Source organism: Miscanthus floridulus, chromosome 10, assembly GCF_019320115.1.
Source record: "Miscanthus floridulus cultivar M001 chromosome 10, ASM1932011v1, whole genome shotgun sequence".
NCBI classification, from domain to species: Eukaryota; Viridiplantae; Streptophyta; class Magnoliopsida; order Poales; family Poaceae; genus Miscanthus; species Miscanthus floridulus.
In genome coordinates, this window is record NC_089589.1 from 58,796,513 (window position 1) to 58,940,691 (window position 144,179).

General features: G+C 45.3%; 2 protein-coding genes and 1 pseudogene across 3 annotated transcripts; 2 read left to right on the plus strand and 1 right to left on the minus strand.

Annotated features, from left to right (window-relative positions):
* Positions 1–43,698: 43,698 nt before the first annotated feature.
* On the minus strand, positions 43,699–67,595 carry LOC136488710 (receptor kinase-like protein Xa21; annotated as a pseudogene).
* Positions 67,596–74,834: 7,239 nt separating this feature from the next.
* Positions 74,835–78,008, plus strand: LOC136484736 (aquaporin SIP1-1-like). 2 transcript variants are annotated; one of them, XM_066481682.1, is made up of 3 exons: positions 74,835–75,347; positions 75,442–75,714; positions 75,856–77,641. In XM_066481682.1, the coding sequence occupies exons 1-3, from the start codon at positions 75,036–75,038 to the stop codon at positions 75,874–75,876; spliced, it is 606 nt and encodes a 201-aa protein (XP_066337779.1). In that variant the 5' UTR covers positions 74,835–75,035; the 3' UTR covers positions 75,877–77,641. The 2 variants fall into 2 exon arrangements, with proteins under 2 accessions (XP_066337779.1, XP_066337778.1); XM_066481681.1 differs by lacking the exon at positions 75,856–77,641 and adding an exon at positions 77,660–78,008 and having other exon boundaries at positions 74,837–75,347.
* Positions 78,009–78,923: 915 nt separating this feature from the next.
* LOC136484738 (large ribosomal subunit protein eL20-like) lies at positions 78,924–81,287 on the plus strand. Its single transcript, XM_066481683.1, has 4 exons — positions 78,924–79,077; positions 79,196–79,311; positions 79,416–79,479; positions 80,653–81,287. Exons 1-4 carry the CDS (start codon positions 79,063–79,065, stop codon positions 80,992–80,994), a joined length of 537 nt encoding a protein of 178 aa, XP_066337780.1. The 5' UTR covers positions 78,924–79,062; the 3' UTR covers positions 80,995–81,287.
* The last annotated feature ends 62,892 nt before the right edge of the window (positions 81,288–144,179 follow it).

Genomic DNA, 144,179 nt, shown 5'->3' on the forward strand with positions numbered 1-144,179 from the left:
CTTCTCGCTCGGGACTAAAGGTTTCTTTTTTTTTCTTTTTTTTTGTTTCTATTTTCAATTGATGATTCATTTTGATTTTTGAATACGCATTCTACGCTGCTAGTAATATATGTATTCTACACATTTATAATGATCGAACATTTTGTACAAACTAAAGTATGAAACTAATGTATATATTACATGTATATACATATATTGTATGTTATTTTATGTACATATAATATGTATATATATATTACAAATAAAGCTTGCATTGTATATTCTATTATATCCTTGGGATAACAAATTCACTCCATCTGGTTTGGCTTCCATGTTTCGTTGACGTCATTGTAGAACTCGCCGGCGGGGTTGAGGACCTGGTCATTAAGAAATCCTGCTATGGTCTCTTGAATTGCTTTCAGTTGGTCACGTCGTATGACTTTTTTCTTCAACCATAGAGTCTTCAATAAAAGTTAAAGGAAAAATATTAATATATATATATATGTGTTGGTCACGTGATTACTTATATATATGAGCAAGAAAAGAAATTGTGAATATATGAATGTATTTATATAACGTACTTTGAGGATCTCTTCAGGAGTTCTTTTTGTGTACGCCATGATGAACTCGTAAACATAGTATCCGCGGTAGTTGTTCCCCTGTTCTTGTCTCAGAACCCACTTTTACGAGAAAAAAGATTCGGTGAATTGAAAGCATGTGTTAATTGAATTATATATATAAATGTAGCTAGTACTTATTTTGTGTGCGATTACACCCAGTGGCACTTTGCAATGTTTCATGTGGTGTTCCTCAATGAAACTTTTCCAAACACTGTGCCCAATAAAATAAAAAATTAATTTGACATTTAATAATTGTTGCAGTTAAGAGATCGGGGTATATATAGTTGCTAGAGAGACCAAATTACCCTTGGATAATATCTATCATGTCTTGGTACTCTGTTTGCTCTTTTCTTAACGAGTCTAAGATGCTCAACCGACTATTGGCCATATCGATGACCATCAATATCCAGTGATTGTTGCATATGTTTTTATACACAAATATGATCGACATTAACTAGAGTCAACATAAATACATATATATATATATGTATATATATATGGGAGATAGCTTAGCTAGTAAGCAAATAATTAAATAAATGTCCATATGATCGACATTAATTATTTAACACTCACTTGAAGTTGTAGGGGGAAGAGTATGTTCTTGTTTTGTTGGTTCACTAAGAACCTCATGAGATTTTTCTCGAGTTCAGCTTTCCATTGAGGCGGGGGGTTAGGGTGTTTGAATACGACATTTGGATCAACGAAACCAACATCATTATCCTTTCTCTTTCTAAGTTCTGTCATCTCATATCTGCATATATAAAAATATAGTGTGAGGATATATAATTTATATATATACATGTAGCTTTATATATATACACTTTAATAGTAGAAAATAATCACACTTACAGACAATAGCAGCTAATGAGACTTTTGTCGAGAGAGTCCAGGTGGTATAGTTGGTTGAATTCTACAAACTCGACATATATAACGTCATCGCCACGGAAGTAATGTTGGTTTCTAACTCTAACAGGAACAAAGGCCTCTCCCTGTTCACACGCCGCCATGTACCACTTGTTTAGCAGGTACATTTGCGTACCCAGTTCACCTAAGGCCTCAGGGTTGTATAGACTCTTTCCATGTTCAAATTTCTTCCAAGGATCCACTTTCAGAGTAGATGTTCCTTCAGCGAGCACTTGGGCAAGGTCCAAACCAGTTTCCTCATAAAACCGAGCCAGCTCCTCAAAATCGACGTCTAAGTCTAAGTTCGAACCATATTCATTACGAACGATAAGAGGGGAGACTGATTGTTGCGATTGTTGTCCGAGTTGTGCAACACCTTTCCCTGGTCTAGTCTTTTTTTGTGCCGCCTCAAATGACTTGCTGAGAGAGCGGTCGTAGTCCGATTTTGGTAGGGTCTTTTGAGATTCCCACTTTTTCTGGTCCACCTTCTTTCTTAGAAGATCTGGAGGTAGGTAGAAGTACGGTTTCTCCAGGTTCTCCCTCGCTTCTCGTTGCTTTTTCACTTTTTCGAAGAAACTGTCCACATCTTTTTGTACTACAGCATTTAATTCCTTTTCACTTTTCTCGTAAGATAGTTTTTGGGGAATAACTGGATTAGATGAGGCTTTCTTCTTTGCCGGCTGGTGGGCCAACGGCTTCATTTGCGGGGTGGACCTCTTAGGAGCTGGCTTCTTCTTAGTCATCAAGGGAGGCGGGGAAGCCGTTGGAGACCTCCTTGGAGGCGTTGGAGACCTCCTCGGAGGTGGCGGCGATGGCGGCGTTGCTACCTGATTTCCCGGAGCACTATGATGACCTGGAGGTTGGATAATTGGACTTAGGTTGGTGGAGACCCTACTATATGAGTACAAAAAAGAATAATTAGGTATAAGAAATTGTTATTTTTAATCATGCATGTCAATAGAAAATTAGTGAAAAAAATTTCGTTCACTTTAGTCCGCACCTATTGTCTGGCAATTGAGGAAGCGGCGGTGGACTAGAGACCCTAGGAATAATGATGTAGCGCTTGTGCCATAGTATGAATGTCTTCTCTGCTTCTCCTAGAGTCTTCTCCCTATCACCTCCTAGAATGTCAAGAGCCAGATCACTAAAACCTTTGTTAACTCTATCCACTGAGACGCTAACATATCCAGGTGGTATTATTGCCCCATGGATTCTTGGTGTCTTGGTAAGATCTGGAGGAGAAAAAACACTGAGAGCCACCATGATTGTGGCATTCTGTTTTGGAATATGTAGCTCACATGATGTAAACGGTGCAGTGATGTCATCCACAGGGAAACGTAGCATTGAGTCATCTTGATTTGGCAACTCCGTGAAAGCGCAGCTGCTTTTCAACTGATCAAGGGGGCTAATATTAATGTTGATTCCTGTATCTGATGTCTGCCTTTGGGCACTCATTGCTATTTGCACTTGCTTTATGATTTCATCCTGCATTCTAGCTTGCATGTTTTTTTCACGCTCTTGTGCTTGAAGCAACGCCTCCCGTGACTCACGAACATATTCCTCCAACCTGCTGATCCATGCTGCTTCCTCATCCTTCCTTCTCTACTAGCTTCTGTAGGTATCTCTGTCGTTAGGGAAACCATGCTCCCAAGAAATATTCTGTCCTAAACCTCTCGTTCGGCCACTGTGTTTAGCAGTCCCAATGGCATACATCAGTTCATCCTTCTCTCTATTGGGCCTGAACACACCAATAGCTTTAGCTTGTAGAGCATAAGATAATCTTTGTGTTGCTCTTTTGAGTTTTGGGCCATTAACCAGCTTCCCGGTCTCTAGGTCCAGTCTTCCCCCATGAGCGAAAAACCAATTCTTCTCGCGTTTGGGCCAATTGAGTGATTCTGGTGTGATACCCTTGGCAAGAATGTCCGCTTCCATTTTTCCCACTTGGGAATGGCAGTCACGTAGCCACCAGATCCCATGCCATGGTGGTATACCTTCTGTCGAGCATTCTCTTGGTTCCTTCTCACCCATTCCTCACCCTCTTCCGATGTCTTGTACTGTACAAAATCATTCCAGTAGGGCCTCAACTTCGCAAGCGGGCCCCTAGTATTGAAATTGGGCGTTAGGTTCTTCTTGACGTATTTCGTGTATAGGGATTTCTTCCAAGTCTAGAATTGTGTGGCCATCTTCTTCATAGCCCACTTTCGAACTAGCTCCTTCAATTCATCATCGTTGATATCATCATAATCATCTACTTGCAACGTGAAATGTTGAAGGATATCATCCCAAATTAAATTCTTATCAAGATCAGAGACAAAACTAACATGAGGCTCGATGATCTTTTCCTTCCATTCACGAGCACTGATCGAAAGTCTATCCCTTACAAGGTACCCATAGTGTTGCACGAATTTCCTTGCATGTGGACCAAGTGGTTCGCCTGTCTCGATATTGAATTCCGATATTATGTAGCGCCCCTCCAATGGCTTTTTCAGGCCTCGAATATTTTTGCTTTTCGCCGTTGTGGTCATCGATCCAGAGGGCTACGTATAAAAAAAGAATAAATAAATATCATGTGTACACATAATAGATGATAGATATTCAAATATATATATACAATATTCAAATATATATACCTCGCCAGTATTTTCTTGCACAATATTTTCTTGGTTATCTTCAAGAGCCAAGTATTGACTCCCGTCATCTACATCCTACTGATCACCATCGGCAAATTGAGTGCCGGTGTTGATAATATTCATCATTTCTTCATCCATGTTGTCTCTCGGGGCAGCCATCTAGCTTTTACTCCACTAGATATATCTATAAAAAATAAAACATGTTTCAATAAATAACCATCCGTACTAGTGGGCCTTGCTTACGTGATCATCTCGGCGAGCATTTCTCCACCGGACGGCACTGTACTTGGCCAAGGAAGAGCTCCGATTCTACGAGGAAGGGAACACGGTCTTCCATGACCATTGCCGCTCTCCCTCATAGAATCAAAGCTCCTCCTTGATGTCCGTTACCGCTCGGCAGAGAACATGCTCGCCGAGATGAACACGGTCCGCAAATGCAACTAATACGGATTTTCTACAATTTTCTAACTATTTTCTAAGTTTCTCATTTCTTGGAAAATTAATTCTAAAAAATAAAAGGCATGATTTCTAAGTATTTTATTTCATGGAAAAAATAATTCTAAGTGACCTGCTCGATATCGGCGAGCTCACGGGCGTTTAGGTTGCCGATGATAGTAACATTTGTAGATGACATTTGTAGGTCTAAAGTTATCAAATATCCATCAAATTATAGCTCAAAAACATGTTTCAATAAATAACCATCCGTACTAGTTGACCTTGCTTACGTGATCATCTCGGCGAGCATTTCTCCACCGGAAGGCACCGTACTTGGCCCAGGAAGAGCTCCGATTCTACGAGGAAGGGAACACGGTCTTCCACGACCGTTGCCGCTCTCCCTCATAGAATCAAAGCTCCTCCATGATGTCCATTACCGCTCGGCAGAGAACATGCTCGCCGAGCTGAACACGGTCTGCAAGTTCAACTAGTACGGATTTTCTACAATTTTCTAACTATTTTCTAAGTTTTCCATTTCATAAAAAGTTAAAATAAAATGTTTAGTCGTGGAGTCCATAGAAACAACCATATTTTGACCTAGCAACGCATTGTCAATTGTCATTGCGTTGCATTGCACCTCGGACCGGACTCCGGACAATAAAATACTATGGTCGATCGATGCCGTTCTTTGTCGTACAGTCGCACGGCGACGGCCGACGGACCCGTTCAACCACCAAATCTGTCAGGCCGGCTGTTCGGGCGTATCGATAAAAGAGAACGAAACCGCAGCAACGCAACGAAATCTGTCAGGCCGGCTGTTCGGGCTCTGATTCTACGAGCGAAGTGCACAAGACAGCAACGCAACCGCAAAACCATGACAGATAGAGCAGAATTCCAAATGGACGTGCACAGAGTTGAGCTAAATGACAACTGACTCCTGCCCAGCGCTCCCGATGGAAACGAGCCGCACCGCACCGCACCGCACCGCAGCCGCGTGGAGTCGGCAGGACGAGTTCTCCGCCATCCCGCGCGTCGCGTTTTCAAGTGTTACAGAAACTCAAACATAAAATGCTACTGACAGGCACATACAAGAGAAACTAATTACAACATAAAATCTTTCCTTGGTTCGGTATGCAGCACGTCCGAATGAAGGAAGCACATACAAGAGAAGGCTCGGCCACGCTCCGGTGAGGTAGCGCGCGCGGGGAAGGCTCGGGTGAGCTCCGGTGAGGCAGTGTGGGGAAGGCTCGGCCGCGCTCTGGTGAGGCAGCGCGCGCGGGGAAGGCTCAGGTGAGCTTCGGTGAGGCAGCGTGGGGAAGGCTCGGCGCGCTCCGGTGAGCACGAGCGAGGTGGGGGCCGGGGACGAGGACGACGCGTGCTCCAGCGAGGACGAGCGAGGCACGCTGGCTAGCCGGAGAAGAAGCGCGCGTGCGCGTGGGGCTAGTGACAGCGTGCGCGCGTGACGAGGCGAGGCTAGGGTGGTCGCCTGGGAGCGGCGGCGCTGCTGGATTGATCTAGTGGAGAAGATGAGGCGTGGCGGAGACAGAGAGGAAGAGAACTAGGGCGTGGTTTATAAAGGGAGACCTTTAGTCCTGGGCTATGGTTAGAACCGAGACTAAAGGTCTGAGCTTTAGTCCTGGGTGTACCCACAACCCGAGAGTAAAGGGCATTTGGGCGGGCCACGAAAACTACAGCTCCACCTTTAGTCCCGGGTGGTTGATCCACCCGGGAGTAAAGGGGGATCTGTCCCGGGCCGTGGCTACACCCGGGACTAAAGCTCCACCTTTAGTCCTGGGTGGTTGATCCACCCGGGAGTAAAGGGGGAGCTACAGTTGGCTTTCTCCAATTACCATAAGTTTTTTCCTTTTTTATATATTTCTTTTATATAAATATGCAAAGAGTTATTAATTGCCTAATAAATAAAATATTATCCAAAAAAATTATAAAAAAATTCTTGGACTTGGTTTTGCATTATTATACACAACAAAAATTTGTAAACTAAACTCTTTTGTTTTACTGTATAAATATTTGACATAGTGTAAATAATAATTACAATTTACACCATGCAAAAATATACTATTTAATTAAAATCATTAAAACTACTGTTTTTTGACAGGAAAATAGTTTTCACATCTTATTAACGTTCATCATTTGGTTTTTCATCACACATTCTCCACGGGAAATCCACCGTCTAGCAGAAAATTTATTTAAACCGTAGAAAATATGAAAACATGACAAAAAAAATGTGAGGTCACAATTATTACATAATAGGTCTAATACATCACTATATATATCAAGCGGGCACAGTAGTGAACTTCTTCTTAACATAAATCCCTTGGTTATGATCGCGCCGTAACCATGGAGTGTCCTCATCATTTAGCTGGATGCTTGGGTCTTTGTTCACTGTGAAGGTGGAATTCGGTCATCATTTTCATAATCTTCTGATATGTCTGACTTAGTCGTCAATTCCGATGATGTTTCTTCTCCCTGAAAGAACTATGTGGCACTTTGGCTCATTGATTGGGTCGTTGTTGTTTTCCCTCTCTTCGGTTTTGTAGACATGTCCTTGAGATAGAACACCTGATTCACATCCTTGGCAAGGACGAATGGTTCGTCTTTGTACCCAATATTGTTGAGGTCTATGGTTGTCATTCCATACTGGTCGTCGACTGCTACCCCGCCTCCAGTCACCTTTACCCATTGGCACTTGAACAAAGGTACCTTAAAAGTAGGTGCATAGTTTAGTTCACATATCTCCTCTATGCGGCCATAATATGTTTGCTTATTTCTATTAGGGTCGGTGGCATCTATGCGGACACCACTGTTTTAGTTGGTGCTCCTTTTATCTTGAGCTAGTGTGTAAAATATATTCCCATTTATCTCGTACCCTTTGTATGTGAGGATATGCCACGATCGCTGCCTAGCCAACAAATAAAGTTGCTCATCAATACTCTCATCACCCTGACATTCTTTTCGCAACCAGTCGCTGAAAGTTTCCATGTGCTGACGCGTAATCCAAGCTTCAGACTTCCCTTAAAACTTGGATCGGAGCAACTCTTTATGTGTCTCGATATACGGATCCACCAAAGAGGAGTTTTACAGAACTGTGTAGTGTGCTTTATTAAAATAATTGTCCTGCATACCAATATATGGTTTCTTCCCTAGTGTCCCCTTTCCACTTAGTCTCCCTTCGTGTCATGATTCTGGAACACCAATCGGGTCAAGGTCAGGAATAAAGTCAACACAAAACTCAATGACCTCCTCTGTTCCATAGCCCTTGGCGATGCTTCCTTCTGGTCGAGCATGGTTGTGAACATATTTCTTTAGGACTCCCATGAACCTCTCAAAGGGGAACATGTTGTGCAGCCAGTACCAGCCTGAACATCCAGTGCCATCCCACTGAAATTAAAACAAAAAATTAGAACTTTAATCACAATCATCATGAAAATAAGTATAAATTAACCATAATCATCAAATGCGACAAAATAACTCACATTGCGATCCGGACACTTATAGAAGATACGACCCTTGTTGGGACACTCCTTCATCACCCGGTACTCCATCATAATCTTCTCCTCACACTTGCCGTATGCAATGAGAGGGAGGTCCGGCCTCAATCGCTTTGTAACCCGATGAGAGGCCGAGGACCCGGAAATAGTTGCCATCTACTCTCTATACTCATTTTTAATATAATATAAATTTCTCATTTTATAAACAAATAAAATTAAAAAAACTCTAAAATTCTCTATATCCCTAAAGCATGAAGTGTGCTATGCATGCTAGAAATGAAAGCTTAATACTAGTTTTGAATAACTACTTTAACCTTCCTTCGTCCAAATATGCAAACTTTAAAGTGATTTTGAGCTTAAATGGCTTACAAATAAAAAAAATCTACCATAAAAAACCACATATATCTAGTCCACAAAATAAAATAAGCTACTGATGAAACATGAGAGTATAAAGTTGGTAACCTTTAGAACCTAAGAATGATGGAGGAATAGAAGAAATCTTGTGATCACCGGTGATGAGAAAGAAGAGAGGCCGGCGATGAAGCAAGAACACTGAGCTCGAAGTGGCTCGGGCTCGGGGAGGAACAAGGGGTATATAGGAGGGGACCTTTAGTCCCGGTTGTAGACAGAAACCGGGACTAAAGGTCCCTTTCTAGTTCTGGACGGATCCTCCAGCCGGGAGTATACTTTTACTCCCGGTTGGAGGGACAAACCAGGAGTAAAAGTGAACCTTTAGTCCCGGTTGGTAGCTCCAACCGGGACTAATGGTCCCCTCTAGTAAAAGCCTGGCGCAGTAGCCGTTGGGCAGGGACCTTTAGTCCCGGATGGAGCTACCAACCGGGACTAAAGGTTTCTCTAGTCCCGGGCGCGAAAAATACCGGGACTACAGCCAAATTTCGAAGTGGATCTAAGGTCATTTCTCTACTAGGGATATCCGTATAGAGCTACAGCTAGCATATTTTTCAAACTTTCTTATACTACTCACGTCACAGTCTGCACGCTTGCCATGAGCTTTGCCACGGGGCACGAGGCACCGGGGGGGGAGGGATTTCTTTGGGTTGAGCCTAACGGGGATCCCCTATCCTTTTCAAGCCTGTTTTTAGGCCCCGTTTGGCCGGGCTCCGGCGGCTCTGGCTCCCGCACTGTTCACCTATCGGCTCGTGGGCGGCCGACTGTAACAACCAGTCCCGACATACATGGCCCAGGCCCACTCTTCCGAGGAGTGGTCCCACCCGCGTAGCAACCCGCTTGAACTTTCGTCCTCGCTTCGTTCAAAACGGTTAACCGAAGGTTACTACGCGTTTCTGACCCTGGTATTTAAGTCGATCCGGCAATCTCAGAGTTTCCAGTATGGTACTAAACTGGTGCGCAGTGTTTTTCGTGGTGATACAGTAACCTGTGAACAGTGCTCGGTCTACCCAAAATTCGGATGCTACAGCAGCCTGCCCATTCTGCTGCAGTACCACCGGCCCATGACTGGATTGGATTGGGCCCACTTTGGCCCATTAGGATGTTACAATCATCCCCCATAAGGATTCGACGTCCCCGTCGAATGCCAGATCAGCTTACCCTTTCGGGACATTTATTCCCAGGATCCGCCTCTCTTCAACACGTTTGTGTGGCCCCGTGCCGGCGCATGTGTATGCCATGCCGTGTCCACGATGGGTCCACGCACATGCACACAACATACCCGCGCAGTTGTCCCCACGTGCCCGTGAAACCTCGAGAGTCGGCTCTGATACCAAATGTAACAATCAGTCCCGACATACATGGCCCAGGCCCACTCTTTCGAGGAGTGGTCCCACCCGCGTAGCAACCCGCTTGAACTTTTGTCCTCGCTTCGTTCAAAACGGTTAACCGAAGGTTACTACGCGTTCCTGGCCCTGGTATTTAAATCGATCCGGCGATCTCAGAGTTTCCAGTATGGTACTAAACTGGTTGCGCAATGTTTTTCGCGGTGCTACAGTATCCTGAATTTTGTCCGACTCATTTCCGGGGTGAACAGTGCTTGGTATACAGTACCCCCGAAATTCGGATGTTACGGTAGCCGGCCCATTCTGCTACAGTATCGCCGGCCCATGACGGGCTTGGATTGGGCCCACCTTGGCCCATTAGGATGTTACACCGACAGGACGCTACACTGTTCACCGGAGCCATTTTTCTCTCTCCTCCTTTCCTCTCTCACTGACACCACCGGAGCCGGAGAAGCTCATTTTTCTGGCTCCTGCGGCTTCGGCTCCCGTTAGCACCTATCGGCTCGTGGGCGGCCGACATGATGCTACAGTGCAGGAGCCGGAGCCCGTGGGAGCCCGGCCAAATGGGCCCTTAATATAAAAAACGGGATGCCTCTCTAACTTGGCTTAGCCAACCAAATTCAAACCCAATTTGTCTGTCTTTCATGACTCATGGATACATTTTTTGATCTTACTCATGGATACTTAGTAATAAAAACAATTTTGTAAATAAAAGAATATAAAGAGAAAAATGGTCTACATGACACATCTTTCATAATTCATAGAAAATATTACTGTAGGAAATAAGTAGATATGTATTGCTTAAAGGATTGCTGCACTCAGAAGCTCCCCGAGGCTAACACGCCAATGAAACGATGACGCGTGCTGATGTGGCATTCCTAAACACAGCGTCCGCCATCTGTGTGGGCCTAGATCTCCGACGCTATGGTTCAATGGGCCCTCTAGCATTTTTGTTGGCTCCTCTATGCTCTGCACCGTTCCTGCCTCACCTTATCTAGCCCATTGAGGCACTCTCCTCTCCCTTGCTTGGGACACATCGGTGGAGTCGTCGGTGGGTTAGGGTGTCCTCGGCATTGTGGCCCCTTCCTCGCCACCACCCCTCCAGACCTGGATGCCCCTTCCTTTCGCACCATCATGCATCACAGTAGTGACTCTGACTACCAAGTAGCACAGGCAAAACCAACGAGACCACCGAAACTAAAAACCCTTTATACCAAAACCTCTGCCCACCAGATCGGATCAATGTCCATATATACGATCATGGAATCAATGTTCGCCTAAACGTTCGTTTAAACAGTGTTTAAATGGTAAATGAAAGCAATCCATATTGTTTAAGCACTAAATGATGAATTAAACGGCTGGACCGTTTAAACCTAGTTAAACCATCAAAACCTGATTGCTCTAAACAGAATAAAATTTAAAATGATTAAATGAATTAAATGGCCATTTAATTTACCATTTAGTCAATAGGAGGGATACAATTACCACATTTGACACCCAACTAATTAACATAGTATATGAAGCGAAGTAGGATTTTGGTAGAATACTTGCATTTTATATGCGTGAATATATAATTTTTTTTCATATTTACCACATACATTGATACTATTTTTGTTCTTGTTACTGATACAAAATCTAGGTTGTTTAGCTCCGTTTAAACAATATCTAAACGGTCTAAACGCTAAAAAAAGTAATCGACTGTTTACTTAGAATAACATTGTACGGAATACTCCCTCCGTCTCATAAATAGGGTCATTTTGGGATTTAAAAATTGTTGCACAAATAATGTCGTTTTAGACCATGGGTCCTGCTTGAAGGAGGCTGCAGGCCTACGACATTTACCATTTTGTCCGCCGCATGCTCGCACCTGTCTTCCGTGTGCGGCGCTGAGGCAGAGGCCGCCGACATCAAGGAGGAGCGGATCAGCGTGAATTTTTTTTAATTTTAACACTTTTTTGAAACTAATTTTAAATCTAACAGTCCCGGTTTTTTTTAACTAACACTTTTGGCCGCGCCTATTGCCCTGGCGCGGCCAAATGCCTGTGCCGCGCCATGCATGGTGGCGTGGTAGAGGGCTGACGTGGCGGCGACCAAAAGCGCTAACCGCTGACGTGGCAGGGCTCTGCCGCGCCACCGATCATGGCGCGGCACCGATCATGGCGCGGCAGTGCCGCGCCATGATCGGTGGCGCAGCAGAGCCGGTTATAACCTCCGCCACGGCCAAGCCCGCTGCCCGAGCAGCAAAGCGGCCTAGGCGTCGCTCCCGCTCCCGCCTGTCGCCAAGCACACCGGCCGCCGCGCCACGAACGGCGGCAGCCCGGCCCTCCATTGCCGCCTCCCTCCCTTCCCTTCCTTTCCCTGGCCACCTCCCGCCCTCCTTGTCCTAGTTCAAGGTAATGACGCACATTTTATTTTCGTTTGAATGGTGGATAGGATATTATGAATGGGAGTTAAGGTTAGTAGGAAAATTATGTTTGGGAACTATGGTGAAGATATTAGTTTGATTTTGTCAATGTTAAGGTTAATTATGTTGTTAGAAATATGTTTGCCATGTATATTTTTGTTGCTATAATTGTTATTTATAATATTTTAGTTGCATTGCAAATGATTACATTTTACATTAATTTGCGTTGTTTTGATTGATGTTAAATTTGAACCGTTTTATTAGATGGAAGACATATTTCGGGAGTAGTTATGGCGAAAACGGGGTCGTCCTAGAGAAATGTACCCCGACGAGTCTAGCAAAGATGCCCCCGTCCCTCCTGAACTCCCTGTCCCTAATTGTGACTGTGGTCGTCCGGCCGATGTGTTTTAATCGAGACATCCGGACACAGCTGCTCGTTGCTTCTACACGTGCAGTCGTTTTAATGTAAGTAATTGTTTCCGTATATTTTTCTTCTTCATTTGTATTACTAGGTTACTAATATTTTGTTGAATTTTTGTTGTGTAGGCCCATGAGAGGTGTTTTTTCTTTCAGTGGATCGACGGTGCAGACAAGTTTGACCCCAGGTACCTCCTTTTTGACGATTGGTGGAGAGGGCGACATCCACGAGAGCACTTCGAGCGGTGGGTTCCACCTCTCCCTAACCCCCCTCCAATGACGGCTAAGGAGAAGCACTTAGCCGCAGTTAGACGACTCGATGAACCTCCTCTATGCCATTGCGGAGACCGAGCCATGATAAACCCTGACAATACGTTGGAGTTTGTGTGTCCAAACAAGCATGAAGTAAGTGCAAAGTGTATGTGTTGAAATGTTGAGCTATATGTGTCATGTACTAATGTCATGTTATTTAGGTGTATTCAATGGCGAAGTGTTGTTTCAAGGAGTGGTTGTATGGTCCTAAGAGCAAATGGCCCGAAGAACCTCCAAAAGCAAAACAAAAGAAGAAAGAAAGGTTAATTTACAAAGCACCACCAGTCAAGTGCGAATGTGGTGTTAATTCTAACTATGGCCTAGTCCCTTCGGAGCTTGGAATAGGCCATTATTGCGGCCATATGGTTGAGTACGAAGAGGTTCGTTATTTTTGTGGTAAACATGAAATCGTATTTTGTTTCTTTTGCTAAGACATATATGATATAATATTTCTTTTGAACAGAGCACTAGGAAATACAGGTGGGAACGTTACGATGGTCAAGCTAAGTTCTTGGATGAACTGAAGAAGAGGCAACTAAATGCAAGAAAGAGGGGATATGGACCTGACTACGTCAACCTATTCGTTAAACATCACAAAGAAAAGATGCGTGAGTTTGCTAGACAGCGCGGTATTTGTAACCCGATCGATATTGGGCTTAACAAATGGGGATTGGAGAGACGGATGACGTTAGAGGAGGAGAGGGCAAGGAAGGAGGCAAGAGAGGAGACAAGAGTACAGATGCAGGCCTTGAACGAGCATGTTGCTGCATTATGTGCCAGTGAGTGCTTGAACACCTATTTTCGTTGCCTGATTTTAAATGTAATATAATCACATTGCTAACTGATTACATTTTATATATGAAGGGATTGGATGCAGCGAGGAACATGCTGCAGAGGTGGCTCATGCAAGGTACGAGGAAAAGAAGTTAGATGAGCATAGAAAGCGAGCTGGTCGCACCGTTGAATCACCGATTGTGTTGTCTGATGAGGGGGACGAGGATGAGGATGACACTGCTGACTTAGTGAGCTAATTGCTGTAGCAGAGGTGGGCTTGCAGACGGAGGAGGATGAGGACGACACTGGCAGACTGAGCGAGCTCATCGCTCTAGCAGAGGCGGGCTTGTAGGCGAAGGAGGATGAAGACAACACTGGCAGACTGAGCGAGCTCATCGCTCTAGCAGAGGTGGGCTTATAGGCGGAGGAGGATGACGACATGTTCTTCACTCAGGCCGCTTACTACAGGCGATAGGTAGGTCAAAGCAACGCAGGTGAGCCTAGCCACAGCAATAGGGTTGTGGTTGAGGATTGGTACTCGGATGACGAGTTGCTTACTCAGTATGTTTCTGACCGAGGGTTTTTGATTGTGCCGTCTGTTAGTTCCATGCTTTATTAATGATCAATGTAGCTATGTAGTAGAAATTCTATTGTGTTGTCTTATATTCCATTTGAACTACTAATGTATTGTACCCATGTATCATGTACTCGGATTACCCATGATTGATCTTAAGTGATCACATCTATTTGTATCATGTGTTCAAAATTTCTAAAACAAACATAAACATTTTCATTGGTTTATGAGTCTATAAGTTTTCGACGACAATATTCGTTCGACATAAGTTCGACGTAATGAACTAAGTCCCATGACGTAATGAACCTTGTCGTCCGGTACAAGAAGGGGGTCGTCATACTCCACATCAAGAAGGGGGATCAGCTGGTGCGACGTGGGAGGGGCCATCCTATTACAAAATGATAAACAAAGGGTTGGAGTATTCAAATTAACAATTTTTAGATTAACATTATGTAGCATTGCAAAATTTGAACTACTTGTTATGCAATACGAACACAATATGAAATCACCTGCTGTCTTCTATGCCGGCTAGCCTTGTGGCCAGATTGTTTGCAAATGGAGCAAAGATTCCTGCCACGGGTCTCGTTGAAGTCTCCCCCGCCGTACATGTCTTTGTCGTACCCTCTCATAGCGTCCATGTCCCCCTTCAGTCGCTTCTTCTTCCTCCTACCCTTCCCTACCTTCATTAGATCCGGATGCGGCACGTAGTCATAACCATTACAAGGTGGCCACTATGTTGGGTCAAGGTATGGCTCGAAGCTCATCTCCCAAATACTAACGGTGTTCGAACGGAGATACAAGGGTGAAATATATGGCAGATCCTCATAGTTGTACCCGCGAACCCTGCAGGCCGTGATCATATGAGAGCAAGGGGCATGCATGATCTAAGGGACGTTGCAATTGCACTCTACCTTTTCAAGATCAACTTGGTAGTTTCGTCCACCATAACGTTCGCCGCCTAGGCTTGTGCCACCCTTGCCTCATACACTAAAGATATGGCGGCGAGGTCCATACGGCTCGGCGGTGTGCTGCTTGGCCAATTCTTCGGCCTCCTTCAAATGTTCAGCTCCGGCCTTGCCAAAACACCCCTGCCCAGCTATATTCCTCTGTGCAAGCTCCCACCTCTTCACAAAATATTCGTTGCACTTATGAAAGAGAACTCAACAATTCCAGGCACAGACAACGATCGAACTCCGGTGAATACACGGTTGAAGGACTCCGAGGAGTTAGTGGTCATGATGCCATACCTGAAACCCCCCTCATCATATGCTAACGTCCACTGAGCCTTCTGTTCCATCTGCGCCTCTAACCAAGCCTTTCCCGCTGCATTTACCATCTTGTCTAGTTCTCTCTGTCTCCTTGAACTGGTGCTCTGTACGTACACAACATAGAGCCTTTACCTTGTCACATACCTCCTGCTTCTACTAACGCCGCCAGAAATTAGCGGCAAAGTGTCTCATGCACCATCTATGTACTAGAGGCGGGAACCCATCTATATGCTTAGTTGCAGCATTAAGAAGCCCTGCGTGACGGTCGGAGATCAAACATATAGTGCGAGTTGGGCCAAGCACTTGCACACGTAGAAGCCGCATGAACCATGACCATGATTCATTGTTCTCTCCCTCTACCAAAGCAAATGCCACGGGTACTATCTGGTCCTCAGGAGCAACAGTAGTAGCCATCATCAAGGTGCCCCTGTAATTTCCTATCAGAAAAGTGCCATCAACAAGTACGACTGGCCGACAAAACTGGAATGCATGTTCCATTTGCGCAAATGACTAGAACACACGATAGAGAACATGCCTCAATGGGTCCCAAAAAAAACATCCCTTCGGTGTCCACAAACCATTTCAAGCCAGGGTTGTAATAATGCATTGCACATAAGATGCGGGGCACCCTGTTGTATGCTTCCTCCCAAGTACCCCATCGAATCGCTAGAGCAATTTGCTTAGCACGCCAAGCCTTTCCGTACGTCACATCATACCTAACGAATCCAGATATGGACTGTTGTAAAGAAGACACCGAGATGTCGTTATTGTCATCAACGAGCCCCAATATACGACGGGCAAGGTAACGTGCAGTGAGCTGTTGATGATTTTCCTTTCCCCTATTGTCTAGGCAAGTGTAGGGTTCAACAACTTTAGTTATCCTCCACTTGGCATCACTCTGTCTCCTTCGTGCATTTAACCTCCACAGACAACCGTTTTTGCATATCAAGTGGTACCTCAACTCCTGGTCTGAATGAGTGACGGTGTACGGTCTATGGTGGTACACAACATAGTCCTGAGGAAGAGTTTCATCTCTGACATTGTGTTGAATATCATTCCCTTCCTAAGGGTTTTTGTCTCATGGTTATACAATAAATTCCTACACATCTGGAGATCGGTATCACAAACTGCCATATCCGTCATGCTGACATCCCTATAGTTCGGAACGCCCCTGAAAGGTACATTCTTGGACCTTAGTTGCTCAAGCTCAGTCGCTGTGTAAGGTGGTGGTGGAACATATTGCTGCGCTTCGCTAATTCTGGCCCATGAATCATAGGGGATATCATCTACAGCCAAATCTGTGACTAGTCTACCCTGAGCATGGACACCTTGCAAAACCTCAGTTGGTACTGGTAATGGCATAGTATGTACCGGTACTGGCATGGCATCAGCCATTATTGCCATAGCATCTGTACCTCCTTGGTCATCATCAGAATCGTCTAAATCACTACTAACTACATCACCGATCCTGTCCTCCTCCTCTTCCTATTCGAACTCATTCACATCGAAGTCATTACTTATACAGCCTACTGCAGTTGAATGAAACTACTCCTGTGTCAACTGACCATCCAAATCCATGTTATCCTGAGTTGCTTCCCCTTCGACCCCTAATTCTTTTTCATTGCCTCCAAAACCATCAATGGATAGGCTGTCCTGAACACCATGCATCATGTACCCATTCTCCACCACCACCTCAGCCATGGGCACATTGGAACCTTGGAGAACCCTAGTGTAGCAGGACCAGTGAGCAGGGTCGCGTAAGGGCATGAGGACATAGTGTGCCCTATCAAACCTCCCCTTTAGTGTGAAATCACCACTAAACTTTATATTCAAATGGACACAAAGGTCGTTGAAGCTAGGAGGTTCATCAAACCATTCCAATTCTTCTTCCATATCCTCAAACATACCATCCTCTCTTCTAACACTTCCTCCGTACAAAACTCGAACACAACAATCCATCTGTAGAAGCATTTCAAGAAACTTCATTAAGTCATCGAAATCATCGTACGTAATGTCCATACTAACATTAATATATTTTCTAACTATAACTATACTAACTAATCAAATATTAACATCTATACAAGGCATACTATAACTATACTAACTAAACTACCTAACTTTACTACCTATACTAACTTATTATATTACGTATACTAACTAAACTAACTAACTTTACTAACTATACTAACTATACTTTAATAATTTTACTAGCTTTATTAACTATGCTAACTATATTAGTGGAGTATCTCGTTGCAGCGCGCAAGACTGGGCTGGGAGGCGCGGGCGTAGGGCAGCCACCGTGCGTGACCGGAGGTTTTGGCCGGAGGGGGAGGCGTGCCAGCGTGCGGGCGCGGCGGCCTGGCTGCCTGGCTGGCGCGGGCGGGCGGACGCGGCAGGCTTGCTGGCGTGGGCGGACGCGGCCATGGCAGACGGCGTGCACGGTGGCGGGCAGGCGTGGGCGAAGGCGAGCGCGGCGGCCAGGCTGCCTTGCTGCGCTGCTCGGAGAACGGCGACTGCTCGGGAATGCGGGCCGCGGCGGAGGTTATACCTGGCTCTACCGCGCCATGGATTAGGGCGCAGCACTGCCACGCCAAGATCAGTGGCGCGGCAGAGCCCTGCCACGTCAGCGGTCAGCGCTTCTGGTCGTCGCCACGTCAGCCCTCTGCCGCGCCACCATGCATGGCGTGGCATAGGCATTTGGCCGCGCCAGGGCAATAGACGCGGCTAAAAGTGTTAGTTTTTAAAAAAACGAAAGTGTTAGATTTAAAATTAGTTTCAAAAAAGTGTTAAAATTAAAAAAAAATCATCAGCGTCAAGGTGGAGCAGACCGACACCTAGCTCAAGGTCCACCACACCCTCCCTTCTCCCCCATCCACCGCCCCACCAAGATCCACGCGCAGCCATCGCCGAGATCGACACCCAGCTCAAGAGGCGGACGGCGTGGAAGCGAGGCTACGCTAGGGCGGTGAAGATCTGGCACCTCCCTCGCGCTGCCGGAGAGGAGGTTGGGATGAAGAGGGTGCGGAGTCGTTGGATCCAGCCGAGCAGGATGCTGCAGCGGTGGGTGAGCGGGCAGAGCAGACTGGCCTCCCTTGCGGCACTTGACTGGCTGTGAGCAGGCAGAGCAGACACGGAGCAGACCCGCAGCGAGCGGGCGAGCGGGTAGAGCAGACTAGCCTCCCTTGCGGCGCTTGACCGACGGTGAGCGGGCAGAGCAGACGCGGAGCGGACTGGCAGCGAGCACGGGCTTGGCTTGGCAAGTGGTGACTGTGTGTGGACCTGAAAAATGCCAATGGGAGAGCACTGCTGGAAACTCGAATTGTTCTGTGGGTGATGAATTTTTCTGTGTGTTTTTTCGGTACGCATAGAAAAATTACGATTATTCTGTCAGTTCCAAAAATATCCCAACAGAAAAATACGAAAACCCACAGATTATGATTTTTCTGTGCGTGACAATACACACACGGAAAAAATTAGCACTCACAGAAAAATGAAATTTATTCTATCGGTTCTTTAAAAACACACAAAAAAAATATATGCACGCACAGGGAAATCCTAACCCTAACCCGCCGGCCGCCGCCCCCAAACACCCTCTCACGCATGCACTAGACCGCGCCCGCTCCCTCACTCTCTCCTTTCAGAGCCTCGCGACTTAGCGTCACGCCCCTCCCTTTGCGACTCAGTGCGGGGGCTCCTCCCCTCCCCGAGCAGCGCCGCCACTTCTCCCCTACCCGAGCAGCGCCACCGCTCCTCCCCTCCTCCCTATCCCTTTTCATCGATGCGGCAGGCGAGACCCCTCTCCTTCACCCCCGGATCCAGCCAAATCCATGGCAGGCGCGCCCCCAGGCGACTGGATCCGGCGCCACCACCTCCACACCGGCGGCCACGCTCTCCCTCCCTCACCGGTGGCGTGACGATGAGGCGGGCCACATCCGGATCCGCCGTAGCCACCGACAACCGAGCAGATCCGCGCCCTCCCCCTTCTTCTCCCCCACCGGTGCCCCTCCCCTCCCCCTTCTTCTTCCTCGGCGGGTGCCCCTCCCCTCCCCCTTCTTCACCTGGCCGGATCCGGCCCTCCCTCTCCCAGATCTGGCTGATGGCTGCGGTGGTGGTGGTGGTGGCCGGCGGTGGGGCATGGTGGTGGCGGCGGCCCTCCCCTTCCCCTTCTTCTCCCCCACCGGCACCCCTCCCCTCCCCCTTCTTCTTCCCTAGCGGGTGCCCCTCCCCTCCCCCTTCTTCACCCGGCCGGATCCAGCCCTCCCTCTCCCGGATCCGGCCGGTGGCTGCGGTGGTGGTGGTGGTGGCCGGCGGTGGGGCGTGGTGGTGGCGGTGGCCCTCCACTCCCCCTTCTTCTCCCCCGCCAGTGTCGCTCCCCTCCCCCTTCTTCTTCCCCGGTGGGTGCCCCTCCCCTCCCCTTCTTCTTCCCCCACAGGTGCCCCTCCCCTCCCCCTTCTTCACCCGGCCGGATCCGGCCCTCCCTCTCCCAGATCCGGCCGGTGGCTGCGGTGGTGGTGGTGGTGGTGGCGGCCCTCCCCTCCCCTTCTTCTCCCCCGCCGGCGCCCCTCCCCTTCTTCACCCGACCAGATCCGGCCCTCCCTCTCCCGGATCCGTCCGATGGCTGCGGTGGTGGTGGCGGCAGCGGCCCTCCCCTCCCCCTTCTTCTCCCCCGCTGGTGCCCCTCCCCTCCCCCTTCTTCTTCCCCGGCCGGAGTTCAGCTGCCTTGGTTTCTCAATTCAGCTGGAATGCAGTGTGTGTGGTTCCTCTGACTGGTTGGCAGATAGCTGCTATTGAGTCTAGACAACAAGTTTGTCATCAATCCGCTGAAACCAGTACCTGCATCTCCTTTCAGTGTATTAGTTATCAGGAGTACTAGGAGTTAAATAGCTGCAATCTAGCAGGAAAACACTAGTTGTAGCTAGGCCAACATTGTCTATGCACTCCATAGCTTGTGTAACAAATTTGTGCTATTCTAGAATTCCGAATGCATGTAGTGTTCTATCCATTTGCTTCTACTTCCTATATGACTCTAGACAAAGGAAATTAGTAGCCATGGTTGATCCTATCTGTTTTACCTTGCATCCATTGTAGACACAATCTCACTTTTTGTCAACTTAGTTACAGCTGTTCTGTATTCTTACTAATAACTGGCACTTCTGTACCCATGTAGTGCGGTGTAAATTGCTTGATGAGATGTCTCTCAAGGTTGTATTGAAAAATCTAGAAGGCTAGCTACTTACACATAGAAACAGCTTTAGGTTTATATAAAAAATCTTTGTGGTTTAATTTGCATTTGCACATCCAAAATGATTTTAGTATTACTAGAATGAAATTTAGGTGTGCATACTGCTGCTTGGGTTCTCTATTTTCTTTTTCCTACTATATGATGATTCTCATAAACCTGCAGAATGCAGGTTACTTTTGAGCAGTCACATTTACAATTGTATCTGAATATAGTAAGATTTTGTGTCATCTCAGCGTGATAACAGGAGAAAAGCATGTTTATTTCAGCCAGCCTACAGGAACCATGCCAGTTGATTTTCCTAGTATACTACTTTTAGAACTAATACTTGGAGCATAATTGGCAACTGAATTATGCTACATTTAGAATAAAAGTGCTATATACATTTAGAATGCTATCTTGGTTATGCTACTTTTAAAACTTGTGCATGCATGGATGGCTTTTTTTCTACTGAAGTCGGGAGGAACTTAGCAAATACTACCTCCTGTATCGCAGTGACATTTTGGTTTTGCCCTAAGTTCTAATCTGTGTTCTATGCTTTCTCAAAGTGTATTAAGGTTGCTTGTGTTTACAGCACAAAACATGTGTCTCGAATCAGAACAAGAGCTTAAATGTTTTTTTAGCAACATGTTGATAACTTTTGAGATAAAACAGCTAGCATGAAATCCCCTAAATATCGTTGATAAATCAATTAAAAGAAGCTCTCATTGAACAGGTCTTATGCACACTTTCATTATCTTCCAAATGTTCCATCTCAGTTACATATGACTCATGCTTTTCGAAATTGTCTTTCCTATTTCTATAACAGGAGTCAAAGTCAGAAATTCTTCGTAGCCAGTTGCAAGTAAGAACTATTCTTTATGCCCTATTGCATGATGGCTTTTCATCTGTTATTGTTCCTTGCAATCATGTCCGTCCATAGCTATGAAAGTGGGTACTATTAGAGGATATGTGTAGAACTTCAAGTAGAGAGACCTAATCCGTTCGTTCCCAACTGAATTCTTGGTTTCATAAATGGCACCTGCACTAGTAAGCCATGAGCATGTGTGTTGTCTGAGCCATCTAGCACCTTTATGGCACAAGTATGCCTCTTGCCCATTCTGATTCCTACCTGGCCAAACCCATGTTCACTTAAAACTAATTATTAATTCCACTTCTTACTTGAACTATTTATTTATTGATTACAACTTAAGTCTGTTATGTTGAGAAAACCCACCTAGAGTTCTTTCTTAGCACCTTGAGATTGAGCCTGTTATATTGAAAAAGCCCACCTAGACTGCTTCCAGAGCAACTTGAGATGTTTGATCACCTTTCAGAGTGGTCTTCACATCCTTCTAGTCTGGCCTTTGCATTTCTCTGTTTTGTGCCTTGGGTGATGCCGACATGCATGTCTTGATTCCAGTCGCTGCTTCTCAATTAGCTCCTTTCTTTTTTTCTGAAATTTATTTATGGTGTAATAATCTTTTAGCTGTCTTATGACATTATTGGTAATCCCTTTTCTGATTGCCATAACAGGTTCCTCAAGCAGAGGCTGAACATGCCATTCAACTTAGGCAATGATTTGATGGTGTCGTTGTCGCAAATGGCACAGGATCTAGTTCTAGTCTGCTAATGATTACCCCAACAGAACAAACAGCTGCTATGATCCAGGGTTCTAGAGTATTCATGTTGAACATGTAGATGGCTAGATATCATATCTGTATATATGATATATGTGCTGATAGATCAGACTGATTCTATTTTTGACATAAGTGTTGACTCCATTCATGATGAACTGCTGATTTGTGTATTATTTGAATGAAACCTTGTTGGTCATGCATAGAAATTACTGTATGGAAAATATATATTTTAATATGCTGTTGCTACTATTTTAAAATAATTTTTTTGTGTGTTTAACTCTTTTTTCCTGTGAGGCTGGCTACACAGAAATATTATTTTTAATCTGGGCGAAATGAATTTTTCTGTGAGTTCACCTAGACCGACAGAAAAAAAACATGTGCTTTTCTGTGCGTTTATTTCTTTTTTCTGTGTGGATTAACACATAGAAAAATTAGTTTTAATCTAGGCGAACATAATTTTTCTGTGCGTGTGAGACCCATAGAAAAATTGTTTCTAACGATGAACCCACAGAAAAATCGAATTTTTCTGTCATTATATTTCTATGTGTTATTTTCTGACGGTACACCGTAAGAAAAATATTTTTCCGTGGGTATTCGAATTTTTCTTTGGGTTTTTTCACACATAGAAATATTCGAGTTTCCAGTAGTGGAGATAACAGGAGAGATACTATTGTAGGGGGTATTATGGTCTTTTCTGTTAGAAATTTAGGCATTTTTATTATCAGTTTAATCTAGAAAAATAACATCAGCATGTTTGTGACGGCATATATGTGCATGTGTATATCTCTAACGAACGCTACAGCATGCAGAGATGACATACAGATAGATATAGTAAAAGCACAGATTACAGTAATCAGAAAGATTAGACTGTACCCAGCAGAGGGTCCCATGCCAAGGGCATTAGAGGCTCCATTCGCACTAGTCGACATAGTGCGTTGCTCGAAGTCACGGACCACAGTCGATGTAGGACGATGTTCGTAGTGCAGTCCCACGAACGGATCATCAGGAAGAAGACGCCTTGATGTTCTGCAGGCAATCACCAAGAAGAGGACGGGATCCAAGAGCGATCATCACCAGGAAGAAGACGTACGTCGACGAGCAGTCGCGAATAACTCCCCAAAAACCTAATCGCCGCACACCCCATGCAAGGTTCTCAAGCGGACGAGGGTTCCGGAGGCACCTTCTCTCCTGCTGCTCCGTGCGCGTAGAGGTACGGGATGGGGAAGCCAGAAGGCTACTGAGATGTGGTTTCTCTCGGGAGCGGTTGTGGAAGACAGAGATCTGGACTGACGGAGGTCTCGGATATATGGGTGCGACAGGAAGGGAGAGAGACAGTGGAGAATCCCAAGAGATGGAGAAACGAAAACGGAAAGGACGGTAACTGACGCAATCAGTTCGCCTCCACCATCAAAGGGAGTAACTCCCGTGATTATGTGGATTAAGTGGCAAAAGACTGGCCATGCCCGCCCGCTCGCCGGATACGTGGGTGCGACGGGAAGAGAGAGACAACAGAGAATTCCAGGAGATGAAGAAACGGAAGCGAAAAGGACGGTAACTGATGCAATCAGTTCGCCTCCACCATCAAAGGGAGTAACTCTCGTGATTATGTGGATTAAGTGGCAAAAGACTGGTCACACACGCTCTCTCGCTCGCCGCCCGCCTGCCACGCCATGGCTCGGTCCGGCCCGCACCCACGCCCACGCCCACGGTCCGGCCAGCGGCGGCGGCGCGTGCGCACGTGTGGCACGCCTTTATCCTTTTCTCAGCTTCTCAATTTAGATGAATAATTTCCAACCATATAAGCTAAGTCAGCGTTCAGTCAAAATCACGTATGGTATTAAACCATACAATGCTTAATGTTACGTACCATAGAGTTTTATTTGATTTATTAAATATTATATGAGCCAAGCCCATATTATATCCAACAATCCCCACCAAACTCTAGGGTTTGTAACAAAGTAGTCTCAGAACCACATTTCTTTTATATACTAGTATTTTGATAGAGACTGTTAAGTTGAACATCCATCTAGAGCAATGGTTTCACTTAGTCACAATTGAACAATGAACTAGGCCTTGAATTTCTAGTTTTGTGTGAGGTGAATGTCACTAAAGTCCTTAGCTGATACTTGGCTGCAAAAGGCATCCTCTCTGTTTGAAGCATATAAGTCATACTCCAGTGCCTTTCATTAGTATTTAGAGATCACCCAAATCTCATAGACTGTGACCAGCAGCTTGACTCATATAGGTGTGCTCCTCAAAAGATGTTCTGTAGAACAACATCTTTGCTTTAGCAAGCCGCTTGGAACACATTAAGGTAAAAACCAACCTGCCTTACAGATAGGAAAGATGTGCATCAGAAATGAGTCTTACTAAGGATCTTTCCTCCCAATTTACTACTAGCTTGTTTCACCATTCTACTTCACGGAATCTCCGATCACATAGAATAGGTTACCACTATAGTAAATTTCAAGTGGGTCTCAAACCCATCTCTCTCGATGCACTTTCTATCACATTGCGTGATAGACCCTTAGTGAATTGATCTACCAGATTGTTAGACGTGTGAACATAGTCCAACGCTATTACTCCGAAGTTTCTCAATTTTCTGACAGATTTCAGTCGTCTCTTAACATGCCTTGTGGACTTCATGTTATCCTTAGAATTGTTAACCTTCGTAATCACAGTTCATAAAAATAGCCGGTATGGGTTTTTCAACAATCGGTAAATCCATAAGGAGATCACGAAGCCACTTGGCCACAGAGCCAGCAGTGTCTAATGCTGTGAGTTCTGCTTCCATTGTAGACTTCGTTAAGATAGTCTGCTTGCAAGACTTCTAGGAAATAGTGCCACATCCAAGCGAAAACACATATTCACTTGTGGCATAAAGCTCATCAGCATCAGAGATCCAGTTGGCATCACAATAGCCTTCCAACACTTTTGGATGTCCGGTATAACGAATACCATAGCTCATGGTGCCTTTTAGATAGCGCAACACCCTCTCAAGAGCACGCCAGTGATCATCTCTCGAGTTTGACACAAAACAGCTCAGCTTACACACAACAAATGAAATGTCAGGCCTTGTTGCACTAGCAAGATACATGAGCAAACCAATGATCTAGGAATATCTCAACTGATCCCTTGCTATTCTCCGATTTTTCCTCAATAGCACACTAGGGTCATAAGGTGTAGAAGCAGGTGCACAGTCACTAAACCCAAAGCGACTCAACACCTTTTCCACATAGTGGGATTGTAACAGAGTTACCCCACCATCACCTTTTCTCAGAAGCTTGATATTAAGAATAACATCAGCCTCTCCCAAATCTTTCATCTCAAAATTATTAGTTAAAAATTCCTTCACCTCCTCGATCACTTTGAGGCTGGATCCAAAGATTAGTATGTCATCAGCATATAAGCACAAAATGACTCCTTCACCCCCACCATACCGATAGTACACACATTTGTCAGCTTCATTCACAACAAAGCCAGCAGATGTTAAAGTTCTATCGAACTTCTCATGCCACTGCTTAGGAGCTTGTTTCAGGCTATATAATGACTTTAATAATTTACACACCTTGCCTTCTTGACCATTTGCTACAAACCCATCTGGCTGATCCATATAGATCTCCTCCTCCAACTCTCTGTTTAGGAAAGCTGTTTTAACGCCCATTTGATGAACGATAAGATCATAAGAGGCTGCCAGGGAAAGCAAAACTTGAATTGTGGTCAATCGGGCAACCGGTGAATAAGTATCAAGGAAATCCTCACCTTCCTTTTGAGTATAGCCCTTGGCCACAAGCCTTGCCTTGTACCTCTCGATAGTACCATCAGGCCTAAGCTTTTTCTTGAACACCCATTTGCACCCTATAGGCTTGCACCCATAGGGACGATCAACAATTTCCCAAGTTCCATTGGACATAATAGAATCCATCTCACTCCGTACTGCTTCCTTCCATAAGTCATCATCAGGAGAGGAATATGCCTCTTCAATGGTCGTTGGTGTGTCATCCACAAGGTACACAATATAGTCATCACCAAAAGACTTTGCAGTCCTCTGTCTCTTACTTTTCCTTATAACTATAGTGTCATGCTCCTCAGGATTTTGCATATAGAGTTCCTCAATTTGTTCTATCGAAATAAAATTTTTATGCTCATGGGGAATTATAAATTCATGACTAGTCGTGCTAGGTGCATTTTTTATGGGAAACTCATTCTCAAAAAATATAGCGTCTCTAGATTCCATGATTGTATCAATAGCCATCTCAGGAACACTAGAGTTTATGATTAAAAATCTATAACCCACATTGTGAATAGCATAACCAAGAAAGACACAATCAATAGTCTTTGGTCCAAGCTTTTGCTTTTTGTTTATTGGCACATTCACCTTTGCCAAACAACCCCAAGTTCGCAGGTAAGAGAGATTTAATCCTTTCTTCTCCCATTCCACAAATGGTGTAATTTCTTTGTTCTTTGTGGACACTCTATTTAGGACATGACATGTTGTCAATATAGCCTCACCCCACCATTCCTTAGATAGTCCCGCAGTCTCTAACATGGCATTAACCAAATCAGTTAGAGTGCGGTTCTTTCTCTCTACAATCCCATTCGACTATGGTGAGTATGGTGGCGTCCTCTCATGAATAATTCCATGTACCACGCAAAACTCAGAAAATTCATTTGAGAAATATTCTCCCCCACGATCAGACCGCAAACGCTTGATTTTCTTCTCAAGTTGATTTTCTACCTTAGCTTTATAGACTTTAAAATAATGCAACGCTTCATCTTTAGTTTCAAATAAATACACGTAGCAAAATCTAGTACAATCATCTATAAATGTCATGAAGTATCGTCTACCGCCTTTAGTCAATTCGCCATTCATTTCACATAAATCAGAATGAACGAGTTCTAATGGTGCCAAGTTCCTCGCCTTAGCAGCCTTGCGAGGCTTGCGTGGTTGCTTCGATTGCACACACACCTGGCACTTAGAATCTTTGACTAAGTTAAATTTTGGGATTAAATTCAGATTTGCAAGCCGCGTGAGACAACCACAATTAATGTGACAAAGTCGTGAATGCCATATATTCGACTCTGAAGGGATCGTGACGCCTAAGAGGGGGGGTGAATTAGGCAACTTAAAAATCTAACTTCTAAACTATGGCCTCTTTTTCTAAGCTTAGCAAAACCTATGCAAAAGATAAACTATCTAAATGTGCAACTACGGTTTTGCTAGTGTGTTGCTATCTCTACCGCAAAAGGAGTAATGTAATCAATGCAAATGCGGAAGCTAAAGAGCGAGGTAGAGATATGCAAACTCCCGTCGACAACTCCGGTATTTTTACCGAGGTATCGAGAAGTGCATAAGCTTCCCCCTAGTCCTTGTTGGAGCCCCTCACAAGGAATCCCTCGCAAGGGCCAAGCTCCCGGTCGAGTAACTCCAAGGATAGCCTCGGGCCTTCCCCACGTGCAAGTGGGTCTCCGACATGCCTTCCGGCAAGCCTCTCCCGGATGCTCCCCGCCGTCTTCACTATCAAGCTTCCGGCTGAAAACGCCGTGGGCCTTGTTCCCTCCGGTACACGGTGGCGGCCACACCACAAACGTGGTTGGTGTGATCTTGCAAGACTACAAGCCACTCTGATGTACAACAATGGTGCGCGCAAGCACCGAGTGGTAAGAGGTATGCAAACCTCACTAAACACTAGGCCTAAACCTAGAGCAAGCACATAAGCGGTGGTCTAATCAACCTAAGCACTTCGCAAAGCACCTACGCTAATCACCTGATGAATCACTAAGCACTATGCAAGTGGAGATCACTAAAATGGTGTATCAACAATCTTGATACGTTTCCTTAGCTCCACCCTACTCAAATGGCTGGTTGGGGGTTGTATTTATAAGCCCCACTGAGAAAGTAGCCGTTGGGGACGAAATCCCGCTTTTCTGCTACTGACCGGACGCTGAAGTCGTCCTGATCGGATGCATCCAGTCGTCCCGACTGTTGGAGCCACGAACAACTGATCGGACGCTACCAGCGTCCGGTCACTTACCACCGGACATGTCCGGTCGCAAGTTTGCCGCTCTGGAACCTCTCTGTACTCGATCGGACGCTGCTGTCCTGCGTCCGGTTGGTTTGCCGCCAGCGTCCGGTTGCTGCTGCTGTTGCTGAGCCTCTGATCGAAGCATCCGGTTGCTTTTCGTCCACGTTTGGTCCAACATCCGGTCGCTGCTGTGAGCTCGTTTCTTCGTGATATCTTGGGTCTTCTCTTGTGCTCCTAAGGTCTTGCTTGAGGTGTTGATCATCGGATCATCACGTCGCCTTTGTCCAAGTCACGTCTTGCATCCTATTGAACTACAAAACAATCACTTGCAAATTTATTAGTCCAATTTGATTGTGTTGGTCATCAAGCACCAAAATCCAAAGTAAATGGGCCTAGGGTCCATTTTCCTTACAATCTCCCCCTTTTTGGTGATTGATGACAACACGACCAAAGCAAGCAAATAATAAAATTTTGAAATTTAAAAACTACCTACTTGCTAGGATGCAATGCAAGGGGCAAGATTATATGATGCTAAAAGATACTACTTGTAAGACTATATAAAAACTTATCTTGCCCTTGCAAATATCCCCATGTGGTATTGTGGATTTAAGCCTTGCTTCCTACAAAATCTCCCCATTACATAGGCTAATCCATAATCCACTATCCTCCCTTTCTCGGACCATTACTACAAATTAATGCTTGCTTTTGGTCCTCTAAATTCTCCCCCTTTGGAATCAAACACCAAAAAGGAAGACATTAGTAGCACAAGGGAGGGTCAAACCTTGTGATCTTTTGTGGGTAGAGTGAAATAGATCACAAAATTTGACTCTCACATTATATAGACTAAGCTCCCCCTAAATATATGCATACATATGGTAGAAGACAAAGTATATGCATAATTGACAAAATTTTTGCTCAAGGAAATTTAATCTATATAATGCATGGAGAAAGCATATAAATATCAAAATGAAATCAACATGATGATATCGGTTTAGAAATACCATATGTGGAAACCAATTTGATTTCTACCACTTGCAATAGGTGGTGGATATTTGAAATATGATGCTTAACTACGGGGACTCCATTTTTCTTGCAATGAGACTACTACACACATGATAAGCTTGAAAAGATGTTAGTCTCAAGGCATCCAACTTGTAGAGTAACCTCTCCCTAAATTTGTGCACACAAGTATGGAATACTTGTAGAAAACATGCACATTGATTTTAGAATAAAAAATACTACTTGAAAGATGACATCACATGAATGTGAGGGTCATTTTCGAAGGCGATATTCGGGAGAAATTATCTACAATTTAGACTTTGGCACATATTAGATGAACAATTGAAGGACAAGCTATGTGCCGTGCTCCTAATTTTAAACCATGTAGGTTTGCTCCAAGGGTTAAGAATGAAACCGAGCAAGCCTACCATATGATATACCTAGTGTATGCATGACAAAAGATATAAGAATTCAAATGCAAACCTAGGCATGAAGAGTAACTAGATGCTAAAAGATACCAATTATCGAAAAAATACCAATTGAAGTAAATTGAATCTAGTTACCTAACATAGGAAGGGGAATTTGGGTCCATAGTATTCACTAACCTACTTGGCAGTGATTTTGTCAATCATGATGCACCCCATGAAATGCACCCATACTTTGCCAAGTCTCCAAATTCCCCAAAATCCATTGGACTTCTCACTTCCCTTTCGGGATCCAAACCTTCTTGGTGCTCTTCATATTGGAAATGATTTCCTTTGGCACCCAAAAGCATTTGACCCCATTGTTGGTTTGCTTGTTCACCTTTGATGGCCACCACCTTGTCATTTTTCTTTTTCTTCAAAAGATAAGGTGTGGAGGCCTTCTTGTCCACCTTGTTGGTGTAGGTGTTGGAGAGCTTGCTTGTTTGCTTTTTCTATTTCTTCTTTGCTCCTCCCCCATTTTTCACCTTGCACTCATAGGACTTGTGACCTTCCTTGTGGCACACGTAGCAAACCATGGTTTGACCTTCATCAAGCTTCTTCACTCCCTTGACGGTGTTATCTTGATGAAGTTGGGCTTGTTTTGCCTTACCTTTCACTTGAGTCAAGTCCTTGGTGAGGCGAGCTACTTCTTGCTTCAGTTGCTCATTCTCCTTTGCAACCTCTTGTGTGCATGTATCTACAACAACTTTCTCAACACAAACTTGGTTGCACATAGGTGAGTCTAAACATAAATCATTACAAGAAGTAGAGGCATCCTTTTTAGACATGTTAAAGATAGAACTTTTCTTTTTAGATGCCTTGGTGGGAGTTGTACTAACGGTTTCAAGCTTAGCAACTTTATTAGTTAGCTCATCACAATGTTTGCACATGGTTTCCATTTTAGCAAGCAAACTTTTATAAGCATCTTGTGAGCTAACTAACTTTTCTTTTAATTTTTCATTTTTCTTTACAAGTTGCTCATCATTGATTGTGCATGCATTTGTTGTTGCACTAGCCTTAAGTTGCTCAATTTTAGTAGATAGTTCAACATTGAGATTAGCAAAGTTCTCATATTATTCAAACAAAGTTTTATATGCTTCTTGTGAACTATCTAGCTTTTCTTTTAAATTTTTGAGCTTCTTTTGTTGACTAGTGAAAACTTTAGCATAATTAAGATTTTGTTGCACAATTTCATCATAAGAAGGCATATCATCATCACTATCACTCTCACTAGAGGATGAGCTTTCATTACCTCGTGCCATAAGGCTCACATGAGAAGAGCTTGATGATGAGTGCTTGTGGCCTCGCCTCTTGTGATGGTGTTCTTCTTCACTTGAAGAATCATCCCATGACCTTATTGATGTGAGGGCTTGGTTCTTGCACGCCTTCTTCTTTGTCTTGGGTGTGGGATTGTTTGGACAAACTTCCACAAAGTGCCCCAACTCGCCGCATCCATAGCATCCTCTCTTTCTTTGCTCATTTCTTTGGTTAGTGAAAATGAGATCTTGAATTTTGATGGGCACACCCTTGACATTGAGCATTTGGATCATCTTCTCCACCTTGTTGATTAGTTTGATTGATTCTTCATCAAGGTCGGAGGTGGAGGAGGAAGATTGATCATCATCACTTGAATCTTCATCATCATCATCGTCCTCATCTTCTTCTTCATCTTCACTTGAGGAGCTTGAGCTTGAGCTTGTCTCGACTTGCTTACCCTTCATCTTCTTTTTCTCATTACATGCGAGAGCTTTGCCTTTACTTGATGAAGAGACCCATCTTACATGACATTTCAAATGCCACTATCTTGCCAATGACTATGGTTGGGGTCATGGTGCTCAAGTTCTCCATATTGTGAAGGATGGTGACGATGCTTGCATATTTCTTTTGTGGTATCATGAAGATGATCTTCCTCACGATGTCCGCATCATCTAGCTTTGTTAATCCTATCGAATGGAGCTCATTGATAATTAGATTCAAACAAGAATACATATCACGAATAAGCTCATCATCATTCATTGTAAATGAATCATAATTTTACTTAGCTAGACAATGTTTTTGCTCACGAACATTACTTGTGTCGTCATGGAGCTCTTGGAGTTTTAACCAAATTTCATGTGCCGTATTTAAAGTGAACACTTGGTTAAACACATCCATGCTAAAGAGATTCAAACAAGCAATTCTTAGCTCTAGCATTGAAATGAATTTCCTTTTCTTCACTCTTCGTGGGTTTATCGGGATTCTTAATGGATTTCATCCCGTCACGAGTGACTCTCCAAACTCCCAAATCAACCGCCTCAAGGTAGTAAGCCATTCTAGCTTTATAATAAGGGAAGTTAGTGCCGTCAAAGTGCGGAGGCCTAGAGGTATCCATCCTAACCACTCTAAATAGCGTCAGCTCAACGATGGTTAAGCCAAAGGTCCAAATTGAGCCAACCTGCCTCTGATACCAATTGAAGGGACCGTGACGCCTAAGAGGGGGAGTGAATTAGGCAACTTAAAAATCTAACTTCTAAACTATGACCTCTTTTTCTAAGCTTAGCAAAACCTATGCAAAAGATAAACTATCTAAATGTGCAACTATGGTTTTGCTAGTGTGTTGCTATCTCTATCCTACTAAAATGGTGTATCAACACCCTTGATATGTTTCCTTAGCTCTACCCTACTCAAATGGCCGGTTGGGGGTTGTATTTATAAGCCCACTAAGAAAGTAGCTATTGGGGACGAAATTCCACTTTTCTGCTACTGACTGGACGCTGAAGTCATCCTGATCGGACATGTCCCGTCGTCCTGACCGTTGGAGCCGCGAACAACTGATCGGACGCTGCCAGCGTCCGGTCACTTGCCACCGGACGCGTCCAATCGCAAGTTCGCCGCTCTGGAACCTCTCTGTACTCGATCGGACGCAACTGTCCTACGTCCGGTCCGTTTGCCGCCAGCATTTGATTGCTGCTGCTGTTGCCGAGCCTCTGATCGGAGCGTCCGGTCGCTTTTCATCAGCGTCCGGTCCAGTGTCCAGTCGCTGCTGTGAGCTTGTTTCTTCATGATCTTGCGTACGGCTTGGTTTCTATCTTAATGCTTGGACTTTGCTTGATATCTTGGGTCTTCTCTTGTGCTCCTAAGGTCTTGCTTGAGGTGTTGATCATCAGATCATCACGTCGCCTTTGTCCAAGTCACGTCTTTCATCCTATTGAACTACAAAACAATCACTTGCAAATTTATTAGTCCAATTTGGTTGTGTTGGTCATCAAGCAGCAAAATCCAAAGTAAATGGGCCTAGGGTCCATTTTCCTTACAGACACATCCGAAACATTAACATTGTTCACCACTTTATTACACACATCATCAAGCAAAGATAAGCGGAACAAGCCTCCGCAATCATAACCTTTTCCAACAAATGTTCCATGTCTCGACACAATACACTTGTTGGACTCAAGCATAATTTTAAAGCCATCGCGACACATCTGAGAAGCGCTAATAAGATTCTTCTTGATGGATGGGACATGTTGCATGTCCTTTAATAGCACTGTCTTTCCCGAAGTAAATTTTAGAACGACCGTACCAGCACCAAGAACACGTGCATGCGAACCGTTTCCCATCAGCAAGGCTCCAGTCCTACCGGCCTGATAGGAGGTAAACAAAGAAACATCAGCACACACGTGAATATTAGCACCACTGTCCATCCACCACTCTGGTGAAAGACAAACTGAGAGAATAAAAGGTAAAAAATTACCATACCCAGATGTTCCTTCTCCAGTCTCACTAATCACCACGTTTGGTTATTTCTTTTCTTGCTTATATTTGCGGTCTAGGCATGCACTTGCCCAATGCTCATCACTCCCGTCAGCAAAGCAACCTCCACCTTTCTTGTTGTTTTTCTTCTTAAACTGTGCAGTTTGCTTAGGCTTTGCATTGTTGTTCTCTTGCATGTTCTTCTTCTTTTTATTACGAGATGCAAATGAGTTTTTCTTCTGCACCATATTGGCAGCGGAAGACTCAACTCCTTTTCCACGGTTGTCTTTTTCTCTCGCCCTCTCCTCAACATCAAGAGATCCAATAAGCTCAGTCACGCTAAACTCTTGTCTCTTGTGTTTTAGAGAAGTAGCAAAATCCCTCTAAGAAGGTGGCAACTTAGCGATTATACCATCGGCCACAAACTTGTCTGGCAACAAACATGGGAAATGTTCTAGTTCCTTTGCTAGCGCCTGTATCTCATGAGCCTGTTCGACCAAAGAACGGTTTTCAACCATTTTGTAGTTACACAGCTGCTCCATAAGGTACAGCTCACTGCCAGCATCAGAAACTCCAAACTTTGCCTCAAGAGCATCCCATAATTCTTTGCCTGATGTGCAAGATATGTAATTTTTTCTTATACTTGGGATGAAGTGCACTGATCACGGCGCCTCGAAATAGGTTATCGGCAGCTAAGAACTTTTTCTTCTCCTCAAGAGTAAATTGTTCAGGCTTCCCCTGTGCTGCGTGATAGCGGTTCATCGCAGTTAACCACAGTACCATCTTAGCACGCCATATCATGAAATTCTTGCCATCAAAATTATTTGGCTTCAAAGCAGCAGCAAAACCACTGACAGAAAATTGCCTAACATTAGGTTTTTGGATTGTTAGAAATTTAGGCATTTTTATTATCAGTTTAATCTAGAAAAATAACATCAGTAAGTTCGTGACGGCATATATGTGTACGTATATATCTCTAACGAACGCTACAGCATACAGAGACGACATATAGATAGAGTACATGGATACAAAGACACATCCGCTGCAAAGAATGCACGAACAACCACAAACGCCACCGACATAAAAAATACGCTCCATTCAGATAATTGAAAAACAAAACAATGTCACCACACGTGTACCAAAGAACAGTATAATAAATTATACATACGGCATCCACATTAGCTCTTAAATACACGCACCGAAACAACGGGCCAACCCATACATAAAGCGTCTCTTACACAAGCATATAGGACCAACAGGCCCAGAAAAGGCCCAAACACATAAATGCACGCTTGAGCCGACATGAACACCCGGCCCAGCACCACCGTACATGCGTGGAGACGCGGAGTAGCACACTGGCGCGAAAACAAAACACACGCGCGGTCAGTCCTAGTTTCAAATTATAAGTCATTCTTGCAAAGCATTTTAAATTTAACCAAAATTACAGAAAGAATTATAAAAATTTATAATATAAAATAAGTATACTATGAATATATAATTAATGAAGAATCTAATGATATTTATTTTATATCATAAATGTTAGTATTCTATTATATAAATTTGGTCAAACTTGAGATGCTTTGACTTTTCAAAAAATTGAAATGACTTATAATTTGAGATGGAGGAAGTATAAGCCAAGTTTCCGATACGATGATACGTGAAAAAAATCTTGTAAGTCGAGTAGTATTATGCGCAAAAGTTGATATCAACATATACAACATGGTAGATTGTTGAAGATGTAGTACATTTCCATTCATCGATGTGGTGACTACTAGTAAATAATTACTATTAAGGTACTCCCCAGCAGAGTCAGCATGAAGAACACGAATAGGAGTATCAAATTGAGTACGAATCATCTGAGCAAAGGTCTGATATATGGATAACACCTCATGATGATGTTTCATGAAGTACACCCGTGTGAAACGAGAGAAATCATTGATAGATTTGACATAACATTGATGACCCCCTTTTTGAAACAAAGGGTGCAGAACCCCATACATCATAATGAACAAGGTCAAAAGGACCCCCCTAGAGGGATATGGAAGTTGGAGGTATTTGCCAAGTTTACAGCCCTGACACTAATCTAAATAAACATCACCAGAAATATTTCCCAAAATACCACGAAGAACAAGAGTGGATAATCGGGAACCACATAAATGTCCCAACCGATGATGCCACTAGGCAAAAGAGGAAGAAGCCAATGTAGCAGAAGCAGAGCCCGCAAGACTGGCAGAGGCAGCGGAAGGAAGACGAAGCCAATTAAGCTCCCAAAGACGCTGAGAATCACGACGATGAGGGCCATTACCAACCAAGAGACCCATGCTGAGATCCTGGACATGATAAGAGCCAGAATCAAGAATAACACGACAACCATGATCAGTGAGCTGGCCAGTAGAAAATAAGTTGCATGGTCAAGTTAGCAGCATATAGTGTAGGGGCAGGAGTGATAGAACCAGCAGCTCTAGTAGGTATAGAGGTAGCAAGACGACAAAACAACATGAGTAACTCCTGTGTATCAGTATGCTGAGAGCCACCAGTACTTGGAGAGACACCACCAGTAGTCACACTAACAGGATCCTGTGAGGGACACCCACCTCGGCGAGACTGAGCCTGCTGCCTCTTCTTCTTGTAACAAGGAGCCTTGATATGTCCATCTGTGTCGCAGTGATCACAATGAGGTCCACCTAAACTGTGAGTCCTAGAGCCAGAGACCACTGAAGAAGATCCCTTGGGAGCAAAACCAAGAATTGCAGAGGATGTAGATCAAGCAGCCAGAACTGAAGAGGAGGTCGACTGAAGCAAACAAGTAGCATGAAGATGAGTCTCCTCATTACTAACAATAGCAAGAGACTCCATCAAGGACACAGATGGCTCGCGAGCAAGTAATTGAGCATGAAGAGGCTCAAACTCAGGACAAAGACGAGTCAGGAAGTCATAGGTGTGCCGAAGCTCAAGATGACTTTGTTGCTTCCTGTAGGAATGACAAGTAACTGGAGACAACTGAGGACCAATAGTGTCAACCTCTCGCCATACTATAGATTATTGTCGAAAGAACTCCTCAATTGAACTAACACCCTGTTGTAACAATTGCTCTTGGCGTAAAGCAGCAATATAGGTAGATTGACCAGAGGGCTCATAGCGCTGCCAAAGGAAAGCCCACATTTGAGAAGCATGTTCAAGTTGCACCACATCTGCAGCCAGACGTTCATCCATATTGGCAACAAGAACAGCCCTAGGACGGGCATCATCATCCAACCATGTCCGATACACTACCCCAGATCTGGACATCACTGCCGGTTCAAAAACCCACTTCACTGCTGGATTTTGAACCGACAGTGGCATACCGGTAGTGATGAGGGGTTGACATCACTGTCGATCCTTAAAAATCGACACTGATCTACAGGAAACAGTGTCGGTTCTTGGCTTCACCCGGCAGTGTCCAGTTGAACAACACTGCTGGTTTGTAGAGTCAACCGACAGTGACGGTTGCTTTAAGAGTATCGGTTCTTGGCTCAAGCCAGCAGTGTTGAGCAAGCCTACACTGTCGGTTCATGGATCAAACTGGCAGTGTTGTAGTAAATATCAGTGCCGGTTCATGGATTAAACCGGCGGTGTTCTCGTAACTATCAGTGTCGGTTCATGGTTCAAGCCGACAGTGTTGAGCAAGCCAACACTATCGGTTCATGGTTCAAACCGGCAGTGTTGTAGTAAATATCAGTGTCGGTTCATGGATCAAACCGGCAGTGTTCTCGTAACTATCAGTGTCGGTTCATGGTTCAAGCCGGCAGTGTTGAGCAAGTCAACACTGTCGGTTTCCTTCTAACCGGCAGTGATGGTTACGACAACACTGCCGGTTTGTTGCTAACCGGCGGTGATGGCTCGTTCGTATTTTATTATTTTATAATTTATTTTAATTTATATTTTTTCGTGGAATCGGGTTTCGCTTTATATACGCTACATAGACGACAGGTCCATCAATATTAAACATTACAAATGTTACGATTACAATTCAAATGTTCTTATCCACATCTCGATCCCTCAAAATAAAAAAAATGTTCTTGGACTTCACACATGCTTCTCGGACTTCCTACAATAATCTGGCGAACCGCTCTAGGCCATACTGGTTCTTGTACCTCACGGATTGTGCAATAGAAAATATTCCATCTTTTTCCAATACCTCGGCTAAGATGAATTTTGCCAGCTCCGATTGTAGTGCGACGATCTCCATGTCTAGCAGCCTTTCGTGTTTAAATTTCTTGCGCTGTCGTTCAAAAAAGATGATATCCAAAGAGGAACAGTAAATCATTTTGTTGAATTATTAATAGACATAAATGAAATGGAGATTATACACACCAACTTATCGGCTTCTTCTGATTTCCCGCCGATGTAGCGAAGCATTGCCCACATTACATAAAACCCGCATTCATTGTTTCCCGCCGGCTGTGATAGGCACTTCCCCTCCATTTCGACAACCTTGAATGGGACCGGCGTCCCACCGGTATGTCTTCTTCGGACACTGAGCAACATTAAAAGGAGAAACATTAGAAAGCGGTATATGTGACTAGAAAATAATAGTTATTAGGATCGCTTACTAATTCAGCACTGCCACCGGTGCATCCAGATGATGAAATGGTTTTTCTTCGAGTCCCACACCTCGATCAGATTTTTGGCAAGATTTACACAAATGAAGACGAAATGGTTGCTGCAATCACAGAATCCTAATTATCGAATAATCTTAACGAAAAAAGAAGCATAAAATTAAAAGCCAAAAATGCATACTCGCTGTTGTAGGCTAGAAGTATGTGGGTTTTCTTCTTCATCGTGAATTCGTCGAAAACAGCAATCAATCTCTATTTTAGGTCTTCCATGTCACATCCATAGAGGCCTAGACATGTCCTCTCATTGACTCGCAAGGGGTCCAAGAAGCCTATGTAATCCCATTTGCTTTTTACAATGCAAAATTTTGATATACACCTACATAAAATCATGGGAAGTGCTCAAAAGTTAACAATTTGTCTCGAGAGAGTAGGTAATTGTAATATCGCACGTGTAGGGTACTTACATAGTCCACAGCGTCAACATTTGAACATTGAGATCGCGTTTCTGGTATAGCTGGAACAAGCACTCCCACTCGACATCGAACTTCTCTTCTTCGGGATAATGGAAAACATATGGCGAACGGATAATAACCTCAAAACCAAAGTCATCCGTCTCTGTGCATGGGATCAAGACAGTGGCGTACACTCAGAAATGGCCAGTAAGGTAGTTTCCAGAAAACCATTTTTTTCTTCCAAACGCTCCCATCAGGCGTTGCTACTGCATTGTCTCCCTTCCTAAGGACAACCTCCAGTTTGTTGAGTTCTCGAAGTATCGCAGGCACGTCTCGATATTTTAGAGCTAAGTGTTTCTCAATAGTACCATTGAAATCTTTTCTGTTCCTACAGTAAGGGTGATCCTTAGGTAGGAACCTACGGTGTCCCATATAAACTATCTTTGAGTTATTTGGTAGATTTACCGCATCGGTGTCGTCCAAGCACTCGACACATCCAGTGTAGCCTTTTGTCTTCTCTCCGGACAACGAACCTCGACCGGTAGGTCAGTGATTGTAGCGATAAGTACTCCCTTGATCGTGACATGTTCCTTTTTGTACTCGTCCCAAACATCCGGGACACCCTTTTCAAACATCTCCACTAGTTCATCGATCACTGGTTCTAGAAACACATCGATGTCATTCCTAGGCTGTCTTGGCCCTTGGATCAGTAGTGGCATCTAGATGTACGACTGCTTCATACAGACCCAATGTGGAAGGTTGTATATACAGAGTGTCACTGGCCAGGTGCTATGATTGCTTCTAACCTGGTCGAAAGGATTCATCCCATCTGTGCTCAAAGCAAACCAAAGGTGCCTTACCTTTCCACCGATGTCCTTATAGAACATAGTATTGATAGTCCTCCAGTCATGCCCATCGGCGGGGAGCCTCATCATTGTATCTTTCTTACGCTCTTCGCCATGCCAGCGCAACAGCTTGGCTGACTTTGCACATGCAAACAACCTATGCACCCCGGGAGCTATAGGGAAATACCAAACGACCTTTATGGGACCTCCTCTGGTCTTGGTACCCTCATCTGACGGCCCTTCCTTGTACCATGGAGCTTCACACTTGGGGCACTTGTCCAAGTCTTTGTATTTTTCTCCACGGTACAATATGCAATCATTGGAACACGCGTGGATTTTTTTTCAACCTCGAGGTCGATGGGGCAGATCATTTGCTTGGCCAAGTATGTCTTTTCTGGCAACTCGTTTTTTTCTAGGAGCATTTTCCTTATTATACCTAACAACTGATCGAAGCCTTTATCGCTCAATCCGTTTGTCGATTTGAACTCTAACAGCATGATGTCGGCTTCCAGTTTGCTCATTGGACAATTCCTATACAATGGTGTTTTGCCATCTTGTCTCATTTTCTCTAGCTTTCTCAGTTGTCTTTCATTAAGACATCCGGTCTCTACATTACGTAGCAGCTGAGAAATGCCATCGTTATCCTCGGTGTCGTCAGCTAGTGTGTTCCTAAACACATTATTAACGGTGGCCATAGGTTCTGTGTTGACACCGGGTTCCTCCTCAGCATCATGGATGGCTACGTCAGGCATGTCCACATCATCATCGTTTTCCCGCAGAACATTCACACCAACCTCGCCATGCATAGTCCATATTGTATAGTTTGGCATGAACCCCCTGGTAATCAAGTGCGATCGTATAGACTTAATTTGACAAAAGTTCGTATGATTCTTGCAATCTTTGCATGGGCAGAAGACAGGGTTCCCATTCCCAGCATGGGCTTTGGCATCGGTGATAAACTGGCTAACACCATGCATGTACCGCTTGTCCATTCGGGACAGATGCATCCACTCTCGATCCATCTCTGCACAAAAAAAAATACTAAGACAGTAATTACAAAGAATTAATAAGAAATCGAGCTTCATGAACAACAATTGTAGCTCAAAAGTACCATTTTTGGAAAACATTATTGTACACTAATTATTGAAAAATTGAAATTGGTAGCCCCGGCCCTGTAAATTGAAAATCGTAGTAAAAAACAATTATTGCACAATATTGAAGAACAACTATTCTACTCTACTTCTAAGAACTAATTATAGCATCACATACTAACAATGATGATCTTGACCACCATGGAATAATTAGCTAGGAATTTAAATGTGTTCATAGACACCAACCTTTTGGATGATGGATTCACCACAATTTGAGCCTGGCACAAATGTCCAATTGGAAAAGTGCTCTCTAGAATGGAGAAAGAACTAGAATGAGAATCAAGCAATGTAGCCATCAAAACGAAGCTAATTATGCAACAAAATCAAAGAAGTCGATGTTTGTTATTAACCTTAAAGCAAAAAGATCAAGCCATTCTTCAAAATCCAAGCACTAGCTTCATGGTGAAGAGCAGCCGCAACAATGGAGGGAAGGGTCCCAACGCGCGTCTTTGTTCTCGGAATGGAAGAGAGGAAAAAGGAGAGGACGGCTGCAGCCTTTTTGTGTTGTAGGCTTATCACCGTCGGTTCTTGGCTAGAACCGACAGTGATAGAGCCCTATCACTGTCGGCTCTTGGCTTAAACCGGCACTGATGAGTGCCCGCCAAAACACTACCGGTTCAAGCGACAAACCGGTAGTGATGTGGTCCTTTACTGCCGGTTTTAGCCCAGCCCCAATCATTTTTTCATTTTCAAGCTCATAACCGGCAGTGAAGGTACATCACTGCTGGTTCTCACAAATCCGGCAGTGATGAGGTCGACAGTGATGTGCAAATCTGGCGTAGTGATAGGCTCTAAAGTGAGACATATAAGATGCTAGATCATCATCATAAGCTTCTCCCAACTTTTTTGGTCGGCTTCTGAGGTTCTTGTAGGAATCACTGGCTGCACTGGAGGAGAGGGAAAGACTAGACAAAGCAGCTCACAGCTCAGAAACTTCCAAAGGCAAAGACCACGTATATGCCACTGCATACGAGGAACCCCAATCAAAATAATTGGTGCCATTGAAAAGCACTAGACATCGTGCAACTGGAGCACCACCACTAGAGGAAGGAACTAGAGGAGATGGCCTCTTTTTTTACTCAATGCTTAACAAACAGAGGAAAGCAGAGCTACTCACGAAGCAACAAGGTTGCGGAGCAACAACAGAACCACATCCGATGCTCAAGAAGTAAGGTCGCGGAGCAGCAGCATAGGAGCCGCACCTAGCGCTGGAATCCGCGCCCAGGCGGTGGGGGCCACACCTAGCGGTGGGGCCGCGCCTGGCGTCGCGTGCCCCACAAGCGCTCGAGAGCGTGCGAACCCGGGTCAGAGGGTGCACCGGCGGGCGTGAGCGCAGGCTGTGCTAGCGAGCGAGAGTGCGAGCCGGTGGGCCTCGAGCAAGCGAGCGAGAGAGAGAGAGAGTCGCTGGAGAAGCGACTACCACGGTGACGAGTGGCTAGAGAAGCCGTGGCAGCGGCCAGGAAGAAGGCACGGCAGCACTAGGAAAACAAGTCGTGACGGCAACGAGGCGACGACGGCGTGTAGGGAAAAGCCGACGAGGACAAACCGGCGGCACCGCGGCAGGGAGAAGTCGACCGCCACGAGGTAACCCTAGTGGAACCAGGCTCCGGATACCATGTTAGAATAGAGCTTGTATTGAGTAGAAGGGCCCAATATGTACAAGTATGTAAAGACGCCCTTATACGAAAGGGAAAATATAAACACATACACATATATCTAACAATAATATGTTAAAAACGAGGGAAATTTTGCTGGAGGACATCGTTCGAATGCGTAATATGCTATTGGACACCGCCAAATGCGAAATATGCCCAGTACCATTACAAATCGTATACATTTGCCATAACACACCGGACACATTATTTTATTTTTCTTGTATTCTCTGAGAGAGAAGGTGGGGGCAATGAGATTTGTGCCCTCGTCTTCAACCTCCAGCTGATCACTGATTTTTGTAACACACCGCCGCCACCTTTTCTTCTCTAGCGAGGCCTTCCATGTCCGACGATTTTGTTCTTCGTTTTTCCAGCCCTTGTCTCCCGCCGCCGTGTTGTTTCCATGCTCGAGAAGGCCGCGCCACCTGGGCCCCCTCCCTCGTACTGCGGTCGCGTAGCCCCACTGCCCCTGGCCAGCGCCGCATGGGAGTAGTGTCCCAGGACGCTCCCCACAGCGCCACCACTGCACGGCCACCTTGGCCCCGGCCTCTAGCCCTCCACGCCGCCGCCGCTACCTGCTGCGCTTGCGCTGCGCACCCTAGCCACCACAGTCGCCACAGCTCCACTGCCAGCCGTCCGTCGGAGCCGCCCCTGCCTACTCGCGATGCCACTCCGCCGCCACAGCCGCAATAACGCCAGCCGCCGTACAGCGGTGCGCAACCACGCTACTGGAGACGAGTAGCACCGCCCTACGGTCTAGCGTCTTTGTTGTGGGCCCCTGCGAGCCCAGCCGCCCTTATACCCATCCCACCCCTTGCGCAAAAGGTGGCGGCGATGTGTTACGGCAAAAATCAGTGCACACTCGGAGGTTGAAGACGAGGGCAAAAAAGCGATTCCCCTACCTTCTCTCTCCGTAAATACGAGAAATTAATAAAATAATGAGTGTGATGTGTTACGGTAAATGTACACGATATTATAATGGTACTGGGCATATTTCGTTTTTGGCGGCATATTACGTGTTCGAATGGGTCCTGCAGCAAAATTGTCCTAAAAACAAATAGTCATCACTACGGTGTGCCCACTGCCGGTTCTAGGAGGGATAGCCAGTTTGGAAAAGAGATGTGATCTGGGAGGACACGGCTGATGAGAGAGGAGAGCATGAGAGAGATGTGATCTAGGAGGACACGGTTGATCTAGTAAGAGGGACATGTTGTTATTATTATGTTAGGAGACATGTTAAGGAGCACCATAAAAGTTTTCTCTTATTTATTACGAGAAAGGTCCAAATACAACCTGAAAACAAAACTTGAGACTAGACATATATGCCTTCGCATACATATTTTTACTAATGTTGATCGATTGCAACGCAATGCTCTGGTGCTGTTGACTTGACATAATCATTTCTGATCTTCTTCAGCGTCACTGCCATATCGGTCATAGCCATCCTTTGCTCCGGCGAGTCAGCGGAGTAGACCAAGCCCAGCTTGAAAATTGGCACAAGAAAGCCACTCATAATATTTGTAGAAGCAGGGCCACGGCCATCCAGCAGAAGCTGGTTGTCCACAACATGGACAAGCTCTGCAGGAAACGCCTGATGTACCCACTGCCTGATGCTTAGCTCTCCCAGAAACATGGCATCTGTGGGTCTCTTCCCAGTGAACACTTCAAGCAGCATGATCCCATAGCTGAATACGTCGCTCTTCCACGATGCTTTTCCAAGAGATCCATACTCTGACAACAATGTTACCATAAACAAAAGACAGATCGAAATATTAATGATTGATCAAACATAGTTAATCTATTAATGGTAACTCTAAGCATCTTTGATTGGGCATTAGTGCTACCTGGTTCCATGTTACCAATTGTCCCTGGCATGCTCGCAGAGATCATGGAGCTATCATCGCCTAGCAGCAACCTTGAAATGCCAAAGTCTGCCACATGTGCGGTCATGTCCTCGTCAAAGAGGACGTTGCTAGGCTTCAGGTCACAGTGCAAGACCACCTCGGAGTGCTCATGGTGCAGATACTCCATTGCTGCCGCCACGTCCAGCATGATGTCCAGCCTCTCAAGGAGCCCCATGTACCTTCTACCTTCAGAGTCCAGGAGTGCCTCTAAGCTACCGTTGGGCATGAACTGAAGAACAAGTGCTCTGAAGTCCAGGTTGGAACATGTATTCAGAACCTTTTTCAGATTACGATGTCGTGCCATTCGAAGCACACACCGCACTCGGCGTCAAAGCTTCTCATGGCATATTCCAGATGCGCGTGTATAACTTTTATTGCAACCACCACACCGTTGCTCAGCTGGCCCTTAAAAACTTTCCCAAAGCTTCCAGACCCCAGCATGTTATCATCACTGAAATTGTCAGTAGCACGAACATGCTCATGGTAGGAGACTAACTGATGGCTGATCATGTCGACCATACAAGCAGAAATATCTTCACGCTTATTGACTTCCTTTCTGAACATAATGTATAGGAAGCAGGCCAGAGCTGCAAGTATTATTATGATTATAGTGGGGAGCAAAAATCTCATCTTGTGACCATGACCACTGGTTGTGTGAGACTTGGCTGAACATGGTGGCAATCCCAAGCGTGAAGCACCACAGAGCCCTGCGTTCCCCATCACTCCATCAGTGATTGCAGCGTGATGTTTGAGAACACGCCACCTTCTGGTATCTGACCGTGTAATTTATTGTAAGACAGGTTCAAGATAGTGAGGATGGTATTTGACAAGTACTCTGGGATGGTTCCAGATATACCGTTATGGGATAGGTCCAAATTTTGCAGGCTGGCCAATTTCTGAAAAGATTGTGGAATCGAATCGTTGAATGAATTGTGACAGGTTCAAGTAGGCCATCATCTGGAGCTGTCCCATTGAATCTGGGAGGCTACCAACAAAGTTGTTGATAGAGAGATCCATCATATAAATTTGCTTTATATAGCCTGTATCAACCTGTAACACACCACTCAACAAGTTTTGAGATAGGTCTAGCCTGATGAGGATATCAAGGTGAAACAGGCTCGGTGGTACAGTAGATGTTAATTGGTTGTTTGATAACACTAGGAACTCTAGTTTGCTGAGGTTGCCGATGCCCTTGGGTATGGCGCCAGGGAATTGGTTGCTTGGAAGGAATAACTTGACCACATTCTTTAGCATTGCAATGTTTGAACGGATGGAGCCAGACAAGCTGTTTCTACTGAGTTTAAGCCAGTAGAGATTCTCTAGCATCATCAGTTGTCCTAGAATTGCACTACGAAATTGGTTTGACGAAATATCTAGCACAGTGAGAGCAGTTAAGTTCGAGATGGCAGCTGGAATTTCATCAGTTAACTTGTTGTCATTAGCAAGAAATATTTGGAGCTGACTTGACAGGTTGCCCACATAAGCTGGGATGCTTCCAGTGAAATAATTCGAATAGATTTCAAAGTCTGAGAGCATTCTACAGTGGAAATAATAGAAAGAAAACTAAGATCACCCTAGAGACTGTTTCCCCCAATATTAAGTGTCGTCAACAAGTTCAGGTGTTGGGGCACGGATACGCGAGTAGCGGAGGGCAGCGCAAGTGAGAACTAACGATAGCAGAATTTTTGAAGTAATGTTGTGCAGGGACAGCCGGTAGTATCTTCGCCCACCGTCAAACTAAGGCGGAGGTCGCAGCGCCGTGAGCGGAGGCCGACCGGCGAATTCGGAGGTCGCAGCACCGCGAGCGGAGGCCACCCGGCGAAGGCGGAGGCCGCCCGGCGAAGGCTGAGGTCGCAACGCCGGGGGTGGAGATTGCCCGGTGAAGGCGGAGTGCCATGGGCGGTGGTGGAAGCTGGCTCCACCACAGCAGGAGGGTTCATGGCGCGGAGGCAACCTTGGGCCAGGAATGGGCTTCCCTTGGGCCGGCAATTTAGGCCCAAAGAGACAAGGCGGTGTGAAGAAGGGAAGGTCCAGTTTGCCCCGGGTCACCTGCACTAACAGGAGGATATTCAAGGAATGTACCGTAGCAGTTGTAGGACAAAGATGTAAAAAGGAAAAGTAGTGAATACGCCCTATAAAAGGGGAGAGTTGAAGCCTATTTGGGGGGGGGGGGGGTTGGTGAATGCATTTATAGAACCCTAATTATGCCAGGATCCACCTACCACTTTCTTAACCTTCGCCTGGGGCACCCGACCAGGCGAAGGCATTCTCCGCATCACTTGCTGGAAAACGCTACTTTCCAACATTGTCGCCCACCGCGTGTTGGCCAAGCAAAACCCACGATGCTGAGAAAAAGAGCAACCCCCACCAGAACACCAGCGGAGCTTTCGACAAAGGGACGACCCAGGCGTAATACCCGCAGCGCTTACGCCAGTGCCCCAGAAGAATAGGTGGTGGAAGAGCCCACAGTCGATGATCAGCCTCCGACAGTCGAAGTTCAACAAGCCTCAGATACCACCCCGGAGCAGGTACTCCAACAATTGCAAGCCCAACTACAGAGTACACAACAAGAAAGAGATAGGCTGGCAGCAACCTTCGCCGCAAATCGAAGGGCAACACAGACATCATTGCAGGCAACAGAGATCAGGCAACAGTTGACCGTCCTGCAGGCGGAGATTCAGAGTATGCAGCCAAGCCAGCCCCAGTCTAACATTTCTAACCAGCTCCGGTCGGCAGATCAAAGCCAGCCTAACCCTTCGCCTTGTATGGCCACCCAGCCAACCTTCGGCACACCGTTTAACTCACCGCCATCTCATAGAGCTATAGATTCAAGATCCCCACTCTCCGAGGGAATCCAAACCTTACCTTAGCCACCATCTTACAAGCCCATTACCCTACCCAAATTCAACGAAAGATCAGACCCCCGCTAGTTCAGCATGAGTTTCGAGGCAGCCGTAGCGTCCGCAAGAGGGAATGACACTGTCTTGGCCAAGTCATTTGTCATTGCAGCCGAAGGAGACGCATTGGCATGGTACTCAATGTTAAGGCCAAGTTCAGTATATTCATGGGAAGGCCACCAAGATAAGATCATCGCTAACTTCAAAGGGTTCACCATTGAACCTCTGACATCAATGGATTTATTTTGGTGCAGACAGAATCAAGGTGAAGCACTAAGGGATTATTTTCAGAGGTTTGTGCAGCTTAAAGCGAAGGCACCAAAGTCCCAGAGGATGTGGTAATTGAGGCCGCAATCAAGGGCCTCTGCATTGGAGCTTTCGCGGCTCATCTAGCTCGGGAAAAGCCAAGCACCATACAAGAACTGTATAAAGAGTTTGAGAAGTACTGCAGGTCAAACAATGGCCTCCAAAGAAGGCTAAAAGAGCAAAATCAGAACCAGCAGTACCAAACAAGTGGCATAAATGTTCAGAAGGGCAATAGAAGCCAAGGCTAATTACAACCTCAGCAGACCTCTGGTCAACAAGTTTTTAACATAGAGCAGCAAGGAAGCAGCCAGCAGCGATAGCAAATGCTAGAGGTAGAACAAAACAAGCTATCACACAAGCAGTACGAAGGCAAGAAATACAATCAAAGGAAGAACTGAACAAAAACCAAGAACCAAGACAGCGGAGGCAGTATTGTTTCTTTCATGGAGAAAACAAAGGGCACATCATCAGAGATTGCCCATATGCGAAAGAAACAAAGGAGAGGATAAAAAGCAGAGAAAACTCTCAGCCTCCGTCACAACAACCCGCTAGGGAAGTCAACCACACCTTCGTTGCGCCTTCACAGCAGCCATATTGCCCAATCTACCCAAGTCTTAACTCCAATCAAATTCACCCATCCACCTTAGCAGCCGCATACAATCCCAACTTCCTACCTGCATGGCGACCAAGCACCCAACAGCAAGGACAGGCAACCTCACCTACATAAACTCAAGGCCTCCGCACATAACATACATAGAGACAAACTAGCCAGCTCAAGTCCATAATAGACAACTAGAAGCACCTCCGCTGCCACCTCCACCACAGCTAGCCGCCCCAAAAAATGAGCCCAACCCAGAAAATGAACTCAACCCACATACACTACTACCCACCATCGGCATGATATTGCCAATAGCTGGAGGCTCTTCAATGGAATTCCAAACAAAGAACCAAAAGAAGGATCACCTCAGGCTCGTCAACAACATAGCAGTCCAAGGCCTAGTGCGCTGTACAGATTGGTCAAAGTCACCAAACACCTTCTCAGAGCAAGACCTGCAATTAGAAAGTTACCCCCATACAGATGCTATGGTAATCAGGGCCAACATAGCGGGTTGGGAGATCAACAGGGTTCTCATAGACTCTAGAAGCTCAGTAGATATCATCTTTGTTAATGCCTTCGACCAGATGAAACTAAATTGGACCCAGCTGCAGCCTTTGGATTCACCACTAATCGATTTCGGGGGAAAGATGATTGATGCACTGGGGAAAATATCCCTGCCAGTTTCCATCGGAGGTTAGGAAAATGCACGAACAGAATACGTAACTTTCGACATAGTGGACCTCTATTACCCGTACAACGCCATCTTCGGTAGAGGGTTTGCGAACAAGTTCAGCACAACCATCCATATCGGTTACTTGTGCATGAAGATGCCAGCTTTGCACAACACTATCACAATACATGGCAGTCAGAAAGAAGCAAGAAACATAGAAAGAGCTATCTGCAAATCACAGTGAAACATCAATTCTGTTTACTCAGCAAAGAATACTGAGCCAGAGCCTCTAGACATGCCAAAGGGCAAAACAAATCTCAAAGATCAAGAAGAAACAAAGTCAAGTCCCATTGGAAAATGTAGTCACAGACAGAAAGGTCACCATTGGAGCCAACTTATCGAAGGTAGAAGAAACAGAACTCATAGAAACCTTAGCTAGGAATAAAGACCTCTTCGCCTGGTTAGCCTCCGACTTGAAGGGAGTCAGTAGGGACATCATACAACATTCCCTTGACATCAACCCCAAGATGAAGCCAAAGAAGCAGCGGCAAAGAAAAATGTTAGAGGATAGAATCTTAGCAGCAAAGGCCGAAGTACAAAGGTTGTTGGACGCAAACGTCATCAGAGAAGTCAAGTACTCAGAATGGTTGGCAAATGTAGTGATGGTGCCAAAGAAGAATGAAAAGATGAGAATGTGCATAGACTTCATAGATCTCAACAAGGCATGCAAGAAAGATCCATTTCTGCTACCAAGGATAGATACCTCCATTGATAAGGCAGCAAGATGCAAGCACTTCTCCCTACTGTATTGTTTCTCAGGATATCATCAAATTTGGCTCAACAAAGAAGATGAGGAAAAGACAAGTTTCACTACCCCCTTTGGAACTTACTGCTACACCAGAATGCCCGAAGGACTAAAGAATGCAGGCTCGACCTTCGTTAGAATGACGAAGGCAGCCCTTGGCCCATAATTACAGAAAAACATCATAGCTTATGTCGATGACATCGTGGTAATGAGTAAGAATGAGGAAGATCATATAGCATATCAAAAGGAAACCTTCGCCAACCTTAGGGAAGCATGCCTAAAGCTAAACCCAAAAAAGCGTGTTTTCAGCATCAGCCAAGGAAAGATGCTCGGGTACATCATAGGACCCAAAGGTATTCGGGCCAACCCAGAGAAGACGAAGGCTATAATCTCAATGGTGGAGCCATCAACCAAGAAGGAAGTGCAAAAACTCACTGGAAAAATAGCAGCATTGAACAGATTTATCTCAAAATTAGTAGAACACAGCCTCCCATTCTTCAAAGCTCTGAGAGGCGAAGACAAGGTAGAATGGGGGCCAGAGCAGTCGGAGGCCTTCCAGCGACTCAAAAATTGCATGGCCAGCAAACTCTTGGTAACAGTACCAGATTTGGAGGCCCCACTAGTATTATATGTGGCAGCCTTTGACCACGCAGTTAGCAGAGTAATTGTTCAGGAGAAAGAAGAAGGGTCGAAGGTCATTCAATAGCCTATCTACTATATCTTAGAAGCCCTATCGAGAGCAAGGCTGAACTATATAGAAATCGAGAAAATTGCATACGCTGTACTCATCTCATCAAGAAAATTAAAGCACTACTTCCAAGCACATGAGATCATAGTGCATTCTTCGCAACCACTCGGAGATGTGTTCAACAACAAAGAAGCCTTCAGAAGAATAGGGAAATGGGCAACAGAATTATCCCAATTTGAAATCATCTATGTGCCAAGAACAGCAATCAAATCCTAAACATTAGCAGACTTTGTGGCAGACTGGACACCTTCGGCACATCAAAACCCACAACCTCAAACCCAAATCTGGACGCTCTACACAGACAGAGCATAGGGGCATTTAGGAGCTAGGGCCTCCACTGTTTTGGTAGCACCATCAGGCCTTCGTACAAGTATGCAGCAAGATTAGAATTCAAAACAACAAATAACATAGCAGAATATGAAGGCCTTATATTGGGCCTCAATAAGGCAAAGGCACTCGGTGCGAAGTCTGTGTTGGCAAAAATAGACTCCTAAGTCATGGCAGGACAAGTTGAATAGGAGTATGTCGCAAGAGAACCGGAGCTAGCAAAATATCTGGCCACAGTAAGGGCACTTGAGTGAAGGTTCTAGGGATTCACCTAGAAGTATATATCGAGAGCAGAGAACATAGAAGCAGATGAGCTAGCGAAGGTGGCAGCAAATAATACACCATTTCTAGAAGGAACTTTCTACCAAATGTTGCGAGCACAAGCAACTCAAACAACAACTGAGGCATTTAAAACAATCATGATCACCGAATCCGAAGACCGGAGACATTTCATTATAGATTACCTAAACAACATCCATCACTCAGAAGATGAAGCAAGCCCAGCAAGAATAGCAGCCAGGGCAAGAAGTTACACATTAATGGATGGCATTTTGTACAAAAAAGGGGTAGTCCAGCCGTTGCTCAAATGCATAACTCAGAGCGAAGGCAGAGAGCTGCTCCAAGAAATCCATTCAGGGATGTGTGGCTCTCACATTGGACAGAGGGCATTGTCTGCAAAGGCAATCAAGCAGGGATTCTATTGGCCCATACATGTTAAAGATGTAGAGCAAATTGTTAAGACATGTGAAGCATGCCATACCACATCCCCTCACCAGTCAAAGCCTTCGGAAGCAGTACAGCTCATCCCACCCACCTAGCCATTGCAAAAATGGGGCATGGACCTGGTCGGTCCACTACCTCCTTTGCAAGGGGGAACAAATTCGCAGTAGTAGCGATTGAGTATTTCACAAGATGGATTGAATCCAAGCCACTAGCAACAATCACCTCAGAGGCAGTGAAAAAAAATCTTTTGGCAGAAGATAATCTAAAGATTTGGAGTACCAAGAACCTTAAGAGTAGACAATAGGAAGCAGTTTGATTCAGACAAATTCAAAGAATTCTTGCAAAGCATAGGCACAAAGATAGCCTTCGCATCAGTCTATCATCCAGAGTCAAATGGAGCGGAAGAGAGAGCCAACAAAATAGTATTCTCAGCAATCTCAAAAACTTTATTCAACCTCCGCAAAGGCAGATGGACAGAAGAGTTGCCGAAGGTAGTATGGTCTCACAACACCATGGCATCTAGAGCAACGTGATTTACTCCATTCAAGCTCATGTACGGCGAAGAGGCAATGCTACCCGAAGAGATCAAACTTTAGAGCCTCCGAGTGATGAAGCAGACCTTGGCTGCAGATGAAGAATACTCCAAAGAAACGATCGAAGGCTCAAGATTGGAAGCAGTAGAAAACATCAACAAATACCATGAGCAAACTAGGAAGTGGCGAGACAGCCAGGTGGTTAGGAAACTCATACAAGACGGAGACCTAATCCTAAGAAGGAAGCCCAATGCGGCCAATGCAGGAAAGCTCCAACCAAAATGGGAAGGCCCATACACAACAAAGGTCATCAGAAGACCGGGATCATTCTACCTAATAGACGGCGAAGGAAAAACAACCACTCGTACCTCGAACATTGACAGTTTGCGTAGGTTCTACATCTAAAATGTAAAAGGTGGCCTTCACGGAACTATAAGCAAAGGTCACCGCACCTCTCCTAGTTTTCATATTTTCTTTACATTTCATGCAGAAGGACCTGTACTCTTTTCCTCACAAACGGGGCTCCTAGTAGAGGTGAGGTTTTTAATGAGGCAAGACCCATGTAAAACCCTCTAAAATATAAAGAGGAATTCCCCAAGTATACCACCAAAAGCGAACATCGAAAGTGGCTAGCAGCGGAGCCACAACATTCGACAACGACATTACGATAAAGAGGACCCTCCACCGCCTTAGCCAAAGGATCTAAGATGTGGAATGACCTCCACGGCTAAATTAGTCCGCAACCATGACAAAGCCCTGTCCACATACAGGCATCAAGGATTCTTCAAAATGGCCAAAAGGCCGCAACGACCCAACAAAGTCCTACCTTCGTTGTAGGCTTCGGGCAAGAAAATACCTGGCGAAGACCTATCATTATCAGGCACCAGAGCAATATCAGGAATTAATGGCTAAAGTACAATAGGAGTAAGAGCCAAAGATACGCCAGGTACAAACAAAATCCATCAGTATTAACTTCAAAACATAACTAAGCAATAAATCTTGGCCAACCACCAAAACTTATTACATCATCCAAGCAGTAGACTATAAAACCAGGCGCCTTACCCCAGCACTAGCCCCAGTCAGCAAATTTTCATACCCCTATCCCCAGAAGAGTGCTAGGGGGGAAGCCAAACCAAACAAGAGCCACTCTACTATAAGGCAAAGAAAGAGAGCCATGGAGGCAGGAGTTTCCTTGGAAACGAGAGAGCAAAAGGTACCGTACGAAGACTCGTAAATCCAGCAGCTCGCGCAACCCGACGAAGGCTACATTGAGGTGGTACACATCTCCCACTCAGTGTTGTACAGCCTCTTCAGAGCGATGTGTGACCATAGTTCGGCAGCAACCAGGCAGTGTCAGAGGTTGCGGGAGGGTATCACACGAAGGCTCATAACATCCTCCCGCAACCAAGGGCACCATCTGGCGCAACCCGGCATCAACCATGTTCGACGAGAGCGCAGCTGCTCCAGCACGGCCGAAGGCAGCAGCAAAGCAATCCACGCACAAGTGGAGGCAACATACAAGAAATGTTTCCTTAACCTCCATTGCTTGCTCAAATTGTCCTATGGCCTATTGAGAACCAACAAAATCGAAGGCTACCACCTCCGATGAGTGCTCAAATTGCGCCAAAGCCTTCGCAGCATCTGCAAGCTCAAACACGAGCTCCTCAGCTCCTTCGTGCAGATGTGCCAGAGCATCACCATCGACTGCAAGCAAGCACAGAGATGGAGGCCACGACCATCAATAAACTATTGCTGCCTTTGGGAGTGCCTCAGTTCCTCAACTGTGACACGCAAGCTCATCGCCAATGGGAGCCAGAGAAAAGAGAAGCGGAGGCAAGAGCAAAGAGATAAGTAATGGAGCCTCCACAAGCCTCGCAAGGTCGAAGACTAGCACATCAGCTTCTCTATGCCGACGCGCAGACTCGTACTCACCTCCAACCATAGAAGAAAGAAGTCGAGGCCTAAGAAATATTGTAAAAATAATTCGCTAAGAGCCTTCGGCCTAAGTTATAGTCGTATCCAGAATCTTCAATAAAACAAGTGTGCAACCAAATCATCCCAAGCAAACTTCATTTAAAAATTACAAATGCCTTACAACAAGGGAAACTGCTAACATAGGCTATTTAATCACAAGCAACATTACAGCAAGCCCGAAGGCAACAAACACAAGCTCGAACGGAGTTGCATAAATTATAGGGCACAAGCGAGAGGGCCATATGTTAAACCGAAGGCTAAGGCCCTTGCCAAGCTAGTGACCTAGTGAATGTTGTACGCTCATCATCAATATCACACTTCACAAAATCGAACATTTCAAGAACCTAACGCCGGGCAAAAGCTTCACGCCAATATTGCCATAGTTCACCATTAACATAAATCCTATCATGGTACATAGTAATAGGGAGTACGTCCTGCACAGACCCAGAGAAGGAAACCTGCGTAGGACAATTTGTCAATTTAGACCTAAGGTATATACAAAAGGGCGAGCATTTGCAGCACATCGCCTTCAAACAAACCTAGAAACTAGCTAAAACCTAGGCACTACACCTCCGGATCAGCAGGGGCAGGCGTAGGTTCCCTGGGTCTTGGGACCTCAACAGCAGGGGAAGGAGCCCTCAGAACCATCACCTCAACAATAGGAGAGGGGGCCTTCATAGCCATCGCCTGTGCCGCCCGCGAAGGTTGCGCTCCAGCAGCACCACGCGTGGCCTCCACCTTCCGTGCCTCCTACAAAATAGCACAAGAATACAAATGAACAAACAAACGCTAAACAAAACACAAGCAAAAAACATGTTCCAAAAAACCAACCTCAGCTCGACAAAGCTCTGCCATCGAACGAGCCTCCACTCGACCAAAATTCACCTAGAAGGACTTCATGAAGTTACAGGTCGATCTCCTCACGCCACGAGAAGTCGCTCCAAGGTCGGATGGGCCCCCAAGGTCCTTTTCCTTGATGCCTTTAACATGCTTGCAGCCATCTTGTGCCAGCATCTTAGCAAAGTCGTGGCAGTGGCCAGGGCTCCAAAATCAACAGCGCCACCAACAAAAGCAGGAAGCTTCTCGAAATCAGCCTTCATCCATGAAAAAATGCTGAAGGCTAAAGGTTCCGACGGCAGCAAGGACGTAAAACCCTCGAACTGTTCAAGGGTAGCAGCATAAAGCTTAGCTCCGGTCAGGCCAACCTCCTTAGCATCCTCCAGGCCTTTGAAAAGCATGCCCACTTGTGCCTTCAAAGCGGCGCTGGACTCCCTCTCAGCGTTAACCTCGTTGCGAAGGTTCTCGGCTGTCTCGATAGCCTTCAAGGCGCGCTCGTCGGCCAACGCCTCGGCAGCCTTCTCCCCCTCCACCTCCTTATTCAAGGACTCAACCTCCTTCTGAAGGTTCTCCAAATCAGTGCCGGCGGCGCTAAGACCCCCAACCTCCCCTAGAAGCTGACCCTTTTCAGCCTCTAGAGTCTCCACCTCTTTCTTCAAGGCTTAAATGGCAAGGTTGCGATTGACCACTTCTTGTGTACTGCGATCTTCAAGGGCCTCCACCATATAGTGACTCTGTCAAGGCGAAGGTCAATCATAGCCTCCAAAAGAACAAAAATATAAAAAAACGGGGGAGAGAAAAGGAGGAAACAAGCGAAAACACACCACACACTATTGCTCCAGGTTCATGCGCAGCAGCTTGAAATAATCAACGCTCCTCAGCCGGTGGCGAAGACGACCTAATAGGAAACCGAGTATAAGAAACATAAGACTAAAAACAAATAACAAAAAAAGACAACCTCCTATATCCTTATAAACAGCCTCAAGGGCATCCGCCTACCCACTTATTGTGCTGTCGGAGGCCCCTGCAATAGCAACTCAGTTAGCAAAGCACAAGGCGCAGAATGCACAAAACCAGGGAAATGGCAATAACTACAACATGTGCCATGTTCCATGCCCGGACCAGATGGGCGAGGGGTCTCGCCAATGAGCGGAGGCCTCGGAGGTGCACCCAATACAATCCGGGCAACATCCATACCTGCAGGATGATAGGGATTCTTGCCAGTGTCCGCAAGGGCCTTCGTCAAATCTGCTAGGACAACAAAACCAAATCAAATCAGGATAAAAACTCAAAATATGAAGTAGCTAAATAAAGTGAAGACGGACAGCAAGTCCTCACCTAGATGCAAAGAATCTGGAATGGCACCAGAAGTACCCGCATCGGTGCGCTACATCGTGGCTCGGAATGCCATACTCCAGAACGGAGCAGGGGATTGCGCCTCCACTTCATCATTGGACACCTCCAGCACCGGGGTAGTTCAGTGGCGTCTTGTGTCACCGACCTCCGTGTCAAAAGGAGAGAGCGCACCACAGTCTCCACCAATATCCTCACCCTCTGAATCAGACAAGTCATCACCAAGAACTTCGGGCATAGGTGCCACGACGAAAGGATCAGCGGCAGACCCAGCACTCGTCCCCCTGGAGGGCATCTTGGATGAAGTTGTCGCCGCTAAGGTCCAAAGAGGCAGCAGAATGCTCACCTTCTACCCTGACACCGAAGGCAGAACCTCTGGCAACATTCTCAACAACCTCTTCATCGGAACTAGCGGAGGCAGCTGTAGAGGCGTCGATGGAGGCGGCGGCAGTTGCGGGGACGATCTTCTATTTCTTGCTAACGGCCTTGGGACCACCAACTCCCCTCCTCTTCTTTGACTTCACCACTGCAGTGGCATTCTTGGCAGCGGCCTTCTTGGATTTCTCCTCCAAGAACTTCAACACCTTCACCGGAATCTTGTGTCCATGTGGTGTATCCCCAACTCTTTGGTTATGTCACCGACCTTCACGCCAGAACCCATGAATGACCTTCGCGCCAGAAACTCCTTATCGGTTATGTCGCCGACAATATCACGAGCCTCCTGTTCCACGGCGGCGACAAAATCATCGGGGGACTCCTCTGATAAAGCTATTTTAAAACAAGGAAAAGGAACACCTTCAGCCTCGCCAAAAACAGGAAGGTTCACCATCTCTATTTTGAACGAGGGCGTGCCCTCCAGAGTATCAGCAGGCCAAGGCAAAGGCCCTATCACAAGCTTCCCTCTCTAGAGTCATCTAATCACTAGGATTCACCTTCGCCAAGGGCTTCATCTCCGTCATGACAGAGGCCAAGGTATAGCGAGTGCTCTTCTTCCCGTCTTCATGCGAAGTAGTGACGCCGAAGGTCTGAACATAGAACCAATAGTGCATCCAATCCTTGTCCCACTTGTTGTTCTGGCACCAAGAAATCTCCAATCAAGAGTCCCCTTGCTGCCTCTTTGTCATAAACGCACAGCTACCATACTGAGCTACAAGCCCCTGAGCACCTACCTTCTTCGGCTGGCGCTGAAGCTCAAAGTATGTGCAAAATGTGTCCAAATTAGGCTCAGCACCATAGGGTTGGCAGGCCCAGCAAAACTTACTCAAAGTGAGAAATCCGTTGGGAGTAAGGTGGTGGATCTGCAGATCAAATTTCTCAAGAACCTGACGAAGGAACTTCACAGAAGGGTGGCAAAGGCCGCAAGCAAAAAAGTCCTTCAAAATGACAGCATAATCCCTACCGGTATCTGGGACCGTCTCGCCCTATGAAGCTTAACCCAGCCTGGGGGGATGCATCCCTCCTTCTCAAGGTCGGCTATCATCTTCTTAGTCATCAGCGAAGGCCCAAAGTCTGAGGTCTTTTCGGCCATCGCTTTGATCTCCTCAGCACCAATCAAATCACCAATTGAAGCCTCAAACCTGCAAGATCCTCCTCAAGCTCCTGAGCCTCCGCACTAGCGATCATGCACTCCTCATAATGTGCAAACCACCCGCTGGCCCTAACGCTTAAAAGCTGAGAATAGGGACCAAAGAATGTAGCCCGGCGAGGAGGACGACTGGTAGTAGGAGCCACCGCTAAGACCGAAACAAGCAAAACAGAGAAAGAGCAAAGGCCGCAAGGCGCTGAGCGGAGGCTAGCAAGGCAAAAAGAGAGCGCTAAAGGCGTAGAGCAAAGAAAGCGACAGCTTACTAAAGCACAGGGGGACCTCCACCAACCCCCCCCCCCCTTATATAGGCAGCGACCGGACGCTTTGCCTTCTAGGCGCCAATGGTCATGACTATTCCGGAACGCATCGGTTCCAGAGCCACCACAGTGAGTCAGGAGCTGACACGTCACACCACCAACGGTCCGATTTGGCGATCCAGGGGGGAAACGGGGGAAGCCTCCACCACTCGGCACCAGCTCCAGACTTGAGGCTCACGGCCCGCTCACATCGGACCGTACCCTCAAGGGGGGAACTATTGGGGCACGGATACGCGAGTAGCGAAGGCCAGCGCAAGTGAGACCTAATGATAGCAGAATTATTGAAGTAATGTTGTGCAGGGACAGCCGGCAGTATCTTTGCCCACCATCAAACTAAGGCGGAAGTCGCAGCACAGCAAGCGGAGGCCACCCGGCAAAGGCGGAGGTCGACCGGTGAAGGCGGAGGTCGCAGCACCGCGAGCGGAGGCCGATCGGCAAAGGCGGAGGTCGCAGCACCGCGAGCGGAGGCCGACCGACGAAGGCAGACGTCGCAGCACCACGAGCGGAGGCTGCCCGGCGAAGGCGGAGGCCATAGTGCCATGGGCGGTGGTGGAAGCTGGCTCCACCACAGCAGGAGGGTTCATGGCGCGGAGGCGACCTTAGGCCAGGAATAGGCTTCCCTTGGGCCGGCAATTTAGGCCCAAGGAGACAAGGCGGTGCGAAGAAGGAAAGGTCCAGTTTGCTCGGGGCCACCTGCACTAACAGGAGGATATTCAGGGAATATACCGTAGCAGTTGTAGGACAAAGATGCAAAAAGAAAAAATAGTGAATAGCGCCCTATAAAAGGGGAGAGCCGAAGCTTGTTTGGGTTTTTTTGTGTCAATGCATTTATAGAACCTTAATTGTGTCAGGACCCACCTACCACTTTCTTAACCTTCTCCTGGGGTACCCAACTGGGCGAAGGCATTCTCCGCATCACCTGCTGGAAAATGCTACCTTCCAACATCAGGTTACCGATTGTTAACGGTACCGATCCAGAGAGCTGGTTTCCATCCAAATACAGCGATACTAACTGAGAAAGGTTTCCAAGAAAAGCATGAACAGTTCCTGTTAGCTGATTGCTCGAAAGATACAGTTCGAAAAGTTGGCCTAGCCGTCCAAGCTCTGCCGGAAGGATTCCTGTCAGATTGCAGAAGGCGATTTCCATGACATTTAGCCCAGTGAGGTTGCTGAAGTTGAGCAGGGATCGGACCAGTGAGGTCATTCCAGCCCACGTTAATGAACTGGAGATTGGCCAGCTTTCCTAGCCATGCCAGCACAACACCCTCAAATGAATTTTTTGGTAGAGAATGCTCTACGAGGTGCCGACACGCCAAGAGCCCCTGTAGAATGGTACCACTGAAACTATTATCAGATAGCTCAATGTACTGCAAAGCTGGGAGGCTGAAACTTCCATTGTCCGGGAAAGGGCCAGTCAAGTGGTTCGAGGATACAGCGATAACGTTCAAGGTAGACATGTTGAAGATGGCTGGCGGCACCGGCCCCGTAAGATTGTTGAATTCCAGGACAAGGATCTCAAGTGTGAGCAAGGAGCCGATGGAATCTGGTATCACTCCTGACAGGCTGTTATTGCCGAGGTCCAGATAAGTTAACAATGGTGTATTGTTGAACAGGTCATTCGGTATGAAACCACTGAGGTAATTCATTTGGAGACTCACGCGGCCAAGGTCGCGCAAGCCTTGTAGCTCTGTTTGGATGGGACCAGAAAGCCGGTTAAAGACTTAAAGCTGAGATCAAGAACCTGGAGCCTTGTGAGGTTCCCTATGGTGGCAGGGATACCACCTGACAGGGCATTGTGGCCAATGTCAAGGAGCTTGAGGCGGCGCAGCCTTCCTATACAATCCGGGACTGTGCCCGTGAGGTTGGTGCTGGAGAGGTTGAGGACAGAGAGGAAAGAGAGGTTACCGAGGTGAGGGCTGATCTCTCCTTGGAGGGATACACCCGGCAGCTCCAGGGCGGTGACGCGCTGCCGCCGACGGTGGCTGCATGAGATGCCCACCCAGACGCAGAAGGAGGTTGCAGCGGTCCAGTTTCTTGCGAGGATGCCGAGAGGATCGGCGACCTGCCCCTTGAAAGCCTGCAGAGCAGCGAGGTCGGAGTTGCTGCCGTTGCTCCTGCTTGCTTCTAGAGCAGCAGCAGCCACAGTGGGCAACGCGATCCACAACATGATGGATATGCGTGCTAGATGTCCATGTGCCATGGTGGTCTTTGGTGTGAGGCTTCAATTTGGAAAGAAGATGATAGCATTACTTCATGGGGACAACTTCAGGTAATCACTAATCAAGTTCTATTCTCCCTCTCCGCAAACGAGCTCCATGAATGTTTTTATAATGAAATTTTAGTATGCCACAAGATTTCTTTAGGAGCACCATGGGGAATGCAAACGTGTGAACATCTGAACATTAGCGAATAAAAAAAAGGAAAGTGAAAATGAAACAAGTAAGCTTGACCGTTAGATGACGGCGACCAAAAGCGTGGGGTGCGAGAGCCATGGGAATCCGAGGCATTTTTTTCTCATCCAAGTTGATGCGCGGGCCCGTCACTGGAAGAAAACAGACGGATTGGCGGACTGCTTTTCTTGGCTCCTTCCTGCATATAGTAGGCTGTACATTGGCGGACGTACGGGGGGGGGGGGGGCGGGGGGGGCTGCAGCCCCCCTCGTGGGCTGCAAAAAAAAATTAACAGGTTTTTTTAGCCCAGCCCAAAACTCACGGCCAGGCCAGCAGAGCAGACGGCCTCACGGGCGAGCAGAGCAGACGCATCGCTGCAGCCAGCGCCGCTTCTGGCTTCTTGCGCGTCGCGCAGGCGCAGCGTCGCGCCCCGCCGCCGCCCGCCGCGCCTCCTCGCGGGCTCGCAGCTCGCCTGCTCGCGCGTCGCGCCTCCCCTCGCTCCTCGCCCCCTCGCGGCCTCGCGGCCTCGCCCCCCTCCCGCCCCCTCTGCTCCGCGCCTCCGCGCATCGGCCAGCGCCCAGCGAGGACGGGCACCGCCGCGCCGGGCGGCCGGAGCCAGCAGCGTGCAGCCAGCAGCCTGCAGCCAGGGAGGACGGGCGTCGGGCGGCCCGCGGCGGCGTGGCCGGTCAGCCCCAACCGGCCAACCCCAGGTTGAAGCGCTGACCGCTGGGGACTGATCCAACCGCCCGACCGGCCGCCCCAACCGCTGACACTGACAGGTTGAGAACTGATCTCCTCTGTGCGGCTCTGCCCTCTTTAATTCCTCTTTTATTTTTTTTCAGTCAGTGATCCGATTGGTTTTACTTTGTAGTCCACTGGTTGTAGAATGGAAAAATTTTTTGCTAAGAAAGATGCTTCTACTTCTACTCAAGAGAGTCGGGTTGTGCAAAAAAGACCCCGCATTGAGCTTGATATGAATGATATAGTTGCCGATCCAGGTCTTAGAAAGCCAATTGATGAATTCCACCATGATATTAGGGATGATGCTAGGAGAGCATATTTACAGATGAGTCCATATCAACCAAATTGTGAGTATGAAAGAACAGCGGGTAAAACTCAAACTAGAGGTTTTGTTAAATCATGGTTTACTCAATTTGATTGGTCAGAGTACAGTCCTGCCATGAGGGAAAATGGTTGGGATGATCTTTTAGAGAAGACAAAAGCCTTTGCTGCCAAACACAATATAGACATTCCTAATATGGAAGATATGATACCAATGAGAGGTCGTTCAAAATGTCGTGGAGCCAAATATGTGACCTACTACCATCATATTCATCATGGGATTTTCAATGTTGTCCTTGATCAAATAATTTGTGAGTTGAACAATCGATTTCCAGAAAGATCAACTCAACTATTGAGATGTGTTGCTTGTCTTGATCCGACAAATGAGTTTGCCAACTTTGAGATAGAGAAATTAGTTGAGCTTGCTAAGATTTATTATGCTGACTTTAGTGATTATGAATGTGAAAAGCTAAGAACTGAGCTTGAAAATTTCATGGATGAAGTCAAACATGATGAAGAATTTTGCTCGTGTATTGATCTTGGTGGCCTTGCTGAGAAGATGGTTAAAACTGATAGACATACATATTTTCCTTTGGTGTATCGCCTCATTGAGCTTGCATTGATATTGCCCGTGGCAACAGCAACAGTTGAGAGAGCCTTCTCTGCTATGAATATTATCAAGACCGACAGGAGGAATAAAATAAATGACGATTGGATGAATAATAGCATGATATGCTATATTGAGCGGGATTTGTTTGCATCCATTGATGATGATAAAATTTTAAAGCGCTTTCAAGGCTTAAGAAACCGTAAGATAAACTTGCCACCTAAGGTCCCAAGGTGCGTATTGTTTTAGAGCTTTTCTTTGTATTTGTTATCTTGGTTACTGAAGAAGTGTTTGACATTTAAAAATTATGTAGCATTGAGCGTGGCGGTTCAAGTGGTGTGAATTCTTGAAGATGGAAGACTCCTTGTATTTGGTACTTTTCTATGCTTATTATCATAATTCTATGTATCTTTGACTTTGAACACTTTGAATCAATTATCAAATTATATGCTTATTAGTGTACTGTGTCCAGCGAGCAAAATTTTTTTGGCGTATGTTGTTTAGCCCCCCCCTTGGTCCGTTTCTGGATCCGCCACTGAGGCTGTATATGGTAGGGTTGGAAAATAAGTCATCACAACTTGTGAAAAGAATGTACTCCTTTCGTCCTCAAAATAATATAATTCTTGGACTATTCTCAAAATAATGCATGTGCCCTGCTCATCCCACATGAATTATAAGATTCGTTAGCCTACAGCCGTGTCGTCAAAGGATTTAGCATTTGACTCGAAATTTAGTATACGAGATTTAAATTTATCTACGTCCAGTGTAGATGAGAATCTTTACTGTTTTCCGCTGAGGGATGTGGAGTCGTTTCCGAGTAGAGAATTGCATCTATGCGTCTTTGGGTGGAGCTATGCAGGATGCCTATAATAGGATCCCTATGCCTTCTTATATAGCCAGGTATGGTTACAGATAGAGTTATGATGGATTTACACGTAGGTTCATTGGTTTATTACAAGAAAATTTAGTTGAATAGACTTGGTCTCTATGTACAACTTGCTATACCTTGTCTGCAAAGTAGACATAGTACTTCATCCGGTTTAGGCCTCCTGTTCAACTCTCTTGGTCCATCTCGCCCCAGTTAGATGTTTTCTCTACCATAGCAACGATAGTAGTCCCCAAACCTTTGTGCTATTTGGAGAATCGAACGGAGGTTAGTATTAATTGATGTCCAGATGGTTTTTCTGTAGCTGTAGTTCATCGGGGCTGCGCAAGCGGACCCGGTAGGTCTAGCCCCCTAGTCTCTGAGCGATTTGGAGAACCAGACGATAAACTTGAAGTTGTTGTCTTCTTTCAATCGTGTGCGCATGACAAGTGTACTTAGTTGGTGATTCAGGTGAAGCCTAATGATTGCATATCCAAACGGTCATGGTTGATGATGTTGCCGGTGGCAACATGACTGGCTCAGCGGAGCCTATCAACGACATGCCCGAGCAGTCATATCCGGAGACATGGTCAGAGGTGGCATGACCGACTCATGGGATCTCATCAATGGTGTGCTTGAGCAGCCACATACGACAATGTGATCAGACGCGACATATGACCGGCTCGAGGGAGCCCATTGATGATGTGCCTCAACAGTCCAGCACATAGTCAATGGCGGTGTTCCTGAGCAGGGTTGAGACCAATGGTCGCAAATAGATAAAACTGCAAGCGCACGACTATCAATATAGCTTTCACCCGAGAGTAATATAGAGTATGGATTTCCAAAGGGGACGTGAAGTTAACTAACAAAGAATCAGTTTCATCCTATATTGGCACAAGGGTATATGATATTGGGTACAGAGGATTTTTATGGTTATGATAAATGGATAGATAAGTGGATACACATAATTGTATACTTCGGGTCGCTAAGTCACTTAGGTGCCGAAAGGGGTGAGAAGGGTGCTAAGCTAGCTAGCAAGGGTGGACCAACGCTTTAAGAACTTGCTTGAACGTGATGGAAGACAGAGATCAGACATAGTTGTCACCACCCGCTGAGTACCACAAACAATCCATGGGGAAAGCCACAAACACATGTAAGCATATAGTCTAGACAAACCATGTCTACACTATATCTTACTAACCTAATCTAAATTCTAATGGTATTAATTAGGCACCCGGGTGAGAGCAGTGAACCCGTTAACAATTAAAGTAAGCACTTACCAAATCTAGATATCAATTACCATAAAGAATCCTGGATGCTTACTTACAACATGCCCGCATCTGCTTAAGTACAACTTGGGGAACATGTTGATAGGTTTGGCTCTCCCCCACACTTTCCTCACTCTCCCCCTATTTTCTAATCTCTAATGATGTCAATAGATTGGCCCCACCATCGGCCACTAAATTGGATGAAACATGTGAATGTATGAACATTTGCAAATAAAAAAAGGAAAGTGAAAAGGAAATAAGTAGAGGTTTGACTGTTACATCATGGAGTCGAAAGCATGGGGTGGCACACATGGTGTCACCCCACACATATCCATAATCATTAGGGTAGTGTTTGGTTCAGGTGGTCATCTGTGATGGCTAGGGCGATCCTAGGATCACCAGTGTTTGGATGAGGGGCAGCCGGGGGTGTTCGTCCCTGAGGGGAATATACCCCTCAGATTCGAGGCACCCCCGTCCCATGAAATCAAGGGGATGGGGTCGTCCCCGCTACACGGCGTGGTCCTCCATCTTTGTGGCTGTGAGGGGCGTAAGGGAGCAGCCAGCGAGCTCTGTGCGTTGGGCGAGGCAGAAGGCGGTAGCACCTAGGGCTGGCGGGGCAGAAGGGAGCAGCCAGTGAGCTCTGTGCACCAGCGGCGGCACCTGGGGCTTGTTGTGGAGGCGCTAGGGGCGGCCAGTGACAGCACCTAGGGTGGGCGGCGGAGGCACCTGGGGTGAACGGTTGATCGATGCGGGCCGACGGAAGTCGAAGAGGACACGGGGAAGAAGATAATGATATCACCCGCCAAGCCCGCACATTGGGCACCGCAAGAACCTACCCACAAGTGAAGGTAGCTCAATGACACGCTCTACTAGTGTTGCTCTTCGCGGCTCCCACGGGGTGAGCACGGCACCCCTCACAAATCCTTCTCCGGAGCACCGCATAATCTCCTTGCATGCTTCACGATGGAGAACTCGCCACCAAGCCATCTAGGAGGTGGCAACCTCCAAGAGTAACAAGCACCACCCGCTTGCAACTCGAACACCTAGTGCCACTCGATGCAATCTCACAATGCAACGCACTAGAATCACTCACTCGTAATCGATTCGCACTCTTATAAGCACAAGTGAGTTAGAGGGCTCCCAAGCACACTCAAGCATGGACACTAAGTCCCCCAAGGTGCTCAACCTAAGCCATGGTCGAGACACCCCTCTATTTATAGCCCCCAAGCCAAATAGAGCCGTTGGAGCAAAGTATCCTTTTTCTGCGAGGGCACCGGATAGGGTGGTGCTTGGCACCGGATAGGGCGGTGCCCCTCCAATGGTCAAGTCCCAACGGCTAATTTGAACTAACTATTGAGCCCCTGGCACCGGACATAGGGTGGCGGTGCACCGCCCTAGGGGTGGCGGTGACCACCCAGGCCAACCCCCAAAAACTACACTCTCTGGAAAAAAGCGGCGGTGCCACCACCAGACAGTCCAGTGACCATGGTGATGCCCTCTTCAGCTCAAAACCAAAAACCACTAGATCAATCTTGTAGAGCATTTCATTAGCTTTTTGAAAAGTCCTAGATCATCGAAATTAGATGTCGGAGTTAAGAGTTATGCCCAAAAAACAAAAGGGTGGTTGTGCTGATTTTGGGCACGCTGCAGGGGGTGGCGGTGCACCTTGCCTAGGGTGGTGGTGCTCCGCCCTTGGGGTGGCGGTGCCACCGCTCTAGGTGGGTTGGTGCACACCAAAAATGGCGGTGCCAACACCAGGCGGGGCCACCCACTGGCTGCAAGTTTAGTTGCGTTTTCCGACCCTCGGACAACTCAAACTTGCTCTTTTCATCTCATTTTCCTCTCCAACTTTATCCAAATCACCTCCAACAACTCCTCCTTTGCAAATGTGCCAACACCACTATGTGGTCACCATCTTGTGCATGTGTGTTAGCTTTTCACAAACATTTTATCAAAGGATTAGCTCTCTTTTCACCACGCCACTCGATCCTAGCAACGATGCAAAGTTAGATCACTCGAGTGGCACTAAATGACCGATATGATAGTACGGCCATTTATCCTAAACCCGGTCATAAACTTCTCTACTCACCTATGACTGGTGAAATGAAATGCCCTATAGGTTATACCTTTGCCTTGCGCATTCCATTCCATCACCTCCATTGTTGATGCAACACATGCACCAAACATATCACAAATGATATGATCCACTTCATATCATCACATGACCTTGTTGGTTCAGCGATCTTGACCTCACTTGCTTTTCACCGTTGTCTTCGTCCATCGGCTCCAAGTCTTGTTCAAGCTTCACGGCCACGCGGTCCATCGCTCCAAAGCCTCCAACTTGCCCTTCACGCTTGCAACCGGTCCATCAAGCCAAGTCTTGTCTTGATCTTCTAGACCTTAGTCACATGACTCCATGTTATGTCTCATATGCAATAAGCTCCTTCATCACATGTATGAGCTTTGCAACATATCCAAGCCATTTCACCTCTATGACATGACATGAGTCGCTCACATAAGTGTACCTGTGGAATAATCACCTGTGTATCTCATATTTAAAAACATTAGTCCACCTAGGTTGTCACTCAATTACTAAAACCAAACAAGGACCTTTCAAAGGGGAGCCCAGTTGCAAGGTAAGCCCCTCTAGGATTTCAGACAAGCTCCTTCGTTGCTTCACTGTTAGGTTCAGCAAGTTCCAGCGGTCCACTGCAAAAGGACATCTAAAGAAGAGGTGTTCAGCTATCTATTCAACTGACTACTGACAAAGAACAGATTCAAATAGGTCCATGTGTCTCCTCAAAATGTTCCTGGTGCTTAGCCTATTCTTGATCAGCAACCATAAAAAACCTTGTCCTTTGGTTGACAAAAGGACTCCCAGATCCAGTTATGCATAGGGTGACTAGTAGTGATGTGAACATACATGACGAACGGATCTTGTGAGGTCGGTGCTCGAAGGGGGTGATTTGTACGACATTCAGATGGCCGAATGTTGTATTCGTAGAGCTGATATCTAGTAGATCCGAGTGGAACCTAGTCCCCCATCGAAGGGTTCCTAGCCATGGCCCTGCAAGTGGCATTCCATCTGGTCTCGACTATCCTATCCGAATAGGTCTCGAGTCTTCTGCACAACTTAGGGGGGACATTTGCCTCCCTCGATGGGGAAACCTCGACTGGTCTCAAAGTTGGACTCGGATATGTGCTCTAGTGTCCAGGCCACTCTATGCTTGACAATACACTGCTAGTAGGCCCACCAGGCTCATGCCTCACTCAAGGTTTGGACTTGGGTCGCCTCGAGCCCATTGATGGGCTGGCCTTCGAACCTAATTTGACTTTGTCGGGGGTGCCGATGTTGTGGGCACCTAAGCCCTTCGGCCTGATTGGAGGCCTAGGGTGGCCATGGCCTAGTCTGGCAAAAGAAACCATCACGATGGGACCCTCCACGTCTGGGGATTGGGGTAGTCATTGATCATGGGGTACGTCCGGGCTTAAACTGCATTAATTAGAATATTTTGGGATTTTCTAGATTTTTTTGGGTTTCCCATTTTACTAGAGCTAAATCTATTTTCTTACAGTCTTCTAGAGATATTTTCATGAGCTCTAAATGTTTTATTTGTTTTTGTCATGTCCCGATACATCTCTAGGATTTTCTCAAAATTTAATAGTCTTAGATACATTTTTTAGGGTGTTAAAACCTTATATGGTATTTACCAGATTCTTTTATGTGAAAACCGATGAAAGTGCCTTGAAAACCGTTTCTAACCTAAGCAGTGCGGTAATTTAAACTGTTTTATGAGTTAATGGGGTAAAATATCTTGAAATTCATCCAAAAAAATCAGACGACAGAAATAGTTCAAGGAGTTTTTTTCCCTTCTACGCACAAGAAGGGCTAGGGTTTACCTGTTAAGAACTTAAAAAGGGCCGGCCAAATTTTGTTTTTGCAAGCAAGGGCTAGACTTCACATGGCGCCTGAATGAAAAACAACACCCGTGATGAAATTGTGTGGCGTGCGAGGGTGTTTTCTGGCGGTATGTAGCATATTTTCATAAGAGCCTAGGTGCACATTAATAATCTTCGTTCATGATAGTTTACTCACACCCCCTTCATGAAAATGTACTTTCATGACCGTTTTGGCAACATCTTCACATAAAAGGATTAGTTTTGTGGGAGCTTGTTCTTAACTCATGAAAATTCACCATTGCCACAAAATCTCTGTTTTTTTAGTGGAATTGTTTTTTGGTTAAAGTACCCCTTCTTTTTAAACCCCCAATTTTTATTTTGAAAACATTATTAGCCACTAATTTTTCTAAGGAACCTTTGTCCTTATGTCGATAAGATATCTATACATAGAGTTTACCATTATTTTCTAGCAAATAAAAGAAAATGTCTCTTCATGCTAGGTACGGTGTTGCTAACAAATTATTGCCTAGTAATGTTTTTTCTAAACGAGACATTAAGTGGTATAGTGTCAAGAGTTATTGTATTAGAGTAATTAATTTTTATACATGGTTTCAATACTTCAATGTATTGAAAAATTAGATACTCAAATTCCTCGTAAAAAATTGATAGATGTGACCTGGTAACGGGCCGTCAGAATCTAAGGGCTGAACTTGAACCCCAACTCATGGTCTGTTTTTTATGATCCCATATAGGCTCTCCAAAGAAAGGATTGGATTGAATCGGATTTCCTGTTAGAATGTAGCCGTGTGGATCATCGGAAACAGCCGGCCCTTGGATTGGAGTTGGAGGTAGGGCTTAGCGGTGACGGCGGCGCTGCAAATCAACTCATTTCTGCTGTCGGGCATGCTAGCTTGTTTGAGCTATTAATTGGCAAAGTTAACTACCTGTACATGCGATGCATGAGCCCATGGGTTGTACTAATCCAATTAGCTCGTGGCAGTGCTTGTGAAGGCCCTTGGATAGTAGGGTAGGATTGGCCCCAGCTGGTTCAAAAAGGATCGGGGTGGATTAGGATGATGAGGCCTCAAAGAACGGATCGGATCGGAACTGAATCAACTCATTTGGGATTGGATCTTAGGATTGGAGTGGGCCGGGGTTAGGGCCGGATTGCGACGCACTACCTTACCAGCTAGGCGTCATTTCCAAACAAAATTGGGAACGAAAGAGCGGCCGGCATATGTCCTTCACCTTCTCTGACAGGTTTTTCATTTTCAACCAGCGTGACGCAACTGACGCTCGAGCAACACTCGGACAGATTTCCTTTTTGCGGCCGGCTTGTGACGCTGATAGCCGCCGCCTAGCCTATCATCTAGTCAAGCCGTGCTAAGGCTCCAATGCATATCCCCATCCCCGTCCCCATCCGGCCATCATCCTCAGGCCCCCAAAGGATTCGCTTGCAGTACGTACCAGCTCTCTTTAAAATCAAAGGACCTGCTAATCTAGTCGTGCCAAGAAAAGAAAAAAGATAGCTCAATGGATTGCCAAGAACCTTTGGCGCACACTACGAGAGTAGCAAGCTTTTTGGGCTTTTGATTGACGCCGGCGCTATTACACAACTGCAGACGCCCTCTTTGCCGAGTGCTGGGGGCACTCGGCAAAGCCAGCCAAGCACTTGGCAAAGGCTTTGCCGAGTGCCGTACTCGGCAAAGATTTTGTCGGCAAAAATTTCTTTGCCGAGTGCCAAAAATCGACACTCGGCAAAGCCTTTGCCGAGTGCCCGACACTTGGCAAAGTTGGAACCGAAAAAACCCGAAAAAATGGGAATTTTTACCCAAAAAAATGGAAAATTTGTTTTAATTGGTGGAGGCCCCCACCGGTCAGCGCCCATCCATCTCTGGCTTTTTTCGCGTCAATTTCACGGCTACGCGGCCGACGGGATTCGAACCCGAGACCTCCTGCTGCGCACAAACCTCCTCTACCACTACACCACACTGTCACTTGTGTCTAGATTCCGTTTTAGTTCCTAATATATTATACTAAACCGAGTGTAAATTGTTTGTTTGAGGCCCTAAACGAATTCAAATAAAAAAGTTGTGAACTACAAAGTTTAGTAACTTTTCGAGATCTACACTTTTAGTTTAGGAAGTTTTTCCATTCGAGGTCGTTTACAAAATTTGAATTTTAAAATTTGGAAATTCAAACGCAGTTTTGCATGAGAAGATGTTTTCAAATCAAAAAGTTGCCAACTACAATGTTCCATAACTTTTGGAGATCTACAATTTTTATTTAGGAAGTTTTTCCATCCGAGGTCTTTTAAAAAATTCAAATTTTAAAATTTTCAAATTCAAACGTCGTTTTTGTATGACAAAATGATTTCAAATCAAAATGTTGCCAGCTACAAAATTTCATAACTTCTCAAGATCTACAAAGTTTATTTTGGTCATTTGTTCATCCGACATAGTGGTAGTAACATTATTCACAAATCATATATATCTCTCTTCTACTTTCATGAAACTAATATGAGACATATATATTTTATTAACAACGTTATTGTCGCTTTGTCAAATGAAGAAATGACCAAAATAAACTTTGTAGATCTTAAGAAATTATACAACTTTGTAGTTGAAAAGTTTTTCATTTGAATTCATTTAGGGCTTCAAAAATTGATTCGAAAAACTGATTTGCCGAGGGCCAAAAAAATGCACACGGCAAAATGCCTCTTTGCCGAGTGCCAAAACATAGGCACTCGGCAAAATACGGCTTTGCCGAGTGCCAGAAAAAAGGCACTCGGCAAACTTAGAGTAAATTGCTTGTTTGAGGCCCTAAATGAATTCAAATCAAAAAATGGTCAACTACAAAGTTTCATAACTTTTTGAGATCTACAATTTTCATCTAGTAAGTTTTTCCATCCGAAGTCGTTTGAAAAATTTGAATTTTAAATTTGAGAGATTCAAACGTAGTTTTGCATGATAAGATGATTTCAAATCAAAAAGTTGTCAACTACATAGTTTCATAACTTTTGGAGATCTACAATTTTCATTTAGGAAGTTTTTCCATCCGAGATCGTTTGAAAAATTCAAATTTTAAAAATTTCAAATTCAAACGTCGTTTTTGCATGACAAGATGATTTCAAATCAAAATGTTGCCAACTACAAAATTTCATAACTTATCAAGATCTACAAAGTTTATTTTGGTCATTTGTTCATCCGACATAGTGGTAGTAACATTGTTCACAAATCTTATATATATGTCTTCTACTTTCATGAAACTAATATAAGAGATGTAGATTTTATGAACAACGTTATTGTCGCTTTGTCAAATGAAGAAATGACCAAAATAAACTTTGTAGATCTTGAGAAGTTATACAACTTTGTAGTTGAAAAGTTTTTCATTTGAATTCATTTAGGGCCTCAAAAATTGCTTCGAAAAACTGATTTGCCGAGGGCCAAAAAAAAATACACACGGCAAAAAGTCTGTTTGCCGAGTGCCAAAACAAAGGCACTCGGCAAAATACATCTTTGCCGAGTGCCAGAAAAAACACTCGGCAAAGACGTATTTTGCCGTGTACCAAAAAATAGCACTCGGCAAAATACATCTTTGCCGAGTGCCAGAAAAAAAAAACACTCGGCAAAGACGTATTTTGCCGTGTGTTTTTGTTTGCCGAGTGTATTTTATTTGGCACTCGGCAAACACGGTCTTTGCCGAGTGCCCGATAAAATACACTCGGCAAAGCGCCGGTTTCCCGTAGTGTTAGCTTGCCACACGCCAACTTGTTTTTTTCCCGTTCCATCTACAGCTCTCAGATCCACTACTTAATCTTTCGAAGGATGTTACTTTTGAGCTTATTGCTACTAGATGGCTTGCTAATAAGAAGCATGCTCTTTATAAGGGGGTGTTTGGTTCGAGCTACTAAACTTTAGTAGCTACGGTTTAGTCACTTTTAGTAATTTCAGGGTTACTAGAGATGACTAAAGCTCTTTTAGTAATTTTTAGTCGTAGCGTTTGGTTGAAAAGTTATTAAAATGACTAAAAGCTACTAAATTTAGTAGCTACTAGGCGAACCAAACATGCCCTAACATTAGCTCGGCGATATCTATCGTGATGTTTCTGGAAATTTCGCAACTCTGTGTGCTTTCAGAGAGTGACTTGGACGGGACAGAAAAGGTTGTTGATGTGGATTACCAAGATGCTGGAAAGGTGAAAATCCATGTGGGATCAAGCAGACCTAGGAGAGAAGGTGGACTCTTTTTATGCGGTTGTTGCAAAACAAAGCCTCAGACTCTGCACTGGGATGGATCAAGTCTCTTTGTCTGTGGTTCATCGCATGAATGAAAACATTGTCTTCTAGTGTTATGGATGTCTGTGATGAGCGCGAATTTGGGTGTAAGGCCTTTATGTTTGTGGCGGGCGTGCCGTTACGCTTGAACCTAAATGTTTGAATGCTTTATGATCAATAAAGCGGGGAAGCCTTTTTTTCTAAAAATGAATGATATGGGTATCAATTATTTATAATTTTTCCCTCATCAAATGTGAGGACGATACCAAGAACCTTTGAAGTCTAACTTGTAGATTGTCGATGGTTGAAACTTAAAAACCGAATTGTAAAAGCTAATAACGATCTATTTGAATTCCTATGTCATAGAGTGGTTGGATGTCACAAGTTTGAAGAAGTCACGGTAGGATAGCCGCCTATAGAAAAATAATCGATGAAAAAGATATTTATTTTATATTAACAAGAAATCTCAACCTCATAGGTCAAGAAACTGGACCCTTTTTCATATATTGGCCCCGTTCGCTGGTCTGAATCTTGGCTGAAACTGGCTGAAAAATAATGTTCTGGCTGAATTGGTGTGAGAGAAAAAACGTTGTTCTGGCTGAAAAAAATAAGCCAAACAAGCCGAATATGAGGTAAGTTTCCACGCTCTGTGTGTACACTCAAACAAGACCTAACAACACTCATTGTTATCTACTGTATCTTTTTTTTTATCTTACTATAAACAAGAACCTAACAAAACGAATATTATTAGACTTAAGACTAGTCTAAAGTCCTTACATAAATATAAATACGTCAATTGCGTTTACATATAAAGACTTCGGCCTATAGCTTCTACGGAGTAGTTCAAACAAGTGGCAATTAATTACTAGGCCGTGTTCTTCGACAGTACTTTTCAGCGAACGAACAGTGTTTTCCTCCTGCAAGAAATTAGCATCAGTAGCAGCATCAGCCAAATTTCAGCGAAACGTACATGGCCATACACAGTTTCTCTACGGAGAAAAGATCGGAGAAAAACTCGTATGAGAGGTCTTAGTTTAGATAAACTCAATCTCTCATCATATATATCCTATATCTATATCTTCTATACCTAACGTTAAAGAGCAGAAATTCCTCTCTTATTTTCTTTTGTCGAATCTCCTAACTAACCAGGTAGTGGAGAGTCTCTTCTATTCAGTATTCACCATTTTTTTTACTTTCCAAATTGCACTTAGGCCCTCCGTGTCTTGTGTGTGACTCGACCTCATGACACATACTACGAGTCAGAACACTTCACATCTAGTGATGACACAGAGTCCGATCCCTAGATGTATTGGTTTGGTTGCAATGCGAGCACGTTTGCTTTCCCATATGGATTAGAATAGAAAGTTAACATTTTTTATGGGTAATGCTCCCGTGAGGACGTCCAGATGGATAGACACGGCTTCCCACTTGCTACCACGTCGCCCGCTCATTCTCACCGTGCCCTTAAAAAATCTCTGTACCCATACCCAGGAGTGCTCACAAGTGTGCTCGTGCTTGCCAGCAAGGTGGTGCTCGCCAGCTGCTGGCGCATTAGGTGGTGCTCATGCTCGCCAGCTAAGGGTGCTCGCCACCTGCTTGCTTGCTCGTGCTCGCCAGGCAGGAGGTGCTCGCTGGCTCTTGGGCTCTCGCCAGGGGTGCTGCAGGGGGTGCTTGCGGGGTTCTCGCCGAGCAAGCTGCCATGCACGCCAGGTGCTCCTCGTGCAGGTGCTCGCCCAATTCTGCTCTCGCGGCCTCGCGTAGGTGCTCGCCCAGCGCAGTGCCTCCATTGGGGCACCGGTGAGCTTCATGCACCGTTGCCAACCTCCGCGTAGGTGTCGAGCTCCACAACGACGAGCCTCTATTCGTCCAAGCAGCAAGGTGACACTACACTGAAAGTGCACGTTGCAAGCGTATTTTTTTCAAACTTTTCCAAGGTGTGTTGCAAGTGTTTCACATCGATATTGCAAAAATAGATTTGGGATGTTGCATATATTTAATGGCTATACACGCATGTTGCAAGGGTGTTTTTCAATGTTTCATCTGTTTTTTCTAAAGCATGTTGCAAGTGTGTTTATTTTGGATGTTGCTTATGTTTCACGTATATGTTGCAAATATTTTGTCTTGATATTGCATATGCTTGCGCTGGCTTTCAAGTGTTTTCAGATGTTATGCAAGTGTTTCGAACGTATGTTGCAAGTGTTTTCAGCTACTTTAGACATATATGTTACAAATGCTTTATTTGGATGTTGTAAAAGTAGATCAGATATTGAATATATTTTAGTTTTTCTAGACGGGCGAGCAGGTGGCCGAGCAGCCGGGTGAGCAGACCGGCCAGGCGGGCGAGTAGACGAGAAGGCGGCCGGGCGAGCATACGGCCAGACGGGCTAGCAGGCAGGGAGGCGCAGCAGGCGTGGGCGTCCGTCCGGACCGGACCCTAGCTACTTTTTTTTTTACCATAACTTTTTTAATATGCATGAATCGAAAGGGATTGCTATGTTTTGCGAGGTCCTAAGGGAAAGATAAGCATGGGTCGTCGTTAACTTGTTGGACTTGGGAGAGAGAGAGAGAACAGTCTGTCAGAGGGAGAAGCACGGCGAGAGCGTGCTCGTGGATACCCCTCTCCGTCAACTGGAGTGCGTGATCGATCGAGTTGCCGTTTCCATTCCAAAACCCCCAATCCGATCTTCTACTTCCGATCGAGGAGGAAGAAGGCCGACGCCGGCGCCGGCGCGGACTGATGGCGATGGGAGCGGCGGTTCGCGCGGCGGCCGCGGACGCCGTGGTGACGTTCCTGTGGGTGCTGTGCGCCTCCGCGCTCGGCGCCTCCACGGCGGCCGTCACGTCGTACCTGGGGGTGCAGGAGGGCGCCGGCGGCCACTACTCGCTCCTCGTCACCGCGTCCCTCCTCTCGGTGCTCCTCTTCACCTTCGACCTCCTCTGCGGCGCGCTCGGCGGCGCCAGCTTCAACCCCACCGACTTCGCCGCCTCCTATGCCGCCGGGCTCGACAGCCCCTCCCTCTTCTCCGTTGCGGTCCGATTCCCGGCGCAGGTGCGGTAGCGATCGACCTTTTTGCTCCTTATCTTATCTCCCGCCTGATTTTAGTGGAATCAAGCCTAATTATGAGCATCTTTGTTATTGCTAGGCCGCCGGCGCTGTGGGCGGCGCCCTAGCGATCTCGGAGCTGATGCCGGCGCAGTACAAGCACACGCTCGCGGGCCCCTCGCTCAAGGTGGATCCCCACACCGGCGCCCTTGCGGAAGGGGTGCTCACCTTCGTCATCACCCTGGCCGTGCTCTGGGTCATCGTCAAGGGCCCCCGCAACGCCATCCTCAAGACCTTGTTGCTCTCGGTCTCCATTGTCTCCCTCATCCTGGCAGGCGCAGAGTACACCGGACCGTCCATGAACCCAGCTAATGTCAGTATCTTGCCTTTCCTTTCATTTTGTTCTCTTTGTGTTTGTTTGCTTCAATTCAATGTCCATGGGTAGTTTCCGTCACCATCTACTTCTTACTAGTTATTCTATTACCAAGAACATTACATTATGGCATTGGTGCAGGCCATGAGAAAACCAAATTAAATGCTCTTCGTGTGTGATATTGCATCCTGGACCCCTACAGCTTCAGAAGTACCATTCCTAAAATCTAACCTCGAATAACTATAATGGGCTTAGCAATAAAAGAACATACATACTGATGGGAATGTCATGGCCAAAACTCAGCTTCAGGTTGCAATGTTTCCATCTACTATAGCAATCATCAGAGAAGTCACTAGTTAAGAAAAACATACTGCCAGAAATATTGGTATGTATTTGGCAGTTCAAAGCATTTCTTTTTATTTTTTTACCACTACCTGTCAATTGTTGTAATCTTTTATTTGGAGAAATACTTTTCTTATGTTTGTGATGCTAAAGTTGCTTATTCATTATTTTTCACTTTGATTTGTCCATCTGCGTTTGAGCAGTCAAAGAGTACTGCTTACAAAACAGTGTCTTGAGTCCTTTCTTTTTGTTTTTCTCTTTTTCAAAGGAACATCACCTTGTTATGTACAAGTACAATGCAAGGTGCTTAGACACAAGTGCTTAAGGAGAGAGAATGTTGTCATATCACTAAGCATCGGTATATAAGATATTTCCTACATTGCAAACATGTGCTTAGATAGGCTCAATGACCTTGTTAGCATTAAGCATTGGTGCTAACTTAAGCATCTTATCCACCTTCTAAGCATTAGGTGCTAATCATATGCTGAAGAAAGTTCTACGCTAAGCACCTCCATTTTACATGCTCTTACCAAGGTGGTGCCAACTTTCTGTGACAACAAAAATAAATTCTTGTTCATATATTATGCTTTTGTAGGAAAGGTTAATGTAGACTGCATTTTAGTATAAGTTTAGCACTTTATATATGGGCATGGCTTAATTTTGTTTTTCTAGAACAGGGTCTAGCTAGATGAACACTAAGTTTGTTAGAAAAATATTTTCAGAATTTTATAATTTACTGTTAGATTGGTGTAAAGTTAGAAAAATAATGGTCAAAGTTATATCACATTATCACTAAGATCATGAACTGATCTGCACATAATTTTCAGTTTTTGAAGCTGAATGTTTTTAAAAGTCTATTGGTAGAGTATTTTAAAATTTTGTCTAAATCTAATCCAAAATGTATTTTTGCTGGAAGGGGTACAACTTTGAAACTGGAGGATGTACCCTACCCATCAAATGCTTTTTAATTAACAATAATCCAATCACTATCGATGAGTAGGTGTATTTTGGCCATTACGTCTTACTTTCTTTGGGCCTATAGGGTTCGCCAAGTCTATCCAATTCGCAGCCTACTTTGGTAGTTTGGTCAACAACTCAAGCCTTGCTGTGAACTGAATTGACTCTAGTGCAAGAACTAAAATACTCAAGAAAGCAGCTGCAGCTGTATGATTTGAAGTTTTTAGCTCTAGTTAGTAGTTATTATACCCATCCATTCATAATTTTGGTTTCTATATGCATTATTCCACACATATATAACAGGGCGACTAAATGTAATTTGTTGAAATGAAGCCTAAAATGTCATCGGTCAACAACGTAGGTAGAGGTTATTTCTATTGGTGGCATTATCAAAGCATATTTCATAGTTGCCTCCATGTTAAGCAATGTCAGTTTTTTTATCAGGGATCAGTATGCTTCACATAGTATTTCTAAATCCTGAATCTGTTGTTAACTTATTTTAAGTTATTTCTCCTTTTGAGCAGCCCGGAGGTATCCTGTTTGTATCCATTTTCATCTATGCACTTTGTAGGAAAACAAGCATTAGTCATATCTTGGTTTCCATTTTACTTTAGTAATTTGTTTTTTGGTCAACTATCATGAATAGGCATTTGGCTGGGCATATGTTAACAATTGGCACAACACATGGGAGCAGCTGTATGTGTACTGGATATGCCCCTTTATTGGAGCCATGCTTGCTGGATGGACCTTTAGGGCGGTGTTCCTACCACCGGCACCTAAGCCTAAGACCAAGAAAGCATGACAAAATTCAAGCTTGTATTCATATACAGTCATCACTCGGTTGTGGATGCTGGTTTTGAAGAAATCAGCAAGCAGAGGAAGGTCAAATAAGCTCCTGTGTTGTATTTGATTTCCTCAACTTCCCACAAATTGGGTGTTGTCCTCTGTTACTTATTTCTCACCAATAATTTATGTGTACTTATAATTTTGGGCCAGTCAGGATGTATTTTAGTCCTTTTATTTATTTTTTTCTTTATGACTATGGCAAAATCATCGATCTCATCTGAAGCTCGAGTACATACTATCTAGGGTAGATGGATCAACAGCATTTTATATTTTTACTACACCAGGAACTTTTATAAGGTTGAAAGCCATTTTAAGATTCATCCAGATGTTTTCTAAGATAAACTTACTCACTGACTCTCAAGGGCAAGCTTTCTCTATCTCTACGGTTTGGGTGCTATAGCATCTAGTGCTTAAATTATGTATAGTAATCCTAAATAAGAAATCAGCCTACTTTTACTAAAACTAGCAATTTGAATGTTTCTTTTCCTACATATTTGAGATTTTTTTATAAATGTTCGGTGGTGCATTTAAACTCTTTCAACATGTTTCACTCGTACGAGACTATGGGCATGTTCGGTTGCTACGGAATGGCCTCTAGATTAATTCCTGACCCGGATTGCTTTGTTAATTTGAATAACCATCATCAGCAGGAACGGTTCTAGGCTCGTTCCGGAAGAACCGAACAAGCCCTACTAGGGATGTTTTTTTGTAAAAACATTAACGAGCTGTCCACACAAACATACTGTAGATGGTAGCTGTTTGGGAGGCCTCTAGCCAAACACGCCCATAATCCAGGATACGTTGCTTACACAATCATTGTGAGGTCCTTTCTACTAAAACGCAATGTGGTACTTCGTTGTGAGGTCCTTTCTACTAAAACGCAATGTGATACTGTTTTTTTTAGGAAAATGTGATACTGTTGTTGAGATACTGAGCTATTGTTTGACCAACCATTTTAGCATGGATTTGATTTTCTAATATGCTAAAATATTACTACGGCCCAAAACTTTATCAGCCCAATACACTCCCTTGAATAGAACAAATTAATCAAGCCCATAGTATCAGGCCCGGCCCATTAGGGTTCCTCGCCCAACCTATAAATACCACTCCGCCTCCACCACCTCCCTCGTCAGCCGCCGTATCACCCCCGGCTTAGGTTTAGCTCTCCTCTCCGCCGCCTCCAGCTGCGGGGAGCTCGCCAAAATGGTCGCCCACAGGGTAAGCTTCTTTCGGCGGCGCCGCCTTCTCCGCCTGCTCTCGATCCACTGCTTTGTTCCTCTTACTGCGGCTGCTGATCTGGGCCGCTTTTGTGTAATTTGTTTCTTCGACCCTGCAGTTCCATCAGTACCAGGTGGTGGGTCGCGCGCTGCCAACCCCCACTGATGAGCACCCCAAGATCTACCGCATGAAGCTCTGGGCTACCAACGAGGTCCGCTCCAAATCCAAGTTCTGGTCAGTGCCTTGTAGTCTAGTTGACGATGATACCGTGCTTATTTTGTTGCTTTGGTGTCTGTTTCGTGACAATGGCTTATGGCTTGGGTCTTGTTCGCGCGTAGGTACTTTTTGAGGAAGCTCAAGAAGGTTAAGAAGAGCAACGGTCAGATTCTCGCCATCAACGAGGTACGACCACTCCATATCTCTTAATGCTAATGATGGTGTTTTTGCTGAATTTGTGTGGATCATATGGGTTTAGTATTTCGAACATTTAGGCAGATAGGTGTTGTAAGTGTGTTGCTTTTGCTGATTTTATTTATGTCGTGGAGTTGATGCCCTGGCTCACTAGTCACTACATTCCATCATTGTTAATTGGTTATTAAATGCAATAGATGAATGGTTTATGTTGCACAGTTTATTTAGAAGTGAGTAGCACAGGCAGACCTGTTTCAGTTGAGATCTGAGATTGCAGTGATGAACCTTGTCATCTGGTTTCTCAAATGTTGGATTGTGGGGATTTGGTTTACCCTTGGATTACTTAAGCAGAGAGTGGGTGCTATTCTACTTGAGTGTCCGACAATGTACATTAGATGCACATCTACTGAAGGATCATTTCTTAAGAAATCGTCTACTACTTCTATTTGCATTGAGTTGTAACTTTTGTCTGTGTATTTCTTTTCAAGCAGCGTAAAAGCGAATATATCTTGGTGCACAAAGTACCTTTGATTACAACTTCAAGTATACCCCTTTATACTGCACAATCATATTATTTAAAATATTTTTAGTTGAAGGTTGATTAGTCAAAGTCAAATTAACAAGTAAATGCAAACGGGGTAATGCATGTTTACAATTTTCAGCATTAGAGTGCTTATGTCTTGAAGAGATTCCAACTAGCTGATGCATGTCAATAGCTTGTTGGAGCTATGCCATTGTCCAATGTTAGACTTGCCACATAGTAGTCCTGTTCAATCATATTATGACCCACCTTACTTGCTATTTGTATGAAGCCTTTTAATCAGACTATGTAATGAGATGTCGTAGTTTGGCATTATGACACTCTGATCAAGTATTTGGCTGTTGACTGATGCTTAAACTTTTTTGTGATTTCGTAAGTTGTCGAGTGGGTTTCCTGGTGGCATTTTGACTAGTGGATGTAGCTGTACCAGAACTAGAGGATGGGTTTGCATTCCTTAAGTTAATTGTCTTCCAAGAGCCAATGGGGAAATTGGATTATTTAGGGATGTAGAAAATTGGTTTCTGTTCATCATTGGCCATCAAAGCACTTGTTCTCTGTAAATTTAAATGTTGCGTTTGTTTTCTTTGTCATGTCTGCTTCTAAACATGCTTGTTCTTTCACAGATCTTTGAGCTTAACCCTACCACAATCAAGAACTATGGCATCTGGTTACGTTACCAGAGCAGGACAGGTTACCACAACATGTACAAGGAGTACCGTGATACCACCCTGAATGGTGCTGTGGAGCAGATGTACAATGAGATGGCTTCCCGTCACCGTGTGAGGTCACCCTGCATCCAGATCATCAAGACAGCAACAGTCGACTTCAAGCTCTGCAAGAGGGACAACACCAAGCAGTTCCACAATTCGAAGATCAAGTTTCCTTTGGTTTACCGCAAAGTCAGGCCACCAACCAGGAAGCTGAAGACCACCTTCAAGGCTTCCAGGCCCAACTTGTTCATGTGATCCAACTCACCCTGACACCCTCCCTAATCTGTGAGCCTGACAGTCTGGAGGGTTGCTAGTTCAGGTTAATCGAATCTACATTCAACCTATTGTTTCTAAATTCTATAGTTGTAGGTCCATGCAGTAGCCTTTATTAGCTTGATGAATATCCCCATCCTTTACCATCTGCTGCCTTATAAATTATAATAGCCAGTTCAGATCTCATCTGCTTCAAACTTTACTCAAATGTCTAAATTGGTGTTTGCTTAAGGTTATGTGGCTGCAGTCTTCCCTGTGTCAAGTCAGTTGCAACATTATCTGGTCAACGCTGTTTTTACTCTTTACCCCTCCTTGTCATTTGCTAATCTTACCGATTGCTTGTTTAATTGAATATATTTGCAATGCTCTTAAAGTAGTAAAATTTGCTAGTTTGGTGTTTAAGTTGTGACGTTTTGTGTTTCTAAAAAATGATCTCATTACTTAGGAGGGCAACTTTGCCAAGGTTACCAACTACAAATTTGGTTTCCTTTTTTTCCCTGTTGCCAATATCACTGTTGCTACTGGATGTTTGAACTTTCCAATTCATGAGCTATTTTATTTGGTTTCATGGATGAGCGTCCTTGCCAACATTGTTTAGTAAAAGAACATTTCACCTGCGAAGTTGTATGAAACTTGCAGTGCTATGAATTCTCATGTATTCTTCTATTCTGTATCATAATCTGTTTCTTTTTGCGCGACATTGTGTAATCAATTTGTTTTTCCATTTGTGACATGATTGTGAGTTTTTGCTTTGTATTTTGAATCCAAGTGTGTTAATATTTAGTCCTTCTGAGCATGCATGCTAGTTCGGTTTCTGATTACCATTGTAAATATTTTCGGGCAATTTTGCCAAGGTTACCAATATTTACCTGTTTCCTTTTCCCCCCTGTTGCCTATATCATCCATTGCTTGTTTGCCATACTCAATTCACCTTCATGGTTTTATTGTAGGCATTCTGGCAAACATCAACTAGTTCGATATTTTGAATCCAAGTGTGTTAATATTTAGGCCTTCTGACCATGTGTACTGAATTTGGTTTCTGATTACCATTGCAATTTTTTTCGGGCAACTTTGCCAAGGTTACCAATATTTACTTTGGTTTCCTTTTTTTCCCTGTTGCCTATATCATCCATTGCTTGATTGCCGTGCGCAATTCACATTCATGGTTTTATTGTAGGCATTCTCGCAAACATCAACTAGTTCAACTATTTCCACCGGTTTTTTCCCCCCTGGGATCTGTAGTAGAGGTTTTCATGTGCTTAGCTTAAGTTCTTTTCCCTGAATTCACAAGATCAGATTCAACTCGTTATTGCATCTTTCTCAGTAATGATGCTTTTCCTCCCTGGTTGTTTATCAATTGTGGTACACTGGATTTAGATTGCATGGCTCGGAATAAATGTGATAAAAGTGATGGTCATTGTTGGAATTGAATTTCCCGAAGCTACACTGGATTTAGATTGCATGGCTCGGAATAAATGTGATGTGACCATTGTTGGAATTGAATTTCTTGGTCTCCAGAAGCTATTTGAAACTTTTGTTATTTGTTATTATTTGTGTTATATGTTTGTATTATTTTAGTGTTATATGGCTCGGAACGAATGTATGTATTATTTTAGTGTTATGTTTTTGGCTGTATTCTTGAGGCTGAACTATTTGTAAAGCGGTAAAGCCCCAGCTCAAGCGCAAAACGTTACAAAGAGCTGCCGAAAGTTTTTCGGCCGCATGCTCAATGAGATTTCCCAATTGCATGTATTTGCGCGATTGCAGTTTGTTCGCCATCTGATTTGCAGTCTCGTCTTCGACGAAAAACTGTTAGCTCGTAGACTCGTCTCATCTTAGACGAAAGACTTAGCTCGTGGACTCGGTTAACTGGCGTCCGATTTTTTTAAATGAGCCGACTCTTCGTTTATATTTTTTGAGAAAAGCTGACTCGTCGTTTGACGACACTAATTGTCCATGCTTGCCAGCCTAACAAGCCAGGGAAGTATGGTGCGAGCGGCCCAAGCGTCCTAGCGCATAAGCCCAACCCAACGGCTACTAGCTCATGCTCAAGAGGCATTTAATAGAATTTAATTAAAAAAATCTGTAGTTGACAAACCCAGCATCAGAATTAAATCTGAGTGTACCTTTGCATTGCTTACAGTAAATCCTTAAAATAATACCTCGTATGTACATAATATATTTTGTTAACGAATATATTTCTTGTGGAGATAAAAAAATTTGTTTTTTATTAAGCAATCTAATTTTCTAGAATCAAGAAATAATCTAGATTTACAAGAATATAATGTTCTAAATTTTGGACAATAGTATTTTAGAATTAGGAGAATAAAATTAAGGCTTAAAATAATCTATCTATTCCATACTATAAAAGAGCGAAAGAATTGAAAATAGCTTACCTCTGATTAGGATTCGTTGATTGATCTAATGGCCACGGTTCTCGTGCATCACGCTGTTCTCTCCCTCCCTCTCTGGTTTCTATCCCTCATGAATCTTTTGTTTTCATGCCACCTCAGAAATAATGGGAGCTTTGCTGTAGATACGGGTATGGTTATGTAGTTTTGCGGTTTGACTTCAATACACTTCCAGATTTAAGTTGTAGTTGTGGGCAGGCAGAATTTACTAAATTACGCCTGATTGAGCCAAAGGTGTGAAGAATGGTTATGTTTGGTAACGGTTGCTTGGACATTAGGGTTGTTTGTTACATCATAGCCATATGTGTTGACACGTGCCGGTTCATCATGCACAAAATAATTCATTACAAACGGAAATATTTTGATGAAACCTTTGAGTAAACGCAACCAGCGGCGTGTTCGCTGGTTGGTTTCTGTGCTGGTTTGGGTTGGCTGGTGCTGGTTTGTTGTGAGAGGAAAACACTGTTGGCTAGCTGGTTTGGGCTGGCTGAAACCAACAAGCGAACAGGCTGCAGAATACAAAGGCCTTCATGACTTTGCTAGGCTAGGTTTGACTAGAGATGATTATTAGTGAACTAGTGCAAGGCGCGACTCACGGGCGTTGGTGGGCACAGGAAAGATTTTGAAGACAGAAAAAACATGTTGGTAATAATAGGAGCAATAAGAGAGGTAGATATACATCCAGGACATTCTTCTAAGGAGAAAATGCTAACATCTTGCCCTTTATTAGTCTGTTCTACTCCAGGCATTGATTAAAACCAGGAACATAATTTGATAAGTAAAATGCGAAATGCTATTGTTATGAATAATAAATAGAAACATCTATATGTCGATGTCCTTTAGCTATATTTAATTTGGTGCTCGCTAGGTAGCAGCTTACAATAGAGATCTGCAGAACAAAAGGTTAATTTCAGCCCTCATGTATAATCTAATGACTAACACAGAAAGCGACAAGGTCTTTACTTCCAAGAAAGAATAATTCAGACTGGCAATCTTAAGAACACAGTACACACTGAAATCAACGTTCTTAGGCAAAGAATTAAAACAAGCACGCGCAGGCAATACACAACCTTAAATCGACCAGCTCATTTTTTTTTCTGGAGGCAAGCTAAGAAATAGCGCTTATGCTGAAACATTGGTAAGAGTCATAGTAATCTTAGCTTGTACCTGTATTAATCAGTTTGAAAAAAAGAACAGTAATTGAATCTGGAGGTAGCCATTAGGAGTGGGAAAACTGGAAATGAAGAGGCATTTTTTATTTGCAATGAACTAATAAGTGTAAGTAGAGACTATTATATATAAGTCAATGATACACACACTGATCAATCAACTAATCAGCTTCATAACTTGTTAGTGCAGAAGCATTAGTTTTTACCATTGTTTTTTAAAAGAAGCAAGCTTCACTGCAACATTATTATATATAAAAGAAGTGTTCGGAGGGATGGAGCACCACTATTCTGAGGGAGCATCGTACCTTTCACGGAGCAGGACTGCAAGAGATATTAGATTGAGTAGGACAACCGCTGGACATGGAAAAATGAATGAGTAAATATGATTCATCTTGCGTCACGAGATAAGAGAATATACAATCAAGTAAAGGATAAAAGAAATCATCCAATTGGTCTCCAAGTTGATGGCATAGGAAAGTCTGAAAAAAACTGCAGAAGCAAGCAGAGGAGTCACCAAAAAAAAAAAATAGAGCAAACTAAAGTTAGCCCAGCCCCTCTCCTTTCTCCAATAGCCCAAGGACTAAACTGTGATAGTAGTTATGTGAAGTTAAAGATTGCGCTGCCTTTGTGCCAATGGAAGCATAAGCAGCAGCAACAAAATGAACGCTAGAGACAGTAGTGACACTAACGCTGCAACAGGGCATGATGAGCAACTGTGGTAGAGTGGCCATGGAAATTGACCTGTGAATGCACCTGTGCGATGCAGTCAAGGGAGTAGACGACACAACTGATCATCACCTTGTCTAGAACCAGCTTGCCTCTGAGGGTTTCTTCGTATGCACACCGCCGCAGGCCACAGATATCCATTATCTTAAGCATTATAGAACCGCAGTCATATACTTATCCATACAAAATCATCACATTGTTAGTACCAGTTTTTTTCCCAGATGCATAATTCATCTGGCAATGTAATACAATTTAAAGCAAATAATATGTAGCTAAATTTAAATGACAGCTGATTTAATTCTCATAGGAAAAAAAAAGAGTCAATCAGATGTGAAAATTCTTAGAAAATAATCTTGCAGGATTAACTGTTTAAGAGAAGATTCATATAGTGATCATAATATTTGGACAAATTATACTAATTTATCAGATGAAGCAACCATCTTAAAAATGTAGCATAGATTATATTTTATAATCCAAGTATGACATTAAGCAATGGGCTACACTTCTCACCATTACCAAATAAGTAACACAAGGGCAGACCACTGAACAGCATCAATGCTTAGTTGTCATATATAGATTAATAAGATGTATACCCAATCAAAATGAGAATAGCGTGTATCGACATTAATGGTCACATCCATAATCAAGTTTTTTCTCTGGTACTGAAAAGCCACAGATCTCAGTGAAGAACAACACAGGCATAAAAAAATCAATCATCATCAAGAGGAAACAACAACAGCCCTAGAATTTAATACCCACACTGATCAATTGAACTGCAGTAAAATGTTCAAAGAAAGGAAAGAACTTGAATACATCGCACTGTGGCAGGAGGTAGCCTGTAATATTATCTAGTCGTTTCGACGAGCTAAAAAGTTCAATCTCTGAACTGACAAAAATACATGTGAGGTTTTTAAAAGTCCAGTTGCCGGTTTGTGATGAAACCTATCTAAAACCTCTACACCTGCAGCCATTTGATTTGAACATGCCGAAACACATATCGAAAGAACATTTGAAAATGTACCACAGGCTACCTTTCAGGTCAGAGACAGATTGAGGTTGCTGATTTCAGATAAGTTGAGCAGCATCAGAGCTTTTAGGTCCCTTGTTCTCTTCACGCTACCCTGTGGTCCGACATTTAGCGCAGGATCTCGAACAAATTAGAAATTGAGAAATGAAGCCAGTACGCCCCAGTACATGGATCGAAATCCTTTTAGAAATTACAAATTAATTGAAGGTAGAAGGTAATGAGAATGAGAAAACTCACACAGCAGTAGGCTTGGCCGATGTTCTGTTGAGCATAGTTTGGTCCCTTCCTCCGGTCATTCCTCCATCACTGCAGGTATAGTTTCAATTTGAGCACTGTAAGGCACGCATAAACAAAAGGTTTATCTGAGCTTGAACCGCTCCAGTTCAATAAAGAGGAAGGAAATCCCTCTTGTTATTAGCCCCCAGCTTGCAAAATCAAAACAAAAGCAAAAAAAAGGTAATATTAGCTAAACACATATGGAGTAAAAAATCACCGAACTGACCAAGCATTTACTTGGTCTCTGTTTTTCTTCTAACCACCCTGGGTGGTGTATTGGATTTTTAAACGGAGGCAAGCCAGTGCTGTATTCCAACTAAGAAGGGTAGCAGCATGCAACGGGAATATCTCTGATTGCAGCCTCATTTGGATCTTTAAAATAATTAAATAACATCTCGCTTGTTCGATTCTTCTTTATTCCTAAAGACAGTTCGGACTCTTTGAGTTTGAGACTGTACCTATTTGCCTGCTGGGGATGCCGGGATGCTGCCCGTTGCCGAGCGCTTTGTTCCTCGCAAAAGTCATCATAGTGCTGATGGCCGCACTGACTGCTGCTGTCCTCGCAAGACGATTCAGCTCGAATCCCCAAAAATCGAATGGAGTCCATCAGTGTAAATAGAGATAAAACTGACATGACATTTAAAATAGAGCATCATTCTTTGTGGAAACTCATTGGTTTCAGTTAAACAGGAATGTACTGGAAGGAGCACATGGACATATGCACTAACCAATCACTGTCGTAAATCACACAAGGAAAAAAATGGCATATAAAAGGCACCGGCCTTGCTGCTCTTTCAATGAATGGACACAATCCATTCCAAGGAGATGACAAATCAATGCACAGCAATAAATCAAGATTGTACATGTAACCATTGTTGCTAACCTAGAGGTATTGGTTTGAACAAACCAACAGACTTTAATTGAGGTTACAGAAAAATAAATATTGAAGGCAATAAAAGCAGCAAAAGCTTTAGAATCTGCAGTTCTTAATTGCCATAGAAATTATGCCATAGAAATTATTGGGAGGATCTGCTGCTCAAAAAAAAACGCGAGGGAGAGAGGATCTGGGGGAGGAGCCATGGGACGAAGGAGGAGAAGAAGAGGGTCAGTCACCGTCAAATCCAGTCGCCGAGCTTCACCGCCGCTGCCGCCGCCGCAGAGGCACCTAGGGTTTCGTCGAGCAAAGGAGCATAAGCTCCCCAGCGGGAGGAGGCGTTGAGGAGGCTGCACGGAGGATGGGGGAGAGGGAGGGGGCCGCCGAGCCCCTCCCGCGCCGGCGTACCGCCCGCAGGGGCGCCGTCGCCTGGCACCCGCCGCCGCATCAGGAAGGAAGGGGGGAGAGAGAGGAAGAAGAGGGAGAAACGGAGGTGAGAGGCAGGCGAGGGAGGGCGGAGGAGGAGGAGGAGGAGGAGGGCAGCCGCCGCCGCCGCGCCGCAGTCGCGGCCGTCGCCCCTGCTCGCGTTGGGACGGAGAGAGAGACCGATGGGGAGAGAGAGGGAAGAATCTGGAAGGAGAAGCTGGAGCCGTTTCTCCGGATTCGGATGAAAAGCGGAAGAAGCAGAGTAAAAGCCGGACAAGGCGAAGAGAGCGACGTGGATAGGGCTTCTACGCGAGAAGCTGTCGCAATTTTCAGAGTTAAATTTCAAGACTTGATATGCAACATATGAGTTCAAACTTTCGGTGTATAACTGTTGATGTGTATGTATGTATATATATATATATATATATATATATATATATATATATATATATATATATATATATATATATATATATATATATATATATATATATATATATATATATATATATATATGATCGATGACTATGGTCTATGTGTCGGGGTTATGATACCCGGGTATCTCAAGACACTTATTAGCTTTGCTCGAGTGGTCAACGGTACGCCAGCTAGTATAAGCCCAAACAATCGAGGCCCAACTAAGATATGTGGACCTAGGCCAGACACTAAGGCAAGGGCCGGCCACGACCCCTTTCCTCTGCCTTCACCGTGCGCCGCGCAACTCCTCACGACCTCTCCTTTCCCGACCCCTGGGGGAACGGGGAGAGATCGAGCCTCGCTAAGCACGCCTGCTCAGCAGGCACGCCACACTGACCCCGCGAGGACCGAGGGGACAACAGTCCCCTCAGCCCGGTCAAACGTCATTCTTGCGCCACGCAGCATAGACAAGACAACACCGTCGAGCGGTAACGGCCAGTACGGTAACCCACCGTACAAATACAACCTGACGAGATGGGTGTACGACCGCACCCACTAGGGGATAGGGTTCACGACGGCGGCCTTGACTTTAAGGCCATCCAAGCTGATGAAGGCAACGATCCCGGAGCTCAGGATCATGGCCACCAGCTCTGCAAGCAACAAGACGACCAATGACATGGGCGCGGCTGCCAACTCTCATACTACAATGCTCACGAGAGATCAGGAGGCGATGACGAAGGCCACGGTGAGACCACGTCGCACAGGACGGCTGGCGAATCACTATCATGCCAATAGTACCACCACAACCGGCACAGTGGCACCATGCCGCCCCATGTCGCGACGTGGGCACAAGACCATGATGACTACCACGCCTGGACGTGCGCTACACCAAGTCAAGATGGCGTTTCTTGCAAGCCAAGTTAGCTAAGTTCTCTCCCTTAGGCTCACGATCCCTCGATCGGAAGAACCCCCTCCTTTGTACATGACCTGGCCCCGGACTCTATATAAGGGCAGTCAGGGCACCCTTCCAAGGCATCGGACTCTCAAAACTATCATTCGGACAGTCCATCTCCTAAGCTCTAGCTCCACTCTCCTACCTCTTCCACTATTCTTGCACCCCCTATTGTAAGAACTTCAGAGCATTCAAGCGAGGAACACACACTCGATCATCTCTGAGACTGGGCGTAGAGCTTCGCCCTGAACCAGTATAACTCCTTGTGTCTTTTGGATGCTACCATCGTCTTCCTGGAGCAGCGCGACATTCGTATAAATTCACTAGTCGGTCTATAAAACACCGACACTATGGTACATGGAATATGCATTGGTATTTGTGGATACATGAAATTGTGATTTCCTGAGATTTTATATTTCAAACTGCTGTTAAAATTGTTTGAGATATCTACTTGAATTTGAATAAGACTAGATTTAATACTAATATGGTGGGAATATTTGAATTTTTAAAATTATTTTTACAGGCTATTTATGTTAAACAACCATCTCTGAAAATCAATTAACAAAGATGGATATATTAAACAAACCTCATATGTAAATTAAACTGGCGGTTTGTGTAAGCATACCACTAGAGAAATAGATTTGCACTGGTGACAGCCTTAAGACAATCGCCAATGTATTATTTACATTTTACAGTGGTAGTTCTCAAATTTAAGCCAGTGGAACGTCACCATTTTCATTGTGGCCTTTCACACTGTCGGTTTAGAAAACCACCAAGGAAATCGAGAAATTACCACCGCTAGTAAAACCGTTTTCTGTACTATAATGGTGATTCATACACCCATGTCTCCATGCAGCGTTGGATGGAACATAGATTGCTAAAAAGCATGACTATAATAATAAGAGGTACAACGAAAACCACGGTATCACTCAACATGCATGACAAAAAATTAGGGTTGAAGATGGAAATGCATGATTAGATTCCTTGGTTCGTGACAATAGTTCCAATGTTTGAACTATTCAAGTGTCGAACACAACCCAGAGGGGTGACCCAAAGGCATAAAACTATGAATAAGGAAAAAAATCATATGGAGTAATTGGTAACCCTAGTCCATCACATTTGGATAAAAACATGCATATTATGTATACCTCAGGTTAGTGGCTAGAATTTAACAATTGAATATTATAGTATTTTTAATATCGGGACCACTAGCGCTTGGGCGTCTGGCCCTACGACCCGTCCAATACTTGTCACAGGAGCCGTCCGATCTCAGCTAGAACCACGGGATAGCATAACAGGAGGAGCGCCCACCCACCTACGTAAAGGAACCATGGAATACAAGGAGCGCCCACACATGCCACTCACGGTGGCCCATTGAAAGGTCCTAATGGCTAGAGAGGGTGAATAGCCTATTAAAAATTTCTACAACAACACTAAGACAAGTGATTAGTAAATAAGATGACCAAGCGAATTTTGCACTAGCACTACACTTGTGTTGCAAGCCACCTACCAAATTCTAATCTCTATGAGCTCTAGTATGTCACACAAGGGCTATGTCACTAATTTACACCTAGGTGATCAAGCTAGCTAGAGAACTACAACTAAAGAGCTACACTAGCTACAACTACCACAAGCACTACACAAGGTAAATACACAAAGTAATGCAAAAGAGTGGTAGAAGTGATATACCGTCGTGGCAAGTGATCAATCAATGAATACCAAAGAATACCAAGGAGACAATGATGACACAATCAATTTTTCCTCCTAGGTTCACTTGCTTACCGGCAAGCTAGTCCCTGTTGTGGCGATTCACTCACTTGGAGGTTCACGCGCTAATAGGCATCACACGTCTAACCTGTAACCGAGTGCCACACAACCAACACAAGATGAGGATCCACAAGCCACGCGCAATCCACTAGAGTTGCCTTTGGTGCTCCGTCGGGGAAGGCACAAGAACCCCTCACAATCACAATGATCAGAGCCAGAGAAAATCACCATCCTCCGCTCGACGATCCACCAATCACCGAGCCATCTAGGTGTCGGCAAACACTAAGAGTAACAAGATCTCCACCAGCCCAAATCGCCCAACTAGTGCTACAAGAACTAGAACACTGAGCAATGCACTAGAGGCTCTCCAATCTCACTCAAGATGATGAAATCAAGTGTGCAAGTGAGTGGAGTGGTGTGCTCAGCTCTCAAAGGGTGTATGCAACTGTTAGAAGTGCCAAGAGAGTGGCCAAAGCCGACCACCACCTCTATTTATAATCCCATAAGCAAATAGAGCCATTACCCCTTTGAGTCAGCTTCTACGGGGGCACCAGACATGACGGTGCGGTCACCGGACATGGGGTGGCGGTGCCAACGGTCATCCAACGGCTGGTTGGGGCACCAGACAAGCAGCGGTGGCACCGGACAGGGGGTGACGGTGCCACCCCAGAGCTGCTCGTTTTCCCTCCTCTCTGGAAAAATAGGGCGGTGCACCATCACAGGGGTGGTGGTGCACTCCGCTGGTTGCCCTGCTCTCTGTTGAAAAGAGGCAGTGCCACTGAATAGGGTGACAGTGACCCCGGCGGTGCACCGTTGTGCCTGGGGCGGTGCACACCATCACTGACGGTGCCAGCCTCTCACTTCACTGCTCTCGGCCGAGCCTAGGTGGGCACCGCCCTAGGGGTGGTGGTGCCATCGGACAAGGGGTGGTGGTGCGCCCCTCAGGGCAACACCCAACTTGCCCCTCTCGGCCTCTAGCCAGTCACCACCCTAGGGTGGTGGTGCACCGGACAGGGGGGGACGGTGCCCCCAGTGGCAGCACCTCATCCCCTTCTTCACCTCCTTTGCTACCTTTGCAAATGTGCTAAGACTCCAAGTGTTTCACCATCACGTGCAAGTGTGTTAGCATTTTTCACAATCATTTTTCAAAGGTTAATCACTTTCTCACCGATTGTGCACTAGGCCTAAAATGCATATGCATGTTTTCCAACACCTAGTGGCACTAGATGATCGAGTTGTCCAATAAGAGCTCCCCTCTTAATAGTATGACTATCTATCCTAAATGTGATCACATTCTCTATAGTGTCTCGATCACCAAAAACAAAAAGGTCCTATTGATATCACCTTTGCCTTGAGCCCTTTTTGTTTTCCTCTTTCTTTTTTTCTAAGTCCCAGAGCATGATCATCATCACATGTGTACGCACTGTCACCTTGATCTTCATTTCATGTGGCCATTTCCATCCATGAGTGCTACCTAGCTCCTTCACTTGGTGAAAGGTCCTAATGGCTAGAGGGGGGGTGAATAGCCTAATAAAAATTCTACAACAACACTTAACAAATATGTTAGACAATTATGCAGCGAAGCGAATGTTGCACTAGCCTACTAAAATGCAAGCCACCTACCACAATTCTACTTCAAATAGAGAATATCCACACAATGGCTATGACACTTAACTAAATTAGTGTGCTCTCAAAAGCTAACTAAAGAGCTACACTAATCAAACTAACAAGCTCTCACAACTAGCTACACTAAAGAGCTTGACAACTAGTTTGTGGAAATGTAAGAGTGAGCAAGAAGGTTATACTACCTTGTCGTGGAAGGAACCAATCAATCACAATGATGAATAACAATAGAGACCAATTACCTCGGAATCAAAATGATGAACACAATGATTTTTTACCGAGGTTCACTTGCTTGACGGCAAGCTAGTCCTCGTTGTGGCAATTCACTCACTTGGAGGTTCACGCATTGATTGGCTTCACACGCCAAACCCTCAATAGGGTGCCGCACAACCAACACAAGATGAGTATCACACAAGCCATGAGCAATCCACTAGAGTACCTTTTGGCGCTCCGCCGGGGAAAGGTCAAGAACCCCTCACAATCACCACGATCGGAGCCAGAGACAATCACCACCCTCCGCTCGACGATCCTCGCTGCCCAAGCCATCTAGGTGGTGGCAACCACCAAGAGTAACAAGCGAAATCCATAGCGAAACACAATCACCAAGTGCCTCTAGATGCAATCACTCAAGCAATGCACTTGGATTCACTCCCAATCTCACTATGATGATGAATCAATGATGGAGAGGAGTGGCTAAGCTCACAAGGTTGCTATGTCAATAAAAATGGCCAAGAGAGTGAGCTTGAACCGGCCATGGGGCTTAAATAGAAGCCCCCACGAAATAGAACCGTTATACCCCTTCACTGGGCATAACGCGGGCTGACCGGACGCTCCGGTCAGTTGACCGGACGCTAAGCCCCCAGCGTTCGGTCGCTCGCAGACAGCCACGTGTACCGATCTCAATGGTCACTGGTGTTGACCAGACGCTGCTCTTCGAACTGACCGGACGCTGAAGCCCTAGCATCCGGTCATTTACAGTAAGGTTCCAAACAGGGTTTTCTTCGATCGGACGCGTCCGGTCATGCTTGACCGGACTCTGCTCAGCGTCCAGTGCATAACCCTAATTACTGTGCCGTCCGACAACATGACTGGACACAGCCCTTCAGCGTCCGGTGCCTCAGCGACCCAGCGTCCGGTCGCATGACCGACGCCAGCGTCTCACTGGCAAACTTGACCGGACGCGTCGGTCTCTCAGAGGTCCAGCGTCCGGTCACTGTAAAACCAGTGACACTAACTTCTTTTCACTTCTAACTTCTCCACCCTTGCTCAAATGTGCCAACCACCAAGTGTGTCTCCTTGTGCACATGTGTTAGCATATTTTCACAAACATTTTCATGGGCGTTAGCATTCCACTAGATCCTAAATGCATATGCAATGAGTTAGAGCATCTAGTGGCACTTTGATAACCGCATTCCGATACGAGTTTCACTCCTCTTAATAGTACAGCTATCAAACCTAAATGTGATCACACTCTCTAAGTGTCTTGATCACAAAAACAAAATAGCTCCTACAAATTATACCTTTGCCTTGAGCTTTTTGTTTTTCTCTTTCTTCTTTTCAAGTTTAAGCTCTTGATCATCACCATGCCATCACCATTGTCATGCTATGATCTTCATTAGCTTCTCCACTTGAAGTGTGCTACCTATCTCATGATCACTTGATAAACTAGGTTAGCACTTAGGGTTTCATCAATTCACCAAAACCAAACAAGTGCTTTCAATCTCCCCCTTTTTGGTAATTGATGACAACCCTTATACAAAGATATGAATTGAAATTCAATTGAATCCATGTTGCTTGCCCAATCATATTTACCATGTGTAAAAGGATATGGACAAGTTTCATGAATCCTATATGGTAGCAATTGCTCCCCCTACATATGTGCTAAGAGTTTGGATTGTAGCTTGCACATATGATTAGATAGGAAATGTAGGAGTCAATGTCTACCAAATGATGCTAAGGTATAAGAGATGGACCTTTGAAGCGTGATACCAATCGGAGTGCACCATTATACCATCCTTAGCACCATTTGTAACTAGACATACATAAAAACTAGAATACCCCATGAGATTAACATTATAAACAAGGGTCTAGTTTCCATAACATGAATCATGAGTCTAGTTACTTTAACCTATGCATGCTAGTATTTCATTTCATCATTCAAGCCTATGACTAGCATTACACCACACAAGCATGGATATTTGAATTTAAACTTGTGCCATGCAAGCAAGCATATGAAATGCACATTCAAATGCATCATACAAGTTCATAAGCTTGCTCTCCCTACTTGTGTGCTCAAAATTTTAATTGATCCCCCTTTCTTTGTCATATGTGAAATATCCCCTTTTGTCTTTTCTCTCCCCCTTCACTATCTTTGTACACTAACTTCTCCCCCTTTGTCATCAATGACCACAAAGGTTTTAAAAAGTAAGGTCGAGATTATCAATGTACTAATTTCTCCCCCTTAAGATGTGGATGATACTACTTGTAGGGTCGAGATTATCAATGTCAATCAATGGGGTGAGGATCATGTTTGTGGGCTTGTAAACCTAGTGTTTAATCTAGAAAATGAACTATAAGTGTTTAACTCAACATGGTACAAGATAACCCTTATTTGGAGGTGTGAAGAAGCTTGTCCTTGGATCAAACCGAGTTAAATATCTTTGGCAAATATTCTAGTTTGAACCAAATATTCTAGAAATATTCTAGTTCATTTTCTTTGCCGAGTGCAATGACCATTGCACTCGAAAAGCGTGTTTTTTATTTTATTTTTTAAATTTTATTTGCCGAGTGCAATGTAATAGAAACCACAATTCAACAGCAATAAATTACAAACCACATTTATATATTACAAACGACCAAATTTGTCTGAAATCCACAATTTATTACAAACCACGAGTTCATAGTCCACAAGTTCACAAGTTCGATACATAGAAACTACTCCGCAAGCGGCTCACGGCGACTGCGCCCCAGCGTGCGATCCCGACGATGGTCCGGGTGCGGATGGCCCGACTTGCGATGCCGGCAACCCTCCGACCTGGTTCGACGCCACCCTCGATGTCCACTGCACAAAAAAGAAGATATTGCACGTGAGTGACAAGATAAAAATGTAAGGAGTTTAAAGAAAAGTTGAAAAATTCGGCAGCACCTCCCCTGCACGGGGACGTTTCCAAAACCTGCAAGAAAAATGTCGGCACAAAGGCTGACAACTACATTTCCGACACGAAGGCCGACACATCAACTAACCCGGCATGAAGGCCCACACATCAACAAATCCGGCACAAAGGCCATCTCTAGGTTTGACACTAAGCATGAGCACAGAAAGTAAAACATACTCACCGGAGTAGACTGTGGTGGTGGCTGTGGTGCAAGCAGGTGTAATGGGATCTGCCAACCTTGTTGCTCCCCAAGTTGTTGCACGAACCTGAGCAAACCTTCTTGCTGGGCCTCAATAGCTTTAGCCTCTGACGCTCGGCCTCCCGCTCGGCCCGCTCAGCCACCCGCTCAGCTTCCTAGGCCTCCTGCTGGGCCCGAAGTTGCTGCAGCTCGGCCTGCAACATTTGACCCCAATGTTTCAATATTGCAGAGCTAAGGAATGTAAAAGTCAAAGAACAACAAATGAAACTGGAATACTTACCTAGAGTGCCGCCACCGTTGTCGGCCATTGGCTTATGGGCATGCTAGAGCTCGTGCTCGCTGCTCGGAGGCGGTTCAAAGGAGGAGTAGAGCCCATGTTGAGGATGCCGTCGCCAAGCCAGAACCGCCCATGCTTCTTGCCTTCCCCCACCCGCATCATGATCTTAGGATCAAGGCGCTCCTCGGTCCTCGGATCATAGGCTGGCCCATGGACTGACCTTGCCGCCTCCGTGTAAGAAGTGAGGCGAGTGTGGACGCTAGAGTTGGTGTATGCCTCTAGGCCCGCATCCGGGTTGTACTCGATGTTGGACCTTGCCGAGCCCATGTGGGCCAGAGCATACGCCGTGAGTTGGCCAATTGGCTGGCCACCGTGCGCCGCCGACTGCGAGAAAGACAACAACATGTGGTTAGAAATCATGCAGAATTGAGCGCGGCTAGATTAGACAAATGGTGCAGACTTACATATGTCTTTGCATACTTGCTGAGGCTAGCGCTGCCCTGATGGTGAGGGGCACCTGGCATCAGCGCTCGCTGGTCGCTTTTCTCCTAGTGCTCCTTCTGCCAGTCCGCGTCCAACCATTTGTCCACTATAGCAGCCCAGCAATCGGGGTGGGTGGCGCACCAGCTTGGAATCGCCTACAAGCCATCAAAAGATCAAATTAGGCATAGTTAATCTCAAAATAAATCAATAGGAGATGTTTTCTATTTACCTGTAGGTACTGCTCCCTTGTCAGAATCTCTGTCTATCTCCTCGCCTGTGTTTTGTTGATTCTTCTCTTATGGTAGGTGGCGTTGTAGTCAACGTGTGCCTAGAGGCGGGCCTCGTAATACAAGTCCGAGACACGCCTTTTACAGGAAGCGTAAGCCACCTGATACGCCCTTGCCTCCTGGCCCGGCTGGCATCTGAAGAAGTCCTGCATAAAGACACGAGGTATCCATTATTTTATTTGAAGAATGTCCAATGAATGCAATGAATGCAATGAATTGAGGCTTACCCACAACTCCAAAATCACCCGATCCTCCAAGTTTCTGTGTGGAGCATCGGTGGCGATGAGGGCGTAGTGGTCGAACAAGGGTACCTCTGGGTTCTCATCCTCTGATGTCCACACCAGGCCAGGAAAGTGTTCCCTGCACAGAAGTCCCAGGATCCCATTAACATTGCGAGCCGGGGCCCCCTCCTCCACAAGCATCCAGTTCCTGCACAAGTGATCCCATTGACATTAGCTCTTATTATGATTTTTCAACATATCAAATGAAGAACATATGAAGTTACTTACTTATCCCCCTCGGGTGCAATCAGTGGGCGGTGTTCGGGTGCAATCGGTCGCTTCGGGAGCTGGCTGGGACCTCGCAAGTAGGGTTTCGAGGTTGAAGAGGAAGTCGAACCCCCTCCCCCCTCCTCGGACGTGTGCGGAACCCCCTCCTCAGACGCGTGCAGAACAGCGTCGTCGTACATCTACGGACCCACATCCTAGCCCACCATGGGCAGAGGGACGTCGTTGTCCCTAGAAGTGCGTGAGGAGCCAAGGTCGTGGTCAGTCGACGGCTCCTGCCTGGGCCTGCCCCTCGACCTCCTCTGCCTCTCTAACGTCTCCGCCTCCATGTCCTCAGCCGGTGGCGTGTCCCTCGGTCTCGAGTAAGTTGACTGACACCTCCTAGTGGGCCCCATCACCTGCAATTAAAAAGAATAAACCAGTATTAGTACAGATAAATGAGAAGTACTTAGCAAGGGATGCAAAATAAAGAAAATGTAATTACAAAATAACATAGTATTACATGTATTTCTAATATTCTTCATGATCGGGATTATCTAGACGATAGGTATCGTCATCACTATCAAGAGCCTCCAAATCGTCAACAGCCTCATCCTCATCGCTATCATTGTCAAGTACAAGTCCGTCAAGCATTTTCAAGTCTCTCGGATCATGCACCTCATCTGCAGCTTCCTCGTCAACAACCCATTCCTCGTCTACTTCCATTTCAATCTTTCCGGTTAAGTCTATCTCAAGCATCCCTGGTAGCCCCTCGTCTTGTTGATAGAACTCCCCATCATGCGTGGGTGGGTTCAAGTTGTAATCATCATCGTTTGGGGGAGGACATTTACCATGTGGTGATACCTTGTGCACAATATACCAACCCTGAAGACGTGGGTCGGTTTTGCAAGCATATGGACAATAATAAACTTGCCTGGCTTGTTGAGCCACAATATAGACATCATCTCCTGGATAGAAGGAATCTTGTCTAGTTTCGACTATCCCAAATTTAGGGGACTTTTTCGATACTGCAGGATCAAACCACTGGCATTTGAATATGTCTGGCTTAGGTGCTTTTTCACCATGGAATTTGAGCTCGTATATTTCTTCAACTGTGCCATAATAGTCCTCTTGCTCCTCGCCGGGCGTAACTACTCCGGGCGTAAATACTCCGGTATTGGGTGGTCCTTAGATTGGGCCGACGCTTCTCGTAGCTTGTTGTGTGAAAGCGATATCCATTCACGTCATAAGCGTTAAATGATGAGACCTTATAGTCAAAGCCTCTGACCACTTGTCGTAATTCGACACTTATAGACAAATCACTTTGGCACTGCAAGCTCAAGCAGGAGAGAAATGAAATTAGGCAACTAGGAACGCCAAAATTAAAACGACCTAAGTTGGTCAGAAGGTACCTTTCGTTGGAACCATGTAATGAAATCAGGCGAACCATGTTGAAGAAGGGTCTCTCATTCATGGTCAGAAGGTGGCCTTGAAAGATGCCAGTATTGATCAAAAAATTCCCTACACCGACAAGCAACAAGGTTGTTGGATGCAGAAAATTTACGGAGTATGTAACAAGTTCATTGAGAACTTACCCCTGATACTTGTCGACTTCGTCAAGGTTAGTCAACACGTAGAGCATGATCTTGTGCCACTCTTCATTGGTCAGCCTCTTTTTGGCCGCTCCACTTGATCTCCCGCGTTGCCCTTTGAATAGGCTGAGGGTCGATTCATTTTCATCCTCGTTGTAACGAGGGGGTGGGTTATGCACGCTAGGAAGCTTCTCACTATAGTACAATGTTGTGAAGTTTGACACCTCCTCACAAATCAATGCCTCTGCTATGGAAGCCTCAATCCTGCCTTTGTTTCCACATTTCTGGCGAATAGTCTTTAGACATCTCTCGATTGGATAGCACCAACGGTTCTGCACGGGCCCCCCATTCATACCTTGTTCGGGAGGTGCAAAATCAAATGCTGCATCGACAAGAAAAAGCTAGGTGGAAAGATCTGTTTTGCGGACTCCTCGGACATGAATAGTCGCTGGAACCTCGGTATGATCGGAAGGTGTCTTAGGACTTTCATGGGGATGTCCTCATTCTGCTCCTTCTTTCCATCACCTTTGTCTACCTCCACATACCTAGAGGATTTACACTTTGGACAGTACTTTGCATCCTTGTGTTCTTCCCTAAATAGGACGCACCCCTTCGGACAACAATGTATCTGCTCATACGACATCTTCAGTGCCCGAAGGAGTCTCGTTGACTCGTACAAGCTGCTCGGTAGATGATGACCCTCCGGAAGCAGCCCCCCAACAATTGCCATCATAGCATCGAAGCAGGCTCGAGTCATGTTGTGCTGAGACTTCAATCCCAGTGGGCGGCCAATGACATCTAGTTGAGAAACGGTTGTCTTCTCATGTAGGACCTTCTGTGCCGAATCCAACATGGCCAAGAACGCCTTAGCGCTTGGCTCTAGCTCCTCCTCCTCATCCTCCTGCTCGTCCTCCGTAGGCCTTTTAGCAAATGTCGCATCCTCATAGTCACCTAACCATCCTGGTACCCCGCCATCACCGTCAAATGCCTCCAAGCATCGTCTCACGGCCTCCTCTCTAGGACGATAGGCTTCACCATGGGACACCCACCGGGTATAGTTTGGCATAAATCCATACTTGCAAAGATGCTGCACCATGACTTCCCTTGTTTTTCTTTTCTTGTTTTCACATTGGCTGCAGGGACAGAACGTGTCTCTCGCTCCCTTAGCTGCCTTAAATGCATGGTCCAAGAATTTCTTGATCTTATCCATCCATTCATGGGTGATTTGAGCCTGACTTGGGCATCCCATGTACATCCACTCACGGTTATCCATCCTCTAGCATATACACATAATGGAGTAATATAACCATCAGTTGCATCTGCACGGCATGCCTACTGTCTAATAGGTGAGGATAGGTCCTTATCCCACCCGCGGATGCGTAGATGAGGTTAGTTTCCATGCTCTACTCCGATTCGAGACAGAATTTTGGCAGCACCTCCCCGCTGTTCTCCCGATACACGTCCTGGAAGGGAGAGTGTGTATCCGAAGAACAACAGTGAGGTGGTGCCGAAACTCCGTCTTAGATCCGAGCAGAACATGGAAACTAACCCATCTACGCATCCGTGGGCTGTCCAAAAAACGTGGACAATCCAAAACAGATACGGTCATAGATATGCAGAGATCCGCATACCTCCAACCGTATCTATTTTGGATGGGAGACGCCTAACTGGGCTACACCAATCTACGTACTACAACGGTAAGGAAGAGAGCTCAATTATACCTAGGGTGGCGGTGGAGACAGGCTAGCGGCGTAGTGGTGAGTCGGTGCAGTGGCGAGTCGGCGCTGTGCAGGTAGGACCGCAATGCCGACGAAGACGATCAGGATCGCCGAGGTGCTCCGGGTCCCCTCCGATAGGTCCTGCTCTACAAAAGAAGAAAAACATCACTAAAAGTTGAAAATTTCGGCAGAACCTCCCCTGCACGGGGAGGTTTCCAAAACTTGCAAGAAAAATCATCGGCACGATGGCCGACGTCCACATTTGGGGCACGATGGCCAACACAACCACAAACCCGGCATGAAGGCCATCAACGACATAAACGGCGCGATGGCCAACAACCCTACGGCTTTACCTTCTCCTCCGACGAGGGCGGGGATGACGGCATGGACGAACGGCATGGACGACGTGGACGAATGGCATGGACGACGTGGACGAACGTTCATCCCCTCCACCTCGGCTTCCTCCCCCCTCTCCCCTTCTCCTCCTCCTTCTTCTTCCTCCTCCCTTTTCTTCCTTCTTCTCCTTCTTCCTCCTCCTTTTTCTTCCTTCTTCTTCTTCCTTTTTCTTCCTCCTTCTTCTTCCTCCTTCCACTTCCTACTACCTTCTTCCTCCTTCCTCCAGGGCCGCGGCGGGCTCACCGGGGCCGCTGCCTTGGGCCAACGCCGGGTAGGCGGGGCATGGCCGGGCGCGCCGCTGTGGGGCGCCGAGCAGCCAGGGCGGCCCGGAACCGGTGGCCGGAGGCCAACCGGGGTGGGGCGGGGCGGTGCTGGAGCGGGGCGCGGCCGGGGCGGGGCGAGGGCGGGCAGGGGGCGCCGCGGCGAGGCACGGCCGGGCCGGCGGCGCGCCGGCGTGGGGTTCGCGGGGCGCGTTGGGGACGGGGCGGCGCGGGGCGGTCGGGGCCGGGGTGGAGCGGGGTAGGCGGGGCAGGCGCGAGGCGAGCTGGCGACGGCGAACGGCGGCGGGCGCGGGGGTGTGCGTGCGTGGAGTGAGTGAGTGTGTGGGCCGGCCCACACATTTAGTTAGGGTTTCCCCCTTTGCCGAGTGCTGGGCCGGGCCGGCACTCGGCAAAGGCTTTTGTTTTTTTTAAAAAAAATTCTTTGCCGAGTGCCACTTCGTGGCACTCGGCAAATGCCCTCTTTGCCGATTGCCAGGGCCGGCACTCGGCAAAATATTTTTTTTTGGTTTGTTTACCCATTTTTTGTGAGGCCTTCCCACATTATTTAAAACTCCATGTTCAAATTTGGGACAATTTTGACTTTTTTTGCTATATTTTGTTAGTTTTTTTTTGTTTCGTTGAATTTTATTGAATATTTCAAATTTGAACTGCAGGTGCATGGAATAATCGAATTTGGTCGTTCAAAAAATGATATTCATGATATTTGGTGTATGTTGAGGCCGTATCCAGGAACTCACATGAAATTTCGAGCATCTTGTTGACATAACATGACGAGGTACCTGCGGGAAAAGTGTATTTAAATTATATAAAATCCGAACGAAGTCCAAAAATGACGAAACTTGTCGAGGCGTCTTGTTATTGCATGTGCCGTCATGGAGTTTAGACATCCGACGTCGTAACTTAATCGAAACCTTCTCAATTTTTTACCATAGACTCTACATGCGATAACATGATGCCCCGACAAGTTTCGTCATTTTCGAACTTTGTTCGGATTTTATATAATTTAAATACACTTTTCTCACAGGTACCTCGTCATGTTACATCAACAAGATGCTCGAAATTTCATGTGAGTTCCTGGATACGGCCTCAACATACACCAAATATCATGAATATCATTTTTTGAACGACCAAATTCGATTATTCCATGCACCTGCAGTTCAAATTTGAAATATTCCATAAAATTCAACGAAACAAAAAAACTAACAAAATATAGCAAAAAAAGTCAAAATTGTCCCAAATTTGAACATGGAGTTTTAAATAATGTGGGAAGGCCTCACAAAAAAAAATGGGTCAAAAAAAAACCAAAAAAAATATTTTGCCGAGTGCCGGCCCTGGCACTCGGCAAAGAGGTCCTTTGCCGAGTGCCAGGAAGTGGCACTCGGCAAAGAAGGGATCTTTACCGAGTGCAGGGCCTTGGCACTCGGCAAAGATTTTTTTTAAATTTGACGGCGTGGGCGGGCTCGGCCATCAAGTGCCATTTTTTTTGTCTAGTGCCACTCTTTGTCGAGTGTTGCACTCGGCAAAGAGGGATTTTGCCGAGTGCTGCCCTTTGCCGAGTGCCGGGCACTTTGTGGCACTCGGCAAAGCCACTCTTTGCCGAGTGCTAGACATTGCCGAGTGCCACCCGGTCCGACACTCGGCAAAGAGTGGCTTCGCCGAGTGCCCGATTTTTGGCACTCGGCAAAGCTGGTGGCACTCGGCAAATCTGCGTTCTCCTATAGTGATTAGGAGGTTGAGTCAGCACTCTGCTGGGTGATCGGAAGCTCCGGTCAAGGTGACCGGACGCTCTGGTCAGTTATCCCCACCGCAGAGCCGTTAAGTTGTGACCGGACTCTGACCTACGTCTGGTCAGCACTGACCGGATTCGTCCGATCACGAAAACTGCTCTCTAGAACCTTACTGATGTTGACCGGACGCTGGCACCCAGAGTCCGATCACTTCGTTGTTCAGCATCCGGTCAGTAACAGGATCCTGACTAGCGTCTGGTCAGCATTGATCGGATGCGTCCAATCAGGAAACTCTCTCTCTGGAACCTCTCTGGAGTTGATCGGACTCTGACACCCAGTGTCCGGTCACAACTAGACGGCTCCAGTTGATCAAATGAACTGACTGGACTCACTCTGCAGCGTCCGGTCACTACCAGACCAGCGTCTGGTCAGTCATTTGACCCTTCATTCACTTCCAACTCGAAATCATATGTGAATGAAGTTTGCTCCAAATGATCTTAGGGCTACTCCGGAGCTACCTAGTGCTAGATTTGACAAGTGTGCACCACACCTAACCCACTAGACTCACCTAGGTCAAGCTACTAGTTCATACCCTCCTTAATAGTATGGCCAAAGGAAAAATAAAGTCCTAAACTACTCTAAGTGTCTCTTCAACACCAAACGACACTTAGAACTAGTCCATCCTTAACCTTGTCGTCCATCCTTTGAAAACCAAAACGATTTCCATCATAGGGGCATGACAACCATGATTGCCCAATCAATTAACATTACCATGACCTAACTTAATTACCTCTACAAAACACATGTTAGTCGTAGGAATCTCGTATTATCATTAATCACCGAAACCCAACTAGGGGCCTAGATGCTTTCAATCTTCCCCTTTTTGGTGATTGATGACAATACAACCTCGAGTATGTGTAAGAGATGAGGTTTTCAACATGCTTGGTTCATATAAGCTTTTGACAATAAGAGCAAAGGAGTTAGACATGCTTATATGACCCAAGCCAACAAGGTGTACTCAATAGATATGAAATAAGCATGAGTACAAGAAATAAAGCTCATTTGAATCGGAGTAAAACGTGGAAGCAAAGAAAATGAGCATAATGAGGTGACATGACATATATATAGATCAAAGTAGATATATATAAATCAAAGTAGAGAGCACACATGTCACATATCACATAAGAAGATGAGGAAATGCAAATTGATAATACTTGAAGAAAATTAAATCTAGTTACCTAACATGGGAAGGGGAATTTGGGTCCATAGTATTCACTAATCCACTTGGCAATGACTTTGTCCATCATGATGCACCCCATGAAATGCAACCATACTTTGCCAAGTCTCCAAATTCCCCGAAGTCCATCGGACTTCTCACTTCCCTCTCGGGATCCAAACCTTCTTGGTGCTTTTCATGTTGAAAATGATTTCCTTGGGCACCCAAAAGCGTTTGACCCCATTGTTGGCTTGCTTGTTCACCTTGATGGTCACCACCTTGTCATTTTTCTTCTTCTTCAAGAGATAAGGTGTGGAGGCCTTCTTGTCCACCTTGTTGGTGTAGGTGTTGGAGAACTTGCTTGTTTGCTTTTTCTCCTTCTTTGCTCCTCCCCCATTCTTCACCTTGCACTCATAGGACTTGTGGCCTTCCTTGTGGCACACGTAGGAAACCACGGTTTGTCCTTCATCAAGCTTCTTCACTCCCTTGACGGTGTTATCTTGATGAAGTTGGGTTTGCTTCACCTTGCCTTTCACTTGAGTCAAGTCCTTATTGAGGCGAGCTACTTCTTGCTTGAGTTGCTCATTTTCCTTTGCAACTTCTTGTGTGCATGTATCTACAATAACATTCTCAACACAAGCTTGGTTGCACAAGGGTGAGTCTAAACATAAATCATTGCAAGAAGTAGATGCATCCTTTTTAATTGTGTCATTTCTTTTAGATGCCTTGGTGGAGGTTTTATTAACGGCCTCAAGATTAGCAACTTTATTTGTTAGCTCATGACAATGTTTGCACATGATTTCCATTTTAGCAAGCAAACTATTATAATCATTTTGTGAGCTAGCTAACTTTTCTTTTAATTTTTCATTTTTCTTTGCAAGTTGCTTATCATTAATTGTGCATTCATTTGTTGTTGCTCTAGCTTCAAGTTGCTCAATTTTAGTAGATAGTTCAACATTGAGATTTGCAAAGTTCTCATATTGTTCAAGCAAATTTTTGTATGCTTCTTGTGAACTACCTAGCTCTTCTTTTAAATTTTTGAGCTTCTTTTGTTGATTAGTGTTAACTTTAGCATATTTAAGATTTTGTTGCACAATTGTATGATAAGAACGCATATCATCATCACTCTCACTCTCACTAGAGGATGAGCTTTCGTTACCTCGTGCCATAAGGCACACACGCGACGAGCTTGATGATGAGTGCTTGCGACCTCGCATCTTTTGATGATGTTCTTCTTCACTTGAAGAATCATCCCATGACCTTATTGATGTGAGGGCTTTGTTCTTGCACACCTTCTTCTTTGTCTTGGGTGTGGGCTTGTTTGGACAAACTTCCACAAAGTGCCCCACCTCACCGCATCCATAGCATCCTTTCTTTCTTTGATCGTTTCTTTGATTAGTGAAAACGAGGTCTTGAATTTAGATGGGCACACCCTTGACATTTAGCCTTAGGATCATCTTCTCCACCTTGTTGATAAGTTTGATTGATTCTTCATCAAGGTCGGAGGTGGAGGAGGAAGATTGATCATCATCACTTGATTCTTCTTCATCATCATCATCCTCATCTTCTTCTTCACTTGAGGAGCTTGAGCTTGAGCTTGTCTCAACTTTCTTGCCCTTCATCTTCTTCTTGCTACAAGCGAGAGCTTTGCCTTTGCTCGATGAAGAGGCTTCTTCTTGACGCATCTTACGTGACATTTCAAATGCCACTAACTTGCCAATGATAATGCCCGGGGTCATGGTGCTCAAGTTCTCCATGTTGTGGAGGATGGTGATGATGCTAGCATATTTCTTTTGTGGTAGCACGGAGATGATCTTTCTCACGATGTCTGCATCATCTAGCTTTAATAATCCTATTGAATGGAGCTCATTGATAATTAGATTCAATCGAGAATACATATCACGAACAAGCTCATCATCATTCATAACAAAGGAATCATAATTTTGCTTAGCTAGACAATGTTTTTGCTCACGGACATTACTTGTGCCGTCATGGAGCTCTTGGAGTTTTAACCAAATTTCATGTGCCGTATTTAAAGTGAACACTTGGTTAAAAACATCCATGCTAAAAGATTCGAACAAGCAATTTTTAGCTCTAGCATTAAAATGCATTTCTTTTTCATCACTCTTCGTGGGTTTTTTCGGGATTCTTAATGGGTTTCATCCCGTCACGAGTGACTCTCCATACACCTAAATCAACCGCCTCAAGATGGCAAGCCATTCTAGCCTTATAATAGAGGAAGTTAGTGCCGTCAAATTGTGGAGGCCTAGCGGTATCCATCCCAACCACTCTAAGTAGCGTCGGCTCAACGGTGGTTAAGCCAAAGGTCCAAATATGAGCCAACCTGGCTCTGATACCAATTGAAGGGACCGTGACGCCTAAGAGGGGGGGGGGTGAATTAGGCAACTTAAAAATCTAATCCTCAAACTCTATGGCCTCTTTTTCTACACTTAGCAAAACCTATGCAAAAGATAAACTATCTAAATGTGCAACTACGGTTTTGCTAGTGTGTTGCTATCTCTACCGCAAAGTAAGTAATACAATCAATGTAAATGCGGAAGCTTAAAGAGCAAGGTAGAGATATGCAAACTCCCGTCGATGACTCCGGTATTTTTACCGAGGTATCGAGAAGCGCGCAAGCTTCCCCCTAGTCCTCATTGGAGCCTCTCGCAAGGGTCAAGCTCCCGGTCGGGTAACTCTGTGGATAGCCTCGGGCCTTCCCCATGCGCAAGTGGGTCTCCGACGTGCCTTCCGGCAAGCCTCTTCCGGATGCTCCCCGTTACTTAGACTAATCCATAATCCACTTTTCTCCCTTTCTCGGACCATTACTACTTGTATACATCAACTTAATGCTTGCCTTTGGTCCTTCAAATTCTCCCCCTTTGGCATCAAACACCGAAAAGGAAGACATTTGTAGCACAAGAGAGGGTCAAACTTTATGATCCTTTGTGTGTAGAATTGAATAGATCACAAAATTTGACTCTGACATTATATAGACTAAGCTCCCCCTAAATTTATGCATACATATGATAGAAGACAAAGCATATGCATAATTAGCAATTTTTTGCACAAGAGAGTTTAATCTATATAATGCATGAAGAAAACATATAAATATCAAAGAGAAGTCAACATGATGATATCGGTTTAGAAATACCACATGTGGAAATAAATTTGATTTCTACCAATGGAAGTATAATGCTTTCCTCCCGGGACTCCATTTTCCTTGCAATGAGACTACTACACACATGATAAGCTTGAAAAGGTGTTAGTCTCAAAGCATCCAACTTGTAGATTTTCCTCCCCCTAAATTTATGCACACAAGTGTGGAATACTTGTAGGATTTGTGCACATTGATTTAAGAATCAAAATACCATTTGAAGATGATATTTGGGAGAAAATTATCTACAATTTGGACTATGGCACATATTAGATAAATAATTGTAAGACAAGCTATGTGCCATGCTTCTAAACAATTTTAAACCATGTAGGTTTGCTCGAAGGGTTAAGAATGAAACCGAGCAAGCCTACCATAAGATATACCTATTGTATGCATGACAAAGGATTTAAACATGTAAATGCAAAAGATAAACTATCTAAATGTGCAACTACGGTTTTGCTAGTGTGTTGCTATCTCTACCGCAAAGTAAGTAATACAATCAATGTAAATGCGGAAGCTTAAAGAGCAAGGTAGAGATATGCAAACTCCTGTCGACGACTCTGGTATTTTTACCGAGGTATCGAGAAGCGCGCAAGCTTCCCCCTAGTCCTCGTTGGAGCCCCTCGCAAGGGCCAAGCTCCCGGTCGGGTAACTTCGTGGATAGCCTCGGGCCTTCCCCTTGCGCAAGTGGGTCTCCGACGTGCCATCCGGCAAGCCTCTCCCGGATGCTCCCCGCCGTCTTCACTATCAAGTTTCCAGGCAAAACGCCGCGGGCCTTGTTCCCTCTAGTACACGGTGGGGGCCACACCACAAGCTCGGTTGGTGTGATCTCGCAAGACTTCAAGCCCCTCCGATGTACAACACTTGTGCTCGCAATCACAGGGTAGCAAGAGGTATGCAAACCTTACTAAACACCAGGCCTAAACCTAGAGCAAGCGCATAAGCAGTGGTCTCCTAAGCACTTCGCAAAGCACCTACACTAATCACCTAATAAAACACTAAGCACTATGCAAGTGGAGATCACTAAAATGGTGTATCAACACCCTTGGTATGTTTCCTTAGCTCCACACACCTCAAATGGTTGGTTGGGGTTGTATTTATAAGCCCCACTGAGAAAGTAGCCATTGGGGTCGAGTTCCTACGAAACTGCTACTGACCAGATGCTGAATCGTCCTGACCGGACATGTCCGGTCGTCCCGACCGTTGAGCCAGCAATGAACTGATCGGACGCTGGCCAACGTCCGGTCGCCTACCACCGGACGCGTCCGGTCGTAGATTTGCCACTCTAGGACCTTACTGTACTCGATCGGACGCTGCTCTCCTGCGCCCGGTCGGTTGCCGCCAGCGTCCGGTCCAGCGTCCGGTCGCCTGTCTGCCGGGCCACTTGCCCAGCGTCCGGTCATAGCGTCCGGTCGCTTGTCCAGCGTCCAGTCACCACAGTGAGCTCATTTCTTCGCGATCTTGCATACGGCTTGGTTCCAATCTTCATGCTTGGACTTTGCTTGATCTCTTGGGTCTTCTCTTGTGCTCCTAAGGTCTTTCTTGGGATGTTGATCATCGGATCATCACGTCGCCTTCATCCAAGTCACGTCTTGCACTCTATTGGACTACAAAACAAACACTTGCAAATTTATTAGTCCAATTTGGTTGTGTTGGTCATCAAACACCAAAATCCAAAGTAAATGGGCCAAGGGTCCATTTTCCTTACACTGCATCATCCGCTCAAGAATAGCAAGAAGAGCGGGGTCTGTCTACGGTGGTTGTGGTGCTGAGCTAGAGCCATTGGCCTCTCTGTCATGTGGTCGTGGAGGCATCTGAGGAATAGCCAGATAATCATCCTCTGAGCTATCACTAGGATCGCTCTCAACCATACCCTCCTGCTAAGCATCTAGCTCCTCCTCCTCTATCGCTGCAACGCCCCTGATGATCTCATCCTGCTGGGCTGCTGTCTCTAGCACCTCTAGGCGATGGCTCGGCTGACTAGGTGTCCTCACACTGCTGTGACGGAGCATCTGAGTCATGTTATATGGTGGAAACTCAGTAGTGGCACCAGTATACTCTGCCATCGTCTTAGGAGACTTCACTGTAACTGCCTTGTGAATCAAGAATATGATCCAGTGAGCATAAGACAGCTGTTGATGACCTCTGAACCCCTCTGCAAGAGTGTCCTCCATCTCTGAAAGAATGACATCCCAAATATCAAAAACTATCTGCTGCACTAGAGAGTTCACCAACCATAGATGAATGTGAGTCAATCCCTCGTGATAACCCATCCTCGGGAGCAGGGTCCTCCTCATGATAGCATCAAGAAGCCAAGCTATAGGAGTAAGGTCTCTAGGTGTCATGCTCAACCCCTCGCCAAAAGGCTCTATGAAGCAAGGTCGGACCAGATCTATAGGAGGCACAAGACCATCGTGAGGGTGTCTGGGAGGCTCTGTCTGACCATAGCAGACCTCATGATGGTGAATGGGTGACTCTGGAATCATAAGAATCTCTCTGACCCTTGATCTCTACAGCCTGTAGTCACGGCCTCTGAATGCAAAGTGTATGAACCTGTGCCCCGGGTCAATCCAAAGTGAAGAGTAGAACTCATGGACCCATGATGGAACATATCAGCTAGTCCGTCCAAGTAGGTCTGTCAACCCTGGTAGATATGAGAGGTGGGGGCGGATCTGCTCGCCTGTTGCTGCCACAAGTGCCTCAATAGAACACAATCTCTGTGATATGAAAGCAACTCCACTGTTAAGATATGCATGATAGAAATCCTCCTGCGGTGGTGTATAGAAGTGCTCTGAAGCACGCTCATCCCGCCTTGGCGGAAAGCACTCCTCAAACTACACGAAATGAAGCTGCTGCACCTGCTTGGCTGTGGCTGCCCTCAAGTCAAGGTGAGTCATCGGAGGTGGACCCTGTGGTCTAGGATGCAGACGAGAACCCCTCCTCTATGTCTCTGGCCTTGGTGTCACCTAAGCACGAGTACGACTAGAGCGTCGTAGCTGTGGCTGATGTGCCTGCTCTGTCTCCTCAGTTTGCTCAGCCTGCTGAGTATCCTCTGACTGCACTGGTGGCTATGTCTGCTACTGTGACTCCCCCTGAGGCTGACTAGCCTCGATAGCGACACGCCGTCCTCCAAGCATGACAGTCCTAGCTGGACTACCATGAAGACTATCAACCCTCTCGACGGTGGCCCTCTAAGCTGGTGAAAGCTAATCTACAATACAGACACCACTCTGAGCCCCTCCTCTCTCTGCACACTCAGCTGCTGCTGCTCTCTTAGCCTCTACATTGGCGATATTCTTCTTCTTCGTCGTCGTCATCTTGGCCTTGCCTTTCTCCTAAGCAGTCAAGCAAGGCGGAGGCTTCGGATCCTTATCACCTGGACCACCTCCGGCATTCTTGACATGTGCCATTGCTGGAGCTAAAATGAACTGCTATCACGGACAAGAACCAACTGCCAACTGACACTCACGAGACTTGGCCTCGATCCGTACTCATGGGCTTGGCCCTGAGTTAACTGATAACTACCAAAGTAACCTCAAAAACACTGACTCACTGTACGATAGAATAGATTGGATATATGAATAATTTCAATATACATCTAGAGATATGAAACCCTAAGAAGCATGCAATAGATACGAAATTAGAGGCAATGGCTTGCTACCTGACGAACCGGTGAACCAAAGAGCAAAGGAATAGAACACGAGGGCACCACTAGGTCAGAAGGGTTAGGATTCTGGCGATGTGCGGACATGAGCTTGACGACACGATGGCGGAGACAGTGAATGGCGGCACAGGTGCAAGCTAGGGCACAACATGGAGCACGGTGGCGGCGGTGATGCAGTAGGGGAGACACTAGCGGCGGCGCTAGGTCACGGGAGTGGCGTGGATGCGGTGAGGGAGGTGCGGCACAGCGATGCATGGGTAGTCGGCTACGCAATGGTGTGGGTGCAGCGGCGCTAGGGCACGGGCGTGCGGTGCTGCTGCATGGGGTGGCGGTGTGGAGCAAGGCATGACGCGGGTGTGGATGCGGTGGCTAGGTCACGGGCGATGTTGGCATGATTGGTATGGGTTATATGATGCCCCCCCGTGACGGATGAGAAAAGGAAAGGGAAAAGAGTCCTAGATCCAACCGATTTCTACTTACTAGACGCTCCGGTGGCAATGATCAGACGCTGCTGCCCAGAGTCCGATCGACTACAGAGAGGTTGAAATCCCCTCAAGTCGTGATTGGACGTGTCCGGTTACCCTTGACTGGACGCAACCAGAGTCCGATCAATCCTGACAACGCCTTCTTCGCTTGACCGGACGTTGGACCACCATCTGACCAGACGCAGGAAGAACACTATTTTAGCGTTCGGTCACTCCTTTGCGCATCTGTTTTCCTCCTGTGAACTGACTGGCCACTGGAATCCAGAGTCCGGTGCAACGTCCGGTCACCCTTTTCAGCAAATCTTCAATGTTCCTTTGCGCTGCCTGTTCCCAATCACGTCCCAACTTCAATAAGACCTAAATAAACACCAATTGGGACTGATGTGAGTGATCTCTCTCAAACCCTCAAAATTTTTTAAAATATTTTGCCTTAGGCTATACTTATTTTTAAGAAAATAGGCAATAAAAGGGTATTCGAATGGAAATGACAAAATAACACACATGCAAATGCAATGCAATACTTGAAATTAATTCTAGTTGCTTGTCATGTTTAATCCAAGGTTAAGCTTCTTCACACGCTTTTCGGCGGTTATCTTAACCATGTTAGACAAGCCCTAAATCAATTACCAAAAATTAAACATGTTGTATATTACAATGCAATGCAAGGGACAACACAAGCTCATTTTCTAGTGAAGTTACTAAAATCAAGCACTTTGAGTTCATTCCTCAACCGACAAAATATAGCATCATCTAGCTGTTTAGTGAAGATATCCACCAATTGATCCTCGGTTCTTACACCTTCTAGTGATATATCATTTTTAGCAACATGATCTCTAAGAAAGTGATGGCGGATATCTATGTTCTTGGTGTGAGAGTGTTGAACTGGATTATTAGCAAGCTTTACCGTGCTCTCATTGTCACACAAAAGAGGTACTTTTTCTAGAACTACACCATAGTCTAGCAAAGTTTGCTTCATGTAAAGTATTTGTGCACAACAAGCACCTGCGACAATGTATTACGCTTCGGCGGTGGACAAAGCCACACTATTTTGCTTCTTGGAGGACCAAGACACAAGTGATCTACCAAGCAAATGGCACCCTCCGGATGTGCTTTTCCTATCAACTTTGCAACCGGCATAATCCGAATCGAAATAGCCAACTAATTGAAATCTAGCTCCTTTGGGATACCAAAGACCAATGCTTGGTGTGTGCTTAAGGTACCTAAGGATTCTTTTAACGGCAACCATGTGAGCTTCCTTAGGACTAGCTTGAAATCTAGCACACATACACACACTAAACATGATGTTGGGCCTTGATGCGGTTAAGTATAACAAGCTACCAATCATAGAGCGATAGAGAGTTTGATCAACCATTTTACCTCCCTCATCTAGGTCGAGATGTCCATTAGATGGCATTGGTGTCTTGATTGGCTTACATTCATCCATATTGAACCTCTTGAGAAGATCCTTGGTATACTTTTCTTGAGAGATAAAAATCCCTTCTCTCATTTGCTTGACTTGAAAACTAAGAAAGAATGTAAGCTCTCCAATCATAGACATCTCGAACTCCTTCGACATCAATTCACCAAACTCTTTGCAATAATCTTCATTTGATGATCCAAAGATGATATCATCAACATATACTTGACAAATGAAGATTTCTCCATCAAGCTTCTTGGTGAATAGTGTGGTGTCGACCTTCCCAATGGTGAAGCCCTTCTCAATTAGGAAATCCCGAAGGCGTTCATACCAAGCTCTTGGGGCTTGCTTAAGCCCATATAGCGCCGTGGACAACCTATAAATATGATTAGGATATCTAGGGTCTTCAAACCCGGGAGGTTGATCAACATAGACTAGTTCATTTATGAAGCCATTTAAAAATGCACTTTTAGCATCCATTTGATATAATTTCATTTCATGATGCGATGCATATGCAACGAGGATACGAATGGCTTCAAGTCTTGCAACTGGTGCAAAGGTCTGTCCAAAATCCAACCCTTCAACTTGAGAGAACCCCTTTGCTACTAGTCTTGCCTTGTTCCTCACTACAATGCCTTGATCATCTTGCTTGTTACGGAACACCCACTTTGTTCCAATGACTCTTGCACCTTGTGGTCGCTCTTCAAGAGTCCAAACTTCATTTCGGGTGAAGTTGTTCAACTCTTCATGCATGGCATTTATCCAATCGAAATCTTGAAGAGCTTCTTCTACATTCTTAGGTTCAACACAAGAGACAAAAGAGTGATGTTCAATAAATGAAGCAAGTTTTTGAGATCGAGTCATTACACCCTTTGAAAGACTCCCTATGATGAGATCTTGTGGATGAGCTTGTAGTAGAGGTGAATTTCTTCTATCAACCACTTGAGGGGGAGGTTGTGGAGCATCAACATCTTGAGCTTGTGCCACCATTTGATCATGAGAGACATGAGCATCTTCATTTTCTACTCTCCCATCTTTATCACCATCTTGTGGCACATTTGATGAAGAAGGTGGATCAATCACTTGTACATCATCTTCATCATCTTTAGGCTTGATGTCTCCAACCGGAATGTTCTTCATAGCCTCCCTCAATGGTTCATCACCTACATCATCAAGATTCTCATGTCCTCCTTGGAAGCCGTTAGATTCATCAAATTCCACATCATATGTTTCTTCAACCAAGTCGGTGGCATGATTAAATACTCTATATGCTTTGGACTTTGATGAGTAACCAACAAGAAAGCCAATATCACAACATCTTTAAAACTTCCCTAGGTGTTGCCGTTTCTTATAGATGTTGCATTTGCAACCAAACACCCAGAAGAATGAGACATCCGGCTTCTTCCCGTTGAGCAACTCATAAGGTGTCTTGCCAAGAAAGTTTTGAAGGAATAGGCGGTTGGATGCATAACATGCGGTGTTGATAGCTTCCACCCATAGAGCTTCGGGTGTGTTGTACTCATCAAGCATTATTCTTGCAAGTGTGATAAGTGTCCGGTTTTTTCTCTCAACTACACCATTTTGTTGAGGAGTATATGTTGTGGAGACCTCATGCTTGATCCCAACTTCATCACAATAAGCTTCAATGTTTATGTTGTCAAACTCTTTTCCATTATCACTTCTTATCTTCTTGAGTTTCACTTTAAACTCATTTTGTGCTCTCTTGGCAAACTTCTTAAAACATGATGCAACTTTGGTCTTGTCATGAAGGAAGAACACCCATGTATATCTAGAGTAGTCATAAACAATCACAAGACAATAAAGATTTCCTCCCAAACTCTTGTAAGTTGTTGGTCCAAATAAGTCCATATGAAAGAGCTCTAGCACTCTTGTTGTTGACATGAAAGCTTTTGTAGGATGAGTGTTTGTAACTTGCTTGCCGGCTTGACATGCACTACAAAGCTTGTCCTTCTCAAATTTGACATCCTTCAACCCTCTCACCAATTCATTCTTCATAAGCTTCTTGAGTGAGCTCATCCCAACATGAGCAAGTCTTCTATGCCATAGCCACCCAAGTGATGTTTTGGTGAATAGGCATGTCTTCAAGTTAGCATCTTCGGAGGTGAAATCCACTAGATATAGGTTGTTGTATCTAAATCCCTTGAATAGAACTTGATCATCATCTTTCTTAGATACAACCACTTCCTTCTCGGTAAACAAGCATTGAAAGCCAAGATCACATAATTGTCCAACAAATAGCAAGTTGAAACTCAAAGAAGCAACATATAGCACATTTGAGATTGAATGGTCATTTGATATTGCCACTTTGCCCAATCCTTTAACTTTGCCCTTTGAATTATCACCAAATGTAATTCTTTCTTGACCATCAACTTCTTCATCTAGTGAGGTGAACATACGAGGATCACCGGTCATATGTTGAGTGCAACCACTATCAATTACCCAATGACTTCCACCGGTCTTGTAGTTCACCTATATACAAGAGATCAAGCTTGTTTAGGGACCCAAACTTGTTGAGGGCCCTTGACTTTCTCAACAAGTGACTTTGCAACCCAAATTTTCTTAGGCCTATTCTTGTTGGGAGGTCCTAAGAACATGACTTTCATTTTACCACTAGAATACTTTCTAAGCATGTAATGAGCATTGAAAGCAAAAGGTCTAGCATGCTTGGGCAAGGGTTATGGTGGTGGAGTTTGACACTCAAGGGCAAAGTGACCTTCTTGTCCATACTCAAAACACCTCTTTGGCTTTGGCTTTGACTTGTGTTGTTGGTGGTGTTGAGCTTGAGCCTTCTTCTCTTGATGTGCCAAGTACCCAATGCCACTTCTATCCATCTTCAAGACGATGTTCATGAGTAGCTCACTTTGAAGATGTTGACCTCTTGTGAATTTGCTCAACCCGGTCTTGAGATGTTCTTTTTCTAACTTGAGCTTCTTGTTCTCTTCTTTGAGCTCATCAAGATTTTTCTCCTTGAGTCTCTTGTTCTCTTCCTTAAGCTTCTCATTCTCAAGAGCTAGATCACTATCATGGTCAAGGTTCTCTATCACAATGGTGTTGGTGGTTGATAGCTTTTCAAGATCTTTCTTGAGCTTCTCATTCTCATCCTTGATCTTGACATACTCATCATAGTTATTGGACTCAACCACTTGCTTGCCTTTGCTACTAGAACCTTGCTCAATGCTCTCAATAATCAAATCATCACATGATGTAACTATATCAATCTTAACAACATGGTTGGTAGCATCATGTGGCTCATTGGATAATAGCTCATGAGAGACAACAAGATTATCATGATTGATCTTGAGATTTGTATATTCTTCTTTTAGCATATTGTAGCTAGTGATGAGCTCATTATGTATCCCCTCAAGTTTATCATGTTTTTCTTTAAGCTCTTTCTTAGAAGATTTGAGCTCCTTGAGTTTGGATGACATAGCTTCATTTGCTTCTCTAAGCTTAACACTAGCCTTTTCTGCTATGTCACATTTAGCTAAAAGTGAGTCATTTTTAAGTTCTAGCTTTTCATTTTTAGCTCTTGTCTTTCTAATGGTCTTAGTATATTGGTTAAGCAACTTGACAAGATCATCATAAGGAGGTGATTCAAATTCATCATCACTATCACTATCATCATTGCTAGCATGTTCATCACCACTACTCTCGTCATCACTTTGTACCTTTCGTTCACCCTTGGCCATAAGGCATAGGTGTGTAGAGGATGATGGCGGTGGTGTCGGTGAAGATAGTGAAGAGTCAATCACAATAGCGGCCACCTTCTCATTCTCACTATCATCATCGGATGAGCAACTTGATGAATCAATGTCCGTGAGCCAATCACTGACGATGTATGCCTTGCCATTTTTCTTCTTCTTGTGGAACTCTTTCTTCTTGCCATCCTTCTTCTTGTATGGCTTGTTTTTCTTCTTCTCATCATCATCTTCATTACTTGAGTCATCTTTCTTACCCTTGTACTTGTTTTTGTATTTGTCTTTCTTTGGCTTGGGACATTGATGTGCGAGATGACCAAGTTCTCCACAATTATAGTCCATCACCAAGATTGGCTTCCTTCTATTTCTAGTGAAGAACTTTTTCTTTTTGCCATCAAACTTGACACCATTCTTGTTGAGCTTGTTAAGCATCTTGGCGGTTCTTCTCACCATGAGAGCAAGGCTTGCATCATCAATTTCATCATCACTTGAGCTCTCATATTCAATTCTTGCTTTGCCCTTCTCTTGGCTAGCCTTGAATGCCAAGTCTTTCTTCTTGGTGGAAGAAGAGCCATCTTGTGGTGTGATGTGCATATACATCTTATGTGCGTTGATCTTTCCCAATATTTGAGTTGGTGTAGCGGTGGAAAGATCACCTTGATGAAGCACGGTCACAATGTGCCCATATTTGTCAATGGGGAGGACACTCAAGATCTTTCTTACAACATCGGATGGTTGAATTTGTGTAAGTCCAAGCTCATTGACTTCCTCTACAAGAACATTTAAGCGTGAGTACATCTCATTGGCACTTTCTTTCGGAAGCATCTCAAAGGAACTAAGCTTTTTCATGATAAGATGATAGCGTTCCTCACACTCACTCTTTGTTCACTCATGGAGTGCACAAATGTCCAACCATAGTGCATGGGCATCCTTGTGATTCCGCACACGATTAAACACATCTTTGCAAAGGCCTCTAAAGATGGTGTTTCTAGCCTTTGCATTCCATTTCTCATAATTGACTTCATCACCTTGAAGGTGTGTGGGATCCTTAGGTTTTGGGAAACCTTGAGAGGCGGCTCTAAGAATTCCAACATCTAGAGCTTCTAAGTAAGCCTCCATGCGGATTTTACAATAAGGAAAATCATCTCCCTCAAAGATAGGAGGAGGTCCATCCCCATGGGACATCTTTCTCTAGGCGGTTAAGCCTAAATACGTGAGCAGGAGGCTCCGATACCAATTGAAAGGATCAAGATGCCCAAGAGGGGAGGGGGTGAATTGGGCTAATTCTAAAATTCTTTACAATAATTAAACCCTACACTTAGCCCACTTCACCACTTGTGCCTAGAATGTGTTCCTGTTGATCTACCGCACAAAAGTTTTGCACCCTAGGTTCCAATCCTACTCTAGCATGGCAATTCTAAGAATGTAAATACAAGAAATGAATTGCTCAAATGTAAATGCGTAAAGTAAAGAGAGAAGGAATGCGGTGATGTTTTGCCAAGGTATCGGAGAGTCACCACTCCCCACTAGTCCTTGTTAGAGCACCCGTGCAAGGGTGTAGCTCCCCCTTGATCCATGCAACGATCAAGTGCTCTCTACGGGCTGATTCTTCAACACTCCATCGCGGTGAATTGCCCACAACCGCTCACAACTTGAGTTGGGTCATCCACAAGCTCCGCCGGATGATCACCAAACTCCCGATCACCACCAAGCTATCTAGGTGATGGCGATCACCAAGAGTAACAAGCACGAACTCTTACTTGACCACAACAAGCCTAATGAGAAGGGTGGATGCACACTTGCTACTCTCCTTGCACTAATGAGGCCTTAATCTTGGATTCTCAAATCTCAATCACCTCACTAGGCTCTTGCTCTCCTTAGCACTCTCAAGGGTGTTTATCAGCTGAACAAATGGGCAAGAGACCTCCCTTGGATGAATAGAAGTATTTATACCCCCTCATTCAAAACGAACCGTTAGGAGGTTGAGTCAGCACTCTGCGGGGTGACCAGATGCTCCGGTCAAGGTGACTGGACGCTCGAGTCAGTTATCCCCGCCATAGAGCTGTTAAGTTGTGACCGTACTCTGACCTGCGTCCGGTCAGCACTGACCGAACGCGTCCGGTCAGCACTGACCGAACGCGTCCGGTCAGCACTGACCGAACGCGTCCGATCATGAAAACTGCTCTCTGGAACCTTACTGATGTTGACTGGACGCTGGCACCTAGAGTCCGATCACTTCACTGTTCAGCGTTTGATCAGTAACCGGATCCTGACCAGCGTCCGGTCAGCACTGACCGGACGCGTCCGATCAGGAAACTCCCTCTTTGGAACCTTTCTGGAGTTGACCGGACTCTGGCACCCAGCGTCCGGTCACTTTTCACTCAGCGTCCGATCACAACTAGATGGCTCTAGTTGATCAAATGAACTAACCGAACTCACCCTTCAGCGTCTGGTCACTACCAGACCAGCGTCTGGTCAGTCATTTGACCCTCCATTCACTTCCAACTCGAAATCATATGTGAATGAAGTTTGCTCCAAATGATCTTAGGGCTAGTCCGGAGCTATCTAGTGCTAGATTTGACAAGTGTGCACTACACCTAACCCACTAGACTCACCTAGGTCAAGCTTCTAGTTCATACCCCCTTAATAGTACGGCCAAAGGAAAAACAAAGTCCTAAACTACTCTAAGTGTCTCTTCAACACCAAACGACACTTAGAACTAGTCCATCCTTAACCTTGTCCTCCATCATTTGAAAATCAAAATGATTTCCATCGTAGGGGCATGACAACCATGATTGCCCAATCAATTACCATTACCATGACCTAACTTAATTACCTCTACAAAGCACACGTTAGTCATAGTAATCTTGTATTGTCATTAATCACCAAAACCCAACTAGGGGCCTAGATGCTTTTAGGACCTTTGAAGCGTGATACCAATCGGAGTGCACCAAATATACCATCCTTAGCACCATTGTTGGTTAGATACCACTTGCAAAGACAAGAACTAGATACCTTGTGAGATGAACATTATATGCAAGGTTCTAGTACCACTTGTGAAAACAAAGCAAGTCATATCTAACTACCAGCTATGCATGCTAGTTTTTCATTTCATCAATCAAAGCTACAACTAGCATACACCACACAAGCATGTATATTGAATTTTAAACTTTTGCCATGCAAGCATACATATGTCATGCACATTCAAATGCAACATGTAAGTTTATGAGCTTGCTCCCCCTACTTGTGTGCTCAAATTTTAATTGATCCCCTTACTTTCATATTTCTCCCTCTATGTCATATTTTCACTATCTTTGTGAATTACTTCTCCCCCTTTGTCATCAATGACCACAAATGTTCAATGTTAGATAGGTCAAGATTATCAATGTCAATCAATGGGGTGAGGATCATTTTCCCAAATTTGGTCTAATCTAGGACACTTGCCAAAATTATTTACCTCGGTTTGAACCAAGGACAAGCTTCTTCACTCCTCATTTCAAGGGTTATCTTGTACTATGTTGAGTTAAACACTTATAGCTTATTTTCTAGATCAAACACTAGGTTCACAAGCCCACAAACATGTCATATGCTACCACTAGATCAAGTCAAGCATAGAAGCAATAATGGTACCATATAAGCATCAAATTCATTTGTTTTTCATGAATAAGTCTATTAAATGTGAGGAATGACTAGATGCACTAAACATGTCCTTAGCAAAGGAAGTATGCCATGCCAATCAACTTTTACCTCTGTTGGTCGAAGGAGAGGCATGTCATATAAGTAGGGGTGCATCAACACATATTTGAGAAATTCAATATGTTCAACTCATTCCTTAGCTTGCACAACCTCTTCTCATCAAGTGTCTTGGTGAATATATCAGCAAGTTGATCTTCGGTGCCCACACTCTCAATGCAAATGTCCCCTTTTTGTTGATGATCTCTTATGAAATGGTGGTGGACATCAATGTGCTTTGTTCTTGCATGTTGAACTAGATTGTTGGTTAGCTTAATTGCACTCTCATTGTCACATAGTAATGGCACTTTCTTGAACTTGATTCCATAGTCAATCAAGGTGGTCTTTATCCAAAGAATTTGTGCACAACAACTACCGGTGGATATGTATTCGGCTTCGGTGGTTGATAGTGCAACACTACTTTGCTTCTTTGATGACCATGAAACAAGTGATCTTGCCAACAATTGACATATGCCCGAGGTGCTCTTCCTTTCAACCTTGCATCCCGCATAGTCGGAGTCCGAATATCCAACAAGTCCAAACTTTGCTCCTTTGATATACCACAAACCAACATTTTGTGTATGCTTCAAGTACCTCAATATTCTCTTTGTTGCTTTCAAATGACTTTATCTTGGTGAGGCTTGAAATCTTGCACACATGCACACACTAAATATGACATCCGACCTTGATGCGGTCACATAAAGTAGGCTTCCAATCATAGACCGATACAACTTATGATCCACCATGTTGCCACTTGCATCACTATCTAAATTGCCATTTGTTCCCATTGGTGTGCTAATGGCTTTGCTTTCATTCATGCCAAACTTCTTGAGCATGTCTTTGTTGTACTTGCCTTGACTCACAAATGTACCATTCTTCAATTGCTTGATTTGAAGTCCAAGGAGGTAACTTAACTCTCCAATCATGGACATCTCAAACTCATTACCCATCATCTTTCCAAACTCTTCACAAAAGTCTTGATTGGTTGATCCAAATATGATTTCATCAACATAGATTTGCAAGACAAACAAGTCCTTTCCAATCTTCTTGGTGAAAAGAGTAGTGTCAACCTTGCCCATTATGAACCCCTTTAAGATTAGGAAGTCCCTCAACCTCTCATACACAGCTCTAGGTGCCTGCTTCAAGCCATACAATGCCTTCTTCAACTTGTAAACATAGTTGGGTTTCTTGTCATCTTCAAAATTGGGAGGTTGCTCAACATATACTTCTTCATTGATGTAGCCATTGAGAAATGCACTCTTGACATCCATTTGATAGAGCTTGATGTTGTGGGCACAAGCATAGGCTAGCAAGATTCTAATTGCTTCCAATCTAGCAACCAGAGCATATGTTTCTCCAAAATCAAGACCTTCAACTTGAGTGTATTCTTGTGCTACCAATCTTGCTTTATTTCCTTACTTCTATCCCATCTTGATCTTGCTTGTTTCTGTAGACCCATTTGGTTCCAATCACATTGTGGTTCTTTGGTCTTTCCACTAACTCCCATACTTGATTTCTTCTGAAGTTGTTCAATTCTTCATGCATAGCATTCACCCAATCAACATCCTTCAATGCTGCATCTATCTTCTTTGGTTCAATGGATGACACAAATGAGAAATTCTCACAAAATAAAGCCAATCTTGATCTTGTTTGTACACCTCTAGAAATATCTCCAATTATAGTGTCCAAAGGATGATCTCTTGCAATATGAGTCAGTTAGAGTATTTGAACTTGATTGCTTGCACTTGCTTACTCATTGGGTTGAGATGATGTACTAGCCACTTGATCTTGCACATTGTCATAAGAGCCATTTAAACTTGCTTGATTAGTGTCAACTTGCAAATTTGAGTTAGAGAGCACTTGCACTTGATCATCTTCTTCATCAATCACTTTCCTAGGTCTCAATTCACCAGCATCCATGTTCTTCATAGCATTTGAAAGTTGAATGCCTCTAACATCTTCTAAGTTCTCATTCTCATCTTGTGAACCCTTGGTTTCATCAAATTCAACATCATGTACTTCTTCAAGAGTACCACTTGCCAAGTTCCAAACTCTATATGCTTTGCTAGTAGTTGAGTATCCAAGCAAGAATCCTTCATCACATTTCTTGTCAAACTTGCCCAATCTAGTGTCTTTCTTCAAGATATAGCATTTGCAACCAAAGACCCAAAAATATGCAATGTTGGGCTTTCTACCATTCAAGAGCTCATAAGATGTCTTCTCTTCCAATGGGTGACAATATAAGCAGTTGCTACAATAATGAGCCGTGTTGATAGCTTTGGCCCAAAAGGATTGACTCACATTGTACTCACTACGCATAGATCTTGCCATGTCAATAAGTGTTCTATTCTTCCTCTCAACAAGGCCATTTGATTGTGGAGTGTACTTAGCCGAGAATTGATGTCTAATTCTAAATTCATCACATAACTCATCAATTCTAGTGTTCTTGAACTCACTACAATTGTCACTTATAACTCTCTTGATGGTAGTTTCAAACTTATTGTGATTGCCCTTGACAAATGATTTGAATGTTGCAAACACATCACTCTTGTCCACTAGAAAGAATGCCCAAGTGTATCTAGTATAGTCATCCACTATCACAAAGCCATATTTGTTTCCACCGATTCTAGTGTATTGTGTTGGCCGAAACAAGTCCATGTGCAACAACTCAAATACCTTGCTAGTACTCATTATGCACTTCTTAGGATGGGTGTTTCCAACTTGTTTGCCGGCTTGACAAGAGCTACAAAGTTTAGACTTCTCAAACACAATATCTTTCAAGCCTCTAACCAAGTCATGCTTAACCAATCTATTCAATTGTTTCATTCCAACATGACCAAGCCTTCTATGCCATAACCAACCCATACTAGACTTAGTGAACAAGCATGTTGACAATTGAGCTTCACTAGCATTGAAATCAACCAAGTATAGGTTCTCATATCTAAAGCCTTTGAAGATCAAGTTAGAGCCATCTACACTTATGATCTCTACATCATCTACCCCAAATATGCATTTGAATCCAAGATCACACAATTGAGCCATATATAGCAAATTGAAGTTCAAGCTCTCTACTAGCAATACATTGGAAATGCTCATGTCATTGGATATTGTAATCTTACCAAGTCCTTTGTCCTTGCATTTGCCATCGTCACCAAATGTGATACTATCATAACCATTGCTATCATTGGTGTTGATTGAGATGAACATTCTTGCATTACCGATCATGTGTTGAGTGCACCCACTATCAAGCACACAATGCCTTCCTCTGGATTTGTAATTGACCTATAAAAGAAGATCAATTATTTTTAGGTACCCAAACTTTCTTGGGTCCTTGAAGGTTAGTTACTAAGCTCTTTGGTACTCAAATGGCTTTCTTCTTTGAGCCCATCCATGGTGCACCAATGAACTTAGCATGAACACCATTGGTACCCTTAGTAAGCACATAGAAAGAATCAAGCTTAATTGAGGATACATTAGCCTGTGATTTCTTGTTCATGCATCTTTGCTCTATGTGACCAACTTGCTTGTAACTAGTGCAAAACTGACCATTATTCTTCACAAAACTAGTCTTGTGAGGAGCAAAGGCCGCCTTGCATTTTTTGGGGGTATAGCCTAATCCCTCTTTGTAGAGAGAAGCTCTTTGGTTACCCAAGCACATAAGCAAGCAGTCCTCACCACCATAGGCTTTGCCTAAGGAACGAGTGAGCTCATTGACCTCCTTTTTCAAGGTCTCATTCTCAACCATAAGTGAGGCATCACAAGTGAAACATCATTCATAGGTGAGGTGGAAGTGGATGATGAGCTACATGAAGGGTTAGCGGGAGCAACAACAATAGGCTTATAGAAAGATTCATCAATTATATCACATGTTAAGCCTTTGTTACATGTTACAACATGCTCCTTCTCATTTTGCTCATCAAGTAGAGAGGAATGAGCTTTTTCAAGCTTCTTGTGAGTCTTGCCAAGCTTCTCATGGGCTTCCTCTAGCCTCTCATGAGATGCATTGAGCTCATCAAAGGCCTGCTTAAGGGATTTTAGTTCCTTACGTAAGTCTTTGCATTCCCTTCTCTTAATGTCAAAATGTTCTTTAGCATCTTTTAACATGTCAATTAGTTCATCTTTAGTGGGTTCATCATTAGTATCACTTTGACTTTTATTATCATGTTCCTCACCACATCCATCATCACAAGTTTGTACCTTAGTGGCCTTAGCCATGAAACAAGTCAATGGAGTGCCAAAGAGAGAAGGCTTCTCATTAATGGCAATGCTTGCTAGAGCCTTCTTCTTGGTGGTCTTGTCATCATCACTATCATCATCGTCACTTGAGGAAGCATCACTATCCCAAGTGACCACATATGAACCACCCTTCTTGTTCTTCTTCTTGATGGTCATCTTGTCCTTCTTCTCCTTCTTCTCCTTCTTGTCCTTCTTCTTGCCCTTCTTGTCATCATCATCATTCTCACTATTGTAGGGTCATTGAGTAACAAGATGATCCTTGCTACCACACTTGAAGCACCTTCTTGCTTCATCCTTGCTCTTGGATGATGACTTCTTTCTTCTTGCACGATAGCCCATCTTCACCATGAATTTGCCAAACCTCTTCATGAAGAGAGCCATCTTCTCATCATCCATATCATCAAAGCTCGAATCATCATCTTCACTTGATGTATCTTGCTTGGCCTTGCCCTTTGATGATGATGAGGCTTTGAATGCCACACTCTTTTTCTTCTCACCCTTCTTCTCATCTTTCTTCTCCTTCTTTTCTTCCTTCTCATCATCATCTCTATGTGTCATCGGTCATCACATCTCCTAACACTTGGTTTGGTGTCATTGTGTCCAAACCACTCCTCACTAGCAAAGTGACCAACAAGCCAAATCTCGATGGTAAGCATCTCAAGAACTTATGAGAGAAGTCCTTGTCTTTCACTTCTTCACTAAGTTCTTTGAGATTATTGACTAGCACTTGTAGCCTATGAAACATCTCCGGCACACTCTCATCATCCTTCATCTTGAAGCTTGCAAATTTCTCCTTGAGAATGTATGTCTTGGCACCCTTCACCGCTTGTGTTCCCTCAAATGATTCCTCCAACTTCTTCCAAGCCTCATGAGCCATCTCAATGTTCTTGATTTGCTCAAATGTTCTCTCATCAATAGCATCATGAATGGCACTTAGAGCAATGTCATTGTTTTGGAGAAGCACTTCTTCGGTCATGGTGGGATTCTCTGGATTGGCAATCTCAATCTTGGTCTCCACCACTTTCCACACCTTTCTATTGATTGACTTGATATGTGTGGTCATCTTTGACTTCCAATATGGATAATTTGTGCCATCAAATTGGGGTGCCTTCTTGCTGTTGTTGATTTGAGCCATTTTGACACTGAAGGTTGTTAAGCCTCAAATCACGGTGACCACGGCTCTGATACCACTTGAAAGGTCCTAATGGCTAGAGGGGGTGAATAGCCTATTAAAAATTTCTACAACAACACTAAGACAAGTGATTAGTAAATAAGATGGCGAAGCGAATTTTGCACTAGCACTGCACTTGTGTTGCAAGCCACCTACCCAATTCTAATCTCTATGATCTCTAGTATGTCACACAAGGGCTATGTCACTAATTTACACCTAGGTGATCAAGCTAGCTAGAGAACTACAACTAAAGAGCTACACTAGCTACAACTACCACAAGCACTACACAAGGTAAATACACAAAGTAATGCAAGAGAGTGGTAGAAGTGATATACCATCGTGGCAAGTGATCAATCAATGAATACCAAAGAATACCAAGGAGACAATGATGACACAATCAATTTTTCCTCCTAGGTTCACTTGCTTACCAGCAAGCTAGTCCCTGTTGTGGCGATTCACTCACTTGGAGGTTCACGCGCTAATAGGCATCACACGTCTAACCTGCAACCGAGTGCCACACAACCAACACAAGATGAGGATCCACAAGCCACGCGCAATCCACTAGAGTTGCCTTTGGTGCTCCGTCGGGGAAGGCACAAGAACCCCTCACAATCACAATGATCAGAGCCAGAGAAAATCACCATCCTCCGCTCGACGATCCACCAATCACCGAGCCATCTAGGTGTCAGCAAACACTAAGAGTAACAAGATCTCCACCAGCCTAAATCGCCCAACTAGTGCCACAAGAACTAGAACACTGAGCAATGCACTAGAGGCTCTCCAATCTCACTCAAGATGATGAAATCAAGTGTGAGAGTGAGTGGAGTGGTGTGCTCAGCTCTCAAAGGGTGTATGCAACTGTTAGAAGTGCCAAGAGAGTGGCCAAGGCCGGCCACCACCTCTATTTATAAGCCCATAACCAAATAGAGCCATTACCCCTTTGAGTCAGCTTCTACGGGGGCACCGGACACGACGGTGCGGTCACCGGACATGGGGTGGCGGTGCCAACGGTCATCCAATGGCTGGTTGGGGCACCAGACAAGCAGCGGTGGCACCGGACAGGGGGTGACGGTGCCACCCCGGAGCTGCTCATTTTCCCTCCTCTCTAGAAAAATAGGGTGGTGCACCATCATAGGGGTGGTGGTGCACTCCGCTCGTTGCCCTGCTCTCTGTTGAAAAGAGGCAGTGCCACTAAATAGGGTGACAGTGACCTCGGCGGTGCACCGTTGTGCCTGGGGCGGTGCACACCATCACTGACGGTGCCAGCCTCTCACTTCACTGCTCTCGGTCGAGCCCAGGTGGGCACCGCCCTAGGGGTGGTGGTGCCACCGGACAAGGGGTGGCGGTGCGCCCCTTAGGGCAACACCCAACTTGCCCCTCTCGGCCTCTAGCCAGTCACCACCCTAGGGTAGTGGTGCACCGGACAGGGGGTGACGGTGCCCCCAGTGGCAGCACCTCATCCCCTTCTTCACCTCCTTTGCTACCTTTGCAAATGTGCTAAGACTCCAAGTGTTTCACCATCACGTGCAAGTGTGTTAGCATTTTTCACAATCATTTTTCAAAGGTTAATCACTTTCTCACCGATTGTGCACTAGGCCTAAAATGCATATGCATGTTTTCCAACACCTAGTGGCACTAGATGATCGAGTTGTCCAATAAGAGCTCCCCTCTTAATAGTATGACTATCTATCCTAAATGTGATCACATTCTCTATAGTGTCTCGATCACCAAAAACAAAAAGGTCCTATTGATATCACCTTTGCCTTGAGCCCTTTTTGTTTTTCTCTTTCTTTTTTTCCAAGTCCCAGAGCATGATCATCATCACATGTGTACGCACTGTCACCTTGATCTTCATTTCATGTGGCCATTTCCATCCATGAGTGCTACCTAGCTCCTTCACTTGGTGAAAGGTCCTAATGGCTAGAGGGGGGGTGAATAGCCTAATAAAAATTCTACAACAACACTTAACAAATATGTTAGACAATTATGCAGCGAAGCGAATGTTGCACTAGCCTACTAAAATGCAAGCCACCTACCACAATTCTACTTCAAATAGAGAATATCCACACCATGGCTATGACACTTAACTAAATTAGTGTGCTCTCAAAAGCTAACTAAAGAGCTACACTAATCAAACTAACAAGCTCTCACAACTAGCTACACTAAAGAGCTTGACAACTAGTTTGCGGAAATGTAAGAGTGAGCAAGAAGGTTATACTACCTTGTCGTGGAAGGAACCAATCAATCACAATGATGAATAACAATAGAGACCAATCACCTCGGAATCAAAATGATGAACACAATGATTTTTTACCGAGGTTCACTTGCTTGCCGGCAAGCTAGTCCTCGTTGTGGCAATTCACTCACTTGGAGGTTCATGCATTGATTGGCTTCACACGCCAAACCCTCAATAGGGTGCTGCACAACCAACACAAGATAAGGATCACACAAGCCATGAGCAATCCACTAGAGTACCTTTTGGCGCTCCACCGGGGAAAGGTCTAGAACCCCTCACAATCACCACGATCAGAGCTAGAGACAATCACCACCCTCCGCTCGATGATCCTCACTGCCCAAGCCATCTAGGTGGTGGGAACCACCAAGAGTAACAAGCGAAATCCGTAGCGAAACACAATCACCAAGTGCCTCTAATGCAATCACTCAAGCAATGCACTTGGATTCACTCCCAATCTCACTATGATGATGAATCAATGATGGAGAGGAGTGGCTAAGCTCACAAGGTTGCTATGTCAATAAAAATGGCCAAGAGAGTGAGCTTGAACTGGCCATGGGGCTTAAATAGAAGCCCCCACGAAATAGAACCGTTATACCCCTTCACTGGGCATAACGCAGGCTGATCGGACGCTCCGGTCAGTTGACCGGACGCTGAGCCCCCAGCGTTCGGTCGCTCGCAGATAGCCACGTGTACCGATCTCAATGGTCACTGGTGTTGACCAGACGCTGCTCTTCGAACTGACCGGACGCTGAAGCCCCAGCATCCGGTCATTTACAGTAAGGTTCCAAACAGGGTTTTCTTCGATCGGACGCGTCTGGTCATGCTTGACCGGACTCTGCTCAGCGTCCGGTGCATAACCCTAATTACTGTGCCGTCCGACAACATGACTGGACATAGCCCTTCAGCGTCCGGTGCCTCAGCGACCCAGCATCCGGTCGCATGACCGACGCCAGCGTCTCACTGGCAAACTTGACCGGTGTAACACCCCGGTGTTACGATCCTCTTTAGCGCCGCAATTCCGGCCTCAGTAAAGTTTTCGAAACGAGTTTCTCGGATTTTTTATTTAAAACGTATTCGACGCGATACGTGAATCCAGTGTGACTTAGTTCGCGAACTCAAGTAAACGCTTAACTTGAATCACGTCGGGCGTAGAAATAATTAGGAATGCCTCGATCTCCTTGAAAGTGTCCAGTGCAGGTTCCTACAATGACCCCAAGTATGGTAAAGCACGGCATAGTCTTAAATGCCTTCAGTTGAGATGCTAAGCCATGTTCAATGAATCAGTGCCCGGACCCCGTTCTGCATAATTAATGATAGACCCGCCCATGTGCCCTTGTCTGCCCCTGTGTTCCATGAACTGCCTCCGAGTGGTACTGTCTTGCCTGATATGGCCTGTCTCTATCTGTCTCTTTACTCTCTCACTGCTTGCCACGTTTTCTTCTCGCATTAGTACGCCCAAGCCACGCCACGCGGTCCTGAGTAATGAAAGTTGCCAACTATCGCGTTGTCTTCTTTTTCTGCTGATCGTGTCGTGACTCACGACACATCGCGCGAACGCCACGCCACCGGCCTTGCCTCATCCTTTCTTGTCTCCGTTGTCCTCGGGTGGGCGTTTTACTTTTCCCCTCTCTTTCTTTTGCTTCAACCGAGAGGAGACGCCCAGCTCCGATTGCCCTCCCCACTCAAGCGCTCGGTTCTCTCCTCTGCTGGCGCATGATGCCTTGCTGCTACGCCGTTGCTGGCTTCACACCTAGGAGCGCGTGCTGCGGTCCACTCCGTAGCCGCAGCGCCGTCTCCGACCATGCCATAGTCGCGTCGCAGTGCATCGTCTCGCGCCGAACCGGCGGTTTCTCCGCCATCGTCTCTCCTCCCCCCCCTCTGCCTTGGTTCGCCGCTGTGGCTAGGCGCCAGTGCCATGCGCGCCCGTCGTTCGCCTCCCGTCACCGAGCCGTAGCGCCTTGCTCCACCTACGCCGCGCGCCTTTTCCGCCTCGCTGTCGTCTGCGCTAGTGAAGCGCTCCTGCCTGGCTACGCCGTCGATGCCGGCCGTCCCCGAGCGCGCTGCTCTGCCACCCGGCCAGCGCCATTGCATGCCGACGCAGCCGTCCGCGTCGCCCCCATGCGCCGCTCCATTCCCGACCCCGCTCGGCACCCCGGCGTCCACGCCCTCCATCTCCGTGCTTGGCCAGCGCCTCAGTCGCTTAGGCCAAGCATCGCCGTGCCTCGTGGCCGTGCCGGTGCTCCGCCCTCGGTGCCCTGGACGCCCACACCCCGCCATGCGCGAGTGCGCGAGCCTCGCTGTGCTGGACCGCTCCACCGCACAGCCGCGCTCCCTCTCCCTCTACTGCCCATGCCACCGCGCCCGAGCCACGTCACGCCCACCCGCCGAAGCCCATGGCGCCGCCTCCTCTGTTTCGTTCCGTGCCCCGCACCCCACCTCGCCGTGGCCTACGCTCCGCTCGGGAACGCCGTCGCGCCCGTGCCACTCATCGGTGGGCCTTCTGCCGTCGCCGTGACCTTCCCGGCCGGGATTGGTCGCCGGCCGGAACTCCTGGCTCCGCTGTGCTCTGTTTTGGGGAGGAGCTGAGGTGGGTAGTCCAAGAAAAACTTTGTACAGGGTCTTATTTGCACAATACGTGACTCTTATAAATAGTGTTTGTGGATCTCCGAGCGAATAGAAAAAAAAACTCGGGGGCCTCTTCGCATAGTTGCCGCCGATGAATCGTGTGGGCCGCGCTTGTCCAGCGCTGGCCGGTCTGCCTTGGCCGCATGGGCTGGTTGGTGGGCCATTGCCCGCACCCCTGCCCTTGGGCCTGGCGCCGCGCTGCTGGGCCGTGAGCGCTGTGCCCCGCCTGGGCCGCGCGAGCGCCTGTGGGCCTGTCCGGTGATCCGGTCATGGGCAGCGTTGGGGCTGCCGTTGCTGGGCCACCGCCTGCCCGCCGCTGGGCCTGGCCGAATGGGCCACTGGGCCGGCTGTTGTCTGTTGGCCCTTTTGTTCTAAGCAATTGCTAATTTAGTCTTGAGAATAAAATTGTAAAATCAATATAAAATAGTATAGGGATCCAAAAATTTTGAAACCAGTTTTGTTAGTCTCCTAAAATCGTGATCTACCTACTAGTATGATTTGTTCACATAGTGGATAATATCCTTAGGAAGCTATATAATTAATTAGAGATAATTAATATTATAAAAAGGTAAACTTGTAGGAGTTGGTATGGTAAATTGGTAATATTGTTGAATCTGAAATTTGTATAGTAGACTCCTAGGAGTAGTAGTTACTCACCGTAATTTTTGTAGCTCTAGAATAACCAGTTGCTAAATAGATAATGATGTCTTATTTTGAATACTGATTAAATCAATAGAATAAAATAAAGAAACACCGTTGGTTTTATATAACTAAAAGAATTGTTTAGAAATAATGCCTTGTTCGACAACATGGATACGTAGCTAAGTACGGTCATCGTTAGAACTAGCTCGTTCACTTGAGAGACGTAGAGCGTATTTATATGAGTCACGATTGCAGTCAGTTGATCATACCCTTGAAATTCATTACATCGCATATCATTATAGGGACGTCGATGGATCACGGAGTCGTCGGGAGTGGCTGGGGAAAAGGTGCTTTTGGAGATCATGTCGCCATGATGGAAAGCTAACTTCTGATTATATTTTACCCAGGCAAGCCCCGGTGCATAACCCCTACCTTCTGCAGTTTAAATTATATTTGTGCATTAAGTTTAAGGAGTTGAATGAAACCCACTTGCATATATATCTTTATCCTATGAGTCTTACTAGTATGACAGGATCGTGTAGATTGCTATGCTATAGGACTCTGGTAGAAGTCGAGTGATTGCCTGTCACTCGCGAGATATAGGAAATATGTTACTATATGATTATCACTTGCAATATATAAATTGGTGGAAAGGAAAATGGTGACCGGGCAGGGATGTGGTTTGAGTATTGGTGGGTGTAAGAAGTTGTGTCGCCGCGGAGGCGGGTCATAGCTTGGTTACACCGTGTTTCCCTGTCTGGTCAGTTAAGGACCGATCGTTGCATATGACTCTAGGCAGGTCACAGACTTATTATCTCGAGCACATACTTGTGTATGGGCGCTTGGAAGACTTGTTGCTCTCTTGTCGCGGATCCGGCTCTTTTTGGACCGACTGTCAGGGTTTTATTTTGGTGGAGGAGGTCCTTGCACCGCGCTGAGTCCGGGACTTAGGGGCGGGGGCTTGGAGTCCCAGTTTGGACGGGGACCTAGACACCCGGGACAGGAGAGTGATGGGTTGGTCCTGCTTGTGCCTGGGGTACAAGCGGGGCGTGTGTTTTCGGGGTACCCAGCTGGAGGCATTGATTCGCGAATCGCCGGGCTATTCGGTACGGCTTGTCTACAGTTTAGCATCGTAGTAAGAACTGAAAGATGAGAGATGGAAGATGGACAAAGGAAATCTGATTGCTTATCACTTGCTTGAAAGTAGCACATGTGCTTACTTAGAATGGTTAGTTAATGAACCAATGTGGCTATTAATAAAAATCAAATATAAGGACGCACGCTTAGTAATGCTTCTACAAATACAACCCACAAACCAGATAGCCTTGCATATCCTTGGAGTCTTTTCTTTTCTCCTATCGGATAAGTCTTGCTGAGTACAATTGAGTACTCAGGGTTTTATTCCCCCTGTTGCAGGTGACAGGCGGATGCTAGAGCTGACCTTTGTGTGTGGATTCCTCCTGGTGGGCTCAGCGGGGATTTCCTTTACGCTGCGATCGTAGTTGCTATTTATAACTCTCACCAAATGATTTTATAAATGAAAGTTTCATAATATGTTGCCTTAGTCTATATATCAATATTTCATCATGTCATTAATAGATGTTTATTTCCGCTGTAACTCTGATCACATGTTTATATTCCACTGTTTAATTAAATTATTCATAACTCTGATAAGATGATTACATTCCGCTGTTATATTAATAAATATTATACTCTGATGTTGTATTAAAAGTGATGTAAGAAATGGTTATGAATGATGTAAGCTTTAGTCTCTCATTTGTGATCCTGATGGCAAAAATGTGGATTTTCGGGTTCTCCCTTGGGGTGTGTCCGACGGAACCGAGTAATTTAGTGTTCTCTCTCGAGTGCTTAGTGTCTAATGGAAGACAAGCACTCCTGTGAGGCATTAGATTAGGCGTTCTGCCACAGGTGGTATCAGAGCATAAATGAGGAAATAAAGCTTCGAAAACCTTTTCTAAACTAAAATTTGACAACCCATTGTTACAAAAAGTTAGGGCGTTTGTATGCAAAGTTATATAAGTAGCCCTATTACTATGGTTATGTATCCAGGATAGATGGCACTCTACTGACTTAGGTAGACTTAATCAAGTTTCTGCAGGTACACTGACTCAAGCATAGTTCGATAGTATCGACTAGTTACAGGGAGAGAACGATGTGCCAAAATTCTGAGAACGGTTGCCCTATATGTGGCAACAGTGAAAGGACGTATAGGACGTGCATTCATGCATATTCCAATTGTGCATTGTAGCTCTCGTATTGCTGGTAGATACGCCATCCATAGGTGTCACGCACGTCGTATTGTGCACGAATGACTCGTTCCTGTTCTAGAGTTAGGTCCGCACTATGGCTTCGTGTTTCGCGTTCGCCTGTGGTTCGCGCCGGTCGTGACCCACGTCTCCCCGTACCCCTTTCTGCGCTCTTGTCGGACCCTTGCCCTGCAGTCGTACTAGTCAGTAATGGCATCGCACGTCGCTCGCCTCGAACGCGCGGGAATTGGTCGATTCGTCGTAGTGACCCCGCGCGGGAACCCTAGTGAACCGCGCTAGGACCACTGAACGCTCCGCCTTTATAAGTAGAGCCTGGTTTAGCCATTGGTACCACCACTCGGCGCACTTTAGCTCGCTTAGCTTTTCCTTTGAGCCAGCTTTTCGCTCAGCCTTCCTTGCAACCACTGCCAGAGATGGCAGGAGCCTGGGTTAGTACCTACTGCATGAACGTTGAGGGTTTTCCTAGAATCCTGCATGCCACCCTGCAAAAGCTCGGAGTCAATGATCACCCCGAGTATGAGGGCCATGAGTATGAGGAGCATGGCACCGAGCGGTGTGAGGTTACCGTCTACATCGGGAAGAGTGAAGAGTTCCCCGACCTCACCGAAGCCTGGAGTGTGACCGCAACCGGGTTTCGCTTCGTCGACACCTACCAGGTTGTGGCCTGCAAAGCCTTGCGGTACCTCTACCAGATCTATGAGGAGCCCATTGCTCGTACTCCCATGCGGTTCTTTCCTCCTTTGGACAAGAATCGGCGGGCATGGAGGGCCCGCATGGAGGCTTTGCAAGGACGGGATGTGCAAGAGGACAGTCCCACCGTGGTGCACTTGACCACGTACCTGCTCGCTCTAGATGAGCAGTACGACCGTCAAGCCTTGGAGCTGAGGGCGTGCCTTCGGCGCGCCGAGGAAGCTGAGATCTTCAACCGGATGCTCCAGGTGCAGCTCGCCGACGCGCATGCCAGCGCTGCAGCTGCTGAGAGCCGAGAGGCTGCCATGGAGGAAGCTCTAAAGGGGAGCCGAAGACCGGCATGTTCATCAGCTGCGGGTGGCCTATCTTGTCATCAGGGCCGAACGGAGGACGTTGGCTGCTGGAAGGCAGGATGCCCCGATCTTGGAAGGGATCCCTATCCACCCGCCAGAAAGAAGAAGAACCGGTGTTGCAGCACCGCCCGCACCTCCAACCTCGGAAGTGTCAGATGAAGAGCCCTTGGTTCCTCTCACTCAGCCGTTGTCCCGCGAGGATGTAGATTAGTTGCCTTGGGATGTTGTACCCGTAGTAGTAGTGTTTTTCGTCACTATCCTCCGGTATTGTACTCTTGCTGTTGTTGTCATCCGTAGTGTTGAGATCGCCCGACCGTAGGTGAATGCTATGTTGTGAAATGGAGCCTGAGTGTCTGTACGTTGTACCCGTATAAGATCGTTGGAACATGCATGTTAATTATTTCGCTATGTTTATTGCGTTCATTTACTTTAAAGTCTCGTTAGACGTGCTCTAAGTTTTCGAGGGCGATGTTAAGTGAGTTACAAGAGAAGTTGCCATTCAGATACCAGTAGGTCAGCTGTGATTGGATAATATTGGACACTGTATCGACTAATTGTGGATGTCCCAACAGCACACTTGAATCTTTTTAAAACAAATCCGTCGTTGGATTTGAATTCCTTGTCCCTTATTGTGGAGGGAAACTTTTGTTGTTGAATTTTTCCCTGGCGATACCTCCTTACTCTATGGTCTATGACCCCACTACCTTCATGGCATGTAAGTTGGTAGTAGTTGCCTGGTTAAAAGCTTATGGTGCCGCGACAAAACCGAGGGCTCCCTGTGGAACAGCTGCCACATGTGACGCTGCTCGGCACGCGCTGGTATCGAGGTTGTTAACCAAGTACCTTTGCCGAGTTACACCGCCGTACCATTTTGTTTTAAAAAAAAATTCTCCTTGGAAATGTTCAGGTGTTCAAACGGGAAATCCACAACGGGGTGATACAGAAGTGTTCTCTCAAGGTAAACAAGAGATGGTTTGGAGAAAGAAAGAATGACATGATCTGGGTTTACAGAAAAGACGGATGTGGTCAGGGAAGGAAAGCAAAAGAAGAGTAGTAACGGAAGGTTAGCCGTGGATAGTCGTAAAAGCCTGAGTGGACGTCTTGCCCAAAGCCCTGTGCTTAGTTGACCGCCATGCATGTTGGGTCATTTCGCTGCGTGCCCTGTGAACGCCGTCGGTGTCGGGTCCATTATCGTCCCGTTTTCGCGTGGCCGCGGCATCGTGCAGTGCCCGCCGTCCTTGTGCACTGTGCACTTTTCCTTTCCTAGCGTCCGGTCGGCTCTCTACCCCGCATCGTCGTTCCCCGTACCGGACCCCCCCTCATTTCCCCTTCCCTCTCCTTTCTTCTTTTGGTGACACGCCCGCCGCACGCCTGCCTCGTCGAGCGGACCCGTCCCCCTCTCCTCTCCTTTATTTCCCCCTCCATCGCTCACGCAGGGAGTGCAACATGTCCAATCTTATCTCCACTCCGGTGTGTTGCTCCCCACCTCCATTCTCCACTATAAATACCCTTGGTCCTTGCTCTTCTTCTTCATCCTCATTCCCCTCGCGTTCCGACGCATAGCTACGAGATCTGGCCATCACTTTGAAGCTAAGTTCATCTGTCTGAGGTGATGGTGTGATTTGAGAAGAAGAAGGGATCCAGTTCGTCGAAGAAGTTCAAGTTTCCTTGGTTAGTAGGCCTTAGGATTCATGATGTTTTACTTCTCAGTCGACTGTTTCTGGATCTGTTGGTGCTACGCTATGTTTTGGATAATCATCTTACTGTTGTTTCTCCATTGCCCTCGTCTATCCTGACTTTGGGAGTAGGTCTTGGTTGTATCAAGTTGCTCTTAACCATGTATCCCTAGATCCCCGTGTGGTTTAGTATTCGAAGTCGGGTAACCTTTCGTGTAATCCCTGATCTACGAATGTAATCGCGTTTCCCCTTTTCTGGTTCTAGCTTCGAATCTCAGGACGAGATTCTTTTTAAGGGGGGTTGGTTGTAACACCCCGGTGTTATGATCCTCTTTAGCGCCACGATTCCGGCCTCAGTAAAGTTTTCGAAACGAGTTTCTCGGATTTTTTATTTAAAATGTATTCGACGCGATACGTGAATCCAGTGTGACTTAGTTCGCGAACTCAAGTAAACTCTTAACTTGAATCACGTCGGGCGTAGAAATAATTAGGAATGCCTCGATCTCCTTGAAAGTGTCCAGTGCAGGTTCCTACAATGACCCCAAGTATGGTAAAGCACGGCATAGTCTTAAATGCCTTCAGTTGAGATGCTAAGCCATGTTCAATGAATCAGTGCCCGGACCCCGTTCTGCATAATTAATGATAGACCTGCCCATGTGCCCTTGTCTGCCCCTATGTTCCATGAACTGCCTCCGAGTGGTACTGTCTTGCCTGATATGGCCTGTCTCTATCTGTCTCTTTACTCTCTCACTGCTTGCCACGTTTTCTTCTCGCATTAGTACGCCCAAGCCACGCCGCGCGGTCCTAAGTAATGAAAGTTGCCAACTATCGCGTTGTCTTCTTTTTCTGCTGATCGTGTCGTGACTCACGACACATCGCGTGAACGCCACGCCACTAGCCTTGCCTCGTCCTTTCTTGTCTCCATTGTCCTCGGGCGGGCGTTTTACTTTTCCCCTCTCTTTCTTTTGCTTCAACCGAGAGGAGACGCCCAGCTCTGATTGCCCTCCCCACTCAAGCGCTCGGTTCTCTCCTCTGCTGGCGCATGATGCCTTGCTGCTACGCCGTTGCTGGCTTCACACCTGGGAGCGCGTGCCACGGTCCACTCCGTAGCCGCAGCGCCGTCTCCAACCATGCCATAGTCGCGTCGCAGTGCATCGTCTCGCGCCGAACCGGCGGTTTCTCCGCCATCGTCTCTCCTCCCCCCCCCTCTGCCTTGGTTCGCCGCTGTGGCCAGGCGCCAGTGCCATGCGCGCCCGTCGTTCGCCTCCCGTCACCGAGCCGTAGCGCCTTGCTCCACCTGCGCCGCGCGCCTTTTTCCGCCTCGCTGTCGTCTGCGCCAGTGAAGCGCTCCTGCCTGGCTACGCCGTCGATGCCGGCCGTCCCCGAGCGCGCTGCTCTGCCACCCGGCCAGCGCCATTGCATGCCGACGTAGCCGTCCGCGTCGCCCCCATGCGCCGCTCCATTCCCGACCCCGCTCGGCACCCCGGCGTCCACGCCCTCCATCTCCATGCTTGGCCAGCGCCTCAGTCGCTCAGGCCAAGCATCGCCGTGCCTCGTGGCCATGCCGGTGCTCCGCCCTCGGCACCCTGGACGCCCGCACCCCGCCATGCGCGAGTGCGCGAGCCTCGCCGTGCTGGACCGCTCCACCGCACAGCTGCGCTCCCTCTCCCTCTACTGCCCATGCCACCGCGCCCGAGCCACGTCACGCCCGCCCGCCGAAGCCCATGGCGCCACCTCCTCTGTTTCGTTCCGTGCCCCGCACCCCACCTCGCCGTGGCCTACGCTCCGCTCGGGAACGCCATCGCGCCCGTGCCACTCGTCGGTGGGCCTTCTGCCGTCGCCGTGACCTTCCCGGCCAGGATTGGTCGCCGGCCGGAACTCCTGGCTCCGCTGTGCTCTGTTTTGGGGAGGAGCTGAGGTGGGTAGTCCAAGAAAAACTTTGTACAGGGTCTTATTTGCACAATACGTGACTCTTATAAATAGTGTTTGTGGATCTCCGAGCGAATAGAAAAAAAAAACTCGGGGGCCTCTTCGCATAGTTGCCGCCGATGAATCATGTGGGCCGCGCTCGTCCAGCGCTGGCCGGTCTGCCTTGGCCGCATGGGCTGGTTGGTGGGCCATTGCCCGCGCCCCTGCCCTTGGGCCTGGCGCCGCACTGCTGGGCCGTGAGCGCTGTGCCCCGCCTGGGCCGCGCGAGCGCCTGTGGGCCTGTCCGGTGATCCGGTCATGGGCAGCGTTGGGGCTGCCGTTGCTGGGCCACCGCCTACCCGCCGCTGGGCCTGGCCGAATGGGCCACTGGGCTGGCTGTTGTCTGTTGGCCCTTTTGTTCTAAGCAATTGCTAATTTAGTCTTGAGAATAAAATTGTAAAATCAATATAAAATAGTATAGGGATCCAAAAATTTTGAAACCAGTTTTGTTAGTCTCCTAAAATCGTGATCTACCTACTAGTATGATTTGTTCACATAGTGGATAATATCCTTAGGAAGCTATATAATTAATTAGAGATAATTAATATTATAAAAAGGTAAACTTGTAGGAGTTGGTATGGTAAATTGGTAATATTGTTGAATCTGAAATTTGTATAGTAGACTCCTAGCAGTAGTAGTTACTCACCGTAATTTTTGTAGCTCCAGAATAACCAGTTGCTAAATAGATAATGATGTCTTATTTTGAATACTGATTAAATCAATAGAATAAAATAAAGAAACACCGTTGGTTTTATATAACTAAAAGAATTGTTGAGAAATAATGCCTTGTTCGACAACATGGATACGTAGCTAAGTACGGTCATCGTTAGAACTAGCTCGTTCACTTGAGAGACGTAGAGCGTATTTATATGAGTCACGATTGCAGTCAGTTGATCATACCCTTGAAATTCATTACATCGCATATCATTATAGGGATGTCGATGGATCACGGAGTCATCGGGAGTGGCTGGGGAAAAGGTGCTTTCGGAGATCATGTCGCCATGATGGAAAGCTAACTTCTGATTATATTTTACCCAGGCAAGCCCCGGTGCATAACCCCTACCTTCTGTAGTTTAAATTATATTTGTGCATTAAGTTTAAGGAGTTGAATGAAACCCACTTGCATATATATCTTTATCCTATGAGTCTTACTAGTATGACAGGATCGTGTAGATTGCTATGCTATAGGACTCTGGTAGAAGTCGAGTGATTGCCTGTCACTCGCGAGATATAGGAAATATGTTACTATATGATTATCACTTGCAATATATAAATTGGTGGAAAGGAAAATGGTGACCGGGCAGGGATGTGGTTTGAGTATTGGTGGGTGTAAGAAGTTGTGTCGCCGCGGAGGCGGGTCATAGCTTGGTTACACCGTGTTTCCCTGTCTGGTCGGTTAAGGACCGATCATTGCATATGACTCTAGGCAGGTCACAGACTTATTATCTCGAGCACATACTTGTGTATGGGCGCTTGGAAGACTTGTTGCTCTCTTGTCGCGGATCCGGCTCTTTCCGGACCGACTGTCAGGGTTTTATTTTGGTGGAGGAGGTCCTTGCACCACGCTGAGTTCGGGACTTAGGGGCGGGGGCTTGGAGTCCCAGTTTGGACGGGGACCTAGACACCCAAGACAGGAGAGTGATGGATTGGTCCTGCTTGTGCCTGGGGTACAAGCGGGGCGTGTGTTTTCGGGGTACCCAGCTGGGGGCATTGATTCGCGAATCGCCGGGCTATCCGGTACGGCTTGTCTACGGTTTAGCATCGTAGTAAGAACTGAAAGATGAGAGATGGAAGATGGACAAAGGAAATCTGATTGCTTATCACTTGCTTGAAAGTAGCACAGGTGCTTACTTAGAATGGTTAGTTAATGAACCAATGTGGCTATTAATAAAAATCAAATATAAGGACGCACGCTTAGTAATGCTTCTGCAAATACAACCCACAAACCAGATAGCCTTGCATATCCTTGGAGTCTTTTCTTTTCTCCTATCGGATAAGTCTTGCTGGGTACAATTGAGTACTCAGGGTTTTATTCCCCCTGTTGCAGGTGACAGGCGGATGCTAGAGCTGACCTTTGTGTGTGGATTCCTCCTGGTGGGCTCAGTGGGGATTTCCTTTACGCTGCGATCGTAGTTGCTATTTATAACTCTCACCAAATGATTTTATAAATGAAAGTTTCATAATATGTTGCCTTAGTCTATATATCAATATTTCATCATGTCATTAATAGATGTTTATTTCCGCTGTAACTCTGATCACATGTTTATATTCCGCTGTTTAATTAAATTATTCATAACTCTAATAAGATGATTACATTCCGCTGTTATATTAATAAATATTATACTCTGATGTTGTAGTAAAAGTGATGTAAGAAATGGTTATGAATGATGTAAGCTTTAGTCTCTCATTTGTGATCCTGATAGCAAAAATGTGGATTTTCGGGTTCTCCCTTGGGGTGTGTCCGACGGAACCGAGTAATTTAGTGTTCTCTCTCGAGTGCTTAGTGTCTAATGGAAGACAAGCACTCCTGTGAGGCATTAGATTAGGCGTTCTGCCACAACCGGACGCGCCGGTCTCTCAGAGGTCCAGCGTCCGGTCACTGTAAAACCAGTGACACTAACTTCTTTTCACTTCTAACTTCTCCACCCTTGCTCAAATGTGCCAACCACCAAGTGTGTCTCCTTGTGCACATGTGTTAGCATATTTTCACAAACATTTTCATGGGCGTTAGCATTCCACTAGATCCTAAATGCATATGCAATGAGTTAGAGCATCTAGTGGCACTTTGATAACCGCATTCCGATACGAGTTTCACTCCTCTTAATAGTACGGCTATCAAACCTAAATGTGATCACACTCTCTAAGTGTCTTGATCACTAAAACAAAATAGCTCCTACAAATTATACCTTTGCCTTGAGCTTTTTGTTTTTCTCTTTCTTCTTTTCAAGTTTAAGCTCTTGATCATCACCATGCCATCACCATTGTCATGCTATGATCTTCATTAGCTTCTCCACTTGAAGTGTGCTACCTATCTCATGATCACTTGATAAACTAGGTTAGCACTTAGGGTTTCATCAATTCACCAAAACCAAACAAGTGCTTTCAATCTCCCCCTTTTTGGTAATTGATGACAACCCTTATACAAAGATATGAATTGAAATTCAATTGAATCCATGTTGCTTGCCCAAGCATATTTACCATGTGTAAAAGGATATGGACAAGTTTCATGAATCCTATATGGTAGCAATTGCTCCCCCTACATATGTGCTAAGAGTTTGGATTGTAGCTTGCACATATGATTAGATAGGAAATGTAGGAGTCAATGTCTACCAAATGATGCTAAGGTATAAGAGATGGACCTTTGAAGCGTGATACCAATCGGAGTGCACCATTATACCATCCTTAGCACCATTAGTAACTAGACATACATAAAAACTAGAATACCCCATGAGATTAACATTATAAACAAGGGTCTAGTTTCCATAACATGAATCATGAGTCTAGTTACTTTAACCTATGCATGCTAGTATTTCATTTCATCATTCAAGCCTATGACTAGCATTACACCACACAAGCATGGATATTTGAATTTAAACTTGTGCCATGCAAGCAAGCATATGAAATGCATCATACAAGTTCATGAGCTTGCTCTCCCTACTTGTGTGCTCAAAAATTTAATTGATCCCCCTTTCTTTGTCATATGTGAAATATCCCCTTATGTCTTTTCTCTCCCCCTTCACTATCTTTGTACACTAACTTCTCCCCCTTTGTCATCAATGACCACAAAGGTTTTAAAAAGTAAGGTCGAGATTATCAATGTACTAATTTCTCCCCCTTAAGATGTGGATGATACTACTTGTAGGGTCGAGATTATCAATGTCAATCAATGGGGTGAGGATCATATTTCTAAATTTGGTTCAAACTAGAATATTTGCCAAAGATATTTAACTCGGTTTGATCCAAGGACAAGCTTCTTCACACCTCCAAATAAGGGTTATCTTGTACCATGTTGAGTTAAACACTTATAGTTCATTTTCTAGATTAAACACTAGGTTTACAAGCCCACAAACATGTCATATGCTACCACTAGATCAAATCAAGCATAGAAGCAATAGTGGTACCACATAATCATCAAATTCATTTGATTTTCAAGAATGAGCCTAATAAAGGATCCTAATGAAATTAAGGAATGACTAGATGCACTAAACATGTCCTTAGTAAGGATGTATGCCATGCCAATCAACTTTTACCTTTGATAGCTCGAAGGAGAGGCATGTCATATAAGTGGGGGTGCATCAACACATATTTGAGAAATCCAATATGTTCAACTCATTCCTTAGCTTGCAAAACCTCTTCTCATCCAATGGCTTGGTGAATATATCGGCAAGTTGATCTTCGGTGCCTACACTTTCAATGCATATGTCCCCTTTTTGTTGGTGATCTCTTATGAAATGATGGCGGACATCAATGTGCTTTGTTCTTGCATGTTGAACCGGATTGTTGGTTAACTTGATTGCACTCTCATTGTCATATAGCAATGGCACTTTCTTGAACTTAATTCCAAAATCACTCAAAGTGGCCTTCATCCAAAGTATTTGTGCACAACAACTACCGGCGGATATGTATTCGGCTTCGGCGCTTGATAATGCAATACTATTTTGCTTCTTTGATGACCATGAAACAAGTGATCTTCCCAACAATTGACATGTGCCCAATGTGCTTTTCCTTTCAACCTTGCATCCCACATAATCCGAGTCGGAATAACCAACTAGCTCAAACTTTGCTCCTTTGGGATACCACAATCCAACATTTTGTGTATGCTTCAAGTACCTCAATATTCTCTTGGTAGCTTTCAAATGACTTTCTCTTGGTGAGGCTTGAAATCTTGCACACATGCATACACTAAACGTGACATCCGGCTTTGATGCTGTCACATAGAGTAGGCTTCCAATCATAGACCGATACAACTTTTGATCCACCATATTTCCACTTGCATCACTATCCAAGTTGCCATTGGTTCCCATTGGTGTGCTAATGGCTTTGCTTTCACTCATGTCAAACTTCTTGATCATGTCCTTGATGTACTTGCCTTGACTCACAAATGTACCATTCTTCAATTATTTGATTTGAAGACCAAGGAAGTAACTCAACTCTCCAATCAAGGACATCTCAAACTCATTAGCCATCATCTTTCCAAACTCATCACAAAAATCTTGATTGGTTGACCCAAATATGATGTCATCAACATATTGTAATACAAACAAATCTTTTCCAATCTTCTTAATGAAAAGAGTGGTGTCAACCTTGCCCATTGTGAACCCTTTAGAGAGTAGAAAGTCCCTCAATCTCTCATACCATGCTCTAGGTGCTTGCTTCAAGCCATACAATGCCTTCTTCAACTTGTATACATGGTTGGGCTTCTTGTCATCTTCAAAACTGGGAGGTTGCTCAACGTATACTTCTTCATTGATGTAGCCATTGAGAAATGCACTCTTGACATCCATTTGATAGAGCTTGATGTTGTGGACACAAGCATAGGCTAGCAAGATTCTAATTGCTTTCAATCTAGCAACCGGGGCATATGTTTCTCCAAAGTCAAGACCCTCAACTTGTGTATAGCCTTG

Excerpts from the sequence above, each read along its gene's own strand:
- LOC136484736 (XM_066481681.1), top strand. The coding sequence starts at position 75,036 with ATGGCGATGGGAGCGGCGGTTCGCGCGGCGGCCGCGGACGCCGTGGTG. Across the intron at positions 75,348-75,441 it reads CGGTCCGATTCCCGGCGCAG|GCCGCCGGCGCTGTGGGCGG; the intron begins GTGCGGTAGCGA and ends TGTTATTGCTAG. Across the intron at positions 75,715-77,659 it reads CGTCCATGAACCCAGCTAAT|GCATTTGGCTGGGCATATGT; the intron begins GTCAGTATCTTG and ends TATCATGAATAG.
- LOC136484738 (XM_066481683.1), top strand. Across the intron at positions 79,312-79,415 it reads CGCTCCAAATCCAAGTTCTG|GTACTTTTTGAGGAAGCTCA; the intron begins GTCAGTGCCTTG and ends GTTCGCGCGTAG. Across the intron at positions 79,480-80,652 it reads AGATTCTCGCCATCAACGAG|ATCTTTGAGCTTAACCCTAC; the intron begins GTACGACCACTC and ends GTTCTTTCACAG.